The sequence below is a fragment of the Myotis nattereri genome (genome assembly GCF_964212035.1).
Source record: "Myotis nattereri genome assembly, chromosome: 3".
Lineage (NCBI taxonomy): Eukaryota > Metazoa > Chordata > Mammalia > Chiroptera > Vespertilionidae > Myotis > Myotis nattereri.
The window spans coordinates 1,238,608-1,376,723 of record NC_138077.1 but is presented as its reverse complement, the minus strand read 5'-3'; the positions used below and the strand labels follow the sequence as shown (position 1 = coordinate 1,376,723).

The 138,116-nt window shown below is 61.3% G+C and overlaps 4 protein-coding genes across 4 annotated transcripts in view; 2 read left to right on the top strand and 2 right to left on the bottom strand.

Annotated features, from left to right (window-relative positions):
* The window catches only part of URB1 (URB1 ribosome biogenesis homolog), a gene marked incomplete at its 5' end in the record, with an annotated part of 41,459 nt that extends 18,698 nt beyond the window's left edge, over window positions 1-22,761 (top strand). Inside the window, 21 exons of the mRNA XM_081087921.1 lie at window positions 541-722; window positions 2,053-2,277; window positions 2,834-3,013; window positions 3,319-4,174; window positions 4,492-4,693; window positions 5,210-5,396; window positions 7,480-7,538; window positions 8,687-8,880; window positions 9,670-9,780; window positions 9,859-9,922; window positions 10,535-10,706; window positions 11,774-11,876; window positions 15,123-15,283; window positions 16,429-16,540; window positions 17,182-17,288; window positions 17,630-17,773; window positions 18,144-18,253; window positions 18,952-19,137; window positions 20,041-20,282; window positions 20,665-21,240; window positions 22,103-22,761. Of these exons, the coding sequence (XP_080944047.1) occupies window positions 541-722; window positions 2,053-2,277; window positions 2,834-3,013; window positions 3,319-4,174; window positions 4,492-4,693; window positions 5,210-5,396; window positions 7,480-7,538; window positions 8,687-8,880; window positions 9,670-9,780; window positions 9,859-9,922; window positions 10,535-10,706; window positions 11,774-11,876; window positions 15,123-15,283; window positions 16,429-16,540; window positions 17,182-17,288; window positions 17,630-17,773; window positions 18,144-18,253; window positions 18,952-19,137; window positions 20,041-20,282; window positions 20,665-21,240; window positions 22,103-22,284 (4,355 nt within the window). The 3' untranslated portion in view covers window positions 22,285-22,761. The remainder of the gene's footprint in view (window positions 1-540; window positions 723-2,052; window positions 2,278-2,833; window positions 3,014-3,318; window positions 4,175-4,491; window positions 4,694-5,209; window positions 5,397-7,479; window positions 7,539-8,686; window positions 8,881-9,669; window positions 9,781-9,858; window positions 9,923-10,534; window positions 10,707-11,773; window positions 11,877-15,122; window positions 15,284-16,428; window positions 16,541-17,181; window positions 17,289-17,629; window positions 17,774-18,143; window positions 18,254-18,951; window positions 19,138-20,040; window positions 20,283-20,664; window positions 21,241-22,102) is intronic.
* A 310-nt stretch (window positions 22,762-23,071) lies between these two features.
* MRAP (melanocortin 2 receptor accessory protein) lies at window positions 23,072-29,254 on the bottom strand. The gene is made up of 3 exons (XM_081085276.1): window positions 28,914-29,254; window positions 24,481-24,577; window positions 23,072-23,629 (listed from the first exon to the last, which is right to left on the bottom strand). Exons 1-3 carry the CDS (start codon window positions 29,125-29,127, stop codon window positions 23,389-23,391), a joined length of 552 nt encoding a protein of 183 aa, XP_080941402.1. The 5' UTR covers window positions 29,128-29,254; the 3' UTR covers window positions 23,072-23,388.
* Window positions 29,255-31,178: 1,924 nt separating this feature from the next.
* Window positions 31,179-41,648, top strand: MIS18A (MIS18 kinetochore protein A). Its single transcript, XM_081088159.1, has 6 exons — window positions 31,179-31,491; window positions 34,406-34,472; window positions 36,274-36,396; window positions 38,208-38,301; window positions 38,997-40,288; window positions 41,187-41,648. Exons 1-5 carry the CDS (start codon window positions 31,194-31,196, stop codon window positions 39,087-39,089), a joined length of 675 nt encoding a protein of 224 aa, XP_080944285.1. The 5' UTR covers window positions 31,179-31,193; the 3' UTR covers window positions 39,090-40,288; window positions 41,187-41,648.
* Window positions 41,649-77,360: 35,712 nt separating this feature from the next.
* HUNK (hormonally up-regulated Neu-associated kinase) lies at window positions 77,361-125,269 on the bottom strand (the record flags this gene model as incomplete). The annotated part of the gene is made up of 11 exons (XM_081088402.1): window positions 77,361-78,022; window positions 80,073-80,253; window positions 81,130-81,177; window positions 83,017-83,100; window positions 84,165-84,327; window positions 86,290-86,422; window positions 88,896-89,023; window positions 89,771-89,906; window positions 92,609-92,664; window positions 105,691-105,983; window positions 125,027-125,269. The coding sequence occupies 11 exons, from the start codon at window positions 125,267-125,269 to the stop codon at window positions 77,367-77,369; spliced, it is 2,121 nt and encodes a 706-aa protein (XP_080944528.1). The 3' UTR covers window positions 77,361-77,366.
* Between the last annotated feature and the right edge of the window lie 12,847 nt (window positions 125,270-138,116).

Sequence of the window (138,116 nt, the reverse complement as noted above, 5' to 3'; positions counted from 1 at the left end):
CCCCACTGGGCACACAACCCGGGCATGTGCCCTTGATCAGAATCCAGCCCAGGACCCTTTAGTTCGCAGGCCAGCTCTATCCACTAAGCCAACTGGCTAGGGCGTGTTTCTCGATTGCTTGATGCTAAAGCATGAGTTCTTCGTATTTGATGGGTGTCCAGGCAGCTTAGACCCCAGGAAGTGCGCCCAGATCACAGTGTCATGAGTGAGGCTCGCTCAGACGTGGCTGCAGCAACAAACAAGCCCCAGCGTGTCCCTCTGTTAGCGAGTAAAGGTCTCTTTCTGGACCTGGTGATGGGCCCGTGGCCGTCCCCCAGGGGGCGAGGGCAGCGTCCCCCAGAAGGTGGTGCCACGCCTCTCCCATGCCCGGGTGCCCCTCTGGCCTCGGGACCTGGAGCCTCGGGCCTGTGCCGGTGGCATCTGCCCCCAGCGTGGTCACGTGACCCTGGTGGATTTCCCTGCTCTGAACCCTGAGCGGGTGTGTGGATGGGTCACCAGAGGCTGGCCCTGAGCCCTGCCGCCCGCCTCCTTCCTCCGCAGGGGACAGCGTCGCGGCGTACCTGACGGCCGTGCTCACAGACCTCCTGCACAGCCAGCGGGACCCACTGGCGCTGTGCCTCCTGCTCCAGGCCTACGACCAGCTGGCGCCTCCGGGCCCACAGCTGTGCTGTTTCAGCAGCTACTACCGCCTCTGGATCCCGGAGCCCGCCCAGGAGGCCGCGGTGAGTGGGTGCCACGCCCCAGCGCTCCCGCAGGGACCAGCCTGTCCCGGGAGACGAGCGTGCTTCCCGCGGCCCAGCTGGGTCGCTGTGCGGGCGACATTTCCTCACCTCGCTTCCCGGCGTCAGAGGACACGCGGCTGGTGGGGAGCCATGCGCTCTGGCTGCTGGGTAACAGGGCAGCTGCTGGGTCGGCCTTGGGCGGGGTGCCCCCCCCCCCCCCCCCCCCCCCCAGCGAGCTGCACCCTTGCTGTGCCGTCCTCCAGCGTCCTCCATGGCCCTTAGCACCCAGGGCTTCTTGAGCTCAGTTGTCAGGCCCTCCCCGGCCCCCACGCTCGTCACCAGCGGCCCCGCCCCCACGCTCGTCACCAGCGGCCCCGCCCCCACACTCTTCACCAGCGGCCCGGGCCCACGGGACAGGCCGGGCTAGGCCTGCGTGGCGGTGAGGCCACTTCGGGCTGCACCCCCGCCGGTCTGACCCAGCAGGTCTGCGTGGGGCCTGCAGTGGCATTTCCAGCACGTTCCCTAGTGACTGCTGTCCAGAGCCCCACCTTGGACCCGCTGAGCTTCAGGGCATGTGCAGCCCTTTCCCTGCCGTGGTTTCCCTCCCCTGGGGGCGTGGTTTCCCTGTCAGGGAGTGGCTTCCCTGGGGGAGGGGGCGTGGCGGCTTCCCTGGCGGGGCTTGGTGTTTGGACGGTATAAATACAAGCCGCCATCTGGTAAAGAAGGCAGTTGGGCCCTGACCGGTGTGGCTCAGTGGATAGAGCATCGGCCTGCGGACTCAAGGGTCTCAGGTTCGATTCCGGTCAAGGGCATATGCCTTGGTTGCGGGCACATCCCCAGTGGGGCGTGTGCAGGAGGCAGCTGATCGATGCTTCTCTCTCATCAATGTTTCTCACTCTCTATCCCTTCCTCTCTGTAAGAAATCAATAAAATACATTAAAAAAAAAAGAAGGCAGCTGGGAGTGAGAGACTGAGTGACCCCAGAGCTGTGTTTGCAGCTGCTTTCTCTCCCCGATGAGCTCCTCTAACTGAGGCTCCTGGGGGGGCAGGGGCGGCTGTGGAAGGCTCCCTGCTCGAGGAGCCAGTGCCCTGCCTGCTGGGTGACTTCCTGTCCCAGAGACCAGCACAGTGGCTGCGGGGTGCAGGCTGTCTGTCCCGCGGCCCCTACGGCAGCCTGTGTCCTCAGGTGTGAGACACCTAACGTGCCGTGTGGTCACGTGTTTCCCAGTGGGCGTCCGGTTGCTGTGGGACGTCCCCTGGTTGGGGTGTCGCCTGGACCTGCCCCCCAGGCTGTGCACCTGCCTCTGGGGTGACTGTCCTCTTCCTCCAGCTTCCGCAGATGCCGCGCAGCCCTGCCCCCCAGGACCCCCGGGCCCCCTCCTTCGGGGCCCTGCTGCAGGCGGCCTTCCGCAGCGAGGACAAGGCCGCGCTGCTGGACGAGGCGGTGCAGGCGCGGCTGCGAGAGGCCATCCCACACCTGCCCATGCACCGTGTCCTGCTGTCCGTGAGGCACGTGCTGCTGTACTTGCGGACCAGCGTGGAGCGCTTCCGCCAGGTGAGCGCCTTCTCCGCAGGACACACGCCACCCGGCAGCCGCCCCCGAGGCCCCGGCAGCTAGTTCAGTGCCCTGTGCCCACAGCCTCTCCTCCTGGGACAGGCACCCGCGGGCTGGCACCCATTTTCTCCCGCGAGCCCCTCGCTGCAGACGGGGCCACGTGCTGCTGGGCCTGGTCGCTGGGCAGCTGCTGGCGGGACGGGGCCCTTCCCACCGCGGTGGCGCCAAGGCACGGCCAGCTCCCTCTTTTGTACGTGGTCGTGCGGTGGCTCAGCAGTGAGCTCTCTGTCCCTGACGTGGCTTACGGAGCCTCAGGGCAGGGGTGGAGCTGGGCCTGCTCACGTTTTGGTCAGAAGAGCCCTGTGCCTTGGTCAGGGTTCAGGAGGCCACGTCCTATCGGGAAACGACTCTGAGGTTAACAGCCTTTCTCAAGCAGTTGCCCCCCTGGCCTTGGTCCTTGTTGCTGGTGGCATCGTGCCCCTGGTCAGGGAGGGCCCGGCACTGCCTGGTGACGGGCAGCCCTGCCTGGCCTGAGGTTGCCTGGCTCTCCCCACAGCTGGGCAGGGGCGCGGGGCCCCCCCTCCTGCAGCTGCTCCTGGATCTGCTCCGGCGCCTGGTCCTGCACTGCGCGCAGCTGGACGCCCAGAACCGGGAGAAGTGCGAGGCCGCGCGGGCCGAGGCCGACCTCTTCCTGGATGCGGAGTCTGCGGCCTCGCTGGAGCTGGCTGGCGACACGGTACCATGGCTCTGCTTGGCCATCCTCGCTGAGTGGGGGTGGGGGGGTGGTTTGCTGCAGTGAATTCGGGCTAACTCTTGGGACCTGCAGGCTGAGGGGCGCTGCCCAGGCCACGGTCCAGCCCTCAGGCTCGTGCTGGGCAGAGATGCGTGACAGTGGGGTCCAGCTTTGCCCGGGCCCAGGGTGGGGTGCTGGGCTCCCCTGAGAGGGGCTTCCATCCTACTCAACATGGTGAAGACTGGCACAGCAGCTGCCGGCCCCCCACTGGCCCCAGTCCCCTGAGAGTGGCCGTTTGTGTCTTCCAGACGCTGCAGGAGGTGCTGGTGGCCGCACTCCGCCACCCCACGCTGGAGGGCTGGTTCCTGGCCCTGGAGCGGCAGGCCCTGCCCCCGCACGCACTCAGCCCCGTCCTGGCGAAGCTCCTGGGCACCCACCTCAGTGCGGGGGTCCTGCCGCTGCTGACGGCAAGCGCCCCGATCCTCCGCAGCTGCGGGCGGCTGGGCCTCCTGGCCAGCTACTCGGAGGCCGTCGCCCAGAGCGTGCTGAGGGAGCTGCGGGACCGGAAGGCGGGCCCGGCCACCGCGCCACCCAAGGCCCTCCCGCCGCTCGAGGCCCTGCAGGCGCTGCACGCGTACATGGAGGGCGCCCAGCTCCGGGAGGTCACCCTGGCCCTGCTGAGCCTGCCCGAGGCCCACCTGGTGGCCCAGCGGCCTGCGACGTCGGCCGGGAAGGAGCGGGGCCTGAGCGCTCTCGGCCAGACCCTGGTCCAGCTGTTGACCGGCAGCCCCCAGGGCCAGCTGCCGAGTGGCGAGCTCCTCTGGGCCGCGGAGTACGTGAGAGGCCTGGGGGCTCTGCTGCCCACGCTGGCCGTGGACGAGCTGGACGCCGTGTTCCTGCACTCCCTGCAGAGGGAGCCCGAGCTGGCCGCCGTGGTCGGGGTTGGCCTGCTGGACTACTGCCTGGCGCGGCGCACGCCTGCGGCCCTGGGCATCGCCGCGCTGCTGGTGCAGCGGAGCTGGCCCCACCTGCTGCGGTTCGAGCTGTGGTGCCTGCAGCCAGGCGCGGGGCCCCGCCTGCAGGAGGGCCTGGAGGACGTCCTGCCCCTGGTGCACAGCTACCTCCAGCGCCGGACCCAGGGACGCCCCACGCGCCCAGCAGCAGGTACGGGAGGGCGGCGGGTCCCCCTGTGAGCTCCGGACTCCGTGAGCTGGGGTGGTCAGCTCCCTTCTCCAGGCCTGACCAGCTCTGAGAGGGAGAAAGACGAGAAATGCTCACTCAGCAGCCCCCCCCTTGACCTTACGGCTGGAGGAGTCACCCCTACACAGCTCCCCTCAACCTTGAGCTACCACGTGGAGCAGGGCCACCGAGGAGGACCCGTGTCAGGCCACCCGTGGGACCTCGGCCCTCACGAGATTCCGTGAGCTCGTCCACGCGGCTCCACACACCCTCCCATGTGACCACCTCCCTGTGTCCGCCAGTGCCCTCCGCTGTCGTCCTGATCCTGAGGAAGGCCCTGTGGAGGCGGCTGCAGACCCGGCTCCTCGGTGCTGGCGGGCCCTCGGAGGCTGGGCTGCATCCAGAGGTCCTGGCCCAGCTGGTCCCGTTCGCGAGAGCCAAGGACCTGAGTGTCCTCAAGGACCGTCTGCCCAGCTCGCTCCAGACTCCAGACGGTCACAAGAGGTGCGAAGGCTGGGGGCCTGGTGGCTGCTCCCTGGGCTGTACCCGCTGGTGAGCCCCGCAGTGCTGTTGCGCCGTCACCGTTCCGGGGGAAGCCCTTTCCTGACGAACTTCCAGCCATCCTGCTGGCGGGCTCCCTCCCCCCCGCCCGGATAGGGGCAATGTCTGCTGTGTTATTACAACACGGGGCGGGGGCACCAGAGGCTGGAAGCCAAGGACAGCCCACCCCCACCCCCGCAAGGAAGAAGGATCCGGTGGAAATGTCGTCGGGAGGTTAGACAACCTGACCTGATGGCATCGGGACAGGTGCCCTTTCTCTGGCTGCTCTGTGGTCCCCCAGCCGTGAGAGCGCTGGTCCATCCTCGATATCAGACGAGGGCAGGAGGCGGCTGTGGTCCCTGTGCTTGGGTAGCACAGGGAGCGGCGCTCGGGGCGTGCGGCCCATTGTCACGTCGGGTTGTCCTTAAAGCTGGGGTGTAGGCCACCGCCTCTGACCCTGAGACCTGTCTTCTGCTGCAGCTGGATCGTGGCCGACTCCGTCTCGGCCGCCCTGGAGGGGGCGGAAGCAGAGCTGCGCGCCTGGAGAGAGAAGCTGCTGGAGTGCTGCGTGAAGTGGCTGGTCGGGTCCTTCGGTGGCCGGGAGCGAGGCCAGGACGGAGCCCAGGGCCAGGAGGAGCAGATGCTGCAGCGGTTCCGCCGGCTGCTGGTAGGTGCGCCGCCTTTCCTGAGGTCCGGGTGGTCGTCCAGGGACAGGACGATCGGCCAGGCACAGCACACTCTACCGGGGCCTGAGCGGGGCCGGTGAGGGCGAGGGGCCCTGTCTGATAGGCCGCGGGGCAGGTGGACTTCAGTAGGCACGTTGCTGCATCTTCTGAGACTGGCTTTTCCTTCTTGCTTCGTCTGTCAGTGAGTTCTATGGACCTTGGAAGATGAGACCAACCTTGGGTTCTGGGGCTGTGGGGCGTTACTTCCTCCTCCCGCTTTAATTTTTAGATGTTGTTGGATTTGATGTGCTGGTGTTTTATTAAGAACTTTTGCATCTGTGTGCATGAGGGTAGTTTTAATTTTAACTTCATGCAATGTCCTTGTTTGGATTTAGGATCAGGTGGCACTGCCCGCAGCGTGGGCTGAGAAGAGTCTCGATGGGTGTAAAATCCTAGGTTTTCCGTTTTTCTAAGCATTTTAAGGGTGTTGCTTTCCTGTCCTTGGAGTGCGTTGTTTCTGATGAGACAGTTGTCGTTCTTGTTTTAGTTCCTTGTAAAGTACATCCTTTTCTCTGGCTGCTTTTAGGGTGTTTTCTTTACAGCAGTCATAGCACCTGGAGTATGAGGTGCCTTAGTTACTTTTCTTCCAGTTTCCTGTGCTTTGAGTTCAAGGAGCTTGTTGTCTCTGTGAGTTTGGAGTTTCTATAAAATTTGGAAACATTCAGCTATTTTGGGCCATTATATCCTCCTATTGGAGTGTGGGTTTTTTAATGTTACGTTTTTACGTGGAGATGATTAGCGCTCTGAAAGCTGACATAGGAGTCACTCCTCAGGGCACAGTGAACATCCCTTTAAAGTCATAGACGCTGACGTGTGTGTGTGTGTGTAGACATGGAGGTTGGGTGAGTGGTCGCACGCTCGGAGGCCAGAGACCGAGCAGTCTGTCTGCGTCCAGGGCCTGGGCCCTCACAGCCTGCATTCCAGCCTGGACCCGTGTGTGATGGGCTGTGGGTGTCAGGCTGGCTCCCAGGCCCCCGATGGCAGAACCAGGGACGAGGAGGAGCGGGTGGGGCTGCTGCCACCCCCACCGTGGGCATCCCTGCGCGGCCATCGCCCGCCCAGCAGGCTGGCTTGGTGCCTGAGTGACAGGCTCTGCTCTCAGGGATTTGAGTCCTCAAGGCCTGCTTCCTCCCCCGCTTTCCTGTTTCTCTCTCTTCCTTGCTAATAGGCCTTTTTATTTCCCAGCGCAGTTTTAGACTCACAGTAAAACTGAGTGAAAAGTGCAGAGGTCCCCATATACCCTCCGCCCCCCAGCACACACTGCCTCCCCACCAACACCCACGCCAGCCCTTTTCTTGTCACTGGGATACATTTTCTTTATTTGGAATTCATTGTGGAGAGAGACAGACAGGCGTCGGTTTGTTGTCCGGCTCGTGTGTGTGCTCGTGGGCTGGCTCTCGTGTGCCCTGGCGGGGACCCAGCGCGCAGCCTTGGCGGGTTGGGGCGGTGCTCTAACCACCAGCGCTCCCCGCGGGGCCGGGAGTGTATTCTCAGGTCGGAGATGTAAGCTCTAAGGTGCACAGTTCGTGTTGACAGATACACGTCCCTGGTGCCCACACTCCTGCCACGATTCCCGTCCTCCCAGAAAGTCCCGATGTCCTAGCCGGTCCCTCCCGGCAGAGCAGCCGCTCCTCTGACGTCACGGGAGAGCATGCGGGAAATTTTCTCCACGTTGGTGGCTGGGACCCGCCCTGGCCCTGCGGGTGGAGGCGTGGTCCTCCCGGGTGGATGTTGTCACGTGTGTAAGCAGCCGGGGTGGGGGCCTTGTGCAGTGTATCCAGTGCTGGCTGGAGCGACAGAGGGACAGCAGCCGCTCCGGGGCGTTCCCTTTGCTCCTGGGTGAGCCTGGGGTGCGGGACAGGGTCCCTCCTCGTGTGAAACAGCCTTACAAACCCCGTGCGATGAGGAGCATGTTGTGTGGCCTGTTTAGGTGACTGTGTCCCGCATTTAGGGAGCAGCTCGAGTTTAAGTTCCATGTCTGGTTTCCCCGGGATGTTTCCCGTCTGTTCCTCGCTGTCTTCACAGAGCTCAGCTGATGAAGTGGGTCCTGGGGATTGGCAGCAGTTTGTGAAGACGGGACTCAAGTAAGTCGATGGCTTTTCTCTCCTTTCCCCCATCACCCGCGGGCATCAGGGAAGGGATGGAGAGAGGAGCGTCGATGTGGGAGGGAAACGTCAGTCGGTTGCTTTCCTGACGGGCAGTCAGACCTCTGGCCCTTCGGCGCTTGTGACGATGCTCCGACCGCTGAGCCGCACTGGCGGGTGGTTTGTGTCCTGGGGCGAATGCCTGGTGACGCAGGGCAGCTGCTAGTCCCGTCTCAGGGACACGGTGTGTAGCGCGAGGTGGCAGGCCGCCCGCGGCGCAGTGTGCTGTGAGGAGGGCGAGAGGCAGCCTCTGGACCGGGAAGTGCTGTTAGAGCAGAAGCATGGAGACCGCTGGCCGCGGCCTGTGCTTGTCCCGCTGTCCTCCTCCCGCCCTTGCCCGCCGTGTCCCGCTGAGGTGGAGTCTGCTGTGGCCACGCGTGTGTTCATACCGGGCACGTCACTGTGTCCCTGAACAACAGTGCCCGTGTGGGTCCCTCCTGTTACCTCGATGTCCCCGTTACCCGTGTGGACCCGGGGCCTCGCAGTCACTCACGGCTCCTGCTGCGGGGCCTCGCGTCTCGGCTGCACCAGTTACTGTTCGAGGTGGACAGCGTCTCCCGCCCTCCCCGCCGTGGCTGCTGCCTCGGTGCCCACGCGCCAGCTTCCCCGGGGAGGGGCGCACCGGCGGCCGACGGCACCGCTGCAGCCTGGGCCCAGGGCTGGGCCGACTGAGCGGGGTGGGGAGCTCCTCTTCCCTGCACCCCACGTCCTCGCTGACGTGATCGAGCAGACTCTGATCCTGGCGCCCGGCGCCCAGAGCCGTGCCATGGGCTGTGGCCCTCGCTCCCTGGCTGCTCCCCTTGACACAGACGCTTTCCCACGAGCAGAGAGCGAGTGGCGGGTCACAGGCTGGAGGCCGCAAGCGCCAGCACGCGGTGGCGGCGTCTGTCCGCCTGTGGTGGATGTTTCTAGAACGCCCACTGCATGTCACGTGGCTTAGCGTTCACCTGTGACCGGAACTTTCTGTCCTAGAGCAGGAGGCCCTCGGGGTTGGGAGAGGCGTCATCGAAGGCCCAGAGACGTGTTTTCTGTTTCCTGGGAAGCGAAGTTCCCTTAGGAAGCAGTTCCCCTTCTATGCTACCTCCCAGGTTTCGGTATCAGGACCCCGCGTTTCTGAGGGTGCTCCACGCCGCCGTGCAGCTCCTGTACCGGCCCGACAGCCCCGTGCGCGCGAGCCTGGTCCCGCTCCCCGTGGTCCACATGATGCTGGCCCAGCACTCCCTGTTCCTGCCCACCCTGCTGGCGTCCGCGGAGGAGGGAGCCCCCGACGGCCAGGTGAAAGGTGAGGAGACCCCTCCCCCATCCGAGGCAGAGCCCTGACTCACCTGCCGCTGGGCTCTGCCGGAGGGGAGGGCGCTTGTCCGTCAGATCCAGGCCACGCGAGGTGTCCCCTGCGGAGGCCAGGCCGCGGGGCAGGTCCTCCCCGGCCCAGAGCCGCTCCCGCCCACAGAGTTGGTTCCTGGCCTTGGGGCCGTGCCGTGGGCACGGGAGGTCAGACCTGGGGTGGGGAGTCGCCCGGGAGGAATTGTTCGGCTGCATGGAACATCTCAGTGGGAGGATGGGAACCTTGGCGAGGGCCGGGCTCAGCGCCGTCCGTCCGGGTCCGTGTGTTTAGCGCCCGAGAGCCAGCTTGGCGTGGGCTGTGGACACGCAGGGAGATGCCTGAGGGCCCTGCCCTCCTGAAGCCACACAGTTGACACCCCCAAACCATTGGAAGTCACTGAGGTCGCACACGGCACAGTGAAGAGAGCCTCCCCGAGTCAGTGGGCAGGAGGCGAGCAGGCGGCGCCCTCGGCTCAGGCGGGGGAGGAGCGTGCGGGCCGGTGACGGTCGTGGGGAGGGCGGGCGGTGGGGTCTTTGGTGGCTGAGGTTGGGGAGGGGCCGTGGGCTGAGTTCAGTCAGCCTGTCAGAGCTGGGGAGCGAGGACGGCGCTGCACCCCCAGCCCAGGCTCGCTCGGAGGAGGGCTCACGCTCTCGGTCTCCCTGGCCCGCGCACACACACACACGTGCACACACACACACACGTGCACACGCACACACACGCTGCTGCTCACGCTGCTGTTTCTCCCAGAGGCGCTGGTGGACCTGCTGGCGGGGCTCGTGCAGCTGTGCCCGTCCGTCTGCGAGAGTAGCCACTTCGCCGTGCTCCTGGGGGCCTACGGCGCCTCGCTCAGCGTCCTGGGTGAGGAGGATGGGGGGAGGGGGTGGGGGTGGGGGCCAAGGATTCGCCTCTCTAACTTGACCTTCAACTGCCCTCCAGACCAGAAGATCTTACTCCTCCTCCGGGCGTACGAACACAACAGCCTCAGCCTCGTCAGCTTCAGGTGGGCGCTGGCTGAGGGGCGAGTGGCAGGCCGGAGGGCGCCACCTGAGACGGGGCTCAGTGGGCCCAGCAGCCCCAGATCTCCTCCGTTCCTTTCTGGTTCTCCGGAGGGGGTGGGTGTGGCCGCCTGCTGGCTGAGCTGTGGGATCCGGGGAGTGAGTACAGGGGAAGAGCTCAGAGCAGTGCCTGGCGCATCGCCAGCTCCAGTGAGGTGTCCTCTGTCATCATCGCGACACCGTCCCACCCTCCTCACGTCAGCATCACCCTCACCCCCCGTCTCCCCAAGTTATGATGGGGATGGAGTGATAGGACCCGTGTCCTGTACTCAGAACGGCCAGCTGCTCTGCAAAGCTGCTGCGATGGTCCTTCCATCATCAGTTCTGCTCCCACGGGTCCCCTGACCCCGTGCTCTCCTCCCCCCGCCCAGGGTGCTCCTCAGGTCCCCTGACCCCGGGCTCTCCTCCCCCCGCCCAGGGTGCTCCTCGGGTCCCTGACCCCGTGCTCTCCTCCCCCCGCCCAGGGTGCTCCTCGGGTCCCCTGACCCCGGGCTCTCCTCCCCCCGCCCAGGGTGCTCCTCGGGTCCCTGACCCCGTGCTCTCCTCCCCCCGCCCAGGGTGCTGCTGTGGGGCCCGGCGGCCGTGGAGCACCACAAGACAAGCCGCAGCCTGGGCAAGTCGCTGTGGCAGCAGCCGAGCGCCGGGGACATCCTCCGCCTGCTGGACCACGACCAGATGATGAAGACCATCCTCCACTTCCCCCAGACCCGGAGGCTGCTGCCCCCTGAGGTGCGGGAGCCGGGCAGAGCCACCAGGGAGCACACACAGGGACAGGGGGTGGAGGGCCCTCCGAGGGCTCCACTGTACCCTCAGCTGTAGAGGCCTGAAGTACAGGCTGTTTCCTGTTAACTTCTTACTGGGTCACTCATCAGCCACATACACAGGCCCCCTACAACCACCCGGGGCCCCGAATACCCACACAGGGCCCCCTATACCCACCCAGGACCCCCTATACCCACACAAGACCCCCTATACCCACCCAGGACCCCCTATAACCACCCAGGGCCCCGAATACCCACACAGGGCCCCCTATACCCACCCAGGACCCCCTATACCCACCCAGGGCCCCGAATACCCACCCGGGGCCCCCTATACCCACCCAGGGCCCCGAATACCCACCCGGCGCCCCTATACCCACCCAGGACCCCCTATACCCACCCAGGGCCCCCTATACCCACCCAGGACCACCTATACCCACCCAGGACCCCCTATACCCACCCAGGGCCCCGAATACCCACCCGGGGCCCACTATACCCACCCAGGGGCCCCTATACCCACCCAGGACCCCCTATACCCACCCAGGGCCCCGAATACCCACCCAGGACCCCCTATACCCACCCAGGGCCCCGAATACCCACCCGGGGCCCCCTATATCCACCCAGGGCCCCGAATACCCACCCAGGGCCCCGAATACCCACCCGAGGCCCCCTATATCCACCCAGGGCCCCGAATACCCACCCGGCGCCCCCTATACCCACCCAGGACCCCCTATAGGCACCCAGGACCCCCTATACCCACCCAGGGCCCCCTATACCCACCCAGGACCTCCTATACCCACCCGGAGCCCCAAATACCTACCCGGGGCCCCATATATCTACCACAGTTACCAGCACTTGTTTTGTTTATAACTTGTCCCCAAAGATCATATTTCAGATACAAGCATTAGTTGTTACAGAATCATTTCAATGCTTTCGGATGTTCCAGGCAGCTTGGACTCTTGATGGTGGGTGAGCGCCCCCTGGTGTTACACATAAGAGTGGGGCCAAGACACACACCTCTGTTTCGGGCTCTCACAGGACACACAGGACCCGATATTCAAGGACGGAAGCCCCGGTGACCTCGATGGCCTGTATGACCCCTGCTTTCTGCTCCACCTCTTCAGTGAGCTGACCAGGCCAGGTAACCGCAGCTGGGGTGCCCGCGGGGCCCAGGGGCTGGGGTGGGCGTGCCCACGGGGCCCAGGGGCTGGGGTGGGGGTGCCCGCGGAACCCAGGGGCTGGGGTGGGGGTGCCCGCGGGACCCAGGGGCTGGGGTGGGGGTGCCCGCGGGACCCAGGGGCTGGGGTGGGGGTGCCCGCGGGGCCCAGGGGCTGGGGTGGGGGTGCCTGCGGGACCCAGGGGATGGGGTGGGGGTGCTCGTGGGGCCCAGGGTCTGGGTTGGGGGTGCCCGCGGGGCCCAGGGTCAGGTTTCTCACCACAGCAGTCCCCGTGCAGCTTATTAGGAAGCTCTCCACTGCCTTCTCACCTTTCATGCCAGTGAGTTTCAGCAAAGTGATAGCTAATGTTTCAGATACACAGGAACTTTTAAAAGTATATGTATTTTTTGTTTCAGAAAGGAAGGGAGAGGGAGAGAGAGAGAAACGTTAATGAGAGAGAATCACTGATTGGCTGCCTCCTGCACGCCCCTAGTGGGGATTGAGCCCACAACCCGGGCCTGTGCCCTGACCAGGAATTGAGCCGTGACCTCCTGGTTCATAGCTGGACGCTCAACCACTGGTCCACGCTGACTGGGCTACAGTGATTTGAAAAACAAAAAGCATAGCTCTAGCTGGGTTTTCTCAGTGGTTAGAGCATCAGCCTGTGGGCTGAAAACTCCAGGTTCGATTCTGGCCAAGGGCACAGGCCCGGGTTGTGGGCTCGTTCCCCAGTGGGGGGCGTGCAGAGGCAGCTGATGAATGATTCTCTCTCATCATTGATGTTTTTCTCTCCTCCCTTTCTCTCTGAAACCAATCAATGTGTGTGTGTGTGTGTGTGTGTGTGTGTGTGTGTGTGTATATATATATTTTTTTAACACATGATTTTATTATGTCTCTCTATCCTGGACGTTTATCCTGATTCTCGGTGACAGGGCGTTTTCTGAAGTCTCCCCAGGTAGCCATCAGCTACCCACAGGTCTTACCCTTGGGAAGGAGGGAGCCGCGGAGCTTGGTTCTGGCTGTACGTGTGTGTTTGGAATTGCATTTCGTGTCCAGTGGCCTGAGGGTGGGGTCTCGGTGGCTGGGTGCAGAGACAGGAAGGAAAGGGTCCTGTCTGCTCACTGGCCCGGCCAGCAGGTGCCGGCCGCGGGTCCCCAGGCTCCTCCCCGCCGAGTACGTGCAGGTGCGTCAGCGACCGAGACTCGCTGTTTGCCCTGATTCTCCCTTTTCCAACTTGAAATTGCCTCCTTGTGACGGGTGGCTGCTCCCCCTGCACTGCCCACAGAGTTCCCCCAGCACCGCAGCCCCGCTCCACCGCGGTGTCCTGCAGCTGTCCGCTCTCCGTCGGCCTCGTTGGCCTGGTGGCAGCGGCGGGCTGAGAGGCACGCCTGCCCCCCCACCCTCACCCCCACCCACCCCCGTGCGTGGCCGGGAAGATGCTGCTGCCACAGCCTGGCCGCCGGCTCAGTCTGCTTCTCTTCCGACTGAACACGTGTCCCACAGTCTGAGACCAGGCGACCCGTGAGTCACAGCCAGTCAGCCTGTTGCTCTGTCTCAGTAGAGCTTTTAGGAAACAGGCAGAGGCTTGGGAGATGCTTGATAGAAACAGTAAAACCAGGACATGTTTTTCTCAGAATCCTGAACGTTGCCTTTTCTGGGCAGGGGACAGGGCCGAGGCCTTTGGGAGAGGTGACCAGCGAGGGGTCTCTCGGTGGGAATCTGCACATACAGCCCTGTAGGCTCCGCTGCCTGACGGGGGCAGGGGCGGGGGGGGCTGGGGGGGCGGGGGGGGGGACTGCAGAGCGTCTGCGGAAGGTTTGCAGCAGCTTAAAGTGCCAGCCCCACGCAGCCACTCACGCTGGAGGGAGACTTGTCACAACACGGAGGTGGACAGACAGGAAGAGAAATATAAACACTTTTTAAAAGGAAACAGGCTTATTAAGCGTTGCTGTGGCTGTCTGTCGTCCAGAACAAAAGGTGGGAGCATGATGCTGTGAAGAAACGTCTGTTGGGAGGAAGCAGGGGTCGGGGAGGGAGGCACGGCAGGGAGCGCGAAGCTGGACAGACAGACGCCCGCCCAGCACCGTGGCCAGGCCGGCGAGGCTCGCGTGGCCGAGTGGAGTCCTGGCCTTTTCCTCACGTGAAGAACGTGCCGCTCCTTCGGCGGTCGCCGTGGTGAAGAAGGCCGCGTACAAACAAGTGTTCACTGAAACGAGGCGCGTGGACGCCCACAGGCCGCGTGTGTGTGGCCAGCGTCTGGGTGGACCCACTGCTGGACCTGGGGCGGGACGTGCTTTCAGCCCCCGAGCTTCTGGGCGTCCCTCCCAGCAGAGCCAGCCCCGGCGCACAGGTGCCTGCACCCCCCGCGGCGAGCCTGCCACCAGGCCGCCCCCAGGAGACAGCGGCGTGAGGAGAGGTCTTCCCGCCGCACCTCGCGAAAGCCACAAGGCGGGGCTGCCTATTGGGCCCGGAGCACCGGGACCTGAGGACCTGAGGACCGGGACCAGGCCCTGGAGCAGCGCCGTCCCTGCTGCGCAGCGGCCTGTGGACTCGCAGCCCAGGGCCCTTCTGGTCACCAGGCCCCGGCTCCAGAGCGACAGGGAAGAGCACAGCACCGCCTTCCTCACGACGCATGGGGACCCGCTGTCTCGGGAAGGTCATGACCACTGAAGTGCCTGCCAGCTGGTAGGCAGTGAGCGAGCATCAATCCCAGAGGGACCCCACCCGCCGTGCTAGCCGACAGGGCACACGTGCGCCTGCACCTCTCCCCCGGGCGCTGTGTTTACTCCCGTCGATGCCGCGCAGGCTCTGGGGCTGCTTCCCTCCGTCGGGAAGAGGCCGGGTTCACCGTGACCTCCTGGAGCCCAGGGGTCTGAGTGCCCTCCCGCCCTCACTTCTCACCTGCCCCGCGGCGCTGGAGTGGTTCCTGTGGGCAGAGGCGATGGGTTCGGCGTGTTTATCTGATCTTACCACCTCTGCCTCTTCACTGGAATGTATATGTCACTTCCATTTAATGTGATTGTTGATACAATTGTGTTTTCCTTGGCTTTTGGCTACAGTGTGTGTGTGTGTGTGTTGCTTTAGGGTTTATGCTACTAATCAATTTATGGCAGTTTCTAGCACACGCACCTGATGTTGGTGGGCTGCAAAGGACATTTAATTCGCGCGTCACACAGCATCGTGGAGTCGTGTGCATGCGTGTGTAACTCATGCTGTTTCACTTCCCATAGAGCTTGTGGTGGATTGCCGAAAGTTTGTGGATTCAAACGCTCTGGGCCTGACCGCCGCGGCCCTCAGCAGCTATGACCCCCAGATGCGAGCCGCCGCCTACTCCGTGCTGGCGGCCTACTACACGCACGTGGAGGGGGCCCGGTTCCGAGAGCAGCCCCAGGTGAGTGGGCCAAGGCTGCAGGCCGAGTTGCCGGGAGACCTCTGTCCCTCCTGCGGGGCGTGCGGGCAGCTGGACGGGTCGCCCCTTACGCACACCCTCATGTCATCTGCCGGGGTCCAACCCCAGCGGGTCCAGGGGTCTCCAAAGGTGTGGACGGAGTCGGCGAAGAAGGAATGACAAGGAGGCAGCGTTCAGTTGATCAGCAGCCTAGCCAGGATCTCTAGCCAGGTTCTGGTCAGGATCTCCAGAGAGGTTCTGCTTTGGATCTCCAGCCAGGTTCTGTGTCCATGGTCTCTTGCTAGGTTCTCCAGCCAGGTTCTCCAGGTTCTCCAGCCAGGTTCAGTCACCAGGTTCTAGTCAGGTTCTCTTGCCAATTTCTGTAGTCAGGTTCAGTCCAGGATCTTTTGCCATGTTCTCTCGCTAGGTTCTGTCTCTAGGTTCTGAGGCCAGTTTCTGTCCAGGATCTTTTGCTATGTTCTCTCCAGCGAAGTTCTTCTGTCTCTAGAGAACGTTCTGTGTAGGTTCTGTGCCTAGGTTCTGTCTCTCTCTCTTGTTACATCTGTATTTATACCAGCTGATTCCAGTCCTATCAATCTCTATTCCAAAGGTTAGGGCGTTTCTTATCTCCATTCCAGGGAGTAAAGATTATGTAGCTTAAGCATGATTGTTCGTAGTTAAAGTGATTAATTACCCGCCTGGCACTTAGTTAAGAGGTTTTATTCCCTCCCTAACTTCAGGGGAAAATCCCTACCTGGGGAAACAACCTTTCTCAGAGACCTTGGTTAAAACACATAGTGCCAAGAAGGTGAGCAAACATATTAAGAACAGTATGCCATATATGCCAGGTCCCTTGAAACAGCAAGGATGGACCGGCTCCCAGCAGTCGTCGACGGGCAAAGCAGCTGGGTTTCCTCTGGCTCTTCCTTTGGTTTAAACTCGGTGTTTAAGGCGGCTGTTGTCCAGCCACGGTGCCCAGGGCAGGGCAGGAGCAGGTTGGATCGTCAGGCCTGGAGCCAGGGCTCTCCCTGCCCTCGGCCACGTGCCACCCTGGGACGCGGGGAGCAGGCGCCCACAGGGCTGTGCTTGAGGCTGCGCAGGGCCAGGCTGGCCCCGGGTCCGAACATGCTCTCTCCTCCTGCTTCCAGGTGCTCTACCTGCTGGATGTCGTGCGGAATGGGATCCGCACTCGGAACATGAGGCTCACCTTCACCTTGGCGCTCTTCGTGGCCAAAGCAGCCCTGCAGATTCTGAAGCCAGGTACCAGGGGTGAGGGTGAGGGTGAGGCGGGCTCGGAACGTGGAGGCTGAGCAGGGTCCGCCACGAGGGAGGGAGGACGGCCAGGGCATCCCCCGGGGCCTCAGGACGACAGGAGAGCTGGTGGCTGCGAGGAGGCGCTGTAGGGCCCCTGTGGGACCAAACCCAGGAAGACTGAGTGAGAGGCCGGTGCAGGGTGCCCAGGTCAGACCTGCGGTCACGGGGTCGCTGCGGGCGGAGTCTGACCCGAGGGTGGGAAGCGTCAGGGGAGGAGGTGTCTGCCCACGTCACCTGCTGCCCTGGGGACCAGTGGCCCTGGGCGTCTGGCCCCTTTACTGGGAGCCGGTGGTGGGTGCTGGCCCTGCACGGTCTGTGGGACCTGGTCCACTCTGCCCAGGCCGGTTGGCATTTCTGCAGGAACGATGACAGGGCCGGGTGGGGGGTGAGGTCTCTGCAGTGGTTTCTGAGCCCCAAGAAGCTTGTGTGCAGTGTAGACCCAGCGTCTGCACTCCGTGCACGAGATTCAGTAGCCGGGATGCGAGGGCAGCGCCCGCAGGCGGGGTTCGTATCTGCCCACGCCCGTGCGCCCGCTGCAGCAGGCGGGTGCCCGCGGGCCTGTGTAAGCGCCCCTCTGCCCTGTCCAGAGGAGCACATGTACCTGAAGATCAACAAGTTCCTGCTGTCGCACGAGGACCTGAACATGAGCAAGGTCCCCGGCTTCTTCCAGTTCTTCTACAGCTCGGACTTCCAGGTGAGGCCCGCGGCTCTGCACGGCTTCCCAGCGGTGACCACGACGCGCACGGCTGTGCCGTGTTAGCAGGTCGGGCCGGCGCTCGGTCACGCGGGCCTGCGTGGGGGAGTGGGCGGCGTCCATGGCTCATCTCTGGCAGCCTCAGTCTGCGCTTGGTGGTGCTCCCGTCACTGTCTCTTCCTGTGTCGTGGGGTCAGGGTCACGCGCATTCGTAGGGCCCCTGCCCTGTCCTCCGCGTGGAAGGTGGTGGGAGGGCTTCGGTCGGGAGCGGGGGCCGGCTGCCCGGTGCCCACGTGAAGGGAGGCGCGGCCGCGGCTGACGGGCGATTGTCCCGGCCGCAGCACAGCACGGAGCGCGCGTGGCTGTTCGGGCTTCTGCGGCAGGGCCTGCGCGACAAGCACTGCTACCAGCTGTACGCCCGGCGCGGCGTCTTCCACGTGGTGCTCTCCTTCTTCAGCAGCCCGCTGTGCGACCCCGCGGCCCAGGTGGGTGCCGCCCGCCGCGCATCTGCCCCCAGGTCCCAGCGCCCACCCCCGTCCGTGTGCCCTGGAGGGCCGAGGCTCTTTCTCTGGTTTTACCTGGAAGGAAGCCGTAACTCCTCACCCCGATGGGCATGGCCTCGCCCTGACTCTCAGGAGGGTGGCAGCGGGTGTGGCTGCGTGGTCGGGGGGGGGGGGGTGTGTGTGCAGGTCGACACTCAAGCTGATCAGTGATCCTGAGCCTCGAGCTGCTGGGAGTTAGAAACAAGTCACCCGCAAGCGAGGAGGTGCTCAGACTGCGGCCTGGAGCCCCGGTTCCGCGTGGCCCCGGAAGCTGCGGGCCGTCAGCACGGGCTGGCTTCATCCTGGGTTTCAGGGTTGGGTTCTGGAGATCCTGCAGAACGCCGCCCGCGATGCCAGGGCCGCCTACGAGCTCCTGCGGGACTACAGCCTCCTGACCTGGGTCCTGCACGCGCTGGAGGGCAGGTGAGCCCCGTGTGGGCGGCTTCTGGGAGGCCTCTGTCCTTGTCTTGCGGACGGTGGCCGCTCTGCATCCTCATGTGGAAGAGGGAGCGAGCTCTGGAGTCTCTCCTGTCACAGGGCACTAATCCCGCTACGGGCCCCACCCGCCTGACCTCATCTGAGCCCCTGTCCAGCCACAGCCACGTGGGGTTAGGGCTTCCACAGGAACGGGGGGAGGGGCGCAGTCAGTCCAGAGCCGATCTCATTCCTCACCGTCTCCTCGTTGGAGGATGGCATCCCGTCCCAGACTGCACTTCTGCGAAGGGCTTCCCAGGCTCACCTTGCTCTCATAGACTAGCCAGGGCGGCCAGGCCCTGGTGCGTTCTCAGGAGCATTTTGTTATCTCTGAAGGAGTGCGTCTCGGCACCGGCTGGCAGACACTGTCTGGGGCGGCCGCTTGGCTGCTGGGTGTTGGGAAGGGAGTTCTCATGAAGCCAGCAGCGGCCGCGCTGTGTGAAGTTGGGGTGTGGCAGGCGCTGCTCCTACTTGGACCCTGTACCCGTGTGGGCTGCGGGGGCTAAGCCAGTGGGACGGTGGGGCTGGGACGCCTGCTGGGCCGCCCCCCTCCCGGTGGGACTGCTACCGCCTCGTCCTCCGCCCCAGGGTCCGCCCCCTCGCAGGCGCCGGTGGGAGGGGCTGTGACTGAGCGGCTGTTCGTCCAGGTTCCTGGAGACGCAGCTGCTGTCCAGCATCATCGACCTGCTGCACACCCTGTGGGTGACCAACCTGGGGGGCAGGGGGGCGGAGGCGGGCAGCCCGCCCGGAACCCAGGAGCCCCCGAAGCTGCTGGCCCTGCACCTGGTCAACGAGTTCCTGTACGTCCTGCTGGCGCTGGCGAAGCACCTGAGGTACGCCCGCCGCCCGCCGCCCCCCTCCCTGGGGCCACGGCCGCCCCTCTCACTGTCCGCGGCCACCGCGCCCTCAGCGGTCGGCCTGGTGAGCCGGGCAGAGCTGCTGCCGTGCGGGTGATGCCAGGAAGCCCTGTGGTCGCTGTTTCCCATGTCAGCCTCGTGGGCCTGGGAACTAACGCCTGCTGGGCAGGTCCCTGGGCAGGAGCCCGTCCACCCTGACATCTGAGTCCAGCGTCGGGGGGTTGTTTTGAAGAAAGAATGTGTCTCCGTGACCTCGACCTAAGAAAGTGCCGGTCGTCCCCGACCTGCCTCCGCCGCCCGCCTGCCCAGGCTCCTTGTCCCTGCCCCTCCTTGGGAGTGTCAGCATTTCACACACGCACTCACACACTCACACACTCACACACACACGCGTGCACACACTCACACACCCGGGCCTGGGAGAACTCCGTCCTCGGGTTCTGGGCGGGACATCGCTCTGCACACGCGCCCTGAGCTGGGACAGGTGCGCTGGTTGGACCCAGAGGTCGGCCGCAAGGCGGCTGTGGCCTCAGCACCGAGACCTGCTGGTCACGGGCAGGCCTCCGTGTGTGTCTGAACCACGTGAGGCAGTGCAGGCCGCACGCCTTTGCCTGGGCCGGGGGGCACACGGGTCTCCGAGGGCAGTGAGCGTGCCCGGGGGACACCGGACCCTCAGGCTCTCCGTCCAGCTGTCCATCAGCCATGGTTTCCGGAGACGTTCCCGCCCTTTCTGCCCCCCGCCCCGCCCCCAGCACTCGCTTCCTGCCACCCTGGGCAGGTCCGCATGTCGGTTGTAAAGGGAGCAGCTGGCTCTGGGCGGTGACCGGCCACTGTCCAGGCCGCAGGACGGGGCGGCGTGCTCAGCGCGTCCTTCTCCCGCAGGCCCGCCCTGGCCTCCGCGCAGCTGGCCGGCTTCTTCGGGGCCCTCGACTCGGTGCTGCGGTACCGGGCCTCCGTGCTGCGGGCCTTCCAGGACCTGGGCCGCCTCACCGTGAACGAGACGGCGCTGTCCGCCACGGACGCACTCCTCCTGCTGCACAAGTGGAGCCTCTTCGAGCGGGACGGCGAGCTGCAGGGGGCGCTGCGGGCCGCCGCCGAGAGGCTCCGCGCCCGGGACCTGCTGAGTGCGTGCGGCCCTGTGGTCTTCTCCCCACCTCTCATTCCACCCCCCCCACCCCTCTACCCCCACCCCCCTCCCCCACCCTCTCCCCCCACCCCCTCCCCCCACCCCAGCAGCCCTGTCCTCCCCTCTCTGAGCAGCCTTTACTTAGCGGGTGAGGCGTAGAGAGCGGGTCTGTGTGGTTGCCTAGAGGGGGCGCAGGGTTTTGGGTTGGCTCTGCCCCACCAGGGAGCCCCTGACTACAGCAGCGGTGCCAACCCCAGTCCAGGGCCAGGGCTCACTGTGCTGGGGCAGCGTGGCCTCTGAGCTGCCCCTCTGCCCGCCCTCCACTGCACCCACCCTAGTCTGCAGGGGACACAGTCCCACCCATCCTCTCTCTCTCACAGAAATGCTCAAGGACAGCAACAAGCCCGCGGCGCCCGCCCGAGCCCGAGGCCCTCGGGGCCGGAGGAGGAGGCCTGGGGAGGTGGAGGAGGCGGCCAGCCCCGAGCTGCAGCTATCCAGCTTGGAGACGTGCAGGGGCCTCCTGAGGTCCATACTGACCCACTGGGGGCCCGTGTTCCCCGGCCCTGCGCCTACTCAGGGGCCCTCGGACCCAGCCGTCCCCCACAGCGAGGCCTCAGGCCCCATGTGCACCGTCGCCACCCTGGTGGTCAGCTGGGTGCTGCGCGCGGCGACCGAGCACCCGCTCAGTGGGGCCGAGGCTGCGGGCCTCCTGCACTGGCTTCAGGGCCACGTGGTGCGGCAGCCGGAGGTCGTGGCCCAGCTCCTCGGAGACGGTGCGGTGAGGAGTGGCCTGTTCAGGCTGTACAGCCGGCTCTGCACAGACGGGCTGGCGGGGCCCGAGCTCAACGCGGTGATGCTGCCCCTGGCGGCGGCCTTGAGCCCCTCAGGGACCCCCCTCCCCCCGGCTGTGGAGACCCTCCGCCTGGCTTCCCTGGACGACGAGGAAGCCACGCGAGGTGATTATGGGGATGCCGTGGGCGGGTGGGGGGTGGGGAGCAGCTCAGCACAGGCTGGGGAACCGTGGGCCTGACCGTGAGGGGGCTGGGCCTTTGCCTGCGGGAAAGCCTTTAGTGATGCTCATCTCACAGTGGGGGGTGCTCGCCCAGACCTCCAATCCCCCCAGGACGGCCCCTCCCTGCAGGCCAGGGATTTCTCCAAGTGTCCGCCATTTCCTGACCAGCATTACATGCCACCTCGTGGCCAGGTGCGTGTGTGCACACGAGTGCGTGTGTGTGCGCGTGTGTGTGCACACGAGTGCGTGTGTGTGCGCGTGTGTGTGCACACGAGTGCGTGTGTGTGGACCCGCATATACATGTATGCACACAAGTACGGTTACCCACAGTTGCCATGTTTGGCGTTCGGCAGCTGCCTAGGAAAGGTCTGCGTGTGCGAGCGAGTGAATAGAGGCGCTGGAGCCTGAAGGAGGCACGCGGGGCCCCTTCCCAGGACGCAGGGAGCAGGGAGGGGTGGGCAGCCTGCAGGGGGGCTCACCTGGGAGCAGGTGACTGTCCTCATCCGGCCGCAGTTGGGGACTGAGTCTGCTTGTCCGGGGGGCGGGGGCGGGGGCGGGGGCGGGGTCAGACCAAGAGGAGAGGGGCCTACAGCAGCGTTCCCTGCGTCACCAGGTAAGACAGGCTCCTAGGGAGCAGAAGCGATGAACCAGCAGTTACGCGAAGGCAGATGCGTTTGTTTATACACTCGCCCACTCAGTGGCCACAGGAGTGAGCCCGGTTCATCGCGTGTCCGTCCCGCGAGGGTGGGTGACAGGCTGTCTGGCCGAATAGATGGTGTCCTGACGGCCCTGTGTCCTCCCCGCAGCCTCTGCCGCCTTCCTGCTGTCCCTGTACCTCCAGGACGCCTGGCTGGGGGCCCAGCGGCCAGACACCCTCCTCGCCCACGTCCAGATGGTCCGTGAGGCTGCGGCGGACGCGCCAGGCGGTGACCAGGAGGCCATCGTCGGGCTCTGCGAGGACATCGCCGCCCTGGCCCCGGACACGTGACGCCCTCGCAGGCTCTAGGAGTCCAGGGGTGTGTGTAGTGACCAGGGTCCTGGGGGAAAAGCTCGCTTTATTTATTCGGCCAATAAACAGACTGGAGGGCCTGTGTGAGGCGGCCAGCGTGACGGGGCCGTGGGCTCCCTCGGGGCCAGGGGGCCGCACAGCGGTCAGTGGGCCGGCCCTTTTCCGTTTCTCGTTCTTAGAGGAAACGCCTCAGAGTGAGTGGCACTGAGCACGCGCGGGCTCCGGGCAAAGTTAAGCTAAACGGCCACGAATGTGTCACAAAGGAGGTGCCTCAGGCGGTCTCTGTAGGAGTCGGGGCAGAGCTCCGCGTGACTGTCGGGTCAGCTCCTGCCGCGCTTCTGTTTCCGTAAATCCGCGGGGCTGCTCAGAACCTCGCAGGGTGCAGGCGCCTGACCTCTGCTTAGGGAAGGCAGCCTGTGTTTTTAACTTGATAATAAATGTCTATTTTTGTTAAGTTTTTGCGTTTTGCTTAATTGATATTAAAAGCTATTTTTATTCCACAGAGACCTGCATGTTTGCGGTCAGGGTTTGACTTTTAGGATCCCTCGTTAATTGGTGTCATCGTTGACGCACGTGGAATGTGGATGAGGCAGTTTCCCGTGTAGTTTAGCCTGTCGCTCAGAGCTCTGCGTGCCCCGCACCCGCACCCCGCACCACAGGGCTCCTGGCGCTTGGCTCCGTCACTACAGACCAGCCGGGAACTCAGGGTCGATGCCGTGTGCAGCAGTGATGGCGGAGGCTAGAAAGTGGCAGAGTAGGGATGAGTGAGTGGCTATTACATCTTTATTTGTGTTTATTCTTTTTCTACGCTTCTGAAGTGAGCGTGGGAGTGAGTAAGCGGCTGGGCACTGCAGCTCTGCCCCGTTGGGGCTGCTCCCCGGCCAGGCCAGGCCAGGGGGCTGGTGCGGCGGGGACCAGTGCGGGTTCACACGCCCACGGCAGCGCCTCCTGGTGGTGGTTCTTGGCAGCTGTGCTTCTGCTGCTTTCAGGAGGCACGTGTCCAGGTTTGAGCCCCTCGGAGTGGCCGCCGTTCGCTGGTGCAGAACCGTCTCCAGTGGGAGGCCAGCTGGGCTGTGGCCGACATCAGCTGATGCCATGGGGGTCCCCGTCCAGGGCCCGTTCCCACAGAGCAGGGTGGGCCTGGGGGGCGGTGAGGGGCGAGGCGGAGGGCCCAGATGCCCTGCTGCCTGGCTCGCTGGCTGAGCTGGGTGGGGCCATTGGGGTCCCCTGGGGGGCCCTGTGGAGCAGCGGGTGCCTCCGGATGCAGAAGGGGAAGCTGACGTGGAGGCCGCAGGGGCATGCAGGGTGGCGCAGGGCGCTGCTCCTGTGGACAGATGGGGGGGTCAGGGCTGCGGAGGACAGTCCTCCCCTGCTCCGTTGGGTTAACAGCTCAAGTGAGATACATTTTACAATGTACAATCGATGAGCTATAGCATATCCATCGAATTTTGCAGCCATCACCACACTATTTTATTATTTTTATTGATGTCAGAGAGGAAGGGAGAGGGAGACAGAGATAGAAACGTCCATGATGAGAGAGAATCATGGACTGGCTGCCTCCTGCACACCCCACACTGGGGAGTGAGTCTACAACCCGGGCCTGTGCCCTGACCAGGAATCGAACCGTGACCTCCTGGTTCGTAGGTCAGTGCTCAACCACTGAGCCACACCAGCCAGGCACCACAGTCTGTTTCAGAATATTTTTATCCCCAAAGATGGACCCGTCAGCAACAGCTCATCTGTCTGTCCTAGAGGTGCCTCTTCTAGACGCTCCCCATCAGACTCCCTGGGCCTCGCGTCCTCAGGCTCCCCACGGGGAGCGGGTGTCGGGGCCTCGTCCTCCTCCGGCAGTGCCTTCGTGGATGTGCGGCTCTTCACCGTGCAGCCCTGAGCCCCCCACGCTGCCCCCACGCAACCCTGAGCCCCCACACTGCCGCCCGCATGCACCTGGCCCCCCACGCTGCCGCCCGCACGCACCTGGCCCCCCCAGGCTGCCGCCCGCACGCACCTGGCCCCCCACGCTGCCGCCCGCACGCACCTGGCCCCCCACGCTGCCGCCCGCACGCACCTGGCCCCCCCACGCTGCCGCCCGCACGCACCTGGCCCCCCCACGCTGCCGCCCGCACGCACCTGGCCCCCCACGCTGCCACCCGCATGCACCTGGCCCGCACGCACCTGGCCGCGGGAGCCCGGCGGGACATGGAGAGCAGGACGAGGAAGAGGAGCACCACGAAGGTGGCCAAGCTTGCCCAGAAGGCGATCACCACCGAGTCTGCAGGAGAGACAGGTGCATGTGTGACCCACGGGCACCACGGGGCGGGGGGGGGGGGGGGGGGGCTGGGGAACGGCGAGGGCGATGTCCGTCCTCTGCTGGCCTCTGGGCTGTGGGCAGTGACGGCAGTGGGAAGTGGCTTTGCCCCGAGCCCTGGCCACTGGCTGGTGAAGGATTGTCTGTCGAGGGGAAGCAGGAATGAATCAGGCAGTGCCAGTGGATGCGCTTTTTCAGCTGCTACTGCTGCTCAGAAGGTGGGTTTCCCACCGGCCCAGGTGGCTCAGTGGTTGAGCATCGACCTGTGAACCAGGAGGTCAGGGTTCGTTCGATTCCCGGTCAGGGCACAGGCCCAGGTTGCGGGCTCGACCCCCAGCAGGGGGCATGCAGGAGGCAGCCGGTCCATATTTCTCTCTCTCCCTCTCCTTTCTCCTCTCACTAAAATCAATGAAAACATATTCTTTAAAAAGAAGAAGACTGGTTTCCCTGCTCCCTTTCTCCTTGGGAGGGAGAAGGGCCCGGCAGCTCCTGTGACGGGCGGCCTCCCCCTCTGAGAGGCCGGCCGGGGCCTGGTGAGCACCATCAGCGCAGCCCCATCCCGGCAGCACTGATCCCCGAGCGAGAGCTGCGCCGAGCCCCTGCCTGCCCAGCAGAGCGCCCCCTCCCGGGGATGTCGCCGAGGCCTCCCTGGCACCTGCTCTGTGAGGAGCTGGGGAGACGGGCCCTCCGTCTGCTGGGCAGGGAGCTGGGCCAACAGGAGGAAAAGGCACGTGTGCAGTGACCCTGTGGCTGTGTGTGTGGCCGGAGGCTAAAGGGGAGGGGGACACCCGGGAGACACCCTAGACCCGCCTGGGGAGAACCGGCAGGTGGGGTGCCATTCTCCACCCAGTTCAGGAACCTGCAGCCAGTGGCATGGGGGCTGCTATGAGGTGGCAGGGCCTGCATGGGCGTCTTTGGAATTAAATGGCCACAGGGGAGAGCCCGGCCGGCGTGGCTCAGGGGGTGAGCATTGACCTGTGAACCAGGAGGTCAGGGTTCGATTCCTGGTCAGGGCACAGGACTGGGTTGTGGGCTCATCCCCAGTGTGGGGCGTGCAGGAGGCAGACGACCCATGATTCACTCTTATCATTGATGTCTCTCTCCCTCTCCCTTCCTCTCTGAAATCAATAAAAATGTATTCTTTAGCACCCAGGTCAGTTCTGTCAGAGCCTCTAAGGCAGCGGTTCTCCACCTTCTGGCCCTTTAAATACAGTCCCTCATGCTGTGACCCAACCATAACATTATTTCCGTTGCTACTTCATCACTGTCATGTTGCTACTGTGATGAATCGTCATGTAAATATCTGACATGCAGGATGGTCTTAGGCGGCCCCTGTGAAAGGGTCATTCCACCGCCAAAGGGGTCGCGACCCACAGGTTGAGGACCGCTGCCTAAGGAAACAGCTTCAAAACCTGGGCGGTGGGCACTCTCCCTCCCCCACTCCTCCCCCAGCCTCCCCTCCCCCAGCCTCCCCTCCCCCGCCCCACGGGCTCTGTCTTCTGCCCCTGCCCTGGGTCAGTGTCCCCACCCACCCACGGAGCAGGACTGGGACCTTTCACAGCACAGCCCTGCGGACAAACCATTGAATCCCGCCGGACCCACAGGGGCCAGGAGCTGCTTCCTGGGTGCAGTCCCCTCATCCTGTTCCGCTGAGAAAGGCAGCCGGAAGGAGGGTTCGCTTCCCCCGGGAGGCCCCTCTGCTCCGCGAGGACAGGACGTCCTGGCCCGGCTGGGAGCTCAGCACCAGGGCCTGTTTCCCAAGGAGACATGCCAGGCAGTGGGAGGCCCAGCCCCAGAGACATCCCTTCTCTCCACCCCCTCCCCCCACCCCCCTCACTCCCTCCCTGGTTCCTCCCTTCCTTTCTGGGGTGATACTGGCCGGACAGGGGAGTGAGGGGGCACAGTGGGTTGGCAAGAGAAGGCACTGGGTGGCGGGGTCGGCTGCATGGCATGTTGGGGGATTTCTCATCCGAACTTGGAGGCAGCACCTTCATTCCATTAAGACACTTCCTGTTCACAGGAGGCTCCCATTCGAGTCCCAGGTCCTGGCCGATTAATTCCAAGATTTTCCCCTTCGTGGGGACTCACGCGGGGTCACGGCCCGGGGCTCCGGGTTTGAGTTCTAATGATCTCAGACCACCTGGGGTTTTACATCTCTAAAGCCGTTTCCCCGTCCGTTAGATGGGAGGATAGTGTGTCATACAGACTGCCACACAGCTTAATACGATGAGATGTAAGTACAGTGCACATGCATAGTTCCCCAGTCACTGGCTGTGAAATGATCTATAAACAGAACTACACTATTCTGTGAAGAGGGTTTGTAGCAAGTGATATCGCTGCATCCTTCTAGCTCACGAGAATAGAAGATGTGCCTTGGCCGGTGTGGCTCAGTGGTTGGAGCGTCAGCCTGCACAGCCAAGAGTCCAGGGTTCAATACCTGGGCTGCAGGTTTGCTCCCCACCCCCGGTTGGGGTGGGTGCAGGAGGCAACCAGCCGATGTACCTCTCCCATCAGTGTTTCTCCCCCCCCCCCACCCCTTCCCTTCCACTCTCTGAAAAGCAATGGAAGAAATATCCTCATGTGAGGATTAACAACAAGAAAAGTGAGCTGTGAGGAACTGCAGCATAGATTGCTGGTTGTCAGTCCTGTCCGCCCCCTGCATTTCCCTAGTAGCAGAACCCCTGCTGACTGCTGGGCACACGGCTGTCTGGGAGAAAGACGACAGTGTCCAGCCTCCCTTGCAGCTAGGTGTGGCATGTGACAAGGTGCTGGCCAATGAGGTGCGAGTGGAATTTTTCCTGCACAGTTTCTTGCAGTCTTTCTGCAGGGGCTGCAGGGCCCCTGCTCCGTGTCCCTTCCTATCCTCCTGCGTGTTCTCTGCCCAGAGCATGGCTGTGACGCAGAGCCTGGCGTGGGGCGTGGGCACGGCCCGCGAGGGCAGAGCGAGGAACTGGGCGAGGCTGGTTCCCGAGGGTTTGGGGGGGTGGGGGGGCACAGCCCAGCACCCGCCCGCAGACGGCTACCTGGGAGAGAAAGCAACTTCTGTTTCACCTGGTGCTCTGTGCGTTGTGACCAATTTTCTGTATTGAATCAGTTAAAAAAAACCTGACTTTTTAAGTAAAAGTACTCAAACTTACAAATCCAAATGCATACTGACCTTCGAAATAGTCCTCCTGTCTCTACCGTAGAGTCGTGTCAATGTCCCTAACAGGCATGTACTGATCAAGCATTAATAAACACAAATTCTTCTTTCGGAATCACCTTCAGGGACATACCCCCATTTTGCTATGTTATGAGATCATTGTTTACTTTTGACACCCGGGTTGTACTGATCGGCTTAATTTCATTTGCCCGACTAACTTCTTCATGATCCTTAGCTATTTCCCCAAAGCAAATTCACCCTTAAACATATACCTGGGCCCGGACGGTGTGGCTCAGTGGTTGAGCATCGACCTGTGAACCAGGAGGTCACGGTTCGATTCCTGGTCAGGGCACATGCCTGGGTTGTGGGCTCCATCCCCAGCAGGAGGCAGCCGATCAATGATTCTCTCTCCTCATTGATGTTTCTCTCCCTCTCCCTTCCTCTCTGAAATCAATAAAAATATTTTTTTAAATAAGGACATGGATTTCGTTTTGAGCTGGCGGGCAGAGACCATCTCCTCATGAGAAAGTCTCCGGTCCTTGGTGATGCGTTTGCCTTCACAGACGCGGGTGACAAGTTCATGAAACCCCCGTGGACCCCCGACCTCGGGGAGGGCAGAGCCGGTCCCCAGGGCCTGGCCTCTGTTCTGTGTCATGCTCCTGTGTCTCCTCAGCTAACTTGTTATCTTGCCTGAGAAGCTGGAGTCATCCCAAGGGGTGGCTGACAAAGCCCAGTTACCCAAGAGATCGAGGCTGAAGGGGGGTGAGCCAAAGGCGTTAACTCGTCCGGGCGTCCTTCCTGATACACGAACCATAGAATCATTAAGCCATACATCTCCGGGGACGGCAAACTAGCTCTCTCCCGAGTCTGCGCACAGACGCGGAACCCCGAAGCTGCAACGTGAAGACATTCACCTCGCTCACCGGAACCCCGGGCCCACGAACCTCCATCAAGAGACCTATGTTATCGCACGGGTGCCCCCGAGTGTCGGCGTTTCCCAGGTGAGTCCCGGACTCACTCAGGACGATGACAGACACTGTCCCCGCTCATTGATCCCTCCCAGCGCGGGCCGGTCCCGGCCACCCGTGAGCTGTCCGGTGGGTGGAGAGAGCCGTGGGCGCCCCAGCCCCGCCCGCTGCCTCCCGGGCCAGGACTCACACTTGTGGGCTCTCAGCTGCTTCTCGTCCACGGGGAGCAGGTCCAGGTAGTCCAGGTAGTACTCGTAGCCGAAGGAGGGCGCCGAGGCATTGCTGTTGTTGGCCGTGGCCATGGCCGCGCTGGCGTGTCCGGCGCGATTGGCCAACCGGCCTCTGTGAAGCGGCCAAGTGTGTCTGTGGGTCTCGGGCCCAAGGCCGCCCCCGGCTGGAGCCATTGGCTGGAGAAAGGCCGGGGACAGGAGGGGGGCGGGGGGGGGCCCTCGCCTGCTGGGCGCACTGGGCCCTCCCTGGCCCCTTCCTGACAAGGCTCCAAAGCAAACAGCTGCGGGCGGAGGCCCGGGCGGCCCCAGTGCTTGAGGGGGGACGGGACCGCAGACCCTGGGCCTGGAAAGAGGGGGTGCTGAGCAGAGCTGGGAGGACACCCCTTTCTGCCTTAAGCAGATAAAAAAGTGAAATCCCGCGCGGAGGCCTGGCGCTGCCCTGGGCGCACGCTGAGGCGCTGGCCGTGGAGCAGCCGCCGTCACTGGCTCAGAGCCATCGTCCGAGGCGGCGACGGCCATGTGGGCCCTGAACTGTGACCTCACTCACGAACACACGGCGTTCACGAAGCCAGAGCAGCCGCCCCTACCCAGTGTCCCCCGTTTTATCTAGGCCCCCAGGACCCGCCAGGCAGCTGCCCGGGTTCAGACAGACAGAGGGATGGACTGGGTGGTTTGTCTGGGCCGAGGTCCCACATGATGGGCTGAGCTCTGGGGACACAGGCCCCGCAGGTCACCGGCCGCAGTCCGGGGGCGTCTCCAGGCTGGAGAGGAGCAGGGCGACGTGAGCACTCAGCCTCCGAGTGGGGGAGCCCAAACACAGCACTGGGGCCTCTCCCTCCAGCACCCCACTCCCATGTTCTCCACGCAGGTCACACCGCGGAGGGGAGCGGCATGGGCGTGTAGACGGCAGCCAGGAGCTCGGCCTCGCGGGGGTGAGCCTGCAGCGGCCCCGTCCACGGGCGACACTCCCCGCACGTGCCTCGGTCAGCAGCTCCGTGAAGGTGAGACCTCGGTGGGCATGTCAGCAGAAATCATTAATCCCACATCTTGGGGGCAAACTCCCCCTCCCCATCCGCACACAGACAGAACCCCGAGGCTGCCATGCGAGGCAGTGGGCCTCCCTCCCTGGAGAACCTCAGGAAGCTCCCACCTCCAGCTCCATCACCGCCCCACAGCCCGTGCTCACACCCACGCGAGCACATGCAGACACACCCGTGCGTCCACACACAGACACCCACATACACACCCACACAGCATGCACACACACGTGCACACAGGCAGACACACCTGTGCATCCACACACACACCCACACAGCATGCACACAGACACGCTCACATACACATGCATACACTCGTGTGTGCACACCCAGGCATGCACACGCACAGAGGCATGTCCTAGGCATGGACTCCTGCGGTTGTGGAGGCTGTGGGCTGGAGGCCGGGAAGCCGGGGGCGGAGGTGGAGGCCTGAGAGCCAGAAGCCGGGTGGGGGTTGCATGGTGTTCACTCTGCAGTTCCTGCTGCTTTTGCAAATGTTTGAAATGGTCTATGACAGGAATTTATTTTTTAAAACTCACGCACACCCTACACCTACTTTCATATCCTCCTAGAGGCCCAGTGCATGAATTCGTGTATGGTTGGGGTCCCGCCCCCAATCAGCAGATAGGGGCCAGGGCTGTCGAGAGGAGACAGCGGGAGGTTGGCCGGTGGACCTGCCCCCATCAGGGCCCAATCAGGGCCGGCCGGCTGGGGGGAGGGGCCACAGGTGACTGGCCGGCGGGCCCCGCCCACAATTGGGGCGGAGGGGCTGCAGGTGACTCAGGGAGGAGCCACAGGCAGGTGTGCCCCACTCCGCCTCTCGGGCAGCGGGGGCGGCGGACTCGCTTTAGACGCACGGTGACGGCCTCGGGGACGAGCTGCTGACTGTCCGGGCGCTTCACTCCCTCAAAGACACCGCCCCTGCGGCCCGCAGCGCCACACCCCGCGGAGGCGTGGCCCCCGCCCGCCCGCAGCCTCCGCGCAAAGCGACGGAAACCTCACGCACGCGCAGCGCCACCAGCCGGGCTAGGCCGGCAGCGAGCATGCGCGCTAGTGGGCGGCTCTCCGTCCCTCCTCCGCCAGGCCCCGCCCCTGACGCCACGGCCCCGGCTGGGCGTCGGCCGGCTGGGCCCGCCCCCGCCCCGCGCACGCGCACTGGCGCCCCGTCTCCCGTGGTGCCCCGCGGCCGGCTGGTTCGTCGCGATGGCGGGAGCTTCCGCGCAGGAGAGCTGCAGAGGCTGCACCTCCGCCAGCTGCGCGTGCGGCGACCGGGGCGCGTGGAGCGAGCCCTCGCTCCTCAGCCGGCGGCTCTCGGGGGGCTCGCCGGGCCGCCGGCTGCTGGAGCAGTGGACGAGCGCGTGGGGCTCCCCGAGCGGGGAGGCGGCGGCCGCGCGGGACGAGGACCGGCCGCTCGTGTTCCTGTGCGCCGGCTGCCGGCGGCCGCTGGGCGACTCGCTGAGCTGGGTGGCCGGGCCGGAGACCAGCTGCATCCTGCTGCGCAGTCAGTGGCGGGCCCCGGGGGCCGTGCTGGGCGGGGGTGGAGGGGAGGGTGCTCCGGGCCGCCAGGGTCGGTGAGGGCCGACACCGGGAGGTGCGCTGCCCCGCCCCGTGCGCTCGCGAGTGACAGGTCCCTTCCGTGGCCTCCCGGTCCGTCGTCCATGCATCGGTAGCGGTTGGATCAGCATCGTTGTGAGCGTTCGTAAAAAAACAAAAAAACCAACTAAATTCTAAGCATTTTTTGTAGCCGCCCCGAAGCCGTCCCGGGCAGGCTGATGTGGGACCTTCCGCCCTTCCGCTGCCTGCTTCCCGGGGGTGGGGGGGCGGGGGGGCGGCGCGGGGGCTAAGCACTGACGTCACAGGTGCATCCGCGGGCGCCTGGCGGTCTGAGTGTCGGGGTTGTTGTTTGTAAAGCGAACCTGCAGGGGGCGCCCCAGGAACCTGGGCGGAGGGCAGTGAGAGGGGCTCCTGGTCTCAGTCCCACCCGCAGGCTTCCCGCTCCCCTGGTTTGGTTGCTTTCCTCGTGTTTATTTAGGGGAGGGGCTTACTATGTTTTTTTCTGAATTGGTGTAAAAATGGCTGTTCTTGGCTTGTGGGCTTCCAGTTGAAGATTCCTTCCTGGAGTGAGATACTGGGGAGAAGGGCGGACACCGGTGCCCGCAGTGCCCGGGAGCTGTTTGCTGCCCGCTGTTTCCCGGCGGGAGGCGTCGGTTCATGGACAGTGATGGCCAGTCCGGCGGGTGTGGCTCGGGCTGAGCGTCCACCTGTGAACCCGGAGGTCGGGGCACCTGCCTGGGCTGCAGGCTCCATCCCCAGTAGGGGGCGTGCAGGAGGCCGAGCCATGATTCTCTCTCATCGGTGATGTTTCTTTTCTCTCTTCCTCTCGGAAATCAATAAAAAGATATTTTTTAAAAGAAACAGTAATTGCTGCGTCCCTTTTAGTGGTTAAACAGAAGCCGAAGAGCAGACATTTCCATGGTGATTTATTGGGATTAGCCCTTTGATCGTGGGAGTCACTATGTGCAGAGGGTGTGAAAGCGGGAACCTGCCCTGCGGACCCGACACTGAGGTGGCCCCAGCGTTTGTTCTCATCTGGACTTGCTGGCGGGCTCCCTGCATGGACCAGCTTATTAAACGTGTGAACTGTTAGCACACTGGAGGTTGTAGTGTGTATATGTTAAGCATATATCCTTTTGGTCCACACACATTCTGAATATTCTCCGTATTAGTGTATACAGATGTACTTCATGGATTTAGCAGGTGCTGTACCCTTACTGACAGGCAGCACAGCCTGGCGATGGCCCCTCCCCTGTGCGCGTTTGAACCCTGGCCTGCCGCCTACTAGCTGTGTCTCCTTGGGCAAGTTCCTTAGCCTCGCTGCCTCTATTTTCTCTGTAAAATGGGGATTTTACAAATTGATGTGACAAACCCACCCCAGTCCTCAGTGGAAGACAAAATGGACTCTTGGATTAATTTTCATTCCCTCCTGCCCCAGTGTGAGCAAGTTGAATTATTTTTACTTTGTCAAGATTCGTAACACGTACATACTATTCCGTAGCTATAGCGTGATCATTAGCTTTTTAAAAAATACTGATTGAAGGGAGGGAAGGAGGGAGGGAGGGAGGGAGGGAGAGAGAGAGAGAGAGAGAGAGAGAGAGAACGTGGACTTGTTCTTTTGCTTATTGATGCGCGCAGCGGTCGATTCTCTTACAGATGCCCTGACTGTGGCCAGAACCCACAGCCTCCTGTCGGGCGATGCTCTGAGCAGCTGAGCTACGGGCCAGGGCATCACTGAGCTTTAATGTAACATTGACGTGAGCTCGTTTCCCAAGTCCGGGGCTGACTGGCACGCGCAGGCTGAGGAATCGGGTCTCCTTCCCGAGCTGGGGATTTGGTTACAGGCATCGCTTGCCCCCCTCCTGAAGAGCACTCAGGTTGGCTGCTTGGGGGTGTCTCTCGTCTCTGTGCGTGATGGCCACCTGGCTGTGCGTGCAAGTCGGGGTCCTGCTCGCTGCTGTGGCAGGCCTGGGCAGCGAGGACTCGGCCTTGGGGCCGGTGTGGCCCAGGAACGGAATGAAGATCAGACTTGAGGAAGGCAGGGGCCGACAACGCAGGGCCTTAGGCTGTTGCACGGAACAGAATCTCCCAGGCAGTGAGGCGTGTAAGCCGGCGTGGCCTGGCCTAGATTTTAATTTTGAGGAAGCGATGGAGGGAGGCCTGAGCGTGGAAGGGGGGGTGGGTCGGGGTGCAGTGGTCCAGGCAGGAGGAGGAGAGGAGGCTGGGGGCTGGAGGCAGAGCGGTGAGGTGCAACTGACAGGACTTGTCAGCGTCGTGGTGTGGGGAGCAGGATGAGGACAGAGAGTCAAGGTGACACCCCAGTTCTGGTCTGAGCGCCTGGAGGGTGGAGTGGAATGTGGACTCGGAGGAGATGAAACCGAGATGCTTTGGCCGTTTTAGGTGGACGTCCCCTCCTCATCTCCCACCCCCACCCCCACCCCCGGCTTCAGGGCCCGGGCCCTCGGGGTGAGTCTTGCTTCTTCTCGGGTCAGCTGTGACCCCTCAGTGTCACGCAGAGGACCAGGCCTGGAGATGCCCGCGCTGGCTTTAGCGTCTTCCCTGGTTTTGATCCCAGTTTCGCTGTGTCTGGCAGGTTCTCGGTGGTCTCTGCATTGAGGTTCTAATTGTTCCACGTTTTACTGTCCATTGAATCTTCCCTCTAACTTGATTCATTTTGTCCATTTGAATGGTTTTCGGGGGACATTGCTTTAAACCACCCGCCTGAGAGAGAGACAGAGAGACACTTTGGGCTCTTATTTCTGGTCCTCTGAGTTCCACATTAAAAGTTGAGTTAGAAGTTGTCTAAGTGTCTGTATCTGTTATAACAAACCACACGGACAAGTTCCTGGTCTGTTTTCTAGGTGTTTCCAGCAACGTTTCTGTGGATAAGGAGCAGATACTGTCCAAACGGGAAAACGAGAATGGCTGGTGAGTGAGGCTCGGTCCACGTGAATGTGGATGTTAAAGAAAACCTTTACTTCTCAAGTAGAATCTCCGAAAAGGTTACTACCCGTGAGGTCACCAGGGATACTCCCCCCGGGATCGGTGTGACAGCCCGAGGGACGCACCGGTTCTCGGGTGATGGCAGCCCGTCAGGTTTGCGGGGGGAGAGGGTTGGTTTCTATAGGCTCACGGGACCCTCCCTTCCGGGCTGTGGGGCCTGGTGCTGAGGAAACAGAAAATAAACCGAGAAAAGAAGACAGCTGTGTCGTGAGCTCTAAGCCCAGCGCGCCTCCGACCAGCGCCACCCACCTTCCCATGTCAGGGCGCCTGTAGGAAGTGCTGCTGTCACACGGACATACATGCACACACGGACATACACGCACACAGAGACACTTACACAGACACACACACGGACACATACATGCACACAGAGACACATGGACACATACATGCACACACGGACACTCACACACACACGGACATACATGCACACAGAGACACACGGACACGCACACATGGACACGTACACACACACGGACACTTGCACACACGGACATACATGCACACAGAGACACACACGCACAGACACACACACACATATACACGCACACATGGCCTGTGGTGGTAGAGACAAGGCTATGGCGGGGCCAGAAATGACAGCACGGCCCCTCCCCCTCTGTGCCTCCCCCCGGGAAGGGACCGCGTTGGGCACCCGCCCCCCCTGCTGTGATGGCACCCTCACACAGCGCATGGGCAGCTGTGCCTGTGTGTGTGTCCCGGAGCCCATCCCGCTGGTGTTGGTGAAATAGCGTCAGGTGGCACACAGACCAGGAAACGTCGTGGGTTTTCAGTGCATTTTCAATGCTGGTTTTTCACTGTAGCAACGCTGGACTGTTGTGGTCAGAGACAGTCCCCTTCCGTTAAAAACTCCTCCAGGAGAATGCGATCCAGCGCAGGCCGGGAGTGTGTGGCTGTAACGGACAGCGCTCTGGCTGCAGGGGGTCACCTGGGAAGCCGGCCTTGGGCTCGCTCCCGTCTGTGTCTGGAGAGAGGAAGGCTGGGCGGCCGGGGCTTGGCTGAGGCCACAGGGCCGCTCGGTCGTAGAGCCAGGACGGCGCCGCCCCTTCCTGCCGAGCCCGCCCTCCTGCCTCCAGCGCTGGTCACTGTGGTGTTGCCTCCCTCATTCCTGTGGCCCCTGCACCTGCTGTGCTGTCCGGGCTGAACGTTTGTCATCGACTCAGAACCTTTATATTCTGCCGGGGTGTCATTGCTGAGCCTAGACAGGAACTGAAGACAGCGACAAGGAAAACAAGGGTGATTAGCCCGAGGGTGTGGCTTGGCTGGTTGAACGTCACTGGTTCTAGTCCTGGTCAGGGCACATGCCCAGCTTGTGGATTCGACCCCTGCTCAGGGTGTGATGCTTCTCCCTTTCTCTCTCCCTCTCTGCCTCTCTTTCCCTCTCTCCCTCTCTCTCTCTCTCTCTCCCTCTCTCTCTCTCTCTCTCCCTCTCTCTCTCTCTCTCCCCCCCCTTCGCCCCCCCCTCTCTAAAATCAGTTTTAAAAAACGTTAGTCAGTGCTGGCTGAGGCATGCTGCTGGCTGGCTCTGGGCTGCGGTGTGTGTGCCCTTGTTGCTAGGAGCCCGGGTATGACTGTCTGTTCCTCATACCAGCCTCCCTTATGGGTGTGGCTGAGGGCGGAGTCACTTGAGCAACCTCAATGTCTCCCTGTGGTGTGAGCAGGGGCTGCTGGGGCAGGTGCCGCCTGGTCTGAGCACGTCTCTCCGCAGCATCCTGGAGACCCTGCGCTGTGCGGGCTGCGCGCTGTCCCTTGGCTACATCTACCGGTGCACGCCCGGCCACCTGGACTACAAGAGGGACCTGTTCTGCCTCGGCGTGGGGGCCACGGAGAGGTGAGTGCGCGTGGCCAGCGCTCTGGGCAGCTCGCGAGCAGTCGGTGTGCGGACACCAGAGTGTCCGCCTGTGCGACCGTGTGTCCAGGTCACCGTTTCTGGCCGCGAAGCCAGTGATGGGAGCGTCAGACGCTGTGAATTGTGCGGAGGAAGCGCCGTGAGAGCAATTCCCAGAGTGACGCCGGCGCAGTGGCTGCTGGGTCGGCTCTGATGGAGCCGGACCGTGGGGGTCAGTCCGCTTTGTCTGTTTGATTCCCCCTCAGTGGTCAGCCTCCTCGGACGTCCAGGAGAAATGGGGATTTCACAGCCAGTCGGTAAGGGAGGCCTTGGTGCTCGGTGACATGAGCACCAGGTCCAGCTGCCTGTGTCCCAACCCCGCCAGGCATCGTCCGAGGGCCAGGAAGGGCCGCCCCCGGGTCTCCAGGCAGCCAGGCGGGCTGGGGCCTGGTGGCAGCTCAGCGTCTTATGGCTTTCCAGTCCATGAGCCGTTTTATAGGAAACACGAAGTTAACTAATTCCGTTGGCCCCGCTGTACCTCCGCTCGTCCTGAGGACGCGGCCTCACCACCTTAAAGAAAGACGCCTCTGAGCCTACGCGCCTGGACGGACGGACGGACAGAACCCGTGAGAGAGGAAGTGCCTGGGCGTTGGTCCTCCCGGGTGTTGTCACTCCGGAGGGGTTTCTTAGATTTTCTACTTTTATTACACGTCTAACTATGCTCTGATAGAAACTGGAAAGGCTTCGATAAACATTTTAAACCGGGAGCAGTGCGGGCGCGGCTGGTGCTACAGGCCTGGCGGGAGCGCAGGTGCCCTGTTTGCAGCGCGCAGAGGCCCAGCGAGCGGGCGCCCTTGGTCCCGTGAGGACGTGACACGGATCCGTGATGAGGGAGGGAGGGGAGGACGCTGTGAAGGCGGGAGCTCTCGGGCTGTGGGGCTGGTGCAGGACCGAAAGGGACGCGTCTGTGGAAGGAAGTGAGGGGAGGACTCAGCCCGGGACCCACCCGGGCGCGGCTCTGGGCGGAACCCTAAGGCGAGGAGCCTGGTTGGTTTCAGCCGTGGGCGCCCTCCGCCAGGGGCACTGACCGTTTCCTAAATCCCTCGGTGCCTCTTCAGTTTCCCGCCTCATCGTCCCTCCAAACAGCTGGTCAGTGCCCGCAGTCCCGCCTCCGTCTGTTTTAGGCCTTTCATCAGCCGGGCTTCCCAGGCAGCCCGCTGATTCCATCAGAGGAGGGACGGGAGGCTGCTGCAGGGGACGGCAGGCTGTGCTGACTGAGTGCAACGGAGCCCGTTTTCTGGGAGCTCCTGGCCCGTCCCCCTCGCTGCTGAGAGTTTGTGGGTTCCCGGCGCTGCTGCTGCGCCCGGTGCCGGCCAGTCCTCCGGCTCTTCAGCTTCTCTGGACCGGCGTCTCGGCCCCGGGAGGCCAGCAGGGAGCAGTGGGGTGACTGTGGGAGCTGCCAGGTTTGACTGGACAGATTACTATTCACTAAAAGGCCGACGTGGGAGCGCACGTTCCCGGGTGTCACACACAGAAACTTGGCAGCAGGACTTGGAACTGTGAGCGCTAACGCTTTGCCGCCGGCTTATGCCCATCATGCAGGGCCGTCGCATTGGGGGATGTTTAGGACTGTCTGGGCCACACTTGCGTGGCGGGAACGTGATGTCAGGTGGGACAGCTCCCCACGGGCTGGGAACAGAAACAGCTCTGTGTTCACTGGGTGCTGACACGTAGTGTAATAGACTTAGAACTGAAGCATCGTGCGCGAGCGCAGGCTCCGTACCTGCTCCTCCGTCCCTAACTCCGTGGTGCAGTTATGTCCTAGGGTCCTCCGAGAAGCAGATCGTGTCGGACGACCGGGCGTTCAGTCTTGAGAGCAGAACGGAAATGGAGAACTCGCTGAAGCAGGTAACTGCCCGCGCTCTGTCGGAGGAGCCCCCCCTCCGCGCTGCCTCTGGTCCCGGCGTCAGAGGCTGTGGTTTGGGGACAAGTCAAGCTAAAGCTCAATCAAAAGAAAGAGGGAAGCCATTTCATGCCAGGCCAGAGGGCACGGCCTCCAGGACGGTCACACGTAGAGATCTCTCTCCGCCACACGGCTCCTCCATTGGACTCAGTTCTCACGGTGGAAGCAGTCGTACTTGTGCATGGTGACCCCTCCTGGCAGAGGCAAGATGGTGAGGAGTGAATAAGAGCTGCCGAGCCCGCCCTGTGGCTCAGTGGTTGATCATTGGCCTCTGAACCAGGAGGTCACGGTTTGATTCCCGGTCAGGGCCCAGGCCCAGGTGCAGGCTCCATCCCCAGTGGGGGGTGTGCAGCAGGCAGCCGATTGCTGTTTCTCTCCCTCTCCTTTTCTCTCTAAAAATAAGTAAAAGCCTATTTTCAACAAAAGAAACCTTTCTTTAAAAAGCTGTCAGACGTTGAGAACTGTTCATAGGCTTATGTGTTATTTGAATAACATTTAGTTTAAGTGAGTTCACTGATACACATGGAATATCTGTGTAATGCACACATTCAGAAGTTGTATCACTGATGTGTATCTAATCAGCCATGTCTGATTTCAGTCACAGTTGTGTGATTGTTAATCCCCTTTTTCGCTGCAACAGATGGAAGACGTTTTGAAAATCTTGCAGACAAAGCTGCGTGACGTGGAAACGAAGTTGTCCTTGGCCAGTTCCAGGTCCGAGCTGCGTCCCTAGTGCCCGCGGCTCCCGCTGAGGTCGCCGTTCTCGCTGCCACTTCCCCGGACGGGGGCTCTCGTTGGCCGGGCACCGGCGTGTCCTCGCACCGGCACCGGGAGTGGCTGTGGACTTGCGGTTGGGCTCTGTTTGATGGTGAAGAGATGACTGTTTCCCGGGTTGAGTTTTACACCCGTTTTGTGACACTTGCTGGGAACAGGATGCAGGAGCGTTTGTTCTGATCAGCAACGGCCGTGCTTTTCTGACCTGTTTCCTCCTCGTATCAAGTCCGTCTTCGTTTGTACTTGCCCGCTGCTCCCCTCGGTGCTGAGTGAGACGAGCGCTGCGTGTCTTTCCGGCCCCGTGCGGCCGGGTCCCCTGAAACGCCCGCAGCTCCGGGGAGCGGCAGGGCTCATCTGTCGGGCCTGGAAACCTGCCGGGAGCCGAGCAGACGTGCTCATAGCGGAGCCCCGGCTCCTGCTCCTATGGCGCCCGCCCGCCCGCCGTCGGTGCTTCCAGAGGGAAGCGGTGTCTCCGAGGGGGGCCTGGGGGTTCGTGTCCCGTTTTCCGTGATGTCAGACCTGCAGGGCACATGCGTGGCTCAGTCAGGACGAGAATAAAGATGAAAGCAGCGCTTCGGGGTGATTGTGACGGAACTGTCCAGCCCGGCCGCTGCTCTGAGGACACGTCTGAGTCCCGCTCGTTCCCCGGCTGGGATGCGGGGTTCGAACGCAACTGCTCGTGGCGGCCAGTTCATAGCGTGTTTCACATGCGCCCCGCCCGCCAGTGCGAAGCGCCGGACGATCTTGCACTGATGAAGAATTAAGAGTCACACGGGCCGGGGTGGCTCAGTGGTTGAGCGCTGACCTAGGGACCAGGAGGTCGCGGTTGGATTCCCGGTCAGGGCACAGGCCCGGGTTGCAGGCTCGATCCCGTGTGGATCCCGTGTGGATCCCGTGTGGATCCCGTGTGGCGCGTGCAGGAGGCAGCTGAGCAATGATTCTCTCGTCACTGATGTTTCCATCTCTCTCTCCCTCTCCCTTCCCCCTCCCTCCCTCCCTCCCTCCCACCCTCTCCCTTCTTCTCACTGCTGACAGACAACAATGACTGTCGGACAACACGGCTTTGGGAAGGGAGTTTTCCCAGACTCCTGGGAAAGAATCCTGGGGTTTCCAGCTCCAGGCGGGAGGCGGCCCGAGGGGGCACCAGGGCGCATGTGTGTAAGTCTGCAGCCGGAACTGGCTGGACAGTCCTGGGAGCTGAGCGCCTCCGAGAACCTGTCACCCATCCCCCCCCCCCCAACACCCCCGGGGGAGCCAGGACCAGGCAACGCCACCACCCGGGGGGCGGGGGGTCTGGCCCTCCTCCCTGCGGAGCCTCGCTCGCTCCTCTCTGGTGGTCGTGGGGGGGGCCTCCTCCTGCTGGAGACGCCCAAGGGCCTCTGCTCTGCCACAGGGAGCAGCCTGAGAGCGGCGCTCACTGCGTGTGGGGGGCTGTGTGCATGTCTGTGCTGCATGGCTGTGTGTGTGTCTGTGTGCGTGGCTGTGTGCGTGGCTGTGTGTGTGCCTGTGTGTGTGGCTGTGTGCGTGGCTGTGTGTGTGTCTGTGCTGCGGGGCTGTGTGTGCATCTGTGTGTGTCCGTGTGTGTGTCTTGTCTGTGTGTGTGTCTGTGCTGTGTGTGTATGTCTGTGTGTCTGTGTGTGACTGTGCTGTGTATCTGTGTGTCTGTGTGTGTGTCCGTGTGTGTCTGTGTGTCTCTGTGTGTGTGTGTGTCTGTGTGTGTGTCTGTGTGTGACTGTGCTGTGTGTGTGTGTGTCTGTGTGTGTGTCCGTGTGTGTCTGTGTGTCTGTGTGTGTCTGTGTATGTCTGTGTGTCTGTGTGTGACTGTGCTGTGTATCTGTGTGTGTCTGTGTGTCTGTGTGTGTGTCTGTGTGTGTCTGTGTGTGTCTGTGTGTGTCTGTGTGTGTGTCTGTGTGCGTGGCTGTGTGTGTGCCTGTGTGTGTGGCTGAGCGGACAGTCAGGTTGCCGTGGGGGCTGCCCATGTGTTTTGATGACTGTGGCCGTGGATCTAGTTTGACCTCAGGGGCGCGATTCTTCCAGCTGGTTCTTCTTTCCCAAGGTCACTGCTGCCTCTCGGGGTCCTGGCTCCATGTGCACGTTGGGGATGTTTGCTCCAGTTCTGTGAGCTACGCCACTGGTGCCGCGAAGGAATCGTGTTGAGTCTGTGGATGGCTTTGCGTGGCACGGACATGTTTATGCGGTAACTTCCTCCCAGCAGCACGGCACGTGCTCCCCGTCTGTGTCACCCTGGATGTCCTTCGGGCTCGTAATCTGAGTTCAGGTCTTTCACTTCCTTGGTTGAGTTTACACCTTATGTTTTGTTGTTGAAAGAACTCTCTTCTGCTCGAGGTTTCTAGTGTTTTGTTCTGAGTTCTCAGTGTTGCCGGCCATCTAGCCCAGGGGTGGGCACACTTTCTGACGCGAGGGCCACAATGGGTTCTGAAACTGGACGGAGGCTGGAACAAAAGCATGGATGGAGTGTTTGTGTGAACTAAGATAAATTCAAAGTAAACATCATTGCATAAAAGGGTACGGTCTTTTTTTTTAGTTTTATTCATTTCAAACGGGCCGGATCCGGTGGGCCATAGTTTGCCCACGGCTGATCTAGCGGGAGCATCCTTCTAAGCTTCCTCTTTCACAGGCAGGTTCCAGCCGAGGCTGTGGCCCAGGCCCACGTGTGAGGAGCAAGATTCGGGGGGTGGATGTTCACTCCCGGCCAGCAGCTTCTCGCCAGGGCTCCTCGCTCAGCACCACCACTGCCGTGCTCCTTCCCTCTCACACACACGCACACACACACGCACACACGCACACATACACACGCACACACACATATACTCTCACACACACATACCCACACGCATGCACATACACTCACACACATGCACGTGTGCGCGTGCACACCCCCTCCGTGCAGGAGTGTGGGTCCCGCCTCCCCGTCCCCGCGTTCTGGGAGCAATCTCAAGAGTAAGAGGCGGTGACGCCGCAGCCAGCGGCCAGGACGCGGAGGGGTCCCTCTCCGTGTAGTTCGCAGGTGGACAGCCGGCTCCGGCTCCGGCTCCGGCGGCTCCTCTCGCCTCTCCCTGCGCGTTCCTGGCCGGGAGGCTTGGAGGGGTGGGTCTCCGGCGTGAGGAAGGTGGGAGCCAAGCCTAAGGGCGTTTCTTGGAACCAGAAGCGCAGGGACTAAAAGCAGTCGCGGCTGATGTGGCCAAGCTCACGGTGCCGGAGGCGGCTGCGGCTGGAACCCCCTGGAACCAGCAGGGACGGGACACGTCCTCTCTGGTCCCCACCTTCAGGGGGAGGGGCAGGGGGAAGGGCAGGCGGAGGGGGCGGCCAGGGGACTGCTGGCGGGCGGCCGGGCTGTCAGCAGCGGCAGGCGGGGTCACAGAGTGACCTCGGTGTTTCTAATGTTGGTCATTTCACTTGCGGTGAAGTCACCCGACCCCGCAGCCCCAGCCTCAGGGACGCACAGACCTGTTCCCGACGCGGCAAGAAACCAGAGACGTGACGGCCACGTTCACACCTTTCTTGCCGGCCAGTGTTGCTCAGTGGTTGAGCGTTGACCTAGGAACCAGGAGGTCAGGGTTCGTTCGATTCCCGGTCAGGGCACAGGCCTGGGTTGTGGGCTCAATCCCAGTGGGGGGCGTGCAGGAGGCAGCCGATCCATGACTCATCATTGATGTTTCTCTCTCTCTCCCTCTCCCTTCCTCTCTGAAACCAATAAAAATGTATCTAAAAATAAAACCTTTCTTCCCGGGTCCCTGGGCCGGACTCTATGCGGCAGTGGCTGGAACTGACCCACAGGCGTGGGATTCAAGTCCAGGCGCCGGCCCGGCCCGTAGCCGCAGTGAACGTCAGCCGCACGCGGGCGGTCACAGCGGGAGGGAGCGAGGCGGGTCTGGAGTCAGCAGCGCTGGGCAGGCGTGACCGTCCGTGGCCGACCTGGGCCGCCATTTGGGGACGAGGAGGATCAGAGGATGCTCGTGGGGAGGCGGGGCCTCCGACGTGCATGTATGTGTGTCTGTGCCCACGTCTTGGCCTCCTCCAAAGGCAGAGTCCACGCAAGAGGTGCCTGTCCTTCCCTAGAATCGTGACAAAATGGATGGGCTCTTCGTGGTCGTGCACCTGAGACAGGTGACCGGTCCCTGAGAGGTCAGTGTGCGGGCGTCACAGACGCTGGAAGGCGGGCTCGACCCGGGCTGTGCCCAGGGCACCGCGTTCTGGATCCCTTCCCACTGCTCTCTGCCACCTGAGGCTCCCACCACGGCCGGGCCCATGGGGTGAGCGGTGTCCAGTGGGTGAATGGCTGCCGGTGGGTGAATGGCTGTCCGGTGGGTGAATGGCTGCCGGTGGGTGAATGGCTGTCCAGTGGGTGAGCGGGTGCCAGTGGGTAAGCGGGTGCCGGTGCGGTGAGCAGCTGCCTGCGGGGTGAGCGGTGGGGACCAAGGAGACTCCTCAGACAGAAAAGGAGGCAGGGCCTGCTTCCGGCACAGCTTCTCAGGAGCCGCCTGGCACGGCCTCAGTTAAAACTCAGCCTTTTGGGGTCTGCCTGCAGGTCCCCCCTTGCCGGGAGCCGGTCCATCCTTGCTGTTTCAAAGGACCTGGCATATATGGCATACTGTTCTTAATATGTTTGCTCACCTTCTTGGCACTATGTGTTTTAACCAAGGTCTCTGAGAAAGGTTGTTTCCCCAGGTAGGGATTTTCCCCTGAAGTTAGGGAGGGAATAAAACCTCTTAACTAAGTGCCAGGCGGGTAATTAATCACTTTAACTACGAACAATCATGCTTAAGCTACATAATCTTTACTCCCTGGAATGGAGATAAGAAACGCCCTAACCTTTGAAATAGAGATTGATAGGATTGGAATCAACTGGTATAAATACAGATGTAACAAGACAGCAAGAGACACAGAGAGAGACAGAACCTAGGCACAGAACCTACACAGAACGTTCTCTAGAGACAGAAGAACTTCGCTGGAGAGAACATGGCAAAAGATCCTGGACAGAAACTGGCCTCAGAACCTAGAGACAGAACCTAGCGAGAGAACATGGCAAAAGATCCTGGACTGAACCTGACTACAGAAATTGGCAAGAGAACCTGACTAGAACCTGGTGACTGAACCTGGCTGGAGAACCTAGCGAGGGAACATGGCTACAGAACCTGGCTGGAGAACCTGGAGAACCTAGCAAGAGAACATGGACACAGAACCTGGCTGGAGATCCTAAGCAGAACCTCTCTGGAGATCGAGACCAGAACTTGGCTGGAGATCCTGGCTAGGCTGCTGATCAACTGAACGCTGTCTCCGTGTCATTCCTTCTTCGCCAACTCCGTCCACACCTTTGGGAACCCCTGGACCTGCTGGGGTTGGACCCCGGCACCCCCTGAGAGCCTGGACATGGGAACTCTCTCCATCGCTATTTCCTGCCGGGTAAGCGGTGAAATAGGCCAGGGCAGGGGTGCTTGGCTCGCCTGCTACCTCTCCCCTCCTGCGCCGGAGCCGACATCGCCAACTGGTCCGACTGCTGCTCCTTCCAGCAGCCCCTGGCCTCGGACCTTCGCCGCAGGCAGTCACTGCCTATCGATCAGAACGGACGCAGAGTGGAAGCCAGCCCCGGTCCTGGCGTGGCAGCTGCTCCCACCGCTAGCCACCGGCTGCAGAGAGCAGGGATATTCTATGTGTTTATGCAAAATGCTCTATCGCAGCAGTCGTGCTGATGGGAAATGACCGCTGGCTTTCACTCAGGCCTCGCTCTGCACCAGGCCCCGGTGAAGCACTTCACTGATGTTCTCTTATTTTTCATGACAACCTTGCAAGGATGCACAGATGTTCCCATCTTACAGCGAGGGCACGGGGTGGGGGGGGGGGGAGCGGGGGCAGAGGCGGGAGAGGTGAGGGGTGGGCCTGAGAGCTTGGCCTGCGAGTAGGAACTCCCCCGGGTATCTACCTTCCGATCGCTGTCCTTCATCTCCTCGCCCAGCCTCCCTGTTACGTGTTGTTTTTTATATTTTTATTGATTTCAGAGAGGAAGGGAGAGGGAGAGAGAGAGAAGCATCAATGATGAGAGAGAATCATGGATCGGCTGCCTCCTGCACGCCCCACACTGGGGATGGAGCCTGCAACCCAGGCCTGTGTCCTGACTGGGAATCGAACCCTGACCTCCTGGTTCCTAGGTCGACGCTCAGCCACTGATCCACGCTGGGCAGGGAAAATGCCTTTATTTCTGTGTCACAAAAGTGAGAACGGCTCTGGGGTGGGTTTCTGGGTCGGCATTTATTTTCTGAGCGCTTTGGGTATCACATCTGTCCGCTCAGGCTGCCATTACCGAGTATCACCACCGGGTGGCATCGGCGTTTCTCCTGGTTCTGAGGCTGGAGCCTGAGCTCGAGGGGCCGGCAGTCCAGGCCCCGTGGGCTCCCCTCGGCGTGCCGGCACCTCCTCTCGCTGTGCCCTCGCCTGGCAGAGAACCGCTCCCAGTCTGTCTGCTCCGTCAGGGCACCAGCCACCCCTGAGGGCTGCACCCCGGCACTCGTGACCTCCTTAGCTCTCCCCTCCCGGCACCCACACCGATTGGGGCTGTAGCCTATGAACGCGGGGGCGGGACCAGCCACTCAGCCCCTAGCACATCCATGGCCTCCGTCTCCTTCCTTTTGTTGCATGTTCGGGTTTCGTGTGGTTTTCTTTGCTCCTTGGAGAGCACTGTGTCTCCCCTCGGGCAAGCGAGAGACACAGCAAGTCCACGTGCCGAGATATGACGCTTCCTGCCGGTTCCGCCTGGAGTCCGTGGCGTCCCGGACTCTGTGGCTGGATGTCTTTCATTCATCCCCAAACCCCAGCACGTGCCGCTGTGATTACATGTACATTCGCTCTGGGACCACGTGCTGCGTCCTCCACATTATTACGTTCCATCCTTTTTGCTCTGTGCAAAGTCAGGATGTGTCTGCTGACCTGCCTTTCAGCCCCCGGACCCTCAGCGTAGCTCCCTCATCCTCATCCTCCGTGTCCACGAGCTGCAGGACGCATGCACAATGTCTCCATGTGGCAGCCGTGTTCCCTCCGTCACAGAAACACGGCCTCTTTGGGCCTCTAGGTTTTAATCTAGAAATGTTCCTTTTAAAAATCTAGAAACATTACCTGACCTTCCCTGCGCCCAGCCGTGGCCCCAACACGCCTTTGGGCGGCCGGGGGTGTGCCCGTCCCGGCCATGCCCCTCCCAGCCGTGCCCCTCCTGGCCGTGCCCCTCCCGGCCATGCCCCTCCTGGCCGTGCCCCTCCTGGCCGTGCCCCTCCCGGCCATGCCCCTCCTGGCCGTGCCCCTCCTGGCCGTGCCCCTCCTGGCCATGCCCCTCCTGGCCGTGCCCCTCCTGGCCGTGCCCCTCCTGGCCGTGCAGGGCGGCGGGCGCCACGGGAGGAACAAGGTCCGTCCTTCAGCGTTCCCTTCTGCGCCTGACCAGCCTGACCTGACCCGTGGAGACACCTCACTCTCTGGCTCCCGGGACAAAGGGTGGGCGGAGCAGCCATGCGTGGATGCTGATGAGGAAGGAAGGCACGTTCCTAACCCTGGCGGGTTGACCTGCTGGACTCGAGGCCGCCAGGGTCCTGGTGGGACCGGGCGCGAGGGTCAGGGTCCCGGTGCTGTGAGCATCCTCTTCCTCTCGTTGGTGTCTAAGGCGACGGGGAGGAGCCGGGAGGGAGGATGGAGGATGTGAGTCAAGAGAGAAGGATCCAGCAGGGAAACCGGGCAACTTGCTTATAAATTGTCTGTCGCCTCAGGGCTCCATCCACCCAGCAGAGAAGGGCGCGGGGATTTGGCAAACAGCGTCGCTCATGACCTGCCGTGGCCTTCGCTCCAGCCAGCCAGCTGGTGGCCGGCCAGGTCTCCACGCCCTCGCTCGGAGCTGCCCAGAGGCGCCAAAGGGCCCGCGGAGTGAATGTGCGTCTGCTGAGCTGACAGCTGGCGGGACGGCTTTACGGCCGAGGCCCCGCGCCTGTGAGGGACTTTCCTGTGAGGCTGTGCCTGCATCTTCTTTGCAAAATGTCAGACGCGGCTTGGCTGGACTCCTGGCCCCTTAACTGACTTAGAGACCGGGATTCGGCCTCTCTTCGCTCGCTTCCGACGTCCCTCAGCCGTGGGTCCAACAAGACGCACGCACACACACAGAGACACACACTCACACGCACACACAGACACACACACACACGCACACACACACACACACACAGACACACACACACACACACGGGAACGGGAACTAGTTTTTAAAATATGTTTGTCGCGAGGAGCGAGTGGAGGCCGCCTGCAGCTCATTCCCAGGCATTTTCTGTCCCCCTTGGAGATGAACACGTGGCTTTCTATATTCATTCATTCATTCATTCATTCATTCATATGTTCATTCATTCCTTATTATTAAATACTAGTGACCTGGTGCATGGATTTGTGCACATTGAAAGGAAATTAATTAGACGGTGGCCGGTGGGGCAGGATTGGGTGAGCCGGGCTGGACACGCCCTGGAGCCAACCTCCCATGGTCCCTCCCCAGCCGGCCACACCTGGGGTGGTGCCGTGGCTCAAAGGGTGTCTGTGGAGTGAGCGGGGCCCCTCCGACAGGTGGGGTCCCTCGGCCTGGCCTGTGGGGATCAGGCTGAAACCAGCTCCCTGACATCCCCCGAGGGGTCCCGGAGTGCGAGAGGCACTCTGCAAATCTGTTGTCCTACAGGGAGTGGAACGCAAGCACAAGCGTGCAGTAAACCAGATTCAGGGCCGACAGAGCCCCAGCAACAACATAGCCCACGGCCGAAGGTGGAATCACACGGCCCCGCAAGGAATCGGGCTCCCTCCTCTCTGGGTTCGGGGGCGCATCACCCGGGAATCCTGCTGCCAAGTCACTGCAGCTCCGTAGCTCCTGCGGTGAGCGCCTGCCCCCTGGTGGTCAGTGGGCATCATAGCGCCCAGACACTTAGTGTGTTAGCCTTTTATATATATAGATGGGTAATGCGCCAGGCACTGTACCAGGTGTGGCAGGCACAAGTGAATGAGGCGTTGACAGTCTGGCTGGAGAGTGGGCCGGAAGTAGTGTTACCATGGTGACCAGTGCATCGTAGAGGTGTATGCGGCTGCTGGTGCAGAGTGGGGAGGCTGGGTTCTGCCCGAATGGGCCAGAGAAGCCTGTTTCAGAGTCGGGAGGTGAGGCGCTGGGGGAACCCACCTCAGACCCCTCTGCCGGAGCTGCCGCCGGAGCAGAGCGGTGTTCTGGGCACGAAGACAGCACCGTGAGCACACAGGCAGCCGTGTGTGCAGGAGGCAGCGACCGACACCCCCTCTCTCACACGGATGTCCCTGTCTCTCTCCCTTCCTCTCTCTAAAAATCAATAAAAATAAATGTTTTTCAAAATGGGCGCCATTTTCTGGTGCGGAAATGGGCTGGGAAGGACTTCCCGGTGCAGGAGTGGGGCGGGGGGGGCCTGCTCGAGCTGCCAGGAGTGTGTGGGTGTCTGGAGGAGCAGTAATGGGGGGGGGAGAATGAGCGACAGCCAGTCCGGGCAGCGCAGGGAGCAGCGGGAGGGCCACGTGGGGACACGGGCTTTGCCTGGAGCCCGAGGCCACGGGGTCGTGCGTGGCACCAAGCGCACACGCTGGGCTCTCCAGGCCGCTTCTCGCCACGCCCCGTCCTGCGCCTCTGGGGCGGGACCTGCAGCCCACGCGGCTGGTGGGGGACAGAGCTGGCCTCGGGGCGCGGACGCTGGCCGGGCTCCAGGCTGCCCGGTAGGAGTGGCCGGAGGCGGCGGCAGCCTGGGGGCCGGGGCCTGGGCCCCCTCAGCTCCCTCCCTGCAGCGCCGGCGGCTGTCAAGGGTCCCGCCTGACCCTCGTGCTCCATGTGCTTGCAACGTGGCCACCGGGATGCCCACGGGGATGCCCACAGGGATGCCCACGGGGATGCCCACAGGGATGCCCACAGGGATGCCCACGGGGATGCCCACAGGGGCGGGGCGGGCGTGAGGGCCGGTGGGAGCCGTGGCTTCCGCTTTCCTCTGCCTTTCGGGCGCCCTTTGCTTTCTGAACTTCTGGGGGGCGGGGGGGGGGGGCGGGACAGTCATGAGCCCCAGGTGCCTTCCCGTCCTCCTCCCGGAGCTGGAAACACAGGCCCGCGAGGCTTCGTGCCGGCGAGGGCTCAGCTGCGGGGCAGGGCCCACGGGAGGCCGTGGCCGTGGTCACGACGCCGCTCACTCGCGGCTCCCGTGGGCCCGGCTCCCGCTCTCGGGCCTGAGCTGTGAGCCCCGTTTTAAGAAACTCGAGTCCACGAAACCCAAATGCGCGAAGAAGCAGACGGACTGGCGGCGGGAGCCCGGTTCAAGGATGATTGTTCGGCCGAAGCTGGGCCTCCCGAGCCCTCACGTCCTGTCATTCACCGCCAGGAAGGGGCCAGGGCCCCCGCCACGTGCTCCCAGCGGAGATCAGGGGACAAGCAGGAGGCCCCCTTGGCAGAAGGTGCCGCGGGAGGAGGAAGGCGCGGTGCCAGGCCACCCCGCTGCAGCGGCTCTGCCGGAGGCCCCGCGGCTCCCGGACGCTCAGCGAGGACCTGCACCGGCCTCAGGAGCCAGACAGCCCCTCCCCGGCCGGTTCCTGGCGTTACTTCCACTGGCTCAACGCCCCAGGCCCCTCGGGACTGTTCTTCCTCTGGCCAATCCCAATCGCAGCCCCAGGGAGCTCCCACACCGAGCAGGCCCGCCCCCCACCCCAGCCCTAACAGCAGGGCAGGGGGTAGCGAGGCCGGAAGGGGGTAGAGGAGGCCGGAAGGGGGGTCGATGAAGCTGAGGGCTCAGTCCTCACAGGCCGAGGCGCACAGCTCACTAGGACAAACCGGACGCTGGGCCCTGAGCTGAACCTTATGTTCAGGGCAAAACAAACACTAGTTCCTGTTCCCGTGTGTGAGTGTGTGTGTGTGAGTGTGTGTGTGAGTGTGTGAGTGTGAGTGTGTGTGTGTGTCTGTGTCTCTGTGTGTGAGTGTGTGTGAGTGTGTGAGTGTGAGTGTGTGTGTGTGTGAGTGTGTGTGAGTGTGTGAGTGTGTGTGTGTGAGTGTGTGTGTGTGTCTGTGTCTCTGTGTGTGAGTGTGTGAGTGTGTGTGAGTGTGTGAGTGTGAGTGTGTGAGTGTGAGTGTGTGTGTCTGTGTCTCTGTGTGTGAGTGTGTGAGTGTGTGTGAGTGTGTGAGTGTGAGTGTGTGAGTGTGAGTGTGTGTGTGTCTGTGTCTCTGTGTGTGAGTGTGTGAGTGTGAGTGTGTGTGTCTGTGTCTCTGTGTGTGAGTGTGTGAGTGTGAGTGTGTGTGAGTGTGTGTGTGTCTGTGTGTCTGTGTGTGAGTGTGAGTGTGTGAGTGTGTGAGTGTGAGTGTGTGAGTGTGAGTGTGTGTGTGTCTGTGTCTCTGTGTGTGAGTGTGTGAGTGTGAGTGTGTGTGTGTCTGTGTCTCTGTGTGTGAGTGTGTGAGTGTGAGTGTGTGTGAGTGTGTGTGTCTGTGTGTCTGTGTGTGAGTGTGAGTGTGTGAGTGTGAGTGTGTGAGTGTGTGTATGTGTGTGTGTGCATGTCTGTGTCTGTGCATGCGCACACGTGTGTATGAGTGTGTGTGTGTGAGTGTGTGTGTGAGTGTGTGTGTGTGTGTGTGTGTGTGAGTGTGTGTGTGAGTGTGTGTGAAAGTGGGTATTGAAGATGCATTCTGGAGGCGGCCAGCACGGAGAGCTCAGTTCCCTCCTGACGCCCATACTCTTGGCGGACTGTCTCCCGAACCCTCTTCCCTGGTCCTGTGGCCGGTTCCGTCTTCCTCTCCAGCCGTGCGAGTCATGCAGCCTCATCACGTCCCTTGCCCTCCCGCAAGCCCCTACTGTGCGCTCGCCACCTTCCAGGGACTCCGTGTTGTGTCCAGGGAGAGAGGGGAAGAGGGAATTCCTCTGGGCGCATAGCCAGGAGCAGGCAAGATGAGGACCACAGCCCGGCCAGCGTGGCTCAGTGGTTGAGCATCAGCCTATGAACCACGAGGTCACAGTTCAATTCCAGGTCAGGGCACAGGCCCGGGTTGCGGGCTTGGTCCCCAGGGTGGGGCGTGCAGGAGGCAGCCGATCCATGATTCTCTCTCATCGTGGATGCTTCTCTCTCTCCCTCTCCCTTCCTCTCTGAAATCAATACAAACATATTTTAAAAACGATGAGGAGTGTGAGGGGAGGCGTCTGACCTGGGAAAGGACGGGGCTGCCGGGGGAGGGCGCAGCCCCAGCCGGGAGCCTGGGAGAGGCTGCGTCTGGACGAGCACCCCTTTCCCGGCTCCACGTCATCAAGGAGCCTGGCAAGGCCTGGCTGGTAGCGGTTCCCGTCGGCTCCTGCATTCTCTCTGGATGGCGCAGGCACAGGCGCAGGCTCAGGCTCAAGCTCAGGCACGGCGCCCAGCGGGCCGGTGGGCCTGGAGCAGCAGCGCAGCCAGGACAGGGACGGGCTGGACAGAGCTTCCACATGGACCGAACTGGATGACGCCCTGCGGAGGCCAGTCCAACAGCCCAGGATCCCGGCCCTAGCCCTTCCGGGCTGGACAGCACGAGCTGCCCTCCCATGGGTGTAGGGAGGGCGGGAGGGGCAGGGGGAGGCCCGGGACCTGGGCCGTGCTCACTTCTACAGCAGCCTCCCCCTCCCCAGCCTCCCGCCAGGGCCTCCACTCTCCCCACGACCTTCTCAGCGAGGCCTTGACTCTAGGGCTCTGGTGTTCGCCTCTGCTGTTCGCTTTTAGCGAGAGTCCTGCTGAGTCCATTTAGCCAGAAGCCCGGCCGCTGACATTCGATCCAGTTTTGTATTCTCCACCGTCCCCAGGCGCCTGGTCACCTGGCCGTCTTTGGTCTGTTTGGCAGAGGGGACGGGAGGGGAGGGGGGGGCGGGGGGGCAGGGACAGCAGGGAGCCCTCTCCCCCGGGAAGGACCAGGTAATGGGGTCACCAATGATGTCTCAGCATTGAGCCCTTGGGGACAGACACAGGTTCCACCCCAAGCACCCGGCCCAGTAAAATGTCCTTGGCCTGGATCAGAGGGCGTCCTGGGGGACAGGGGGCCGAGGGGGGAGCGGGAGGGCCCTGGAGGGGGTGGCGTCCGTCAGTGTGGACAAGGAAGGGGCGAGCAGCTCTGGCTGGTGAGTGAAGGGTGTGGGCCCTTGGCCCAGGCTGAGCAGCAGCCTGTCCAGGTTCCGGGGTCCAGCCCCAGCAGGTCCAGGGGTCCCCAAAGGTGTGGACGGAGTCGGCGAAGAAGGAATGACAAGGAGGCAGCGTTCAGTTGATCAGCAGCCTAGCCATGATCTCTAGCCAAGTTCTGGTCTGGATCTCCAGCGAAGTTCTGTTTAGGATCTCCAGCCAGGTTCTGTCCAGGTTCTCCAGCCAGGTTCAGTCACCAGGTTCTAGTCAGGTTCTCTTGCCAATTTCTGTAGTCAGGTTCAGTCCAGGATCTTTTGCCATGTTCTCTCGCTAGGTTCTGTCTCTAGGTTCTGAGGCCAGTTTCTGTCCAGGATCTTTTGCCATGTTCTCTCCAGCGAAGCTCTTCTGTCCCTAGAGAACGTTCTGTGTAGGTTCTGTGCCTAGGTTCTGTCTCTCTTCTGTCTCTTGCTGTCTTGTTACATCTGTATTTATACCAGTTGATTCAATCCTATCAATCTCTATTTCAAAGGTTAGGGCGTTTCTTATCTCCATTCCAGGGAGTAAAGATTATGTAGCTTAAGCATGATTGTTCATAGTTAAAGTGATTAATTACCCGCCTGGCACTTAGTTAAGAGGTTTTATTCCCTCCCTAACTTCAGGGGAAAATCCCTACCTGGGGAAACAACCTTTCTCGGAGAGGTGACCGTGGTTAAAACACACAGCGCTAAGGGGAGCAAACATATTAAGAACAGTATGCTATATACGCCAGGTCCCTTGAAACATATGCTGTGCAGATGTTTCTTTCCTGCAGCGACTGTGTCAAGCAGCATGGATGGACCGGCTTCCGGCAAATTCCCCCTTTTTTATTTGTTAAATGATCACGCATGCAAATCAGTGGCCACCTCTTAGATTGGGCCATTTAAGTCTCGGAAGAAGAGTGGCAAGCAATGATAGTGAGCATAGGTATAAACATAGTGGATGGAGCGCAGAAGGAGCCCCATTCCTGTAGAAGGTTGCCGGCCTCTTCAGTCAAGGGATTTCAGCTGTCCTCAAGTTGATGGTTTGATTGTCTTTGTTGGTCTGGCTAGCGGGCGGCGTCACTGGCGACAGGCTTCCCAAAGTGTCAGCAAGTTGAAGGGCTGCATCAAAGGGTCCATCAGGGCTGTGGTTGATGGTGGTGTCGATGTCCGAGGAGGAGTAAGCTGTGCCCTCTGGATCCAGCTGATATGGAAAATGGAGGGTAGTAGAAAAAGAAGAGAAAGCAAAAGAACTACAAGGCATGGAAGTGTTTAGAAAAAAGAGGGAGAAGAAAGGAAAGAAGGCAGCATCCTGACACAGCCCTTTCCTTCAGCTTCCCCTTTCCCTGTGGTCCCAGGTAGAAATGGGAAACAAGTCCTGTTGCAGTGAGAGGGCAGCTGCTGTCAGCCAGTCTCTGTCTTTACCTGGGTCCCGATCTGAGCTGGGCATGGGAAGCAGGAAGCAGCCATGGGGACAGGAGACCTTCCTCAGAAGGGGCGAGTGTTCAAGCCCCTGCACCATTGGGGAGGGGGGTCTGTGCCCCACCTTTGTTGCACCCCAAGTTTTCTCCTCCTGGCCCCCGACTGTGCCTGTCTTAGGTTGCCCCACCCTGTGGAGTCTTACCCGTCGTTGACTACCAGCCATCTCTGGGCCAAGTAGGGTGATGTGAGGTTCAGTTTTGTCTCCTTGATAGCCTATGTCCCTCTGGCCTCCATGCCCAGCAACTGCCTTTGGATTCCCTCGCCTGCTGGCGGGGCGCCGGCATTGATCATAGGGAACTCAGGTTTCTTCTCTAGAGAGGGCCCAGCTTACGCCATTGGGCCAGAGACAGATCCATGGTGCCAGCCACCATGAGGCTTCAACCTCAGCATGAACAGAGAGCTCAGGCAACAGCTATGGGCAATTGGATTGTAAGAAGAGGGTCCCTCTTGGCACAAGGGTAAGAGGCGCCAATACAGGACAAAGGAGAGTCCTGGAACAGGGCTTTCTCAGCCCAGGATGTCAGGCTCTTGGCACAAGACAACTCCATGTATGGGGCATATACCAAACACCCCTAGTCACGGCATAAAAGGGAGATGCCCTTCCTGGAACAGTAGGGTAGGGAGATTCTAGAAAACGCTGTGTTCAGGAAAGAAGGAGAAAGGCCAAAGAACCAGCAAACAAGTAGTTAGATTTTAAAAAAAGGAAAAAGGAAAGGAGATGTGGGGCAAAGCTGGGACATGTGGAAAGACAAAAAGGAAGCACATGTGATCCTCCCAATGGACAGATTGTTCCAGCTCAGGGCTGCACATCTGCTGCAGACGGGCACTGGTCAGGCGTGCTATGATGAGGCAGAGATGGCGGGCGGTGAGACATAAGGTCGGACTAGACGGTCTGGAATCCACACAGGTGAGTCTGCGTCCTGTGGAAATATACAAGCATATCCTCTCCCCTGGGTTAAAAGTACATCAGGTCCCTTCCAGGCTCCTGTAAGCAAGTCTCTCCATTTGACGAGGGCTTTAGGTTTAGTTAGATCAGGGTTCCAATGCCTGTACATCGGGGAATTTCCCTCAGAATCTACATTTAGTATATTAATTACAAATTGAGCATGTTGTAGAACATGATGAGGAGAGGAATATTTAAACTCATTTTCTTGTAATTTTTTAATTTGTGTTTTTAAAGTTTGGTGAGCCCTTTCTACTATTGCTTGGCCTTGAGGATTGTAGGGTATTCCTGTAGTATGTGCGATGCCGAATGTAGAGCATAAGTTTTTAAAAGCTCTAGAGGTATAGGCAGGCCCATTGTCAGTTTTAAGTGCCCTTGGTATTCCTAGGTAGGAAAAGCATTGGAATAGATGTTGACTTACATCTTTAAAGGCTTCTCCTGTACGTGCAGAAGCAAGGATAACATGAGAAAAGGTATCAATACAAACATGCACATAGCAAAGTTTGCCAAAAGATGGGACATGAGTAATATCCATCTGCCATAAGTCACAGGGTCTAAGTCCTCTTGGATTAACTCCAGTAGCAGGGCTAGGAAAATGAGTAGGACAATGGCCACAGTCACGCACAATACTTCGAGCAGCTTCTCTAGATATGCGATAATATAGACGGAGAGCAGAAGCATTTTGATGGTGAATGGCATGAGACCGCCGGGCTTCTTCTAGAGCTGTACAAACTACTGGGCGAGTTAGTAAATCCGCCTGATAATTTCCTTCGCTTAAGGGTCCTGGTAGGCAGGAATGAGCTCTAATATGTCCAATATAGAAAGCCTTTTCTCGTTTGTGAATGCAAGTTTGTAGCTGAGTTAACAAAGAGAAAATGGCTGTTCTTCCTTGTGGGAGAGAGGCGGTCTCAATATGAGGAAATAATTTAACTATATATTGAGAGTCAGTGTACAAGTTAAAGGGAACCTGTTGCAATTGTTCAAAAGCATAAATGGCTGCCAAAAGCTCTGTTCTCTGAGCTGACGTCTCTAGGGTTTGTTGAACATGGGTTATTGAGTCAACGATTGTTACTGCCCTACCATTAGAGGAGCCATCTGTGAATACCAAGGAGGCAGGAGGTGACAATGGCTCTTTTGAACATTTAATAGGAAATATAAACGGATGTAGGGAGAGAAATTGCAATATAGGTGATCTTGGCAAATGATGTAAAATTTGTCCTGGGAAGTTACCTATAGCTATTTGCCACTCTTCTTCAAATTGTAATAGTGTGTCTAATTGTTCTCTTTTATAAGGTATTATTATCTCAGTAACTTCTCTTCCAAAGAGTTCGATACTGCGTCGTCTACCTTTGATAATGAGAGTGGCCACTAGGGAGGGATAGGGTGGTACAATCTTCCTAGGAGTGACAGGTAAATGTATCCATTCTAATGGTCCTTCCTGCCACAAGCATCCTGTAGGAGTATATTTAGTGGCTAGAATAATTAAGGCCCAAGATTTGGAATAATCTAGATACTGTAGTTGCTGTTTATTGATGGCCTGTTCTATTTTTGCTATAGTCTTTTCTCCTTCTACAGTTAATTGTCGGGGAGACTTAGGGTTAGAATCTCCCTTTAAAATGTCAAATAGAGGTTTTAAGTCAAGAGTGGTTATTTTTAGATATGGCCTGACCCAGTTGATATCACCTAATAGTTTCTGATAATCATTCAATGTGTTTAAATGATCTTTTCTTAATTGTAGAGGCTGATGGGTGATAGTAGAGGTATGTAATATTCTGCCTAAGTATGAAAAAGAAGGTTCAGTCTGAATCTTTTCTGGGGCTATTTTTAGACCATGTTCTTCTAAAGCAAGGATGGTCTGAGTAAGAATTTCCTGTAAAGTAGCCCGATCTTTATGAGCTAGTAAAATATCATCCATATAATGAATAAGATATAGATCTGAAAATTTCTTTCTAATAACTTGCAATGCCTGATCTACAAACTTTTGACATAATGTAGGACTATTTTTCATCCCTTGTGGGAGAACCTTCCATTGGTATCTCTGATAAGGCTGTTTAAAGTTTTCTGATGGTATGCTGAATGCGAATCTTTGACAATCAGCTGGGTGAAGAGGTATAGTGAAAAAACAATCCTGTAAGTCAATAACAACAACACAATACTCCTGTGGAATTGCCACAGGGGAGGGCAATCCAGGTTGTAAGGAGCCCATATCTTCCATGGTGGCATTTATGGCTCTTAGATCTTGCAAAAGTCTCCACTTGCCTGATTTCTTTCTTATTACAAATATGGGTGTGTTCCAGGGACTATTTGATGGCTCTATATGTCCCTCTGCTAATTGCTGATCAATTAATTGCCGGGCTGCTGATATTTTCTCAGATGTTAAGGGCCATTGCTCAACCCATACTGGTTGTGACGATTTCCAGACTATGGGATCAGCAGTCCTAAGGGCAATGGCCCCAATTACAGATCCTGTCGAGGAGTGTGAGGTATTACTTTCCTTTCCTAATCCCTTTCCTGGATTAAATCTCGTGTCTAGCATCTGTGATGTTACTCTATCACTGGGGCTATATAATACAACGCCCATTTGAGACAAGATATCTCTTCCCCATAATGTAAAGGGGATAGTCGTAAGTACATAGGGACAGAATGTTCCTGAATGTTGATCTTCATCAGTCCAAGTTAGAATCTGAGAACTCTTTTTTACATTAGAAGCCTTACCCAGTCCCACCAGGGAAGTGGGGGTGGTGTGCATGGGCCATGAAGAGGGCCAATCCTTCTCTGCTATGCAGGAAACATCTGCTCCTGTATCCAACAGACCTTCAATTGGTTTTCCCTGAATTTGTAAAATTTTTGTAGGTCTAGTAGCATGGATTTCTTGTATCCAAAATGCTGCATCACTAGATCCAAAGCCTCCGGCCCCTCTAGCTTCCTGGGTAACAGCTGTCCCTATTTTATGTATTGGTAACAGGATTAATTGGGCAATTCTCTGGTTGGGCTGAATCTGTATAGTTGTGGTGGGTGAGGAAAGTAAAATCTGTATTTCTCCTGTGTAGTCTGCATCAACAACTCCTGGGATGACTAAGATCCCCTGTAACGAGGTGGAGCTCCGTCCTAATATTAAACCTACGGTTCCCTCAGGCAGCGGCCCAGACACTCCTGTAGGAAAGGCTGCTACTGGCGAGTCTGGGGTTAGTACTGCATGGGTGGTTGAGTGGAGGTCCAATCCTGCACTGCCTGGGGTTGCCCTGAAGAGGTCACTGACTGATCGAAATTTGCAAAGGGGTTGAAGGTTGATGCCCCTATTATTGCAGGGGCCTGGGGCTGGCCCCTTCTCAAGTTTCCCAATTGAGGTGATGGGATATAACCTCCTTGGGAGCTATTTGTAGAGTTTAAAGGCCGACCATTTCTATGGTATTTTGATCTACATTCCTTTGCCCAATGGAATCCTTTCTGACATCGGGGACAAACGGTTTTTGGAGGATTAATATTATTCCCTAATGTATTTCCAGGCTGTCGAGGAGCTTGCCATCTGGCTCCCGGCATCCAGGAGGACGGCCCGGAGGGGCAGGACCTGGCGCGGCCGGCCTGATCGTCTGTGAGAAAATGAAAAGACAAAGCCGCAATTTCTCTGTGACCCAGTTTTGCACTGGGAGCTCTTAAAGAAGCCGGGAGACTAGTTTCTCAAAAAAGAAAAAAAAAGCATTCTCTACAGATAAGTCGGCTCAGGTCACGTCCCAGACAGAAAGGCAGTCGGAGGGCCAGGCGGCCGAGGGCGGGAGGCCCCAGGCAGCGGACACAGAGGCAGCGTTGAGCGGAGGGCCAGGCTCCTGAGGCCTCTCCCCACGACCACGGCCCCACACTTCCCAGCACTGGAGCCGGGGAGAGTTTTAAAGGAAAAATTTTCCCTTGACCGGACTCGAACCCTGACCTCCTGGTTCACAGTCAACGCTCAGCCGCGGAGCCACGCGGCCGGCCCAACAGTTTAGGGGTGCGGGCTTGCCCCCCAGTGAGGGGCGTGCAGGAGGCAGCGATCCACGCTTCCCTCATCACTGATGCTTCTCTCTCCCTTCCTCCCTGAAATTAATAAAAATATATTTTTTTAAAAAATCCCTGACTGACAGTCGTCAGCCCTGGGTCCCGCGGCAGCACCCCCAGGGCTTCTAGCCCCCCAGCGGCTGGCGGGGGTGCGGGGGCGGGGGGGGGGGCTGCCCTCGGAGAAGCGGCCCTCGGCCAGTGGCCTGGCCCCACAGCCCTCCGCTCAGCCGAAGCCGCCAGGGTCCTGAGCTTCGCCACCACATGCAAAACCGAGGGGTGAGGGGAGTGATGGAGCCTCACCCCCTGCATGTCGGGGTCCCAGTGGGTACCCCAGGCTGCTAGACGCAGTGCCTCTCACGAAGCTGAACCTCCGCTTCCTTCCTGCACACCCTGCTCCACTCAGGGGCCCCACGCCTCTCCCCCCTCCCTCCCCCCTCCCTCCCCCCTCCCTCCTCCCTCCCTCCCCCCTCCCTCCCCAACTCCCTCCCTCCCCCCTCCCTCCTCCCTCCCTCCCACCTCCCTCCGACCCCTGTCCATCATGGAGGGCGAAACAGAAGCCCCCACCTGTGATTGGCAGACAATCCATTTGCATGTTATTCTGTGCTTGTGCTTGTATGGGCCCTGACCCCCTGGCAGGCAGGTGGCCAGGTGGCTGGCCCCGTGAGGGGGGTGAGTGACGCCCACGGGCGCAGAGCAGACCTCACGCAGGGGCTGACGGGTCCCTGAGCTGCTCACCCAGGGCCTCTCATTCCGAAGGTGGCTCCCAGGCCCGCAGGCCACCAGGCCCGCAGGTTGCCGCGGTAACGGGCACTGTCCCCAGCTGTCCTGGCGACACCGACGCCTCAGTGTGAGAGGCAGGCGGGCTCAGCAGGGGCCAGCAGGGGCCGTGACAGCGGGAAGGGGAGTGAGGCCGGCAGGTCCCGGCGACAGCCTGAGGCCAGGGCAGCGTCCTCACTTAAGCTGCTGCTAAACATGGCCGCGGGGACACGGTCTGCAAAGCAGGACATTCAGGCTGACTGGCCGCCTCCGCCTCCCCGGGGCCCAGAGCCGGTGCCATTCGGGCGCCTGGCACTGGCACCCGTGGGGCTCAGCCCCTGACAACAGTGGGGGACAGAGCTTGTGCTTGTATCGGCCCTGACCCCTTTGAAAAGTAAAGGTGCCAGGGAAGACTCCACCTTCATCTCCTGCTGACTCAAGGTTACAGAACAGATTCCATCGCAGACCCCGAGGCTGGGAACGGCTGGGCTGCCTGTTTTCCCACAGCCCTGGCTGCACAGGGTGAGAGCCGGTCTCCAGGACTGACTGGTTGCTGGAAAGCTGTTTGCTTGTTGTTGGGTTTGAGGCCCTCGATCTCGGTGGGCTTGAAGCCCCCACGGGCCCACTCCACTATGGGCTTCAGCTGGTCCCCCAGTGAGTCTCCGGGGCTGCCAGCCCGCACCCCGGCTTTCTCCAGAGCGTGGCACGTGGCCTTCCTATAAGAGACCAGCTTATTGAAGGTCGCCAGATCAAAGTGCTGGCTGAATAGCCCCAAGGCCACCAGCTGATCTGCAGAGACCGCAGAGACCTTGCCATCGCCGAACCACCGGACCCACCGCATGCCGGCCACGGCCTGGCGCTTGGAGGTGACCTTCCAAGACACTGCCAGGGCAGGCCACCAGGGGAAGCCCTGATCTTTCCCCACACGAGGTCCCCTATTCCAAACTCCTTCCCACCCTGACACTCGGTGCCGTCTGTATCTCTGCCCTCTGTGTACGACTGTGGGGAGTCCGAGTTCTCCTGTTGGCTGTCCTGAGCCAGGCGGGTGTCAGGGGTACTCCTGCTCTGGGGCCCCACACTGCCATCGGTGCGGTCGATGGTGGGGTAGGGGCTCTCCGGGGACGGCCATGGGGTGCCTGCCAACGACGCTGTGCGCCGCCTCAGGGACCTGGTAGCTGAGAACTCCACTGGGGACTCGTCCGTGTGATTGTGGCCCTGCCGGCCTCGGGCGGAACGGAGGGAGCGCCTGATGTTATTTCGGGTTCGGACAGCTGGGCTTTCAGACCGCGTCCTGGTTTCCCGGGAGAGTTTTGGCATTATTGGAGTGTCGGAGCCATCTCCATCTTCCTCATCACCATCTCCATCACCCGTCAGATCCTGAGTGTAACTTAGCAGGCTGGAGACCTCTCTCTTGGACCATCGTGAGCTTGATCTGCGGCCTCTGATCTCGGGGGAGCTGATGGCCTCCAAGATCGGGGGTGACGGCGCGTCCTTGGAGTCGGAAGTCTGGTTGCTGCCGTCCCCATTGGGGATGATGGAGTCTTCCCTCCTGCTGCGTCCTCCTCTATGCTGAGGAGGCAGGGTGGTGGGAAGAAGGAACAGGGCCAGGACCTGGCGCAGAAGGAAGGACGGAGGGAAAGAAGCAAGAGAAGGGAGGGGCAGAGAGGGGAGGGGAGAGAAGGGGCAGGAAGGGGAGGGGAGGGGAGGGGAGGGGAGAGAAGGGGCAGGAAGGGGAGAGAAGGGGAGGGGAGGGGAGAGAAGGGGAGGGGAGGGGAGGAGGGGAGGGAGGAGAGAGGGGAGGGGAGGAGAGGGGAGGGGCGGGGAGGGGAGGGGAGGGGAGGGGAGGAGGGGAGGGAGGAGAGAGGGGAAGAGGAGGTTGGTTGTCCTGTTCACTCAGGCTTTTTCTTGTCACACTCGGCGGCGCCCCCATGTGATGGTTAACGGTTAACGTGTCCACAGAAATTCACTCGCGATGCAGCCAAGACCTGATTATACGACGCAGGACTCCGCCGCCCCGAGGGGGGACAGGACGAGACCCACGGCCTTGGGTGCGGCGACGCCTTGTCCAGACCGGCCTGCGTCCGAAGGCAGGACCCACGGGAGGGAAAATCGGTAAACGTGAGCTTCACTCAAATAAAAAGTGTCGCTCCTTGAAGACCAACATCGGAAGAGTTAGAAGGCAAGCCGGGGCCTGGGAGGAAGTCGTCTGCCGAAGACACGTGTGAGGAGGAACGGGCGCCCCACGTACACGCGGGGCTCTCAGAGCTCAACCACGAGAAACAAGCCAGCCAGGGAGAAGCGGGCAGCTCGCCGAGGGGGGAGCATGGCCGTCGCCCCCATTCTGCAGGAGGAAGGACCAGCAGGGACAAGACAGGTCCGAGCGGCGAGGCAGCCTGCGCGAGGCCCCGCGACGGCACGCGTGGACGGCAACCCGGACCTTGCTCCTCCCACGCTTTGCACGGACAGGTCGCCGAGGTCAGCCCTCCCGGCAGGACCTTCCCCTCGCGGCCCTGGACTCCGCCGTCGCCGCACCATGGGCTCCAGCACACGGCTCCAGCGAGGTAGTGGGTCCCCGTGTGAGACGTCAGCGAGGATCGGGGGTCGCCGCTCACCGCCTGGGCCCCGGCCTCCCGCCTGTGGTCTTACCACCCGTGGCGCCTTGAACACACTGTCAGGCGGCTCCGCAGCACCTCCACGTCCCAGCCGGGAAGGAGGGGGGGGAGGAGGGACACCCCAGAATCCCACACTGCCTCTGCACATGCCCTAGCGGCCTGAACCTGACCACATGGAGGGAGGCTGGGCACATTGTAATCTATATATATAAAAGGCTAATATGCTGTGTCCATCTGATCGGTAGCTATGACGCACACTGACCACCAGGGGGCAGACGCTCAATGTAGGAGCTGGTGAGCTGCAGTGACTTGGCAGCAGCAGTTCTTGGGTGACGCACCCCGAAACCAGAGAGGAGGGAGCCCGATTCCTTGTGGGGCTGCACAATTCTGCCTTCGGCCGTGGGTTATGTTGCTGCTGGGGCACTGTCGGCCCTGCATCTGGTTTACTGCACACTTGCGTTTGCGTTCCACTCCCTGTACGACAGCAACTTTGCAGAGTGCCCCCGGGACCCCCCCCGCCCCCCCCAGTGGATGTCGGAGAGCTGGTTTCAGCCCGATATCCACAGGCCAGGACCAGGGACCCCACCTGCTGGAGGGACCCTGCTCACTCCGCAGGCGCCCTTCGAGCCACAGCACCACCCCCGGTGCAGCCGGCTGGGGAGGGACCGCGGGAGGTTGGCTCCAGGGCGTGTCCAGCCTGTCTCACCCAGTCCCGCCCCACTGGCCACCGTCTAATTAATTTCCTTTCAATGTGCACGAATTCGTGCACTGGGCCTCTAGTATATTATACGATAACGTATTGTATGTTACAATGGTAACAGAAATATCCTGAGAGAACATCTGGGGAAATGGAATGGTCTTTATCGTAACGGGGGTTTGGGTTGTGTGGGTGTAATATTTGTCAAAGCTCAACTGAAGATTGGTGCACTCCATTTATGGAAGTGAGTATTTCGTCAAGAGAGAAACAATGGCTCGGGCCTAGTTAATCCAAGCAGGCCAGGTGCTCAGCGGGAAGCGTCTGCCTGCACCGGGCACTGGTCCGTAGGTCAGAACTGATTGACAGACAGATGGCGCAGGACGGGTAGATTTGTACCAAGAAGAAGAAAGTGCAGTAAAATGTTGGTGGTGGAATTCGAGCTGCGGGCACACGGATGTCCCTGGTACGATGCTTTCAGCTTTGCTACGTCTGACAATTTTCGTAACAGAAATACGTGAAAAGGCCTCCTCCGGAAGCGGCTTTAAAACTACGGTTGTTTTTCGTTTTGCCCCTCAAGGAACAGCCTGGAGGCGCGTGTGCCAGGCTGTGGGCCGTCCTGCTCCATCTGCTCCTCGGGGTGCCAGGCTGTGGGCAGGGACGCAATGTTTTCCAAGTTGCCGAGTCATTCTCTCGACTGGACCGCGCTGTCCCGGCTGCGGGGACAGAGCGTGTGTAGGAGGCGTGTCCATCTGCGGAGGCTGAGGCCCAGCTGCCGAGGGCGTGACCTCTGTGCGCGTGGCATTGAGCCACGTCACCGCGTGGGACCGCAGAGGAGTCTGGGAAGGATCTGGCTGTACACCCGGGAGGAGGGGAGCATCCCCCACTCAGTGCTCTGCGAGAACCCACCAGGAGGCCGGGTGTCACCCCAAATCGCCGTCATTGGGAACCCCCCGCAGACTGCAGACCCTGTGAGGACAACAGCGTTTGCATCTCAGAATCAGCAGAAATTAAACACGAGGCCCGAAATGAGAGGCGACTTAAAGGAACGTTTGCTGGGCAGAGAGAGCGCCTAAAGTGACACATGAAGGAGGGAAGTGGAGGATGAAGAGTGCCTCCTGGGCCGTCCGTGTCTCAGCGCGGACCTACTCTTGTCTGGGGAGCAAGCCATCCCGGGGTCTTCGAGACCTGTGCCCTGTCAACTCACTCAGACCACCTCACTCCTTGTTAATTTAGGAATGAATTCCCACCCCCCCTCTCCCCCATCTCCATGAGGGACGAGAGTTATTATTTTAGAAAGTTTGCCAAACAACCTCAGAGGCCTCGGAAGGAAAATATTTAACCTGATTAAGAATGGGACATACTTTCCACGTTATTCAAGCGCTCGAGTCCCGCCAGTTCAGACTGATATAATGGGAAATGGCGTATGGAAGTCGCCTGCTTATTACAGCTGGCCCAGAAGACTGCTACGTGGTAACCACTTTACACTTTTCCTACGTGGACACTTGGAAGATATAATTATGCTTCCTCCATTATATTCCGTAATTCTAACTTCCACCAACTCCTACTGAGGTCTTTGTCAATTGGCCCAGGTTACTGTGTTTTCCTGCGGGGCTCCAACCTTTCGTCTAGGATTTAAAGAAATAGGGTCCTACTGGAAACGCCGTTGAGCTCACGGATTCACCGGATCCCCGCGGGAAAAACAGAGCAGGAAACCCACTTCCTCTCCCGCGTTCGCTGCAGGACTGCCCTTTCCAGCCCTCGTGGCTCCTTTCCGTGCGGCAGGCGCTCCTGCTTTTCCGCATGTACACCAGGGCGTCCTCCGCGGTGCACAGCGAGCCTCCCGGTCCTCCCGCCTGGACCTCCCGTGTCCGTGTGACGGGCCTCAGTCCAGGAGGCTGGTGTGAGGCGACGTCTGCACGTGACCTTCCTCCCGCTGTGGGCTCGGGGTGAGTGGGCGCCACGCCCCTGTGGCTGAGGGGACCGTCGTCGGGCTGGGGCCCAGGCCGCCCACAGAGGCCGTCATTCCGAGGTGGAGGCTGTGAGGGGGGCTCGCAGGGGGCAGGCGGCCGTGCTGGGTCCCAGCGGGAGCGAGCCGGGAGGGAGGACAGTGACCCACGGGGCCCCAGGGGGAGGCCAGGAGGCCAGGCCTGGGGGCGGGGCTGGGGCGGAGGGGCGAAACGATGACCTGTCGTGGTCAGGGCCATGACCTGGGAGGGAAACAGGCCAGGGAGAGCAGGGGAGCTCGGGGTGCCCCCAGGGCTGCGTTTCCCGGGTCCCCCTGAGCCGTGGCGGGGGAACCCAGCCAGGAAAGCTCAGCCGAGCTGCCTGTGAGGAGCGCAGCACAAGTGTGTCCATCAAATCCGTGCAGTAGGAACGGCAGCCATTTAGCTACAACATGTTGTCTTTCCTGCGATGCCAAGCGTCCGCACAGCACAGGCGCCTGGGGACACTGGCTGAGGACATGGTCAGAGGGTTGGCAGGTGGGCTTGGGTCCCCACCCAAGCAGAGGCCCCCCCTCCAGCCACACCCTCGGGCTGTGAGTCCCTAGAGGGCAGGGAGGGGTAAAATATTTAGACACTAGAGCAGTGATGGCGAACCTTTTGAGCTCGGCGTGTCAGCATTTTGAAAAACCCTAACTTAACTCTGGTGCTGCGTCACATATAGAAATTTTTTGATATTTGCAACCATAGTAAAACAAAGACTTATATTTTTATATTTATTTTATATATTTAAATGCCACTTAACAAAGAAAAATCAACCAAAAAAATGAGTTTGCGTGTCAGCTCTGTCACGTGTGTCATAGGTTTGCCATCACTGCCCTAGAGGCCCGGTGCACGAATTCGTGCAGGGGTGGGGTCTGGCCAGCCCATCCCAATCGGGGCCATCAGGCCGTGGGTGGTTGGCCAGCCGGCCCTGCCCCTGATTGTGGTGTGGAGGCTGATCAGGGGTGGGGCTGGCCAGGGGGAGGAGCCGTGGGTGGTTGGTGGGCCGGCCCCACCTCCTGGTCGAACTCCCAGTTGAGGGGACAATTCATATATTAGCCTTTTATTATATAGGATGGCAGCCCGGCCGGTGTGGCTCAGTGGTCGAGTGTCGGCCTATGAACCAGGAGGTCTTGGTTCGATTCCTGGTTGGGGCACACGCCTGGGTTGCGGGCTCGATCCCCTGTGGGGTGTGCAGGAGGCAGCCCATTGATGCATTTCTTTCCCATCCATGTTTCTGTCTCTCTATTCCTCTCCCTTCTCTCTCTAAAATCCATTTAATCGTATTTTTTTAAAAATTAATTAAAAAATATTTAAGCATGGCAGAGCAAGGAGCGCACCACTAGCCGAGGTGTGGCCCGGGCCTGGCCTCAGGGAGCCGTGCGAGGAGCCAGCCCCCCTGGAAGACCTGGGTAACGGGAGGACGAGGAGCCGGGGGCCACCCGTACCTGGGGGCAGGGCGATGCTCCCCCAGAGGCGGCTGGTGCCCACGCTGGCGGCTATGGGAGGGCCTGGGGAGGACTTACCCGCCCCCGCCGGGCTGACCATTCAGCGTGAGCTGGGCCCTGTCAGTGTCTCCCTCCCAGTTGGGGCCAGAGTGGCCTTGGTCCCAGGCTGCTGGGATCAGCCCCCGCGGGGCTCCTTGGCGGCTCTGGGGTGTGGCTCAGAGCATCCCCCCCCCCCCCCCCCCCCGCCCCTGCATCGTGCAGGGCGGGAGAGAGGCAGGCGCGGGGACTGCGGGAGAGGGTGAGTCCGCGAAGCGGATCAGATGGTTTGCTCTGGGGGAGGAGGCGTTAGAGCCAGACCCGATGGGTTCCAGATGGCGTGAGAGTGGCGCCATCGAGAGAGACTGCAAAGGGGCTCGGGCTGAGGCTGAGCCCAGGGCCGAGCCTCCCACACACGAGCCGGCAAAGCCGCAGGAAAAGGCTTGTGCGGTTTCAGCCCATAAAACACAACTTCTCGCACCAGAGGCGCCCGGGGCGCAAGGGACGAGCCGGGAGCATCTGCGACACGGGCAACAGGGTGAGCAGAGCTGGCGCGTGAAGAGTCCTCAGCGCCATGGACACGGCGGGAAGCCAGGACAGCAAATCGCATTCACAGAACGCGCGTGGGAAGACCCGGTGAGAGCGCAAACGGCTGGAAGTCAAGTGTTATTTCAGCCGACAACAGCTATCACTCCAGCTGTCAGAAATGAGCGTGTGTTTGGAAAGGGACGCTGTCCTAAGGAGGTGATGGATCGCGCGCTGCCATCGATCGGCCGCTTTCACGTGGACGTAACCGTGGAGAAGACGTTCGGCACACGCCTGCGCGCTGAAAGGCAGCGCTGCTCCTGGCATCTATTCTAAGAAACGGTGAAACCCGCAAGGACACGGGGAGACTCACATCTGAGGGTGTCGGCGGCAGCGTCCCCACAGCACCGGGCGCTGGGGCCAGTGCCCATCCCTGGGGAGTCAGGGAAAAGGCACATCTGTGTGACCTGCTGCCAGGAATCAATAATCAATGAGCCGCAAACCCAGTGCTAACTGACTCCCACTCGGCCACTCTCTCTCTCCCCTTTCTCTCTCTCTCTCCCTCTCTGTCTCTAAAATCAATTAGCCCGGCCGCGTGGATCAGTGGTTGAACATCGACCTATGAACCAGGAGGTCGGGGTTTGATTCCTGGTCAGGGCACCTGCCCAGGTTGTGGGCTCGATCCCCAGTGTGGGGTGTGCAGGAGGCAGTCGATCCATGATTCTCTCTCCTCATTGATGTTTCCATCTCTCTCTCCCTCTCCCTCCCTCTCTGAAATCAATACAAATATATTTTTAAAATAATATCAATTAAAAAAAGAATAAGCAAGACAGCCCTGAAAGAGGACAGCTGAGCAGGTCTCGGGCCAGAGATGAGACGTGATCTGGGCGACAGCCAGCGAGGTCGTGAGTCATTGGCCAAACGGCGAATGGACAGAGGATGGATCAGAACACAGACACCCAAACACTCCGGTTTGGCTTTACAACCGAAGAGTCGCCCTGCAAATCGGGAACCGGAGCTTCTTGACGGACGGCCATCCGCAGGGGGCCTCTCTCTCCCCAGCCGACTCACACCACCTGGACATCACCCCAGACCCACTGCAGGTCTAGGCGTGGCCAGCAACACAGGAGCCATCGCAGGCCCATGGCCTTCAGGGTCCACGACCCTGCCACCCTGGGAGCCTGAGGGCTCAGGTTACACAGCCCAGCAGATGCCAGGCCGGCGGGTGATGGGCACGGCCCCAGGTCAGGGTGCCGGCTCCTGCCCCCGGGGGAGCGGACGGCACCACAATCCCGCAGCTCGTGGACGGGCCCAGAGTCAAGGGACTCACTGCCCACACACCCCTGGGGAGGGCGGCTGGGGTTCCGAGTGGGATCCTGAGTGCCGACTGTGGTTTGGCAACAGCAAATGCTGACCACACTAACCTTCCACCCTCAGGCCTCCCCGCGAGGGAGGAAGGGCCTCGGGCCGACCCCCCCCCCCCATTCTGCCGGACTGCCTGCCTGTGCACCCCACCTGCAGCCCCTGGAGCGACGCCCGCTCTTCTCTGGGCTCTGAGGGTGTTGGGGGGGCACAGGGAGGATCAGCTCACGGCGCCTTCCCCTTCAAAGGACCATGAACTAGTCAGTTCGCCAGGGAAGCAGAACCGATGGCTCGACCAGTGGATGGATGGGTGGATGGATGGTGGGTGGATGAATGGGTGGGTGGGTAGGAGGGCAGATGGATAGATGGACGAATGGGTGGGTGGGTGGATGGTGGATGGATGGATGGGTGGGTGGGCGGATGGATGGTGGGTGGGGGATGGGTGGATAGATGGGTGGATGGATGGGTGGGGGGGTGGATAGATGGGTGGTGGGTGGGTGATGGATGAATGGATGGACGGATGGGTGGGCGGATGGATGGCGGGGTGGATAGATGGGTGGATGGATGGATGGGGGGTGGATAGATGGGTGGTGGGTGGGTGGAGGTGCGTGGATAGATGGGTGGTGGGTGGGTGATGGATGGATGGATGGGTGGATGGATGGGTGGATGGTGGATGGATGGATGGACAGGTAGGTAGATAGGTAGATAGTTATGGAGATGGAGGGGGAGAGGGTGTGAGGGGGAGGGTATGAGGAATGGGCTCATGTGGTGATGATGGCTGAGGCGTCCCAGTCGGCCTGCTGTCCGCACGCCTCAGACCCAGGAAAGCGGGCTGAGGCCGAGGACCTGAGCCCCAGCCCGGGGGCAGGAGAAGGTGCGCTGAGCGTCCAGCCCAGCAGGCGAGGCCGGAGCACAGGGCCTCGCCCCGCCTCTCGCTCTCGCCCTCCGCGGCCGGATGGTGCCTCCTCATGTGGGGGTGGCGGGGTCACTGCTCTGAGTCGCCCGATCCAAACACGGACGCCCTCACCGCCCCCCAGACACACCAGCAACGGCGTTTAACTGGGCGCACGTGGCGAGTCAGGTGCCAGGGGACACTGAGCATCACAGGCCAGAGAAGCATTTCGTGTTTGCGCCACGAATACGCCCACCACTGAGCTGGATTCTGTGCCCTGGACGGGGCGGCCTGCGAGGCTGGTGGACGCTAAGGACCCACCTTGAAAGGGACTTGCGGCCACCCTAGCCGATGAGCAGGGCGGGGTGGGGCGCCTCCAAGGACTGAAGGGTCCCGGGTTCGATTCCAGTCAAGGGCACGTACCGTGGTTGCAGGCTCCTCCCGGCCCTGGTCAGGGTGCGTGCGGGAGGCAACCAGTCGATGTGTCTCTCTCCCTGTCTCTCCCCCTCCCTCCCACTTTCTCTAAAATTCAATGGAAAAACACCCTCTGGTGAGGATTAGCTACAACATTCTTTTTAAAAAGGGACCTCGGCAGCCATGCCCGCCCGCGGCAGCGGCTCCCCCGCACGGCAGGCAGGCGGGTGCCCCTGCTTCCTGTCCGCATCGAGACGACTGTCCAGAGCGAAGTCACATGCTCTGCGTGAAGTAAAACATGGGCAAGCGCGACGTCTGACATTAAAGAGCAGCGCTCGGAGGGCAAACCAAGCACAGATGGTCCGCCGGGCGTCGGCGGGCGCGGAGGCGTGGGGAGGCCGAGTGGGCAGCGTGTCCCCGGGAGCCGCGAGCTGGAGGCCCAAGGCCAGCGTTCGGAGGGCAGACGCCGTGAGCGCCAGGAACACGCCGTGGAAACCGGCCACGGGGTTTGAGAGATGAGTTAAAACTAAGACGCCTTGACATGTGCTCTGAGTTTTCGGGGGCCCTGCTCCCCCTGAAGCCTCGAGGGAGGGCCCTGCCCCTTCCAGCTCCGGTGGCTCTTGGAGACCCTCGCGCTGGCAGGCGTGGACGCATCGCTCCGTGTCTCCTCCGCCTTCACGGGCCCTGTTTTTGGTTAACCCTCCCCTGAGGGTATTTCCCATTGATTTAGAGAAGGTGGGAGAGAGGGAGAGACAGAGGGAAACATCGGCTGCCTCCCACAGGCGCCCCGACCAGGGCCGGGGGCGGGCTGGAGCCTGCAACTGAGGTACCTGCCCTTGACCGGAATCGAACCCGGGACCCTTTGATCCCCAGGCCAACACCCTATCCACTGAGCCACACTGGCTGGGCCACCTGCCCTTCTTATCAATACACCAGCCGCTGGATTCAGGGTGCTTTCTGCCCCAGGGTGCCCTCATCTTACCTACTGCCCTCCACGGAGCCCTACTCCCCACCAGGCCACAGTCTGCGGCTCCAGGCGGCACCGCTCACCCCACCCCACACGCTGGGGAAGGGCCGTTGTCTGTCCCCCGGGTCGGAAGCTGGCTCGTCTGGACTTGACCTGGGGCCTTGGCCGCGTCGGGGAGGCAGCCCTGGGAGGTGCTGGGGTCCAGCGTGGAGGACGGCAGGCCGCTCTGCTGTCCGTCCATGTGACAACGTGTGTAAGACACCTTACCGGGAAGTCACCTTACTGGGAAGTCACAGCGACTGGGGGGGACTTGTTCTCAGAGCAAAGCCCAATCCGGCCAGCACGCTGGTCACCGGAGAGGGACACGGGTGGAGGCGACCTGGTCCCAGGCCCGCGTGGACCCGCGGCCTACGCTTGGACGAGAAGCTGGCCCCTGGAGGCTGGCTGTGGAGCGAGGCCCAGGAATACATTCTCACTCTCCCCGAGGGCGTATGAACCCAGCCCAGGCTCCCCGTCCAAATCGCTCGGGCGTCTTCTGAGCAGGGAATGCGTTCAGTGGCCACTGGGCCCTGCGGGCGAGCACTGTCACCCGTGAGGACACAGCTCACCCATCACCTGTGTGGCACAGCTCCCCGGCACTGTCCTGCCGCCTGGCACGTCCTCTCTGCAGGTTCCCTCGCTCAGTGCCACACCTCGCAGCTCCAGCGGCCCCTCAGCTGGCTCCACACCGAGCTACCCCTCCCTGTGTGCACAGCCCGAACCCCTCCCTGTGTGCACGGCAGCGCGACAGGCACACCTGAGGAACGGGAGGGAGGAGGCCGCTCCACACCCTTCCCGTCCCGCCTGCCAGACACCAGCTCGGAGCTGACCGTGTCCTGAGGGCAGGCCCGGGTCAGAAGTGCGAGCATCTCTCCCCCTGGTCTCTGCAACCAGACGTCTGAAAAGCCCCGACGGAAACGCTGCCTCAAAGGACGCGCTTGCTCCCGGCTCAGGAAACGGCTGCGCGGAGAGGTGATGGCCGGACGCTGAGCCAGCTCCCGGCGCCGCTGACTGCTTCCCACTGAGCCCGCAGCCCAGAGGGGCTGCCGGGACCCAGTCCCTCACCCAGAGGCTTCCAGACCCTCCCCCTGCACCAACACCATCCGGCCTGGCCAGTGCGGCCCAGCGGTTGGAGCTCGGCCCTCGGACCGAAGAGCTGTGGGCTCGATTCCCTGCCAAGGGCACGCACCTCGGTGCAGGCGTGGCCAGCAACGTGTCTCTCTCGCATCCATGTTTCTCTCCGTCTCTCCCTCTCCCTCCCACTCTCCCCAAAAAGCAACGGGAAAATGTCCCGGGTGAGGACTGAAGAGAAAACGCCCGTCCTTCCCGCCTGAGAAATGCTGTGCTCATTCAATCTGGCGAAACCCAGCGGCCTCACAGCCCAGAGGCCACAGGGGAGCAGCTCCCGGGCTGCGGTTACCCTGGGCGGCTGCGGGGAAGGGGGCAGCTGCCTCTGGCGCCCAGAGTGGGGTGGGGGGGCGGGGGGGAGCGGGGTGCGGTGCTGAGACCCAAAGCCACACAATGTGACCACCAGTTAGAGTGCAGCCTGGTCCGTGCAGGGACCTCGGGCACCCGCGAAGCTGCGTGCTGCCGCCTTCCCCGTCCACGCACCCTGCCCTTCCCCGTCCACGTGCCCTGCCGTCCACGCGCCCTGCCGTCGGCCTCTCCTGTTCTCTGACCTGCACCCCAACCCCCAACCCCCCCCCCCCCCCGGCCCAGCTCATTCAAGGGCCCGGGAGGCCCAGCCACAGCAGCGTTTCCGTAAGAAACAAAGCTTTATTGAGGCCCCGGTTTTGTCTTCAGAAAAGCTGGGTTCAGTCACATAACCTCAGGTCCCTTTCTGCCCTAAAATGTTCTGGTTACTGCCCGGCCGGCTGGTCAGTGTCTGAGCGTCGACCTACGAACCAAGAGGTCAGGGTTCAATTCCGGTCAAGGGCAGGTGACGAGTTGTGGGCTCGATCCCCAGTAGGTAGCCGATCAAAGAGTTTCTCTTCATTGATGTTTCTCTCTCCCTCCTTCTCCCTTCCTCGCTGAAATCAATTTAAAAAATCAAATAAAACCCCAAAACCAGATGGCCAGTCGTGCCCCGGCCCTGCCCCACCCAACCCCAGGCTCCTCGTAGGGTCTCACTTCCCACCGCGCCACCCGCGGAGCCACCGCGTGCAGGGGACGCACACAAAACATGCTCTGCTCGCTCACGGGGGGAGTCAGGCCCCAGGACGGGGCCGACCCAAGCGGCCACCAACCCGCCCCGTCCCACCTCCTCACGGCTCCCCATCCCTCGCCTTTCCGTCTTCCCGGGAGACCCCACACCCCGCCCCTCCCCAAGGAAAACGCTGCCTCACCCCGAACTGCCACCTGCCGGGCCAGCCCACGGCCATCGGTGGACGAAGCAGGGGCACGGGGGCAGGAAGAGCCCCCACACCCACCTCGACGCCCACCCACGCTCTGTCCCCCGTGGGCCAAGAGCTTGACTCAGAAGATGGAACTGCCTGCAGCGCACCCGACGTTCCCGATTTGTCAACAAACAAACAAGCGCAGCAGCCGCCACAGTGAGGGAACGTGTATTTCACAGTCGTAAGAAAGCACAGACGCTGCCCAGCGGGCAAGCTCACGCCCAGGTCGCCCACCACGGTCCCCTGGACCCCAGATGGCGAGGCATTTCCGTCGGGGGCTCCGGCTGACGCGGGCGCACACGCGAGACAGGCCCGGGACACAGAGACAGCGCGCTCGTACCGACCGAAGGGAGTCAGGCTCTCCGTATGAATACCAAAATAACAGCGTCGGACATCTCCTCGCTCACCCGCTCTCACAGGTCCGACGGGTGCTCACACACGGACGGACAGGTGCGCCCCCCGCTGCCCCCCTCGCCGGGCCTGGAGCGGCCGCGGCCGTGGTTCAGTCACCAGCGTGGCCGGCGGGCGGGCCGCATGGGAGCCGGCCAGCGAGGACGGGGACAGCGACAGGCACACGCTCGCCACGAAGCTGGACACAGAGCGACACGGGCGAGGAGCCCACACAAGGCACGTACGCGCAGCAGCGGGAAGCCACCCTCAGAACAGGCCCCATGTCCATGGACAGGCCTTTTCCAGACTCTTCTCTTAGCTTCCAAAGCTCTATTTCCAATGGAATGTTCCAGAACCCGGACTGGAGCCAGACAAGGGAATTGCAGCCACAGCCCAGGAGGCCCGGGAGGGAGGGGGGTGGCCCCCGCTAGGGAGCGCAGCTGCAGGTCCGTCCAGGTGAGCGAGAGGGGGCTCTGCAGTGACTCGGGGCTCAGGGCTCAGCAAACACCCCCTTCCCCTCGCCCAGGCAGACGAGGTCTCCCTGGCAGACAAGCAAAGATGAGCCGCCCTGCTCCTGGGCACTGCCCGGCCACCATGCCAACGGGCACGGTCTTTGCCGTTCTCCCGAGCTGAGGCCGCTCCTGTGGGCTGAGGACACGTCCTGGGGCGGCCGCCACGGTGGCTCGTGTCCCTCCTGCACCGGCCAGCACGGAGGACCCGGCCGCTGTGTAAGCTGCCCCTGAATTAGCCCCTGTGCACCCTGTGCCAGTTCTCTTTCCAGTGCTGCCCAGGCGCCAGGCCCAGGACGCACGGGGCCCACAGACGCGCACGCAGGGGGCGCGGACAGGGAGCCGAGGGGCGCGTTGGTTCCGTCCTGGGGGAAGGTGTGAGCGCGGGGCAGGGACTCGGAGCTGCTTTCCTCTGAGAAGAGCCGGCGCTGAAGTTGGCCGTGATCCCTCCAGGTGAGCTCACGGCAAACCGGCTCCGCTGGAACCTGCGGGCGCGCTCTCCGGGCAGCGAGGACACCGCCCGCACCGGCGTGGAGGGACCGTGCCTTCCAGATGCATCCGCGCCCACCTCAACCATCTTCTCTAAATGACCCACGGACACTGCGCTCTGCCTCCCGGGGGTCAGGGCCACGCTGACACAATGGCGCGAACGCAGGGCAGCCGGGCCTGCAGGCCACATGGGCACCAGCCACCACGGCATGGCCTGTGTGACTCCTCACGCCTCCACGCTCATCCTCTCCCGCAAACACGTTGGGTGGGCCTGTTCCCAGCTCTCCGTGGGCTTACACATCATGCAACTTCGGTGGAACCTCCCACAACGAAAGGCCACCTCGGGGAAGAGGCTCCACCAGCAGCAAGATTCCCCCAAGAAAGAAACCGGCAGAACCTCGCTGCGGAAATGAGCCCCTTTCACGGGTCCCCATCGGGCCCAGTCTGTGCCCAGCTGCCCCTGCCCGCTGAGGGGCCAGCCCGTGGCCGCGGCTCCTGCCCGTCTTCCCGCGAGGCCCAGCTGGCGATCCAGGACAGGAAACCGTGGCTGGACGAGGGGCTGGAGGACACGGCCTCAGTCCCCGTGCGGTGACCGTGGCCGAAGGGAAAGTGATCCAGAGGCAGGCAGAGCACAGTGAGGAGGGGCCTGGTAACAGCCGTCCCCTGAGCACCTGGGGCCGATGCAGGTGCTCCCAGGGCTAATGCAGGTGTGCTCTCAATGCAGGTGCTCCCGGGGCCGATGCAGGTGTGCACTCAATGCAGGTGCTCCCAGGGCTAATGCAGGTGTGCTCTCAATGCAGGTGCTCCCGGGGCCGATGCAGGTGTGCACTCAATGCAGGTGCTCCCAGGGCTAATGCAGGTGTGCTCTCAATGCAGGTGCTCCCGGGGCCGATGCAGGTGTGCACTCAATGCAGGTGCTCCCGGGGCCGATGCAGGTGTGCTCTCAATGAAGGTGCTCCCGGGGCCGATGCAGGTGTGCACTCTGATGCAGGTGCTCCCGGGGCCGATGCAGGTGTGCACTCTGATGCAGGTGCTCCCGGGGCCGATGCAGGTGTGCACTCAATGCAGGTGCTCCCGGGGCCGATGCAGGTGTGCACTCAATGCAGGTGCTCCCGGGGCCGATGCAGGTGTGCACTCAATGAAGGTGCTCCCAGGGCTAATGCAGGTGTGCTCTCAATGAAGGTGCTCCCGGGGCCGATGCAGGTGTGCACTCAATGCAGGTGCTCCCGGGGCCGATGCAGGTGTGCACTCAATGCAGGTGCTCCCGGGGCCGATGCAGGTGTGCTCTCAATGAAGGTGCTCCCGGGGCCGATGCAGGTGTGCACTCTGATGCAGGTGCTCCCGGGGCCGATGCAGGTGTGCACTCTGATGCAGGTGCTCCCGGGGCCGATGCAGGTGTGCACTCAATGCAGGTGCTCCCGGGGCCGATGCAGGTGTGCACTCGATGCAGGTGCTCCCGGGGCCGATGCAGGTGCTCCCAGGGCTAATGCAGGTGTGCTCTCAATGAAGGTGCTCCCGGGGCCGATGCAGGTGTGCACTCAATGCAGGTGCTCCCAGGGCCGATGCAGGTGTGCACTCAATGAAGGTGCTCCCAGGGCCGATGCAGGTGTGCACTCAATGCAGGTGCTCCCGGGCCAATGCAGGTGTGCACTCGATGCAGGTGCTCCCGGGGCTGATCCAGGTGCTCCCAGGGCCGATGCAGGTGTGCACTCTGATGCAGGTGCTCCCGGGGCCAATGCAGGTGTGCACTCAATGCAGGTGCTCCCGGGGCCGATGCAGGTGTGCTCTCAATGCAGGTGCTCTCGGGGCCGATGCAGGTGTGCACTCTGATGCAGGTGCTCCCAGGGCCGATGCAGGTGTGCACTCTGATGCAGGTGCTCCCAGGGCCGATGCAGGTGTGCACTCTGATGCAGGTGCTCCCAGGGCCGATGCAGGTGTGCACTCTGATGCAGGTGCTCCCGGGGCCAATGCAGGTGTGCACTCAATGCAGGTGCTCCCGGGGCCGATGCAGGTGTGCACTCGATGCAGGTGCTCCCGGGGCCGATGCAGGTGCTCCCAGGGCTAATGCAGGTGTGCTCTCAATGAAGGTGCTCCCGGGGCCGATGCAGGTGTGCACTCAATGCAGGTGCTCCCAGGGCCGATGCAGGTGTGCACTCAATGAAGGTGCTCCCAGGGCCGATGCAGGTGTGCACTCAATGCAGGTGCTCCCGGGCCAATGCAGGTGTGCACTCGATGCAGGTGCTCCCGGGGCTGATCCAGGTGCTCCCAGGGCCGATGCAGGTGTGCACTCTGATGCAGGTGCTCCCGGGGCCAATGCAGGTGTGCACTCAATGCAGGTGCTCCCGGGGCCGATGCAGGTGTGCTCTCAATGCAGGTGCTCCCGGGGCCGATGCAGGTGTGCACTCTGATGCAGGTGCTCCCAGGGCCGATGCAGGTGTGCACTCTGATGCAGGTGCTCCCAGGGCCGATGCAGGTGTGCACTCAATGAAGGTGCTCCCAGGGCCGATGCAGGTGTGCACTCAATGCAGGTGCTCCCGGGCCAATGCAGGTGTGCACTCGATGCAGGTGCTCCCGGGGCTGATCCAGGTGCTCCCAGGGCCGATGCAGGTGTGCACTCTGATGCAGGTGCTCCCGGGGCCAATGCAGGTGTGCACTCAATGCAGGTGCTCCCGGGGCCGATGCAGGTGTGCACTCGATGCAGGTGCTCCCGGGGCCGATGCAGGTGTGCACTCAATGCAGGTGCTCCCGGGGCTGATCCAGGTGTGCACTCCGATGCAGGTGCTCCCGGGCCAATGCAGGTGCTCCCGGGGCTGATCCAGGTGCTCCCAGGGCCGATGCAGGTGCTCGCCCCAGCCCAACTGAGGTGAGGGGGGAGCGAGGAAACGAGCGTTCCTGGCTGTACCCCAGCCCACCTGCTAGGGAATCCCAGCATCTGCAGGTTCTGACCCAGACGGGGTGGAGCAGGCGTGGGGCCTGGGGCTCAGCTGCCCCCAGGAGGGAGCTGCGTGGCTGGAGGCCGGGCCATGCAGTTCCTGAACCTTCGCCTGAAGGACTGTGGGCTCGTACCATCGCTTCCCTGGGGTGGCCAGTCCCGCTGCTGCCCAGTTAGCACTGGCCCTGGACGGCCTCGGCCATGCTGAAGGGGAGGCTGACGGGCGCCGCGGGCTGCAGGGGGGGCAGGCTGGCCTCCAGTGGCCTGTCTGCGGGGGGCTGCAGGCTCTGGTGCCGCTTCCTCAGCATCTGCCCGATGCCCATCATGGGGAACCGGCCCCGGCTTTTCACACAGTTGGGGCTCCCCAGGGGCTGTGGGGCACCAGCGCCGGGACCCGGAGGAGGGGAGCACGCGCCCCCCTCTTTCGGGAGGCAGTTCTCTTCGTGAGCAAAGGAGACCAGGGTGGGATGCAAAGGCGTCTGGAGAGGGGACGGGCTTCGGGGCAGCAGGGAGGGGGACAGCGCCCGCTCCCCGGGGGTGCCGCGCCCCGAGCCCCCGGGGGAGCCCAGCGCCCTGCAGGGGTGGGCCGGGGACAGCAGGTCCGGCGGGTCTTCGCGCTCCACAGACTCGAAGGAGCGGACCATGTCTAGCACCAGCGGCTCCTCTCTGGGGGCGATGCCGCTGCCCCCCGGGCCCTGTGGAGGCGGCTCCGGCCTCTTGGCAATGCGGGGGGTCCTGGGCGGGGGGCCGGGGATGAACTCCATGGAAGAGGAAGCCACACAACTGGGGTCCGAGGTTTTGCGGAAGATACTGCGGCAGCCGAAGGAATCTGCACGCGGAGAGAGCACAGGGCACCGTGAGGGCACCACCTCGGGGCCTCCCGCCGGCTCGGCCCACAGCCTGGCTGACACCGGGCGCCACCGAGGCCACGGGCACAGATCTGCCTCCTGGCACCAGCGTGGCATCTGCTATTGCTTGGTTGCTGAAAGGTCTGGACCCTGCAGAGCGTTTGAATAAAAGGCCCCAGGCCCTGGCCGGTGTGGCTCAGTGGCTGAGCACTGACCTGCGGACCGAAGGGTCCCGGGTTTGATTCCCGTCAAGGGCACGTGCCTCGGTTGCAGGCTCCTCCCCGGCCCAGGCCCTGATCAGGGTGTGTATAGGGGGCAGCCGATCGGTGTGTCTCTCTCTCAGTGACAGACGTTTCTGTCTCTCCCTCTCTCTTCCCCTCTCTAGAGGTCAATGGGAACATCCGGGGGAGGGATTCAACAAGGCCCAGGCTCCACAGGGCAGCCACCGAGGCCCGAGTGCTGGGAGGGCCGTTCCCTCACGGCTTCTTCGTCGTGGTGACAAGCACATGACACACGCCAACCATCCTCGCACGGTAAGTGTCCAGGTCAGTGTACGGGACGGTCACACTGCGTGCGACACAGTCCTCCTCCCTGCAAATCTAACACGGGCCTCACTAACCCCCCTACCCCCCGAGCCCGGGCCCCGCCATCCTGCTCCCTGAGCTTGGCCACTCGAGGTCCCTCCTGTAAGAGGGTCTACACGTTTGTCCTTCAGTGACCAGCTTGTCCCACTTAGCGTGACGTCCTCATGGGTCATACATGTTGTATGCAGCCTCCGCTTTCTCAAGGCTCCCTCGTGACCCCGATCTCAGCGGAGCCTCCTCGTGCTCTGACTACACAGACAGAAGCCCTCTCTGTCTAAGGCAATGAGCCAACCCTGGCTCCCGCCCCGAGCTGGGCAGACGGGGCCCGCGTCGGCCGGCGGTGCCCACAGAGAGAAACGCCCCCAGCGTGGGGCCCAGGAAACCAGCCTCGCTCCTGGGCACAGGCTGCGCCCGGCTCCTCCCGCCACTGCACGTCTGACAGCCCAGGACAGGCCACTGCACCCCACCTCTGTGCCCACCATACTGTACCCCACCTCTGCCTTCTCAGGCCCCTCCTGCCCAGGTGGCTGACAGCATAGTCAGACCTCAACTGTACTGCTCCCAGGTGGCCTCAGGTGCACTAACTCTGCTTTCCCACGGGCACAGGATCCTGTCTGTCCCTGGGGCCCATGCAGCCACCCGTGAGCGAACACGGCAGCCAGGCAGCCACTGGGGGGGAGACACGGCGACCAGGCAGCCACTGGGGGGGGCACGGCAACCAGGCAGCCACTGGGGGGGGGCACGGCGGCGAGGCAGCCACTAGTGGGGGGGGACACGGCGGCCAGGCAGCCACTGGGGGGGGACACGGTGGCCAGGCAGCCACTGGGGGGGGCACGGCGACCAGGCAGCCACTGGGGGGGGGCACGGCGGCGAGGCAGCCACTAGTGGGGGGGGACACGGTGGCCAGGCAGCCACTGGGGGGGGCACGGCGGCCAGGCAGCCACTAGTGGGGGGGGCACGGCGACCAGGCAGCCACTGGGGGGGGGCACGGCGGCCAGGCAGCCACTAGTGGGGGGGGACACGGCGGCCAGGCAGCCACTAGTGGGGGGGGACACGGCGGCCAGGCAGCCACTGGGGGGGGCACGGCGGCCAGGCAGCCACTAGTGGGGGGGGCACGGCGACCAGGCAGCCACTAGTGGGGGGGGACACGGCGGCCAGGCAGCCACTAGTGGGGGGGGACACGGCGGCCAGGCAGCCACTAGTGGGGGGGGACACGGCGGCCAGGCAGCCACTAGTGGGGGGGGACACGGCGGCCAGGCAGCCACTGGGAGGGGGCACGGGGGCCAGGCAGCCACTGGGGGGGGCACGGCGGCCAGGCAGCCACTGGGGGGGACACGGCGGCCAGGCAGCCACTGGGGGGGGCACGGCGGCCAGGCAGCCACTGGAGGGGGCACGGCGGCCAGGGAGCTCAGTGCGTGGGGTGGCCTGAGGGCGGCGGCGCACCCACCTCTGTCGGGGGGGCCGGGCCTGGTGGCCTTGCGGTCGCGCAGCAGGGCCCTGGCGCTCTGAAGCTGCGTCGCGAGCGAGGCCGGGGGCTGCCTGTGCGCCGGCAGGTGCTTCTCCAGCTTCTGGGGAAACGGCCGGGGAAGGAAGTCCCCCTTTTTCTCTTGCTCTTTGGGCGTTTTGTCCTGCAAATCAGAAGCAAACACGGGCTGAGACGCACGCGGGGCCTGGAGCGCGATTCCCGTGGGAAGGCCATCGCACAGACCTGAGACCCTGCTTCCCCACGAAGAGCCGGGGCCGCTCCAGGGACCCCACCGCCCTCCCTGGGCCACCTCGGCTCCTGTCGCCCCTGGCAACCTGCACCGTGAGGTGCCCCAGCCGGCCAAGGTCACCCCGGGAGGCCGAGGATTCCAGAACAAGCTGGGCGAACTAAGGCCAAGCAGAGAGGCCTCTGCAGACCCGCCTCCCACGTGCGCCCGGAGGCTCTGCCACGGCGGCGGCCTTGCGACGGGAACGGAGCCCCTGCTCTGGGCGGGACACTCGTGCGAGTTGTCAAGGCGAGGAGCTGGGCCGCCCGGGGAGTGTCCGACCCGGTGGAAATGGTCACGAGCCCTTCATCGTGTCCTTAAGCCGGCACCACCGAGCCATCGCCGCTGCCAAGTCCCTACAAACCCTCCTGTGACTGATGGAGGGGAGCTGGCAGCGGGCGTAGAGCCCAGAGCCCGGGCCGAGTCCCGCCAGCCCTCGGGGCACCTGTGACGGGCAAGTCACGTGTCAGGTGGGCCAGGCCACGCACCCGGGGTTTGATCACACGCGTTCAGAGGCGGGTGTGAGGGGCGGGCTGTAGAGGAAGGTGGGAAGCAGCCCCTGAGTCAGCAGCTCACCCTGCGCCGAGGTGGGCCTGGTGCCACCAGGTGAGGGTGGTGAGGGGGAAGGCGGAGGGGCTCTGCGTCCACAGGCTGCGGGACTCCGTCCCCTGGGTGTCCACGCGGGAGACACACACACGACGCGTGCTATTCCCCGGAGGCTCCAGCTGATCCTTCCAGCCCCCACATGCTTACCTGCCCCCCGTGGAATTCAAGGTCTCGCGTCCAGGTGTCCAGGGAGGCCTGTGGAAAGCAGCATCCGTCAACCATCTAGCCCACCCCCTGCCCCTCTAACCCACCCCCTGCACCTCTAACCCACCCCCTGCCCCTCTAGCCCACCCCCTGCCCCTCTAACCCACCCCATGCCCCTCTAGCCCACCCCCCGCCCCTCTAGCCCACCCCCCGCCCCTCTAACCCACCCCCTGCCCCTCTATCCCAGCCCCAGCCCCTGCCCCTCTAACCCACCCCCTACCCCTCTATCCCAGCCCCAGCACCTGCCCCTGTGAAAGAATTATTCACTCCAGTGGTCACACAAGAAACCAAACTCCGGGTCACCCTGGACGCGGCTGCAGGTGCCCTACTTTCCAGGCGTCTCTTTGCGAGTCTGAGGCGCACAGGGCGTCTCCGGAGACGAGTAAGCAGGTCAGTGCGTTTTCTCAGACAGCAAAGCCTCCCCAGGGAAACGGCACCAGGTCAGGAGACAAACCCGACCGGCACCCAGACGTCCTCCTGCCCAACCCGCCGTCGGTCCCCCAGGCGCCCGCTGCTCTGATTTCCAACAGCACCGACCACTCGAGAAACGTCGCTTCAAAAGGGTCAGAAATGCTGAAATAAGGCCCAAAGTGGACATCCCGTCCTCGGCTCGACAGTCCCCATCACGGAGGAACGGCACAGGGACTCCAAGTCCCTGGTGGAGTCCCAACCCCCAGGTCCTCAGAACGGGACCTCACGGGGAGACAGGGCCAGGGCCAGCCGGCGTGTCCCCCGGGAAGGCTGTGGACGGGGGGCGTGTGACAGCTCGCTGTCCTTTGCCTTTTCAAGGAGGCCGGGTGGTGTCACCCTGTCAATCAAGTTAAAACGAGGTCACAGGGCGGACCCCAATGCAGTGCGACTGGTATTCTTATGAAAAGGGGGAATTCGGCCCAGCCAGTGTGGCTCAGTGGTGAGCACCAACCTTTAACCAAGAGATCACGGTTCCGTTCCCGGTCAGGGCACAGGCCTGAGCTAAGGGCTCGATGCCCAGTGTGGGGCGTGCAGGAGGCAGCCGATCCATCATTCTCTCTCATCACTGATGTTTCTCTCTCCCTCTCCCTTCCTCTCGGAAATCAAAATATTTTTTAAAAAGAGTCAAATGCAAACAAAAGGGTAGCAGTGAATTTCTGCCTCGCCTGGTGCCCACGGCCGATGTCTGTCTTGCGTTAAGGGGTGAAGGCAGCTGGCAAAGGTTCCAGCAGAGAAGGGACAGGGTCCATTAGGGGCAGGCCAGCTAGGAGGCTGGGGCGGGGCCAGGGTGGAGGCGACGGGTGCGGGGCCTGGGTGGGGCGATGGGCAGTCCTCAGGGGGGGGGGTGGTGGGATGGGGACAGGAGAGGGGTTGGAGAGTTTTAGGAGCCAAGTTGGCAGAGCCTGGTGACAGCCTGGCGCTGAGGCGAGGGGAGGAGTGAGAAGTACAGGTTTCTGCCCTGGGCTGAGGGGGCGGCCACGAGGAGACAGAGAAAGGACGTGGGGGTTGGTCTCGGGAGGCGAGGTTCACGACACCTTCCTTGGGCAGGAGGAGGTTTAGGAGGCTCAGAGAGTGGAGCTCAGGGAGTCTGCCCTGCCCCCCCCGCCCCCCCCCGCCCGCTCAGCCGCCGCCCCCCAAGCCGCCTCCCAAAAGCTCATCTCCATCCTGGACCTGCTGGTGCCGGAATCCTGACTCGGAAGCACCCCAGCAGCCCCATCACCCCAGAGTGGACGGGAGGGGCGGGTGGGGGTGCACCGGGCACCCCGTCTCAGTGCCCTGGCGATTCTATGTGAGAAGGGGCTCGGGTCCCGGGAAACTTTCCTTTCCACCCCCACCTGCCCCCAGGAAGCGGCCGCTCACCTCGCAGGGCTCCCTGCCGGGCCGGCACCTGTCCGCCGGGCAGAGCGGGGCCTTGGAGCCGACGCCGTCCTGCACGTCGGATTTCTACCAAGAGAAGAGGAAGCCGCGCTGACCTCATGGGCACTGACCTCACAGACGCGGCTGCGGCCGTTAAGCCGTCACTCATTCTCAAACCCGCGCTGGGCCGAGAGCCCCCAGAGCCGGAGCCAGGCCCCCGCAGAAGCCCTGACACCGCCCTGGCCCTGCTCCTCCAGCGGCTCCACCGGCTCAGCCGGGAAGCACCGGGATCACTGGCTCAGCCGGGAAGCGCCGGTTCGGTCCGGGCGGCCCTGCTCCTCGCCGGCCTCAGCGCCCGGCTGTGCAGTGAGTTCCTGAGCTGTGCCCGCCGAGCCCAGGTCTGGGCCGGGAGGTGACGCCCTCTGAGCTGCTGCACAGGCTGCAGACGTGGGTTATTCGCTCCCCACACGCAGCCCTCGTCCCTGCGGCCCCCCCAGTAAAGGCCCGTTTCTTGATTCTTTCTTTCTCTTTTCTGTTAGTCCTCACCCGAGGACATGTTTCCATTGAGTTTTTTAGAGAGTGGGAGGGAGAGACAGAGAGAAGCATCAATGTGAGAGACACATCGATTAGCTGCTTCCCGCAGGCGCGCCGACCAGGGCCAGGGATCGAGCCTGCAACCGAGGTACCTGCCCTTGACCAGAATCGAACCCGGGACCCTTCAGTCCTCGGGCCAACGCTCCACCCACTGAGCCAAACCGGCCGGCGTGGTTTGCTACTGTCGTATCCCCCGTTTGGGACAGTCAGCCTCACCGCAGGGTGAATGCACAGCACAGACCCCGAGTCAGCTGTGGGAAAGGCCATCATCCCAGCGCCTTGTCCACGGAGGGACACGCACACGCGAGGCCACTCACCCTGACACGCACACGCGAGGCCACTCACCCCACACGGACACGAGACCATTCACCCCAACACGGACACGAGGCCACTCACCCCCGACACGGACACGAGGCCACTCACCCCCGACACGGACACGAGGCCACTCACCCCGACACGGACACGAGGCCACTCACCCCCGACACGGACACGAGGCCACTCACCCCCGACACGGACACGAGGCCACTCACCCCCGACACGGACACGAGGCCACTCACCCCCGACACATAGCGCTCGAGCTTCTTGTTCAGGAGGAAGTAGACGGCGAGGATGTGGCAGGCGCGGTTGGCCAGCACCGTGTTGATCACGTCGCTGTTCTTGTAGCCCAGCTTCTGGGTCATGTGCAGCACGACGCTGGGGCTCAGGTCGGCCAGCGAGATCCTGCAGGACGGGCTGCGTCAGCTCTTCCCCCCCCGCCCCCCGGACCCGGGAGGGGCGCCCAGACACAGGGGACAGTCCACTGAGGCCCAGGAAGGGCGCCCAGACACAGGGACAGTCCACTGAGGCCCAGGAAGGGGCGCCCCAGACACGGGGGACCGTCCACCAAGGCCCGGGAGGGGCACCCAGACACGGGGACAGTCCACTGAGGCCCAGGAAGGGGCACCCCAGACACGGGGACAGTCCACTGAGGCCTGGGAGGGGCGCCCAGACACTCGGGACAGCCCACGGTCATTCACCTGACTTGCCATTCGGGAAAAGGCCCCATAGGCAGAGGTCGAGGGAGGGTGTAACGACGCTAAACGCTGATGTGCCATGTGAACACTCCTTTCTTCCTCTCCTTCCTCCTTCCCTTCTCTCCTTCCTTCCTAAGTATTTTAAACCCCAGCCATTGTGACATGTCATTCCTAAAACACCGCAGCCTGCATCGTTTAGAACACAGATGGGGAACCTCTTTCTGCCAGGGGCCATTTGGAAATTTATATCATTCGCAGGTCATACAACATTATCAGCTTGCCCGGCAGTGGCTCAGAGGTGAGCATTGATCATACATGTAAATCCCATTGCCCAGGCACAGCTGAGCCACCTGCGGCAGAGGGTGAAGGTGCCCTCTACACAGGGTGAGGGTCGCGGTTCGATTCCCGGTCAGGGCACGTGCCAGGTTGTGGGCTCGATCCCCAGTAGGGGGCGTGCAGGAGGCAGCTGATTCATGTTTCTCTCTCTTTCTCTTCATCTCTCTCAAATCAACATAAACTTTTTGTTTTAGAAAACTTAAAGAAAAAAGAATACAATGACCTGAAGATTGCCAAAACGCTGAACACTTAGGCTCAATGTCTGAAACAACCTGGTAAAGGGCCCTGCCCCTGGCCAATCAGACCCCTGCCCATGCACCTAACCTTGGCCAATCAGACCGCAGCCTCGTAGCATCAGCCTGACCAATCAGATGACGGCCTGGTGACCCAGCCCTGGCCATCCACCCGTGGGCACACTCAGTCAGCCCCCCTCACTGGGCGGTCTGGGTGTGGGCGCCACCAGGTGCGGCTGGGGGCGGCGGTGAGAGGAGGGACAGGAGCAGGCAGACACCCCATCTCTGCAGAACCAGGACAGCTCTGCCCCCCGCACCCCGCTGCCTGCCGACCCAGCAACACGGAGCCTCCCTCCCTCAGCGGTCGGCCCTGAGCTGTGTTCTCCTCCGCGTCTGGACGACATGACGGGAAAACGTTCCGGACCGCGAGGTGGAACGAGTACGTCCTGACGTCCGCGTGGAGGCCGCTGTGGTCTAACTGCCCATCTCACCACCTCCCCGTCCGCCCTCCGCCCAGAGCTAGCGGGAGGGGCGGGCGGCTGTCCGGCCGGACGTCCAGCGGACTGACCGGCACGTCGACTGTGAGGTTGACCTGTGGCGGCATTTCCCTCTCGCCTCGTGGAGATCCACAGGAGGCAGCCCCCCGCCTCCACCAGGCAGCCCGACGGGGCGCGGGCGGTCTGTCCTCACATCCTCCTGCGCACGGAGGCGGCGTGTCTGGGCTGGGTGGGCGCGGAGGGGGAGGGCAGCCACGAGGCCACCGTTTGCAAGAGTCACGGACAGCTTCCTGTCCGGACCACTCAGGGCTCTGGGGACTGGCTCATCTGGCCAAGGAGGCCTCTGTGGTGCCTGGCCTTCCTGCTGGGGAGGTGATGGGTGGGGCCTTCCTGCTGGGGAGGTGATGGGTGGGGCCTTCCTGCTGGGGAGGTGATGGGTGGGGCCTTCCTGCTGGGGAGGTGATGGGTGGGGCCTACCTGGTGGGGAGGGGGTGGGGCCTACCTGGTGGGGAGGGGGTGGGCCTACCTGCTGGGGAGGGGGTGGGCCTACCTGCTGGGGAGGGGGTGGGCCTACCTGCTTGGGAGGGGGTGGGACGGGCCTACCTGTTGGGGTAGGTGACACAGGGCACCCTGCCCGTGTGGCTCTCGTGCAGCCAGCGGTTGGCCAGCGCCTGCTGGATGTTGGGCCTCTTCACGGGGTCGGGCTCCAGCAGCGAGCGCAGGAAGCTGACGGCTCCTGTGGAGACATTCGGCCCAGACGCCCGGTTACAGGAGGAGGCAGACGTCAGGGAGACTCAGGCAGGGGACCCGCCTCCCAACCACACCCCCACCCCGAGCCACCCCCTGGCTCTCCGGGGCCACAAGTCCACGGGGTCTAGGTCCAACAGGTGCACCTGGGGCGTGGTGCCCACACTGGCCGGTGCCCCTGTGCCCTGCCCCATGCCACCCTCTGAGTGAGCCCAGCGATGACCCCGGTCCCGGCTCGAAGGGATGGGAGAGCAATGCGGACACACTCCTCTCATGGCAGGTCCCTGAGCTCGGCGGAACCAGGGGTCAGGGCCTGGAACCAGACCCTCTAACGCAGTGGTCGGCAAACCGCAGCTCGCGAGCCACATGCGGCTCTTTGGCCCCTCGAGTGTGGCTCTTCCACAAAATACCACGTGCGGGCGTGCACGTACAGTGCGATTGAAACTTGGTGGCCCATGCGCAGAAGTCGGTATTTTGTGGAAGAGCCACGCTCAAGGGCCAAAGAGCCGCATGTGGCTCGCGAGCCGCGGTTTGCCGACCACTGCTCTAACGTGGCCGCATCGTGCGACAGCGGAGGCTCAGGAAGCAGCGGGGAGGGCTGGGGAGGGGCGGTGCGCGTATTCTTTCCGGTCCTTTCTTCCAAAGCCTCTCCACGGCCATGTGGCCCCGCCTCGCCACGGCCGCCCTGCTGTCCACGCACTGAGCCAGGCAGAGGCCCCGAGGCCCCCAGACGCTCCTCTCTTCCCTCCAAAGCTCTTCCGTTTCCTGCGACCCCTGACCTTCCGAGGAAAAGCCACTGAATTCCCACTTCCTCACGGGCGTCGCTGTCATTTCAGCTCTGAACTTTACGCGTGACGGGCGCTGTCTGTCCACGGGTGTCTGCCGGGAGGGACGAAGCCGTGGACAGAGGGGCAGCCACTGCCCGGGGTGCGGCTCAGTGGCTGAGCGTCGACCTATGAACCAGGAGGTCAGGGTTCGATTCCCGGTCAGGGCACAGGCCCGGGTTGTGGGGATCAATCCCCAGAGGGGGGCGTGCAGGGGGCAGCCGATCAGTGATTCTCTCTCACTGATGTTTCTCTCTCTCCTTAAAGTCAACAAACTGTTTTGGAGATACATGACTGTCTTTCCTCTCATCTCCGTGCCCTGACGTGCCTGGTTTTCTTACTCTAGACCTCCCGCCGGTGGGTTCCGGTTTATCTGCCTCCCGTGGCTGTGAGAGCTCCGTGCCGGGGAGAGCGAGCCCGTCCTGTCTCCTGCTGTCCTGGTGCGGGCATGCCCCTCGCCTCGCGCTGGCGCAGATACACTCGCGGAGTCACCGAGTGCCCGGGGAGCCCGGACGAGCGGAGGGGCAGCCACAGTGCTGGCGGCCTCCCAGCGTCTCCGAGAGCTCCAAACCCAACGTGACCATCTGCCGACTCCGACCTGGACCGTCTCCCCTGAGCATGACTTCCCTCCCCGCACAGGTGACGCCTCCGTGCCCTCCCCCTGCCCCCCCCCCCCCCCCCCGCCTCCCTGGCGAAGGTGCGCGTGGAGACAAACCAGGTCATTTCAGACCAGAATGCTTTCCCGCTGGGATTCCGGTTTGCAAACCAATTCAGGGTCAGCTTCGTGGATGCTTATAAACTCAAGGACAGACACACAACCATCGTCAAACAAAATGCCATCTTTTAGCCACTTTTCATGAGTTAAAGTGGAATCATGACTTTTTTTCCAGCCGCATGCCTGACCTCCCGTGACTGAAAAAGCTGAGTTTATTCTAAGGAGCCAGTTCGATGCTGTCAACACCAACCCGAGACCGGGAACGTGGACTGTCATCCACACAAAAGAATAAACGGTGTCATTTACCGGATCCGAAACCAAGCCCCGAGGCGAACTGTTTGCGGAAACGTGAACCGCGGGCGTGGGAGCGTCTGCCGCCCAGCACCCGACGGACCGGCTCATCGGGCAGCGGAGTCTGTGCACCTAAAAGCCTTTGTCCCGCTCAGACGCTCAGAGGCTCAGACCTCAGAGGCTCAGACCTCAGAGGCTCAGACGCTCAGAGGCTCAGACCTCAGAGGCTCAGACACTCAGCAAAACAAGCCACAGGCCAACCTCGACTACAACCAGCGTTTCCTCCCCGTGAGCTGGAGGAAGACACAATAGGACGTGATTGCAAACGCTCTTTTCCGAGGCAACATGTCACAGGGTGAGCTTGACAGCAATCAAGCCCGCAATTATTTCCGCAGCAGAGCCGCTAAGAGCCTTTCCCATGCGTGAGGGGGAGGAAGGAGTTTGTCGGGAATTCTGATGGGAAGGGACAGAAGGAGGAGAGGTGACCATGTGGCCGTTCGGAGCCGGGAGACACAAGCGCTGGAGACTAGTCCCAGCTCTGGGGGGAGGCCTCGGGCCACGGCGGCCCTCACCCCTCGCAAAACCGACCCCGCGCCCGCCCTGGAGGCCTCGATGGGCAGCAGGCGCCTTACCTGTGGAGAGCTGGGTGGGCAGCGGGTTCATCTCCTTGTCCACCATCTTCTGGTACAAAGCCCTCAGGCTGAACGGCTCCACGGTGAAGGGCAGGGTCCCGGTCAGCATGGCGTACATGTTCACGCCTCTGAGAGACAGCCGGAGCGAGAGCAGAGTGAGGCCCGAGGGCAGGACAAGGAGGGCAGGGCTGGGCCGCCTTCCTGTTCTGTCCCTTCCCAGAACCTTCTAGAACCTCAGCCTCACACAGAAGCAGCTGGGTGAGGGCAGGGGCGAGAGTGCAGCTGCGGGCCAGGCACTGGAGGGCGGCAGAGGTGTCTGCGCCTCTAAGAGCTGCCCGAAAGCCCGGCCGGGTGGCTCAGTGGTTGAGCATCGACCTAAGAACCAGGAGGCCACGGTTTGATTCTCCATCAGGGCACATTGCGGGCTCCATCCCGGGGGGGGGGGGGGGGGGCCATGCGAGAGGCAGCTGATCCATGACTCTTATCATTGATGTTTCTCTCTCTCCCTCTCCCTTCCTCTCTGAAATCAATAAAAACATATTTTTTTAAAAAAGAACCACTAGACACCTGACCCAGAGCCTCTACCCCAGGCAGTTCTCAACCTGTGGGTCGCGACCCCTTTGGCGGTTGAACGACCCTTTCACAGGGGCCGCCTAAGACCATCCTGCATATCAGATATTTACATGACAATTCATAACAGTAGCAACATGACAGTTATGAAGTAGCCACGAAAATAATGTTATGGTTGGGTCACAACATGAGGACCTGTATTTAAAGGGCCAGAAGGTGGGGAACCACTGCTCTACCCCAAACGCTCTCATCACTCAGGCGTGGATTCCAAAGGGAGGGGCGCTGGCTCCCGAGCGGGGACTCACATGGACCAGACGTCGATCTTGGGGCCGTACTTCTTCCTGGCCAGCAGCTCGGGCGCGGCGTAGGCGGGGCTGCCGCACTGCGTGCTGAACGGGTCCGAGTGGCCCAGGATCCCCGCGCAGTTGCTCAGTCCGAAGTCTGCGGAGGGCGGACAGACGCTCCGGGTCAGAAAACTGTGGATGCGAGGGAGGAAGGGCACAAGGCAGAGGAAGGGGAACCCCCCGGGCTAAGGCCTCGCTGAGCGTTCGGAACCCCGGCGGCCGCCACCGATCACCGTGGACGCGGGTCTCGGCGCAGAAGGGGGGCAGCGGGGGCCCTGGCTCCTCCGGACACACCTCCCATCAGGCCTCCCTGCACACCCAGCTCAGCCCCAAGAATGCGGCCCAGAAACCTGCTTCTCTCAGCCTCAGCCATGAGTCGCCGAGGACAGGGCGCTGTGCCTCCCAGGACCCGGCAGGAGGCAGGGCCCCCCCGGCCTGGGGGACAGGGACCCGCTTCCACGTGGCCGCCTGGGAAACCGTGGGGAGACCGATGGTCTCGGGCTGGTGGCTGGTGACCGTTAGCCCGCGTAGCCCTGGGTGACACGCGGCCCCACGACCAGAGCTGACTTTCTGGGCTGACTGTCTGCGTTCCCTGTGAGTCTGCGGGAAAGTGCTCCCCGTGGGGACACGGGGCTCTGAAGGGGGAGGGGAAAGACACCCAGTGACAGGCCACACGGAGAGCGGGGCGGCTGCGAGAACAACGCCAGAAAGAGCCACGAGAACAGCGAAGTGAGCGCAGAGCTTTTTTTAAAAAAATATGTTTTTACTGATTTCCGAGAGAGAGGGAGAGGGCGAGAGATAGAAACATCAGTGAGGAGAGTCATTGGCCGTTGCCTCCTGCTCAGTGGGTAGAGCCTTGGCCCGCGGACTGAACGGTCCCGGGTTCGATTCCAGTCACGGGCACGTACCTCGGTTGCACGCTCCATCCCCGGCCCAGGTCAGGGCACATACGGGAGGCAACCAATCGATGTTTCTCTCTGTCTCTCCCCCTCCTTCCCACTCTCTCTAAAAATCAATGGAAAAATACCCCCGGGTGAGGATTAACTTCCCTCCCCCGCCCCCCCCCAAAAAAAAGAAAAAAATGAGGAATGCAGTTTCTGCTAAATAAATGCAGTTCCCAGGTGCGGGGGGCGGGGGCTCTTGGTCTGAGCTGCTCTGACAGGCTGGGAGCCACATGAAGGTTCTAGCAAAGGGACAGTGGCTCTCAGAGCCCCTCCCGCAGGGTCGGGGACTCCGGGTTCTGACCCCCAGCTTCTGCCGTGACCCCTTTGGGCCCAAAGAGCCGAAAAGCCTGTTTGGGAGCCAACCGGAGCTGCCGGGCTGAGGAGTGACGGCGGAGGCACGGAGGGAAACGGCCCTGGTCTATGGCTGGCTGACCGCTACGCCCGACACCTGAAGCTGACACAACGTAACAGGAAATGTAACCTGCCATGAAATGAGTGTTTAAAGCATCAAAAGCATGAGCCATAAAAGGAAAAGAGCCTGGCCGGCCAGCGTGGCTCAATGGTTGGGTGTCAACCTAGAACCAGGAGGTCAGGGTTCGATTCCCGGTCAGGGCACAGGCCTGGGTTGCAGGCTTGATCCCCAGTGAGGGGAGTGCAGGAGGCAGCCGATCCATGACTCTCTCTCATCATGGATGTTTCTCTCTCTCCCTTTCTCTCTGAAATCAATAACAAATATATAATTTTTTTTTAAGGCAGAGAAGGGAGACTGCGGTCCCCGGTTCCGGTGCTCAGCGTTCACCGGCGAGTGGAGCACGGTGTGGCTAAGCCACGGCAGCACCAGGCCCAGCAGTTCCCTCCCGAGAAGCCACACGGTTCCTCCAGATAAAAGGACCCATGAACGCTCGATCCACCCGAGTTCACGGAGGAGCCGGAGCCGCCCACGGAGCACGTGGGATACACGTTACTCGGCTGTGGCGTTCATGCACGGTCCCTTCACAGCACTCCGCCTTCCACTTGGGTTTAAATTATTTTAAAATTCATCTTCGTTTCAAAGCCATGACTCGATACTGGAGGTAGAGGCGGGACGAAGGAGGACTGTCCGGGGACTAAAACAGCCCGGGAGCCGGCCCTCAGTCCGGCGTCCGGAAACAAGCCGGCGGCCGGGCCAGCGCACACCAAGGACTCTCTCTCTCTCACACACACACAGCCGTACCGATCAGCACACACCGAGGTCTCACACACACACAGCCGTACCGATCAGCACACACCGAGGTCTCACACACACACAGCCGTACCGATCAGCACACACCGAGGACTCACACACACACACACACACACTCACACACATACACACACTCACACACACACACTCACACACACACATACACTCACACACACACTCACACACAAACACACACACACACACACACACTCACACTCTCACACACACACACACACATACACACACACATACACACATACACACTCACACACACACACACAGCCGTACCGATCAGCACACACCGAGGACTCACACACACACACAAAGCCGTACCAATCAGCACACACCGAGGACACACACACACACACACGCTGTACCGATCAGCACACACCGAGGACTCACACACACACAGCCGTACCGATCAGCACACACCGAGGACTCACACACACACACACACACACTCACACACACACACACACACTCACACACACACATACACACACATACACACACACTCTCACACACACACATACACACATACACACTCACACACACACACAGCCGTACCGATCAGCACACACCGAGGACTCACACACACACACACACACACACACACACACACACAGGCCGTACCGATCAGCTTGATGTTATTGTCCTCGTCGAGCAGCAGGTTTTCTATCTTCAAGTCCCTGAAACAAACAAGCATAGAGCACGTCAGCCGGGGTGTGAAGCAATGGCGTCACCCTCGCTCCTGCAGGGAGAGGAGGCCTGAGCCACTGGGACCCGCCCCGGGCTGCCCCTCGGAACCTGCCGATCGCCAGTGCAGGCGGAGCCGGACGGAGGTCCCTGCTGCCCACCCAGCAGCCAGGGCCCCGGAGGGCCAGGCGCCCAGGGCAGAGCCCGTCCCAGCAGCTCCGGGAAGAAGTGGGACGACGCTGAGCCCTGGGAGTGAGCTCGAACCGGGTGAGGAGAGCGCGGCCTGAACTGTCCGGTACATCGTGGCCGCGCTGCGAGCCGGTGGGCAGCACCCGCCCGAGAGAGAACAGACCCGGGGAAGCGGCTTAAAAGAACCAAACACGGTCTGGCCGGGTGGCTCAGTGGTTGAGCGTCAACCTATGAACCAGGAGGCCACGGTTCCCTTCCCGGTCAGGGCACAGGCCTGGGTTGCGGGCTCGATCCCCAGTGGGGGCGTGCAGGAGGCAGCGGAGCCACGGATCTCTCTCATCACTGATGTTTCTCTCTCTCTCCCTCTCCCTTCCTCTCTCTCGAAAAATCAATTGAAACATATTATTTTAGGAAACTGAACACAGATAACACTTGACTTCTATGTGTGGAGTCCAAACTGGCCGGTGACGGTAAGTCAGGTTAACGTGTCTTCTCCGGCTGCCACTTTGTTGTTGAAAATAAAGTAACTGACACTGTGCCCCATCCACGCAGACACGTCCCCAGTTCCCTGTGGGGCACGCCCTCTTTGCTGAGGACACCAGGGCACATTATAACCCTGACCTTCTATTCCAGCATATACGGTGCTCACGCTCACACACACGCGCACACACACACTCTCACACACATGCTCACACACACGTGCGCGCGTACACACACACACACACACACACACACACACACACACACAGGAGCCAGCACAGCCCAGGCTGCCATCCCGGGAAGCCTGACCCCCAAGCAGCACGTTTCTGTCAGGGAGGCCCCCCCGCCCCCCCATTGCCCCCACCCCCGCTTGTCCCAGCAAATGAAACCTCCTTCCCGGGCAGGACCGGGAGCCCCGCGAAGGCCGAAGGAGGCCGTGTTTCAGAGCGAGCTGGGGGAAGCACGGCCGTGAGACCTGAGGTCGCAGACTCGGCTGCCGAGAGGGTACAACCACCGGGGTGACCCCGGGCGGGCGGGCGGGCGGCCTGAGGACCCACGTGAGCAGGCGCTGTCGGCGGGGACTGAACATGGAGAACGCGGAGGGGGAGACATCGGTCGCGGGAAGAGGTAGCAAAGGAGGAAAAGGCAACCCTTTGGAAGTCACTCCGTCCCCCCACTGCATTCCCGTAACCCACCCGCCCCTGGGGGGACACAGAGCGAGCCCGGCTCCCCCGTTTCTGGGCTGGTTACCCTCCTGCTACCCGTCCTCCAGGGCTCCTGAGAGAGGCCGGCCATGACCACACGACCGCCCGACCGCCCCGAGCTCCTGGCAACGAGCTCCTGGCGGGAGGAAGATGATTGCGTGGCCTCTGCAGACCGTGCGCCTCGCTCCCCAGGGAGGACACCCCAGCCCTGGCCTTCGCTCCTCTCCTCCCCCCGACGGTCCTGAAAAGGGGAGGACGCTGTCCTCCCGACTCTAGGAAACAGGCTCCAAAATCCTGTTTTCAAAAATATATTAGTATTGACCTCAGAGAGGGAGGGAGAGGAGAGACAGAAACAAGGATAGCCAAAACCGGTTTGGCTCAGTGGATAGAGCGTCGGCCCGCGGACTGAAGGGTCCCAGGTTCGATTCCGGTCAAGGGCATGTACCTGGGTTGCGGGCACATCCCCAGTGGGGGGTGTGCAGGAGGCGGCTGATCGATGTTTCTCTCATCGATGTTTCTAACTCTCTATCCCTCTCCCTTCCTCCCTGTAAAAAATCAATAAAATCTATTTTAAAAAAAGAAGAAAAAAAAGAAACAAGGATGAGAGAGAATCGTGGATCGGCTGCCTCCTGCACGCCCCACGGGGGGATGGAGCCCACAACCCGGGCCTGTGCCCTGACCGGGATCCAACCGTGACCTCCTGGGTCATAGGTCAGTGCTCAACCACTGAGCCACGCCGGCCAGACTAAGATATTTTTAAAAGTGGCATTTGCCTAGGTGTTTACCCAAATGCATTGAAAATTCATGGGCTCGGACGTTCTCAGCAGCTTCTTCACAAGGACCCAAATCTGGGAGCCACCAGGGCGTCCCTCCACGGTGACGGCACAGGAGCCGCGGCCGGTCCACAGCGGCCTCGCATTCAGTGAGAAGGCGCGCCATCCGGACACGAGGGCGGGGGAACTTGCCACGCGTTTCACGGTGAGAGGAGGCGGTCTGAAAGGCGGTGGCCGCCTGACTCCAATTAGAGCCCTTTCTTCCAGGAAAGGCCAAGCCACGGAGCCAGTGTCCACGGAGCCAGTGTCCACAGAGCCAGTAGAGCATCCGTGGCTGCCAGAGGCCGGGAGGAGGGAGCGGGTGGAGCTCAGAACCCAGCGTGCAGCACGGAGCACCCCGAGGGGCCACGTCCCCTGTGAGCCCTCCTGTGACCGGGACCTCAGCTACAGACAGTATCAGTACTGGCTCCGCAAGTGTAACAAGCAGGTCCGGCCACCAGAGCTTAGGAACAGGAAACCGACGCAGAAGGGGGTGGGAAGGGGGTGGGGACTCTAGTTTCAGCACCATGTTTCTGTAAACCTCAAAGTCTTCTAAAAATACAATCTGCTAATTTTTCCCCCTTTCTTTATTGATTAAGGTTCTGCTAATTTTTCTAAAGTAGATTTGGGTATTTCTTCCCTTTCCTAAGAGGTGACGACCAGGGATGGTCATGGCTGCGCCCGGGTGCCTCACGCAGGGTGGAGGGTCCCCACCGCCTGAAGGTCATTGCCAGTCCACTCTGCACAGTGGGTCACTCAGACCCTCCGCCCAGCCACTCAGCAATGACCGCGGCTGAGCCCCGAGGCCACATTGAGAGAGACCTTCTTGAATCACCAAAAAGGATGGAAGGAAGGCCTGACTGCTGACCAGGATGGAAGGAAGGCCTGACCGCTGACCAGGATGGAAGGAAGGCCTGACCGCTGACCAGGATGGAAGGAAGGCCTGACCGCTGACCAGGATGGGGAGGAAGGCCTGACCGCTGACCAGGATGGAAGGAAGGCCTGACCGCTGACCAGGATGGAAGGAAGGCCTGACCGCTGACCAGGATGGGGAGGAAGGCCTGACCGCTGACCAGGATGGAAGGCCTGACCGCTGACCAGGATGGAAAGAAGGCCTGACCGCTGACCAGGATGGGAGGAAGGCCTGACCGCTGACCAGGATGGAAAGAAGGCCTGACCGCTGACCAGGGTGGGAGGAAGGCCTGACCACTGACCAGGATGGGAGGAAGGCCTGACCGCTGACCAGGATGGAAAGAAGGCCTGACCGCTGACCAGGATGGGGAGGAAGGCCTGACCGCTGACCAGGATGGAAAGAAGGCCTGACCGCTGACCAGGATGGAAAGAAGGCCTGACCGCTGACCAGGATGGAAGGAAGGCCTGACCGCTGTCCAGGATGGGGAGGAAGGCCTGACCGCTGACCAGGATGGAAGGAAGGTCTGACCGCTGACCAGGATGGGAGGAAGGCCTGACCGCTGACCAGGATGGAAGGAAGGCCTGACCGCTGACCAGGATGGAAGGAAGGCCTGACCGCTGTCCAGGATGGGAGGAAGGCCTGACCGCTGACCAGGATGGGAGGAAGGCCTGACCGCTGACCAGGATGGGAGGAAGGCCTGACCGCTGACCAGGATGGAAGGAAGGCCTGACCGCTGACCAGGATGGGAGGAAGGCCTGACCGCTGTCCAGGATGGAAAGAAGGCCTGACCGCTGACCAGGATGGAAGGAAGGCCTGACCGCTGACCAGGATGGGGAGGAAGGCCTGACCGCTGACCAGGATGGGGAGGAAGGCCTGACCGCTGACCAGGATGGGAGGAAGGCCTGACCGCTGACCAGGATGGGGAGGAAGGCCTGACCGCTGACCAGGATGGAAGGAAGGCCTGACCGCTGACCAGGATGGGAGGAAGGCCGGACCGCTGACCAGGATGGAAGGAAGGCCTGACCGCTGACCGGGATGGGAGGAAGGCCTGACCGCTGACCAGGATGGAAAGAAGGCCTGACCGCTGACCAGGATGGAAGGAAGGCCTGACCGCTGACCAGGATGGGAGGAAGGCCTGACCGCTGTCCAGGATGGAAAGAAGGCCTGACCGCTGACCAGGATGGAAGGAAGGCCTGACCGCTGACCAGGATGGGAGGAAGGCCTGACCGCTGACCAGGATGGAAAGAAGGCCTGACCGCTGACCAGGATGGGAGGAAGGCCTGACCGCTGTCCAGGATGGAAAGAAGGCCTGACCGCTGACCAGGATGGAAGGAAGGCCTGACCGCTGACCAGGATGGGGAGGAAGGCCTGACCGCTGACCAGGATGGAAAGAAGGCCTGACCGCTGACCAGGATGGGAGGAAGGCCTGACCGCTGTCCAGGATGGGAGGAAGGCCTGACCGCTGACCAGGATGGGAGGAAGGCCTGACCGCTGACCAGGATGGGAGGAAGGCCTGACCGCTGACCAGGATGGAAGGAAGGCCTGACCGCTGACCAGGATGGGAGGAAGGCCTGACCGCTGTCCAGGATGGAAAGAAGGCCTGACCGCTGACCAGGATGGAAGGAAGGCCTGACCGCTGACCAGGATGTAAGGAAGGCCTGACCGCTGACCAGGATGGGAGGAAGGCCTGACCGCTGACCAGGATGGAAAGAAGGCCTGAACGCTGACCAGGATGGGAGGAAGGCCTGACCGCTGTCCAGGATGGAAAGAAGGCCTGACCGCTGACCAGGATGGAAGGAAGGCCTGACCGCTGACCAGGATGGGGAGGAAGGCCTGACCGCTGACCAGGATGGTAAGAAGGCCTGACCGCTGACCAGGATGGGAGGAAGGCCTGACCGCTGACCAGGATGGGAGGAAGGCCTGACCGCTGACCAGGATGGGGAGGAAGGCCTGACCGCTGACCAGGATGGGAGGAAGGCCTGACCGCTGACCAGGATGGGAGGAAGGCCGGACCGCTGCCCGGCTCGCCCCTGGTGGTGGAGGTGGAGCTGACCTCACCCTAATGCCCCCGTCAGGCATCCCCTTCCTGGAGGCGGGTAGGGACTGTGGAGAGAAGAGTCCCTCCCGGGCAGGAAGCCGGAAGCTCAGGGTAGAGGAGGGAAGGAGGAGGAAGGGGACGGGATGGAGGGGAAACGGGTTGTTCTTGGCCAAAGAGGCTGCTAGGAAGTTAGGACAAAGGGGAAGGAATGGGGCATGACCTCTATACGGGGTGATGATTGGGTTACGGGCGGGGGGGCAGCAGGGCCCGTGTCCTGGGACGAGGAAGGCGCCCAGAAGGCGGCCCCGGGAGCAGAGGCCCCATGGGGGGGTGTTGAGGGGCACAGAGGCTCCGCCCTGTCTCGGGAATGACCCCACCCTTCACCCCCTCCCCGCCGCCCCTCAAGGCCCCGCAGGCCCAGCATCAGTGGGGTCCCCTCCTGTGCTTGGGGGCGGGGTGGGGTGTCAGAGAAGGAGAGAGGCCCCCGGGAGAGCCCGACCCCCAGCCCTTTGTTCTCGGAGTTTCAAGGACAAGCCCCCACAGGCCCGGCTCCCAGTCAGAGGTTCACCCACAAGCTGCCAGGCGCCCGCCCCCCTGCCCACCCCACCCTCCTGGCGAGTCTTCAAAGACGGAGTTAATCTCGGGGTGCGGAGACGGCGAGCAGAGGCGCCAGGAGCGGAGCGGGCAGAGGGGAGAGTGAGTGAGCGTGTGCGTGTGCACGCCTGCACGTGTGCAAGGAGTGTGAGCACACCGGGGTCTGTGCACGGACACTGCACGTGTGAACAGTCATGTGTGCATGCATGTAGGAGTGTACGCATATGGGGAAGGCATAGTGTGCAGGTGTGTGGGTGCGTGCACACCACATGTATGTGAGAGACACATGTCCAGAACCCTGGGAAGGGGACGACGGCGTTTCTCCCCAGGCCTCGCCAGGCCAGGCCCACCCAGCAGAGGTCGAAGGTCGGGATGGGACATCCCCGAGGCCCAGAACTCAAGGGGCAGCCGGGGGCCAATGAGAGGAAAGCGAGGAGCCCCATGACATGAACAGAAGCCGCCGGGGTTCAGGGGAGGGGGCAGAGGCCGGAGGAGAGCTGGAGGGGCCGGGAGGCCCCGTGGAGAGGCCTAGCGAAACCCCACGGCAGCCGGGGACGAGGGGGCAGCTCTGGCTGGGCTCTCTCTGCCCCCCCCCCACCCCGGGGTCCCCCTCCTCCCCCACGTCACCCTCACACTCACACTCTCGGCCTCTTTGAAAAATGGCCTCAAATGAGGCCGCCGGCAGGGCCCGGCGGGGGGAGTGGGAAAGGTGCCAAGTGTGGGGGCCACTCCCGGCGCCAGCAGGTAAGGGAGGCCTGGGGGAGGGTGGCACACGCGGGGGAGGGGCCGGGGCCGGAACAGGGGACTCACTGGTGAGAAGCCAGCAGGACGGGCGTTCGCTCTGGGGTTGCAGGTCGGAGGGAAGGGGCCACTCACGCAGCTCGGTCTGCAGGAGCCGCTCCCGGGGAGGCGGCCACAGGGCGGGCGTCGGTCATAAGCATCAGAGATGCGCACAGCACCCCGAGGCCGTGGGCACGTGGTGGGGAACGCGTTTGGGGGTTGGGTTTCATGTTCAAAAGCACTGAAGGAAAGCCAGGCGGTTTTCTGATCGTCGATTTATTCCCAATATGGGCAATTTGGTGGAACACAAGGATAACTTGTTAAGCACGTACCTGACCTTATTTATTCAAAACGAAGCCTTAATCGAGTTCCTACGATGTTTATAGAACGAGAGAGCGAGTCATTCACTGAGAGGTGCCGCTCTACAAACCGTGACCCGAAAAATAAACAAATCGGCGCGAAGTCAAAGGAGACACTCCCTTCGCCCTGGCCGGGTGGCCCAGTGGTTGGCGCGCCGGCCCACGCACCCATGGGTAGTGGGTTCCATTTCCGGCCAAGGGCGCACACCTGGGCTACAGGTTCCATCTCCGCCCCGTCAGGACGCCCGTGGGAGACGACCAATAGATGTGTCTCTCTCACATTTACACTCCCCCCCCTTCCCCCCGCCTCCCTTTTTCCAAAAACCAGTGGGAAACAACATACACTCAGGTAAGGTTAACAAAAGAAAAAACCTCCCTTGAAATCCCAGGGAAAATGTGGAATATTCCAGAAAGTACACGGAACTGGTGGCCAGGAAGCTTCCGTGCCAGCGCTGACCCCGCCATTCACTTTCCCTCCGTCCACTCAACAAGTCTCCCTGTGCCCCGGGGCTGGGTGTGAGCTCGGTCGTGGCCGAGCAGAAGACGGACACCAAACAGGCAAGTTACCTGTGAAAAGTGCTTGCAAAGCCAAGGAGAAGGTGCCCTGGGAGTGTGTGACCAGGGGCCTGGCCTGGAGGGCCTCCTGGAGGAGGCGGGCGTGGGGCTGGGACCTGGAGGATGAGGAGGATTCAGCCAGACACAGACGGCCAGGGCTGCGGAGCGGAGAACAGCGGCGCGGCCTCCGTGGGTGGAATGGGTGAGGCCGACGCGGGCGACCACAGCCAGCGCCCTCACGCGGCAGCCGCCGACGCTGGTGAGACTGGGGGACGGGCTCCGTGGGCAGCAGCTCGCCTTGAAGACGGTGCGTGGAGCAGAACGGACGGCAGGCCACGCGAGGCCCCGCTGTCCCGCCCGCGTGCCTGGGTGGGACACGCTCTGCACGAACCGGCTCCTCCAATCCTCCCGGAAGCCACGGAGGTGGGAACCCGACTCCTACTGTGTGGGCGGCAGGAGAGGCACAGAAGCCTGAGAGATTGCCCGGCGCGGCTTTTAAAAAATATGTATTTTATTGATGTCAGAGAGGGAGGGAGAGAGAGATAGGAACATCCATGATGAGAGAGAATCACTGACCGGCTGCCTCCTGCAGGCCCCACACTGGGGATCGAGCCCACAACCAGGCCTGTGCCCTGACCTTGAATCGTACCCTGACCTGCTGGTTTATAGATTGACGATCAACCCCTGAGCCTCGCCGGCCGGGCTGCCCAGTACAGGTGATGAGGGGCAAGCTGTAGTGTGGGCGCAGGCAGCCTGCCCAGGGCCAACACTCTGACCGCTGTGCACCCGATCCAGAGCTGTGAGCGAGAGCTGGGTCAAGTCTCACATCCCCATCCCATTGCCAAAAACCCAGTCAGCCCGGCCGGCGGGGCTCAGGGGTTGAGCATCAACCTATGAACCAGGAGGTCAGGGTTCGATTCCTGGTCAGGACACATGCTGGGTTGCGGGTTCAATCCTCAGTGTGGGGCCAGGGCGTGCAGGAGGCAGCCCATCCATGATTCCCTCTCATCATTGATGTTTCTAACTCTCTCTCCCTCTCCCTTCCTCTCTGAGTTCAATAAAAATATACTTAAAAAATAAAAACCCAGTTAAACACAAAACCTTCGGTCTCTACACCCAGCGCCTCCAGAGAGAAGCCCTGGACCTCCAGCTCCCTCGCTTGTGCCCGCCCCGCCCACCCCTCACCAAGAAAACCTACAAGTTAAAGAACCCATTAAGACGAGAGGGTACAGGCTGTGCCTGCTTCTCCTCAGGCCCCAGAACAAGGGCTGCCCCCCACCCCCCAACCATTCCTCCCGGGCACGGCCCTGCCCTTTCCGTGCGGGTGAAGGAATGAGGTCGCACTGACACATCCGGGCCTCCTCCCAGCCCAGGGCCGTCTCCTCCCGCCCGGGACACGTGCGTGTGACCCTGTTCTGTGTCATCTGTGCAGCCCGATTGGACTTGGTCAGCGCGAATGAACAGCTGAATGATTCTCAAATTAGCGCATCGACAGATGACGGATGTTCCGAGTCGAGCTCTGTGCACAAGAAGCAAACCGTCAGCTGCTGGCCCCCCGCTGGGCAGGCACGGCTGAGGAAAGGGGGGGGGCCTCGTTAGACCTAAAACCCGGAGGCTCACAGGCAGCCCCGACACGGAGAAGTCAAGCCGCACGGCCCGTGGCAGCCAGAGTCACACACGTCCAGCGGGTCTGGGGGAGGGGTGCCCGCCAGGGTCTGTCCCCTTTTTAAGTAGAGTTTTCATGACTTTGAAAGCTTGGCCTTTAAACGCTATTGAAACAGTCCTGGGGGGATCATGCGGGTTTCCTCACAGGAAGGGGCTCCTGGGGGTGATGCTGATGACGACATAGCAACACAGCATCACCCGATGGGAGCTAGGCCTTTAAAACACCCTCTCCGCACGCCCAGCCCTTCCACCCTAACAGACTAGGAGCCTCAGGGGGCGACGGGGGTGGGGGAGCGTGGGGGGAGGGGGGAGATCAACCAATGAACCTGACTGCACATATGCATGACCCATGGACTCAGACAATGGGCGGTGAGGGCCTGGTAGGGGGGAGGCAGGTTAGAAGGGGTCAATGCCGGGGGGGGGGGGGGGGGGGAACATCTGTAATATTCTCAACAATAAAGATTTTTTAAGCCCTTTAACCCTCATCCGGGGATATTTTTTCCCATTGATCTTTACAGAGAGAGTGGAAGGGAGGGAGCGAGACGGAGAAGGAAACATCCATGAGAGAGACACATCGACTGGCTGCCTCCTGGACACACCCCAACCAGGGGCCAGGGATGGAATCTGCAACCGAGGTGCGTGCCCTTGACTGGGAATCGAACCTGAGACCCTTTGGGCCACGGGCTGATGCTCTAACCACTGAGCCCACCAGCCAGGGCCCAAAGCCCTTTGAGTCATATAACGTCGCCACCAAATCCTTCCCAAACCCTTTCTTTCGGGTGATCTGATCAGTTTGCTCAGAAATCTTCCCAGGAGCGACGCCAGCGCACCCTGATCCAACGAAAAACCTTAACCTCGAGGTCATTTATGAAATTCACTCCACCTGTGCTCAGTGGTTGAGTGTCGACCTCTGAACCAGGAGGTCAGAGTTCAATTCCCGGTCAGGGCACATGCCTGGGTTGCAGGCTTGATCCCCAGTAGGGAGCGTGCAGAAGGCAGCCAATCAATGATTCTCCCATCATGGATGCTTCTATCTCCCTCTCCCTTCCTCTCTGAAATCCTATCTAATAAAAGACTAATATGCAAACCAACCGAACAGCAGAACGACCAGTCGCTATGATGCGCACTGACCACCAGGGGGCAGACGCTAAATGCAGGAGCTGCCCCCTAGTGGTCAGTGCACTCCCACAGGGGGAGCGCCGCTCAGCCAGAAGCCAGGCTCACGGCTGGCGAGCGCAGGGGTAGTGGGGGGAGCCTGCCTCCGGGGCCGTGCTAAGGACCCCTCGGGGGGTGTACGAGGGGAGCGGGCTGAAGCCGGCAGGCAGACATCCCCCAAGGGGTCCCGGACTGCGAGAGGACACAGGCCAGGCTGAGGGACCCCCCCCCCAGTGCACAAATGTCATGCACCGGGTCTCTAGTTAATAATATATATATATATATATATATATATATATATATATATATATATATATATATATATAAAAACATTAATAAATCCACTCCTCTGACACGTGGCATGTCCTTTGGGAGGGACCACGGAATGGCTGTTACCACATCGCCTTGTTGTCCCTGAAACCCCGAAGCTGGGAGCATGGGGTTTGACAGCACAAGCCCTGTGACCACACCCCCAGCCCCACGCCCGGCGCTGACCTCACTGTGACCCCTGGAGTCGGAGATCCAAACTGACCCACCCAGGCTCCCACCTTGGTCGTCCTAATAAGCAAAGACGCTGGCACATCTGCGACCATCGCGTTCCTGACCGCAGAGCTTGCACATGGCAGGCCACATGGGTGTCACTGCAAAGAGCCAGAAATAGCACCACTCACTCGAAATTTCTCAATGGCCCCTTCCCTGCTGATCTCCACGCAGAGCCCTCACAAGCAGACTGCGTGACAGCACGCGGGACTAAAAATAGGTCCGAGGAGACGTTCTGTCCCTCGGTGAGGAAGTGACCGCCTGGAGGGCACGGGGGGGCCCCCAGGACTCCGGGCCGGGGAGCAGCGAGGGGCCCATCCCACTGGGAAGGAGATGGTGCTGTCACCACAAAAGCCGACAAGTCTGGTTACCTAAAGACCCAGAGCCACTTTCTGCGCGAGTCAGACTGTGCTTGGCCTCCACACAGATCACAGGCACCAGGAGAAGCCGAGGCTTAAAGCTGTTTCCTCAGAAGTTCAACACAGAGCTGCTGAGTGACCCAGCACTGCCCAGAGCAGAGGACACATGTGTTCACACGAAAACCAGTACATGAATGTTCACACAACCACTAGTACACGAATGTTCACACTAGTACACGAATGTTCACACTAGTACACGAATGTCCACACAAAAACCAGTATACGAATGTCCACACTAATACACGAATGTACACACAACCACTAGTACACAAATGTTCACACTAGTACACGAATGTTCACACTAGTACACAAATGTTCACACTAGTACACGAATGTTCACACAACTAGTACACAAATGTTCACACAAAAACCAGTACACAAATGTCCACACTAGTACACGAATGTCCACACAAAAACCAGTACACGAATGTTCACACAACCCCCAGTATAGGAATGTACACACAACCACTAGTACACGAATGTTCACACAAGTACACGAATGTTCACACAAAAACCAGTACACAAATGTCCACACTAGTACACAAATGTTCACACAACCACTAGTACACGAATGTCCACACAAAAACCAGTACACGAATGTTCACACAACCCCCAGTATAGGAATTTACACACAACCACTAGTACACGAATGTTCACACAAGTACACGAATGTTCACACAAGTACACGAATGTTCACACAAGTACACAAATGTTCACACAAAAACCAGTACACAAATGTTCACACAACCAGTACACGAATGTTCACACAAAAACCTGTACACAAATGTTCACACAAAAACCAGTACACGAATGTTCACACGACCACTAGTACACGAATATTCACACAAGGACACGAATGCTCACACAAGTACATGAATGTTCACACAACCACTAATATACGAATGTTTGTAGCAGCATATTCACAGCAGCCGAAGGTGGAAACAACCCACGGGTCCATGAATTGGTGACGGACAGACTGCGGCACGCCCATACGATGGAATACTACGCAGCCATGAGAAGGAACGGAGCCCTGACGCCCTACAACACGGGTGCGCCTCGCGGACGGGGGACTGAGTGAGAAGCCAGGGCCGGGCACTTCTCCTTAACGTCCTTGCAGCGGCACCAGAGCAGGCACGGCCGGCGGCCACGTCTGGGACAGCTCCCTGCCTTTGCTGTGGAACTGCCCTCAGAGGAAACAGCCTGCTTCCCAACGTCTGGTTTTCATCCTGACTTGCCAGGTTGGCTGGTGCAGGGAGCACCGCGCGCTTTCCAGAGCAAGTTCCCAATTCCAACGGTGATGTGATGTCGCTGAAGGAAACAGCGGCTGAGCCACTACCACACATACAGCAAATGCCACGGCGGCACCAGCCTGCACGCTGGAGCGCAGCCTCCTGCCATCTTAACCCCGAGGCCTCCTCAGGCTGCGAGCCGTGGGTCTCAGTATTTTGCAAATAATAAGACCAGCAACCAACACTTACATGTCGCTCACTAAGTACCAACCACCGTTCCGAGCTTTCCCCACATATTCACTCATCGCCGTCGGTACAGCATCCCTCACGCCCACCACGTGGTGAGCACCATCGTTATTCCCGTTTCACAGAAGAAGAGACGGAGGGTCAGAGTGGTCACGTCACGTAACCCAGGGCCCCACAACCACGAACGGGCAGAGCCGGGATGCAAACGCCGGCCCTCTGCCTCCAGACGCCCCGCGCAGCCTCGCGCTGGCGTTAACCCAACTCGCAGGACGAGTCCCTGGAACACGGACGCAGACGGATGTTACACTCGCTGCGAGGACCCGGCCTCGCCGCCCGCTCACCTGTGCACCACGCCGGCCCGGTGCAGGTGCTCCACGGCCGAGATGAGCTGCCGGATGTACCGGCGCGCCTCCGCCTCCTCCAGCCGCTTCTTCTCGTAGATGCGGTGCATCAGGTTGCCTCCGGGGCACAGCTCCATGACCAGGTAGTAGCTGTTCTCCGTCTCCAGGATATCGAGCAGCTGGGTGATGTTGGGGTGGCGGATCATCTGCTGGATCTGCCCCTCCCGCCGCAGGTTCTTGGTGACGTAGGTGTCCTTCCTGGCTCTCCTCTTGTCGATGACTTTGATGGCCACCTGGGGGGACACGAGAGCACGGCTGCCGTCAGGCCCCGCGGGCAAAGGTCACCCCTGACCGTTCACGGGCACCCAGGGCCACAGAGCTGCCTGCTGCACCAGGAGAGAAGCATCCTCTAAGAGAGCGTGGCGGGGGGTGGGGGGGAGGCACATACTCTGACCAGGGCCAGGGCCGGGGACCTGAACCCGAGGTACGCGCCCTTGACCGGAATCGAACCCGGGACCCTTCAGTCCGAGGGCCGACGCTCTATCCAGCGGGACACATCGGCCGGGGCTCAGTTCTTAAGGGAGAGAATGGACTTCACTTAAGCAAACCTGACCGGTGGTCTGGGCGGCTCCAGGAGGGTGAGCGATGACCATGGATCATCACAGGGTGAAATACCGGTTCTCCCAGCGAAGGGCCACTCCCCGCCCCTCAGCTGCGACCTCCCTCCAGGCGGGTCCCCCAGCCCCCACTCCTGGAGCAGCCAATGCCGCCCATCTCAGTCCCAGGCCGCAGGCAGGGGCTGGCGGACACAGCGTCCACTGACAGGGCACCACGGTCACCGCCCCGCCTGCTCCCTGCCCTGTGCCACCGGCCCCGCCCGCTCCCTGCCCTGTGCCACCAGCCCCGCCCTCTCCCTGCCCTGTGCCACCGGCCCCGCCCTCTCCCTGCCATGTGCCACCGGCCCCGCCCTCTCCCTGCCCTGTGCCACCGGCCCCGCCCTCTCCCTGCCCTGTGCCACCGGCCCCGCCCTCTCCCTGCCCTGTGCCACCGGCCCCGCCCTCTCCCTGCCATGTGCCACCTCGGCCCCGCCCTCTCCCTGCCATGTGCCACCGGCCCCGCCCTCTCCCTGCCATGTGCCACCGGCCCCGCCCTCTCCCTGCCCTGTGCCACCAGCCCCGCCCTCTCCCTGCCCTGTGCCACCGGCCCCGCCCTCTCCCTGCCCTGTGCCACCGGCCCCGCCCTCTCCCTGCCATGTGCCACCTCGGCCCCGCCCTCTCCCTGCCATGTGCCACCGGCCCCGCCCTCTCCCTGCCCTGTGCCACCGGCCCCGCCCGCTCCCTGCCCTGTGCCACCTCGGCCCCGCCCTCTCCCTGCCCTGTGCCACCGGCCCCGCCCTCTCCCTGCCCTGTGCCACCGGCCCCGCCCTCTCCCTGCCCTGTGCCACCGGCCCCGCCCGCTCCCTGCCCTGTGCCACCTCGGCCCCGCCCTCTCCCTGCCCTGTGCCACCGGCCCCGCCCTCTCCCTGCCCTGTGCCACCAGCCCCGCCCTCTCCCTGCCCTGTGCCACCTCGGCCCCGCCCTCTCCCTGCCCTGTGCCACCGGCCCCACCCGCTCCCTGCCCTGTGCCACCGGCCTCACCCGCTCCCTGCCCTGTGCCACCTCGGCCCCGCCCTCTCCCTGCCCTGTGCCACCGGCCCCGCCCTCTCCCTGCCCTGTGCCACCAGCCCCGCCCTCTCCCTGCCCTGTGCCACCTCGGCCCCGCCCTCTCCCTGCCCTGTGCCACCTCGGCCACGCCCGCTCCCTGCCCTGTGCCACCTCGGCCCCTCCCGCTCCCTGCCCTGGCCAAATTCCTTCCTAACTGCCTCTCCCCTGTCCCTCTCTGCCCATCACCCAGTCTGCCTCACCTAGGACCCCGCCTCCCAGCGCCCTGACACACTGCGTCTACGTGGGACGCAGCAGCCCCACGGCACCCACACGAGGCCGCCGGGCCACCTGGCGGGGGGAAAGCGGGGCCTTCCCATCCCTGCTGACGGTCCTTCCTCCTGTGAGTCCGCGCTGTGACTGCCCACGAAGCGCTCGCTGTATTAACACAGGAGTGTGACGTGCCTAGGTCAGTGGTCAGTAAATGGAAGATACACACATGCATACATACGTGTTTGCAGTAATGGGCTCAAATGCTATTTTCATGACACAGACAAGACTGGCCTGGGACCAGACAAGCTGGGGGCTGCTGGCCCCACGGAGGCAGGCACACGTGGCCGCGGTTTGGCCCCAACTCATTCAGTAGATGCGAGACTAACAGCTTTAAAAACTGTACTTGTTCTTAACCAGACACACACACTCACACACTCACACGCACTCACACTCACAGCCCAAACTCACATACACACACTCACACACATTCACACTCACATGCAATCACTCACAGCCCAAACTCACATACACACATTCACACACATTCACACTCACATGCAATCACTCACAGCCCAAACTCACATACACACACTCACACACATTCACACTCACATGCAATCACTCACAGCCCAAACTCACATACACACACTCACACACATTCACACTCACATGCAATCACTCACAGCCCAAACTCACATACACACACTCACACACATTCACACTCACATGCAATCACTCACAGCCCAAACTCACATACACACACTCACACACATTCACACTCACATGCAATCACTCACAGCCCAAACTCACATACACACACTCACACACATTCACACTCACATGCAATCACTCACAGCCCAAACTCACTCACACACATTCACACTCACATGCAATCACTCACAGCCCAAACTCACATACACACACTCACACACTCATCCATTCACAACTCAGTCATACACACACTCTCACACACACACATTCACACTCACATGCAATCACTCACAGCCCAAACTCACACGCACACACTCATCCATTCACAACTCAGCCATACACACACTCACACACACACAGTCACATACACCCACTCACAGTCACACACTCACAGCCCTCTCACACCCACTCACACTCACACCCCCCCACTGACACTCACACACCCATACGCATCCACCATCTGGGGTGGGAGGAGGAGGGATTCTGTCTTTGCTGGGGTCGCCCCGCAGCTTTGAAAGCTGCCCTCCCCCCCTCACTGAAATCCTTGCGAGTTCCACCATGAATACACCCCCGGCTGCAGCTGCGGTCACGGATCGCCGGCCTCAACAGCCCACGATGACGAGGGTGACTCAGCTCGTTAGCTGCCGTGGCAGGTTACACATCGGCCACGCAGGACACGAGTCCCGGCCCCTGGGGGTGTGACTGCGACCTTCCTGGGGAAGGTTCTGAGACGAGACCAACCCGTCACAGGTGGCCTGGGTGTCACCTGAGTGTCCGTCAACCCGAGGCGGCCGATGGCACACGGACCCCGAGGGGGAGGGGGAGGGGAGGGGGAGGGGGGAGGGATGGGGAGGGGGAGGGAGCGGGAGGGTGGGATGGCACACGGACCCCGAGGCGGAGGGGGGAGGGAGGGGGCGGGATGGCACACGGACCCCGAGGCGGAGGGAGGAGGGAGGGGGCGGAATGGCACACGGACCCCGAGGGGGAGGGGGAGGGAGAGGACGGGGCGGCCATACGCCAGGACCCACAGCCCCCGGGCTGGACAACACAGCCAGGGCTGTGCCCCACCCTCACGCCTCTGGGCTCCATGAGTCCCTCCGAGGACACCCTGAGCCTGAGGGCCTGGTGGGCAGGTCTCCTATGAAGGGCGCCCCCACTTCCCTGCCAGCTCCTCCGGGGCGTCTGCAGTCACCCCGAAACGCACACGCCCTGCGCGGCTGGCCCTGAAGGCGAAGCTGCCGATGCCACACACCCCGTCACGGCCTCATCCACGAGGGGCCCGGAGGGAGGTTAGGGGAAGCCACGGCTGACCAGGGGGAGGCACCTGGGATCCCACAGGCACCCGAGAGCCCAGGCTCGGACCCGTGACCACGTCTCCCGCTGAGAAGATTAACAGCCTCGGTCGGCGCCCCGAGGAGGGACATGGAGTCGCACACCCGCCGGGGCAGCACAGGGCCCAGACGGGACGGCCCGTCCTGGGGAGCCGACAGGAAGGGGCGCCGCCTGTCTGACCCTGAACGCCGCCCCGAGCACGACTGGTGCCGTGAAAGTAGAAACGCAGATGCCAGCTCCTCACGGGATCCGAGCTGCAAGGCCTCCCGAAGTTTCACAAAGGGACCCGTCTTCCGGGACTCCCCCCACATTTCCTGGGTCAGCAGCAGGCCTGGGGGTGCAGCCCAACACAGACCTTCCGGCGCGATCAGCAGTGACGGGCGGCCTGCCCGGTCAGTCACATCTCGACAATAGCACCTGGCTGCAATGAACTGAGCGGGGGTTCGCCAGGGCGGGCGCCCCAAAAGCCACAGAGGCAATGCCAGGCCCCGTGGGCGGCTGGAAGGAAATTGGTTTCACGCCTTCCTCCAAGGCCCGGCATGCGTGACCACAGATGTGAGGCCACAGATGTCTGACCACAGATGTGAGGCCACAGATGTCTGACCACAGATGCGAGGCCACAGAGCGCGGAGGGCGTTCAGCAGGAGCAGAGAGCGTCTCCGCGGCTTCGCGGGTCGCAGGGAGGAAGCGAGAGGGCTCCAGGCCTGTCTTTCCCGGGCCCCTAACTGCTGCGCTGCGCTGCTCTGCCCCTGCCCCTGCCCCCCCTTCTCCCGGGCTGGGGGCGGGGCCTGTCTTTTGGGAACGAGAGGGGAAGTCTCCCCCGTTTACACAGCAGAGCTCATGAGGGCAGCTCCTGGCAACATGAGTCAATGCAGAGCGCAACTCCCGTCTCACCGCCCGCAGGCCCCCGGGACCCTCCTGCGCCCGCCCAGGGGGCTGAGGCCTGTCGCTGGGACCCGAGCCCTGACTCCCTGGGACCGTCCTGCTGGTGGGAACCCAGACCCGGGCCCTGCCAGGGAGGAGAGCGCAGAGGGGGGCTCAGGGCGCAGAGCGCTTTGTGCAGGGGTGGGAGTTCTCACCAAACCACCGCTTAGCTGTAATACGCTCACCAGCACCCCTGCCAGCGGGAGGGCCAGGCCCGGGGAGGGTCGGAGGTCGCGGTGCCAGGACAGGAGTGGAAGTTAACAGCTGTGCACGAGCACGGAATCCTCACCAGCCCCCCCCCCCACCACCCCCGGCCCGGGTGCTGGGACCCTCCACACGGGCCCCGATACACCTGCACGCAGGGCCCCTTCCCTCCCCTTCCCTCCCCCACCCAAACAGGCTGGCCCGGACCTGCTCATCAGAGGGCTCTCCCCACCTTCCGGGTTCGTACCTGGGCATTTCCGCCCAGCCGGCCTGCAGGAGGCAGCCAATCCATGATTCCCTCTCATCACGGATGTTTCTATCTCTCTCCCTCTCCTCCTCCTCTGAAATCAATACAAATATTTGTTAAATATATATACACACGGGCATCCCTGGCGTCTTCTGTGCGAAAGCAGTCAGTGACCCCGCAATGACCCCATAAATCCTCCGGCCTCCCTCCTGCTGCTGGGAACCCGGACCCGGTGGGACCCCGTGGGACCCCGTGGGACCCCGCGGCCCCGCCAGCGCAGACAGAGCGGGCGGGAGGGGCGGGGATTCCCGGGCGGAGGACACGGACGGCGGGAGGCGTGTGCACGTCTGCACCCACGTGTGCCCGGGGCGGGCTGCCTGGCAATCCCCCGGTGAAACCGTGCACCAAGCACATGATTCGTTTAAAAAAAAAACACCAAGCCGTTTGTCCATCACTTTCATTACCCTCTCCCAGGTGTGACTGCGAGCGCGGCCACAGGCTGGGCACCGAGCTAACAGGAAGGCCTTTCTCACGGCCCTGTCCCCATCTCTCCCCCTGCCCCTCCCCCTGTGCCCGGCTGTGTCCTAATGTCCTCTCCTTCTAAGGACACCAGCAGCGTGGATCAGGGCTCCCTAGGGACCTCGTTCAACTTGCTCACCTCTAAAGGCCCATCTCCAATACAGCACATTCTGAGGCGCCAGGGGTCAGGGCCTCCCCAGGGGAGGGAGGGGGTGCAGAGCTCAGGCCATCACCCCCGGAAAGCCCCTCACAATCTCAGTGACAGCGGAGAGAACCACGAATCCACTGGGGCGGAGACTCGCCAACACCCTGACGTCACGAGGCGACCAGGAGCGGCTCAGGGTCCTGGGCCCTGCGGTTCTTTCCCCTCCGGCTCCTGTTTCCTGCGGGTAAATGTCACCATGCTGTTGACGTTATTAACTTTTCTACACATTAAACACATATATATACCCATCCTCAGGTGAGGGTTTTCTTAAAAAGACATTTTTATCTTTATATAAAGACAAGACTGCCCTGTCCGGTGTGGCTCAGTGGATAGAGCGTCGGCCTGCAGACTGAAGGGTCCCGGGTTCGATTCCGGTCAAGGGCATGTACCTTGGTTGCAGGCACATCCCCAGTGGGGGGTGTGCAGGAAGCAGCTGGTCAATGTTCCTCTCTCATTGATGTTTCTGATTCTCTATCCCTCTCCCTTACCCTCTGTAAAAAATCAATAAAATATATTTAAAAAAAAAAAAAAAAGACAAGATTGCTAGAGCCCGGCCAGCATGCTCAGTGGTTGAGTGTTGACCTATGAACCAGGAGGTCAGGGCACAGGCCAGGTTGTGGGCTCCATCCCCAGTGTGGGGCGTGCAGGAGGCAGCCGGTCCGTGATTCTCCCTCATCATTGATGTCTCTCCCTCCCTCTCCCTTCCTCTCTGACATCAATAAAAATGTATTTAAAAAGGAAGAGCTTGAGAGCACACACAGCATTCAACGCTCACGCTGGAATCGACAGGGGTCTCCGGGTGCAGACCTATCAGTCAGGCAGTCAGCGCAGGCCACGCGAGCTGGGTAAACACCCACGCTGGCTGGGGGTCCATTGAGCGAGCTAAATTATCTACTGGAGCTGCCCATAAACATAAAAGGAATGAGCCATTTGGACCGCGGCCACGACTCATCGACCGCATAGTGTGAAAGCAAATAAAAGGCCCACGTGCGGCCGGTCACAGCCACAGAACTCTCGGATGGAGCCAGCCCCTGAGGACGCACTGAGCAGGCAGGACTCTGCAGGCCTCGCCCCGCGTCAGCCCCCTGCCCTGGCCAGAGGAAGGTCCTCCCGGCTCCCTTCCGCAAGGGAAGCCCTTGGCGCTTAGGAACATGCCCCCCGGCACCAGTGGGCCCAGCGCAGCCGCCCAGGACTCGAACCCACAGCCGAGCTGCTTCGCCCCTGGCTGCCCGGCGGGTAACTCAGCAAGAACCAGAGCAAGACAAGTGATCTGACTTCCCACACTGGCCACTTTACAGTGGGGCCTTGACTTACGAGTTTAATTCGTTCCGTGACGGAGCTCATTAAGGAGCCCGTTAACTCAAATTACTCTGTCAACTCAAAGTAAAAAATCGGCAGAGAGACAGCTCGTATCTCGGAAAAACTCGTTCATCGGGACACTCGTAAGTCAAGGCCCCACTGTATTTATTTTTTAAATATTTTTATTGATGTCAGAGAGGAAGGGAGAGGGAGAGAGATAGAAACATCGATGATGAGAGAGAATCATGGACCGGCTGCCTCCTGCACGCCCCCCACTGGGGATCGAGCCCACAAATCGGGCCTGTGCCCTGACTGGGAATCGAACCCTGACCTCCTGGTTCCTAGGTTGACGTTCAACCACTGAGCCACGCCGGCCGGGCTCCACACCGGTCACTTTAAAAGCAGAATTTCCAAATCTCTACGTCACTCGGCTGCTACTGAGACGCCTGGGCCGTGGGTCCCAGTGTGTGGAAGTGGCTCAGTGCAGCCAGGATCTGAGAGGAAGATGGAGCCAGCCCCTCTGCAGGGTGGGACAGTGTAAGGAAGAGGGTGACATAGAATCTCAAACACCAGCTGACAGACCTGTGACTGACCAGGCCCCTGGCTCTGAGGCAGCTAGAACTCCACGGGGAGGGCCTGCCAGCCCTGCCGGCTCCTGACACAGAAACACACCTGGAGGGGCTGTTCAGGGTGGGAACCCGGACCCCACGGCCCCCCACCTGTGTGCTCTGGAATCAAGGCAGCGGCTCCTCCTGATGTGCCAGGGGCTGCAGCCGCCCCAGGGGCACCTCGCACCAGCCGGTCTCCCCAGAGGGGACGCCTCCTTCTCCCCGGCTGCTTAGGAGGCACCGTGTTCCCACCTGGTTCAAACGCCCACAGCAGCCCTGCCTGAAGGCGATAATCGATCGGTGTTTGAAAGAGGAAACGCATGACCCTTTCCGAGGGTCAGGTGGAGGTAATGCTTTTATTTATTAAACTGGTTATAATACCGTGGTAATTAGCTAGTTATTAATAATAGAAACAGCCCGGCCGGCGTGGCTCAGTGGCTGAGCATCAACCTATGAACCAGGAGGTCATGGCTCGATTCCTGGTCAGGGCACACGCCTGGGTTGTGGGCTTGATCCCCTGTGTGGTGCATGAAGAAGGCAGCCGGTCAATGAGTCTCTCTCATCATGATGTTTCTATCTCTCTCCCTCTCTCTCTAAACAGTCAATAAAATATATTTAAATACAATCCTATATAATAAAAGGCTAATATGCAAATCGACCGAACAGCAGAAGGACCGGCTGCTATGACACACACTGACCACCAGGGGGCAGACGCCGGGCTCACAGCTGGTGAGCACAGCGGCGGTGGCAGGAGCCTCTTCCACCTCCACGGCAGCGCTAAGGATATCTGACTGTGGGGAATGGGCCTAAGCCATCAGTCGGACATCCCCCGAGGGCTCCCAGGCTGTGAGAGGGCCCGGGCCGGGCTGAGGGCACCCCCCAAGTGCACAAATTTCATGCACGGGGCCCCTAGTAAAAACAATAATAGGACTGGAGCCAAGGGGAGGCCGGGCATTATAAAGCAGCATATTCTTTAGGCAGCTTCACCAGGAAGCTGCAATTCCACTCTCCCCAGGGCACCACGGCCCATTCCCTGCGGATTCCTGGGGGAAGGTGTCCAACAAAGGGGAGATGGATGCATGGACAGTGACACAGGGAAGATGCCTGTCAGTCAAACAGAAACAGAGATCACTGGGGGGGGGGGGGGGGGCACTGCAAGGCCGTGAACATCTGCTCCTGCTTCCTGGCGTTCGCCTGTGTTCCCTCCACAGTCCTGCGCACCCCACACACAAGGGGCTGGCGGCCGGCAGCGGGAGCCGCACAGAGCCAGCCTGATGCTGGCCAGACTGTGCGGACCAGGAAGGGAAACTCCGGGCACCGGCGTTGGCCGTAGCTCTGCTGGAAGCAAAGTGGGACGAAGGGAAGCAGGTCGCTGGAAACTCGGGGGGCGATTCCAGACTCACCCGGACGCGCCTTGGCAGCTTGGACAGAAACCAGGACACAGCCTAGGGGCTGATCGGGGCGCCCGACACAGGGTGAGAGCCGGGATCCGCAGGCGACAAGGGGACTGAGCGATCCCGGGTCTGGCAGCGCGGCAGCAGATGCGAGACTGATTCTAGACGAGGAGGGCGGACTGCGCGTGGGGAACTGGGGTGGCGAGGACCCAGGAGAACCAAACCGGAAGAGGCACCGGGCTGGTCGGGAGATGAATCACCGAGCAGCGGGGGTGGGACCCACAGGGGCTGCTGAGGCCGCACAGGGGCCTCAGGGGGGACCAGCCCTGCCAACACCCTGACCTCAGGGTCCCCGTTGTGGGTGGGCCCCGCAGGGCCCCGTGGCGGTGGACGGAGCACAGGCCAAGGCAAGGAAGCAGGAGCAGAACCTGAGGGGCCACTGACTCCGTGTGAGCCTCGGAAGTCCTTTTCCTCGGGATTCGCAGGAACCCCACTCCCACCAGCCTCTGGGGAAAGGAGGGCCCCCCAATCCCAGTGACCATGGGGAGAGCCGACCTCATGTGCACGAGACACGGCCTTCGAGGGAGAAATGCAGTTTAAAGGACATCACGCAAACGGGGAGACTTCCCACGGACAGGGCGTGAGTGAGGAGAGGGGGAGCCGCCGGCCGCTTCGCCGTCCCTCCCCGGTCCCTCCCCTGCCTGGGCCTCGGGCAACCTTCCTTTCCACAGCGAAGAGGTCCTAGACATGCCCCCCCAAAACCTGACACGTCAGGCTTCACGCTCCAGAATTAGCTCCAATCCAAGAGCGGTTCTGCCCCAGGCGCAACAGGGAAAATCGATATTCTATTCTCACCTCGCAGGACGCCTGGCAGCCCATGTGGCTGGGAAGGCACAGGAATAAAGTCACTTATTGGGGGGCACGGAAAGAACTGGACGCACAGAAATGTGGCCGATGGTAATTCACCAAACTTCTCCGCCAACCCTGGGATCTAAAGAGCCGGGCGATGGCCGGCCCGGGTCAGCAGGCAGAGAGCCGGGCGATGGCCGGCCTGGGTCAGCAGGCAGAGAGTCGGGCGATGGCCGGCCCGGGTCAGCAGGCAGAGAGCCGGGCGATGGCCGGCCCGGGTCCGCAGGCAGAGAGCCGGGCGATGGCCGGCCCGGGTCCGCAGGCAGAGAGCCGGGCGATGGCCGGCCCGGGTCAGCAGGCAGAGAGCCGGGCGATGGCCGGCCCGAGTCAGCAGGCAGAGAGCCGGAGGTGGAGGCCGACTAAAGATAACATCGGCCTCAGTTGCATTGCAGCTCCAGGCCCAGAAAAGCAGCAAAACCAGACAGGTGACACCCCCCCGCCCCCCTGCGGCTGCCTCAGGACCAGCTGCACTGATGAATGACCCCGGCCCTGGCCCTGACCAATCAGTGGAGACCACGATCCTGAAAGAGCAAAACAGCTGGGAGCTGATGGACATTGTTAAGACGCCCCCCTGAGCCCAGCGGTGAGGCTCAGCTGTTGAGCGCTGACCCCGGAACCAGGGGGTCAGGGTTCAAGTCCCGGTCAGGGCACAGGCCTGGGTTGCGGGCTCGATCCCCAGTGGGGATGTGCAGGAGGCAGCCGATCGATGGTTCTCTCTCATCGCTGATGTTTCCCTCTTGCTCTCCCTTCCTCTCTCTCTACTAAGAATATGAAGAAGCCACACAGACGCTGGTGGGAGCGGGAGATGCGGAGCAGGCTGGTCCTAACCCCTGTGAGGCGGGTAAAACGGGGAGGGACATCTGGGCTGTGGAGGACCCCCGAGAAGCCGGGCCCCAGCCCCACAGGCCCCGGCCCAGGCTTCCAGTGCCCGGAAGGGAACTCCCCGTACCTCCTGGCTGAGTGAGACGGAGGCTGCAGGAGTCCCGGGTGTTCCTCTTAAAGGGCCACACGTGGGCTTACCCGGACCCACTCCCTCTGATGTATGTGTGCACATGGAACTTAAATATAAATCATAGGACATTGTGCTAAAGTAACTTTTTGGTAGCAGACTTCCCTTTTTTTTCATTGATTTCAGAGAGGAAGGGAGAGGGAAAGATAGAAAGATCAATGAGAGAGAATCACGGGCCGGCTGCCTCCTGCACGCCCCCCACTGGGGATGGAGCCCACAACCAGGGCCTGTGCCCTGACCGGGAATCGAACCCTGACCCCCTGGTTCATAGGTCGACGCTCAACCCCTGAGCCCGCCGGCCGGGCAGTGGCAGACTTTCCTCATGCAGGAAGCGGGGGGACTGTGGGGGCCCCGTCGGCTCACTCCCAGCCTCAGGACTCCCTTTGCACTGGGAGGAGCCTCTGGGAGGGGAGCGAGGATCTGGGCGGAAACGGCAGCTCACCCAGCAGCCCCAGGGTCTCCTTGTCAAACTCCCTCCCCCGCAGGAGCTCAGCTACTCATCACAACAGGCCTCCCGCCTGCACGTCCTGCTTCTCCTGGGGCTCCGTCTGGCTGAGGGGCCTCGGGGCGGACACTGGACCGAGGAAGTGCCCGGGGAGCTGAGCAGGAGCCCAGGCTGGTCAGGGCCAGGGTCTGCCGGCATCTGATCGGAGCTCTGCCTCCGGGAAGCCCAGGATGGAGATACGGGATGCAGATAAGAGAAGGGCTGTCTCCCCACCTGGGCTCTAGGGGAGTGACTGCGGCCTGGCTTTCCCGGGAACGCGTTCTCCATTCCAGGCCAAGGTTCAATCAGACCAGCGGTTCTCAACCTGTGGGGGTCAAACGACCCTTTCACAGGGGTCGCCTAAGACCATCGGAAAACACATCTATAATTACATATTGTTTTTGTGATTCATCACTATGCTCTAATTATGTTCAATTTGTAACAATGAAAATACATCCTGCACATCAGATATTTACATGACAGTTCAGAACAGTAGCAACATGACAGTGATGAAGTAGCCACGAGATAATGTTATGGTTGGGGGTCACCACGTGAGGAACTGTGTGAAAGGGTCGTGGCATCAGAAGGTTGGGAACCGCTGACTCAGACCAGCGATGCCTCGGCTCCCGTTGAACATGTGCCTGAGGCGCGAGGGGCCAGGCCTGTTGGGGAAGCACATTCCGGAACCCGGGCCCCCAGGACCGCATTTTGTTCCGGTGCAAACCCCACTCGTGAGCGGCAGCTGCAGCTTCAGCCCAGGCCGACCCACGGAAGCCGGTACCGCCCTCCGGAGGGAGCACGCAGTTCTTCCCCCGAGACCTTCCTTCCCGGGTCAGCGAACCTGTCACCGAACAGGTCACCGGGAGCCGCTCCATCCGGCGCCGAGCGCACGAGAGCAGCCATTTCTCTCCGATAACCAGGCTCCCGTCCGCCAGGCTCCTGGGGCGCGTTTCGTTAAAGGCAGAGACACGTCAGCTAATATACGTCGTTTTCCCGGGGTCAGCTATAACTACTTTAAGAATAAAAGTTTAAATACTTCCTTTTAATTACTTAGTTTAACGTACATGTTCTTAAACGTTAGTCTCTTTTACCCAGTACTTAGTGTCCTAGGGCCCTTCAGACCCGTCCGGCCACAGGGATATTCAAGTTTTGGAAGCGACACCCCATGCCTTTCGAGTCCAAGGCCAGTGCGGCTCCTGCGCCTTAAAGGGAGGGGTCTCTCCAGGAGAGCCCCACCGTCCGAGCCAGGCCCACGGTCAGGTCGACCAGTTAGCCCAACTCTATCCACACAACATCCCCAAGAGGACGCCCTGGAAGTGCCCCGCACAACGGGGAGCCGGGAGCCCAACTAGAGCCACGTGGGGCCACAAGGCCTCCAGGGCTCCGGGGGTCGGACCCAGACCCTGGGCTCCCCACGGCGGGTAGAGAGGGACCTGGGTGGGCGGCTGGGGCGGGGAGCTGCCCACCTTCGTTATGGGGCTGGGCTGGACACGGGGAAGGCCCCGGGCCTGGCCCTGTCTCTCTCAGGCAGTGGTGGACGCCAGACCCACGGCCCAGGTTGCGTTTAGGGAGCTGAAGAGCTCGCAGGCCCAGGAACTGCCCTCAGCATGTCCAAGGCCACACCCCTTCCGGGCAGCCCCACCCAGCGAGGGGCTTGTAGAGGTAACGGCCAGTCCCCTCCGCTGCCTCCGCATCTGAAGGCGCATCTGAGCTCCAGGGCTCACCTGGGGTGGCAGGGCCTTCCCTTCACACCGCCCTGGAGCCCAGCTTCCCCCTCTGGGCAGTGCTGCTTCCCCGTCCTCCCTCCTCCTCCTGGTCCTTTCTCCTTCCTCCTCCTCCTCCTCCCCTCCCCTCTGAGATGCTCCTCCTGAATTCATTACCTAAAACCCCTTGGCCTCCCCCTCAAGGCCTGTGTACCAGCAAGTCACCAGCAACGCCATCCTAACCATCTAGGAAGGTGATGTGGGACGGACTGTGTCCCACCAAAGGGCACATTCAAGTCGAGCCCCCGTTCCTGTGAGTGTGACCTTATTGGAAATGGGGCCTTTGCAGATGTCCTCAAGTTCAGATGAGGTCCTACTGGATGAGGTTGGGCCCTAAATCCTATCACGGGTGTCCTTGCTAGGAAGGAGGAGCTCTGGAGACAGGCGACCCACAGAGGGAAGAGCCACGTGGACACAGGGGCAGAGGTTGCAGTGATGCAGCCACAAGCCAAGGACTGTTGGCAGCCACCAGAAGCCGGACAGAGAGTTCTCCCCTCGAGCCTTCCAGGAGCAGGGCTCAGTGGGGTCCTTGTTTGGGGACTTCTGACCTCCAGAGCAGTGAGAGAATAAGTCTCTATTTGTTGTTTGTTTGTTTAATATATTTTTATTGCTTTCAGAGAGGACGGGAGAGGGAGAGAGAGAAACATCAATGATGAGAGAATCATTGACTGGACGCCTCCTGCATGCCCCACACTGGGGATCGAGCCCGCAACCTGGGCACGCGCCCTGATCAGGAATCAAATCCTGACCTCCCGGTTCTTAGGTCAATGCTCAACCACTGAGCCATACCAGCCGGGCACGTCTCTATTGTTTTAAGCGCCCCGGTTGGTGGTCACTGTCATGGCAGCCCCAGTGGGAACCTCGTCAGGGTGGTCCTGTGTCTCCCGCCCAGGGAGAGGACCCTAGTGGACCACGAACACGACACGCTGCGTGGGCAGCGGCGGCCACGGACGGGCCACGCGCTCTCCGCCTCACACAGGCACCAGCCTGCTGGGCCCCGGGGGTCCCCTCCTCCCTACGTCCATCCTCCCAGCCAGCAGCGCCCACCCGAGAGCGTGGAACACCAGGCAGCACCTGGCCGTGGCCGGAGCCCAGGCCGAGCCGGGGAGAGGTGTGTTTGCTAAAATAAGGCCAGGCCACGGGTGACCTGCGGGTTCCCATCAGCCAGGAGAGCAGGTTGCTCAGTGACCATGGATAATCGAGAGGGGTGTCTACTCCCAGGTACATGACACTTGCCCCCCACCCCCAGAGGGCACTGGCCTCCCAGCTCCTGGGGCGGACACAGCCGCCACCCCCCAACACCTTCTGGGGGGTGACCTCCGGGAGGATGACCGCCACCCGGCACTGGAGCCTGCTGTAAACCCGGGCGGCATCCGGTCCGTGGGCGGCACCCAGCACGCGTGTGGACTCGGCACCTTCTGAGGTCCGAGGGCCCGGGTGCCAGCGAGCACTAAGAGCCCAGCCCCGTCACTCACAAGCACTGCAGGGGGCGGGGGGGAGGGGGGGGGTGCCAAGGCCACCGGCCGGCTGGCCAGGAGCCGCCGAGGACGCTGGGAGCCTCCAGGTCCCCACACAGGTCTCGTTCCTCGGAGCTGCTACCCCGCAATTTCTAGCATAAGAAATACAAATGAAAACACAGGATTCAGCACCTGTTTGTTTCAGAAACACTTGCTAAAAACAGATCTGCCGAAAGGCCACGGCTACAGCGAGTCGTGTTTCCTGCAGGCACGGCCCACGCGGTATTTTTAGTAACTCCTTCCCGCCAGGTAGCGGCGCGTGAGCCACCAGCACTATTAGCGACTTACTCAGCGGCAGCTTTTATTTTCAGTCCCCAAACAGCTCGCGCCAGGGAGAGTAACAAACAGGCTGTTTTTAACCAAAGGTTAGGACAAAACACTTACACACCTTCGCCAGCCGGCCGTCCACCACGCGGCGTCTTAGAGAGAGTGCATCCTGCAGGAGGTAGCGCGGCACCGGCTGCTCTCCCTGGGAAACCGCTCTCTTCCCGACACACCTGTGCGCTCTATGAGCCCCTCCAACGACACCGTATCAGTGATTCTGTAAATGTACCAAGAGCCCTGGCCGGTGGCCCAGTGGGCTGCGCATCGTCCGGTCCACCAAAAGGTGGCAGGTTCAACTCCCAGTCAGGGCACATACCTAGGCTGCGGGTTCGATCCCTGGTCGGGATGCACACTGGAGGCAACTCACCGATGTTTCTCTCTCTCTCTCTCAAATCAATAAAAACAGATCCTCCGGCGATTTTATGTCCTAAACGTGCCAGAACTCTGCACTTCACAGGCCCCAGGAGCCAATGTCAGGGCAGGGAGCACAGCCTCTCTGGGTCTTTCACAGTCATCGCCCGATACTCCTGCTCAGCAACTGGGCTCTTGGGCTCAAAGCCACGGAGAATGCTTTTCAAAATCTGATTTTCTGATCATTTTCCCTCCTCCAATCGTCCACCCAGGTTCAGTCAGACACTCAGCCCTGACTGAGATCGTGCCAATTACGCGTGTCACATGACCGAGGGAATTCTCCGTTTTTAAAGCCACATTAGCAGGGCCTGCTTCACCTCACAGCTGGAGGACAAAGCCGGTCGCGGCCACAGGCCTCCTTCCTCTCCAAGCAGCAGCAGGGCCCTCCAGACTCAAGTGACTTCCACACAAACACGTTCAGAGGAAAAGCAGGCAAAACCCTGTCCGGCAGGCGGTGGTGGGAAAGGCAGCCTCTTAGGATTAGGATGAGACTGAAGCCTGCAGTGAAGGTCAGAAAGAGGCTGTTTGCCACCTGGACTCGGTCATTCCTGGCAAGCCATGGAGGATCCCGCCCGTCTTTTTGGAAACGTGCACTAAGTTCACACACACACACACACACACACACACACACACACACACTCCTTCCCCCACTCCAACTTTTTGCCCTGGATCCTGTCAGGGGTGGCCATGGGGGCATACGTCTATTTCTTACTACAGTGTCCATGACTTACTTCCTCTCCCACTATAGTCTATGTCAGCCGTGGGCAAACTACGGCCCGCGGGCCGGATCCGGCCCGTTTGAAATGAATAAAACTAAAAAAAAAAAGACCGTACCCTTTTATGTAATGATGTTTACTTTGAATTTATATTAGTTCACACAAACACTCCATCCATGCTTTTGTTCCGGCCTCCGGTCCAGTTTAAGAACCCATTGTGGCCCTCGAGTCAAAAAGTTTGCCCACCCCTGGTCTATGTCCTTTAGAAAAGGAAAGGAGAAAAGTGAGGTGCTTTCTCCAAAAAGTACACCCCCTTGGGGTGAGAGGTCACCTTGGTTCTGTCACTCAAGGCCTCCCCCTGCGTGGCTCACCTGAGCAACCCTCCTCCTGGGGAAACCCCTCTTAATAGCTCACCTTTAAAAATATATATATATATATATATATACATATATATTAACTGATTTCAGAGAGAGATGGAAACATCAATGATGAGAATCACTGATTGGCTGCCTCCCGCACGCCCCCCACTGGGGGGATGGAGCCCACAATCCTGGGCATCAAACCATGGCCGGGCATAGCTCACCTTTTAAAGAGACTGAAAGGCAGTAGGTACGTGAGGGTGACTTCACCTTTGTCTTGGCCTCAATGACAACATCCCGAATGGGGGTGGGGGTGATGGGGGGGAGTAAAGGGGGGGGGGTGTCTCGTGAACTCGGTGCTCCTTCGGGGCAGAACCACAGATGCACCCCAGCATTTTCACCTCCACCATCTGCCAAGCCCCAGATCTGCTAGTCGCGCACCAGAGGTGCTGGGTGGGGATAAAAGCTGAGCGACACCCACTGTTTCTGGAAAGCTGGCAATTACGGGAGGGAGGACCAGGCTTCTCAGGATCCTCACCACGCCACGGCTGGAGAAGAGCCGGGCAGGGAAGTCGTCCGCCTCCTCCTACGCTAAGCACCACCGTCCCTCACCACATGGACCTCGGGCCCAGCGCAGTCACCCCACAGCCACTCCCAGGCCCGCCCTGGCCCAGGCGCAGACGGGTCGCGTAAGAAAGACTCAGGAGGGAGGAAGGGGGGCTCTTGGGCTGCAGGGGGCTCCTCATTTCGACCCTGTCTGGGCAGAAGCTCCCTGCCTGCCAGTGTGCCCAGCACTGAGCCCTGGAACCCAAGGGCCAGGTAGGGACTGAGCGCCGAGTGCCAACAGCCCCACGTCATGGAGCAAAAGCGCCCAGGGGAGGAGCAGGCGCCAGGACAGTCCCCCGATGGATGGGAAGTGGGAGAAGCTAGAGGCAGCCTGGCGGCAGGTGCGGTCATGTGCCCTCGCCAGGGACTTGGCCCCTTGCTGCCAGCATAAAGCCTCGCCTCCCCTTGCGACGCTTCAGAGGAACACACACAAGCAGCCTGAATCCTACACGTTCGGAACCAGAATGAAGTTCTACCTCCCTGGCCGACAGGACCTCAAACAGCTACCCGGGGAAGTGAGCCCCTGGGGTTAGGCCGGACCTCAGGCCTCAGGGCGAAGGGAACGAGGTGGTCCTGGGGCCTGGGAACCAGCCTGTGAACGAGCCCCGCTCCCTCCCGGACTAGAGCGAGGCCTGCGTTTTGCTGTGATTGCGCCTCCTTTGAAGCGCTGCTCCCTTTCAGCACGGAAATTCCAGCCAGAGGCACTGTTTCCAGAACTCGCTCTACCCCACTCCTCTCCCAGCACAAAGGGCTGTAGGAACACGGGCAGACGGCCAGGGTGAGGAGGCCTGCACTCAAGTGCAAGGGGTTCCGGGGCTCAGTGGGGAACCCAGGAGGGAACCAAAGCCAGGGCAGGGGAGCGTGGGGACAGGCGGAAGGGCGGGCACCTCACGCTGCGGTCAGAGGTCCCCGCACAGCATTCCCAGGGGTTCCCAGCTGGGCACAGAATCCCAGGTCCCAGGTGGCAAGGAGGGCAGGGAGCCCACAGACACCCTGCCCACCCCCCACCCCCCATACTGTACTGCGGACGCCTCCTGGGCTCTGGGGCACAGCAGCCACCACCCCAGGCCGGCGGGCAGGACCCCAGCCTGGAGGCCCGGAGCCTGGGAGGCCCTGAGCTTGGCGCAAGTGGCTGGCATGGGGTGACCCAGGGCCTGCGCTCACCTCGGAAGTCATCACCTCTCGGGCTTCTTTGCACGGATCTAAGTTACCACTTGGTCCGCGCCCGGCCACGCCGGCAAGAGTTCACACCAACTAACTTCTGACCGCCCGAGGCTCCAGGCGGCGCCCCGGGTGGGGGTGGGGGTGGGGCATGGGGGGTGTGCTCCTCCTCTGCCTTCTCCTCCCGCAGAAGCAGAAGCCTGAGGACGCCTCCCTGCCCTGCAGCCCGGGCGGGCGCCGGCACTTGGGGACCTGCCGGAGCGGACCTTCCACGCAGGCAGTGGAGGAGGGGCGGGGGGCCCCTCAGCAGGAAAACTTCCAGCCGCGGGCGCGCAGGTGGAGAGGGGGCCCCCCTTCCCCCGGGGCCCCGGTGGGGGCGCGGGCTCTGGGCTCCCCCCAGGGCTGGCGGCTCCCCCCCTTCCTCCCCATGAGCGCGCGCGCACTCCCGCCCTGGCTCCGGCCTCTCCCCCCACCTCCAGCCCCAAGCCCGGAGCCGAGCCCCCCATCCGCGCCGGTGTCCGCCAGGCGGCGCCGTCCCAGAGCCAAGGGGCGGCGGGCGGCTTCCCGGGGAGCCCCACCCCCCAACTGACTCCAGACCACCCTGCGGAACAGGCCGGGGCCCGGCGCCGGGCCTGCGCACAGGGGGCGCTCCCTCCTCCCGCCCGGGAGGGAGGCGGACGGGGCGGCCGGGACCCCCCACCCCCGCCCGCGGCGCGCTCACCTTCTCGCCGGTCAGCACGTGCAGCCCCTCGCGCACCTTGGCGAAGGAGCCCTCGCCCAGCTTGCGGCTGCCCACCAGGTAGTGGCCCACGCGCTTGTGGTGCTGGAAGTCGCGCAGCCGCTCGCGGGGCACGCCGCTCACCCAGGCGGGCAGGCAGCCCCCCTCGCGGGCCGCGTCCCCGCCGGCCCCGCCGCCCCCCGCCGCCGGCTCGCCCGGCAGCCCGTCCCCCGCCGCCGCCGGCATCGCGCCCGCCGGCTCCTCCTCCGGCTCCGGCTCCGGCTCGGGCTCCGGCTCGGGCTCCTCCCGCCGCCGCCGGCCCGGCCCCGCCGAGCGCGCGCAGACAATAGCGGCCGCCGCGGGCGCCCGGCGCCGGGACCCGCCCCCAACAAGTTCTTCCTCGGCGGGTCGCCCGGCCCCTTCCAGGGCGCGGGCCCCGCCCCGGTGCTGCCCGGGCGGCGGAGGACCGTGGCCCCGCTCGGGGGCGCGGGGGAGCGGCGGGGGGCGGGCCGGTGCCCGGGTCCCGGGTCCCCGATCGCGGCGCCGGTCCGCGCGGGCTCGGGGCGCTCCTGGCCGGGCTGCAGGCGCCCCGCGGGCGGCGGCGGGAGGAGCCCCGCTCAGCCCGGAGCTGCGGAAACTCGATCCGCGCGGCGGCGGGACCAGCGAGCTCCCCGCGCGGCCCGGGCGCTTTCAAACCCGCTGGCCCCTCCCTCCCCGCGCGCAGCAGCCGCGCGCCCCCCGCCGGGGAGAGGGAGGGGCCGGCCGGGCGGCGGCGCGGCCTCCGGGCGGCGGACGGGGGGACCCCGCGCGGCCCGCCAGACGCGCGCTCCCGGCCGCCCCGCCAGGGCCGCCTCCTGCGGGTTCCGAGCTGGGCTTCTGGACCTTTCGGCGGTGAAAGCCGCCCCGCGGCCGCGCCCACCGGGGCCGGGAGCGGGAAGAAGGCGCCCCGACCGTGTCCAGCCCGGGCCCGGCGGACGGTAGGCCCTCTGGACCGGGGCGGGCGGACGGAGGGACAGATGGGGGCGGGGGCGAGTGGAAAGAAGGGGGGCGGCAGCCTCCTCCCGGGTCGCACGCAGCCCGGTCTGCTCCGAGGAGGAGGAGGAGGGGCCGCCTCCATGGGAGCGACCGCAGGTCCCCCCCTTGCTCTCGGCCGCGGGCGCCGGCGGAATGGGTCCGGGCCCCGCGCTCCCGAAGGCTGGAGCCGCTCGCCCCTGACCGCCCCTCGCTCACACCCGCCCCGCTGCCCCGACGCCTGGGTCTTCCCCGGATCCCCGACGCCTCCTCGACCCAAACGCGAGGCGTCTCCCTTGGGCGGCTGGCGGGGACGGGAGCGTTTACCGGGGCCACCTGTTGAGCCGCGGGACGAGCGGCGCCAGCGGCTCCCGCACACTCTGCGCCGGCGCCGAGGGACGCGGGGCCTGCCCAGCTCCTTGCCTTTGACTCCTCGGCAAACAAGCCTGACCTGACCCGCGTCCATGCTCTGAAATGGGGGTGCGGGGGCGCTGTCATTAACCCACGGCCTGGGGGCTCCGACCCATTCCAAAATGACCCCGGGGGACATCTGTCTTAAATAGATGCAGTTTCAAATGGGATCTGTACCCGGCTACTCACAGGGTTACAAGCCACCAGCCCTGTACGACTGAGCTGGGATTTTTAAATATGTTTTTAAAAATATATATTGATTTCATAGAGGAAGGGAGAGAGAGAAACATCAATGATGAGAAAGAATCCTTGATGGGCTGCCTACTGGGGATCCAGCCTGCAACCCGGGCCTGTGCCCCTGACCTGAACTGAACCTGGGACCCTTCAGTCCACAGGCTGATGTTCTATCCACTGAGCCAGGCCAGCTAGGGCAACAGCTGTTTTTTATCCATCTTCCCAATGTTTCACTTTTTCTTTATTAAATACTGGGGGCCCAGTGCACGAATTTGTGCACCTTGAAAGGAACTGTGGGCCGTGAGACTGCAGTGGGCACAGGGGCAGGTCTCGGCTTATCCTCTGCCCCTGCCCGGCCCCTCCCACTGTGGCCTCCAGTCCCCGGTCTGCCAGCAGCCCCTCTCCTGCGGCCGCTGCTCCCCAGAGTGATTGGGGCCAGGGCCAGCAGCGGGTGCAAGCAGGGCCAGTGCTGGTGCCGTCAGTGGGTGCAAGCGGCGGCTGCTGCCCCGATTGCCTCTCAGGAGCAGGGGGAGGTAGAGAAGCCCTGAGGGGCGATTGGGGCCCATAGCTGCTGCTCACAACTGTTAGTGCTGGGCGATCAGGGCCAGTGACGGCTCCAGCAGCAGGTGCAAGCGGGGCTGATGCCAGCAGCAGGTGTGAGCGCCAGGTGGGACCACAGCACGCAGGAGCAAAGAATTTTCAGTTACCAGCAGAGGCTCACCCCGATGACCGCAAATGGCGCCCCACCTTGGTCTGGTGCCCACCTCACTTGCTCCACCATCCTGCTGCGGCCAACGCCCACCATGTTCCGTGTGCACACCCCCTGGTGGTCAGAACACGTCATAGCAACCGGTTGTTTGGTTGTTCTGCCATTCGGTCTATTTGCATATTAGCTTTTTATTATATAGGATACAGTTTCTAGTCTGGCCAGCATGGCTCAGTGGTTGAGCGTGGACCTATGAAGCAGGAAGTCACCGTTGGATTCCCGGTCAGGGCACATGCCCAGGTTGCAGGCTCATCCCCAGCAGGGGGCGTGCAGGAGGCAGCCGATCAATGATGCATCATTGATGTTTCTCTCTCTTTCTCCCTCTCCCTTCTCTGAAATCAATAAAAAGATATATTTTTTAAAGATACAGTTTTGAATGTTTTTCTTGCTGTGTTTAAGGGACTTCTTTGTCACCACCCCACCCCCACAATTTCTGCAAGGCCCATTCAATCTCTTTAATGCCTCTAATTCATCACATTTTTTTGTTGTGTTTTTTGTTGTTGTTAATCCTCACTCGGTGATATTTTTCTTTTTTTAATTCTTTATTGTTGAAAGTATTACATATGTCTCCTTTTTCCCCCACTGACCTCTCCCCAGCCACCCCCACCCCCAGCACGTGCCCTCACCCCCTAGTGTCTGTGTCCATTGGTTATGCTCATACGCACGCATACGAGTCCTTTGGTTGATCGCCTCCCCCTCCCCCACCCGATGATATTTTTCCATTGATTTTTAGGGAGAGTGGAAAGAGAGGGAAAGACAGAGAGAAACATCGATGGTTTAGAAACACATCGATTGGTTGCCTCTCACATGAGCCCCTACCACGGCCCAGGCCAGAGAGGAGCCTGCAACCAAGGTGTGTGCCCTTAACCAGAATCGAACCCGGGCCCCTTCGGTCCACAGGCCAACACTCTGTCCACTGAGCCACACCCTCTGGGCCAAGACTCACATTTGTATGAGGACAGTAACTTGGGGGAGAGGGGACAGTTTTCTAGTGAATGAGGGAGATGGGGCTCACTGTGGGGTCACCCCACTCTGCATCTTCTTTCAGAAAAGCGTTGGGCGCCCAGCTGGTGTGCCCGGTGGAGTGTCGACCCCTGAACCAGGAGGTCTCGGTTCATTTCCCTGTCAGGGGTTGCAGGCTTGATGCCCAGCAGGGGCGTGAAGGAGGCAGCTGATCAATGATTATGTTTCTTTCTCTCCCTCTCCCCTCCTCTCTCTGAAATCAATTTTTTAAAAAAAAAGATTTTTTTTTTAAAGAAAAGCTTTGGGCATCTGCCAATGTTGTATTGATAGAGTATGACTTATTTTTTAATTCAGGACATTAGCTCTACATGAAAATTCAGAAATCCCCTTGTTATGGTGTGAGGCGGATGTCAGCGACTGTTCATCAAAGTCTTTATGACCTAAAAAAAATTAGCTTCAGGCATAAAAATGAAATAGGCAGACAGGCAGACATTCACAATGAAATAGAGATTTTCTTTCCTTTTAATTATCCTCTCAGGGTAGAGGTCAGAAAAGGGGTGAAGAAGAGAGAAAAAAACAGGCCCATTAGTTCTTTTCCAAGCCTGATGCTGGGTTTGATTCAGGTTCACTGCTAATTCCATCATCAGCTGGGACGGATGACGAAGAGAAGTCAAAATCCTACACCTGCCTGGGCTTGGCGATGGTTTCGGAACCACAGGGCCTGCTCTCTACAATGGCCGTTTCAGGAGGAATGACCCCAGACATCCCCAGAAAACGTCTGGCTGAAAAGCCGTTGTCCAGCATCTAAGACGTCCCGCCTGTCCTAAGCTGAGTTCCTTCTCCCCCCGTGGGGTCGCCCTGGGCACTGTTCCAGCTGTCCTCACCCCTACACCTTTTCCTTTGCCGCCTCCCCACCCCCCTGCTCCTTCCACCTCGTTCCCACCTGGTCCCTTTCCCGTGAAGCCCTCCCCAGCCAGCTGTGAGAGCCAGCTGTGAGAGCCAGCTGTGAGAGCCAGCTGTGAGAGCCAGCGGCCCCTCCACGTCTCCCTCCGGCGTCTGTGTCTTTCTTCTCAGACTCCCTGAGAGCGGGGGTTGTATCTTCCTTTACATTTCACTTGCCTGGAGCACCTAGCACGGTGCCCGAGACAAATAAAAATTTGTCACATAAATGAATGGAGTCCGTGTTCCCTGCGTCTCCAGTGAGCGGGTTTCATGGCTCCTGAGAGCAAGGCCTCATCTGTCCTGGGGGAGGACACATCCAGTAACTTTCTAAAAGCTCTTGCAAGGCCCAGCTGGCGTGGCTCCGTGGCTGAGGGTCAACCTATGAACCAGGAGGTCACAGTTCGATTCCCGCTCAGGGCACAGGCCTGGGTTGCGAGCAGGCTCATTCCCCAGTGTGGGGTGTGCAGTTGGCCAATCATTGAGGTTTCTCTCTCCCTCTCTCTTCCTCTCTGAAATCAATAAAAACAAATAAAATAGAAGCAGTTGCAGGTCAAAGATGGGCCATTCCCTAACGTGGAGGAGTCAACATTTAAACGGCGTTACCCGTCGCCTGAGAAGCCTTCTGGGTTAACTGGCAGCAGCAGCTTCCTTCCTCCGGGCCTCCTTCCCCCTCTCCTCCGCCCCCCTCCCCATGGTGGGGAGACTGACTAGGTTCCCACGCCGGCCAGGAGGCCCAGCGGGAGGCAGTCGGAGGCAGCAGGAGCAGGCTGGCGTGCCAGGAAGTGAAGTTGGCTGGAGCACTCGGCTGCCAAGAGCCGGCGGGGGACTGGGAACGGACGGACGGACGGATGGCCAAGCCAGACAGCGGGCGCGCGTATCCCTTGCCTGGGAGGCGTCGGTGAAGCCCACACACCACTCCTCCCCCAGCAGAGCTCCCAGTAAGTAATAGAGCAGGACTCGCACCCAGGCCCAGAGCCATCCTCTGCTTCTCCTCCTGGCCCTCCTATCCCATCCCTGGATCCCTCCAACCCTGGGTCCCTCCATCCCTGAATTCCCCCATCCCTAGATCCCTCCATCCCTGGGTCCCCCCATCCCTGGATCCCTCCATCCCTGGATCCCTCCATCCCTGGGTCGCCCCATCCCTGGGTCCCTCCATCCCTGGGTCCCTCCATCCCTGGGTCCCCGCATCCCTGGGTCCCCCCATCCCTGGGTCCCCCCATCCCTGGATCCCCCCATCCCTGGATCTCTCCATCCCTGGGCCCCCCCATCCCTGGGACCCTCCATCCCTGGGTCTCCCCATCCCTGGGACCCTCCATCCCTGGGTCCCCCCATCCCTGGATCCCCCCATCCCTGGGTCCCCCCATCCCTGGATCCCCCCATCCCTGGGTCGCCCCCATCCCTTGATCCCCCACCCCTGGATCCCCCCATCCCTGGATCCCCCCATCCCTGGGTCCCCCATCCCTGGATCCCCCCATCCCTGGATCCTTCCATCCCTGGGTCCCCCCATCCCTGGATCCCCCCATCCCTGGGTCCCTCCATCCCTGGGTTCCCCCATCCCTGGGTCCCTCCATCCCTGGATCCCTGGGCAAATTCCAAGGCTCTGCTTCCCCACGTGGCCACTTCCCTCTGTCGCCCTCTGCAGGCTCATCTCCTCTCCTGGGGTGTCCATGGCTCCCACACCAAAGTCAACACCATCTTTTTTTTTTTTTTTTTTTAATATATTGTATTGATTTTGGAGAGGAAGGGAGAGGGAGCGATAGGAACATCAGTGATGAGGGGATCATGGATCAGCTGCCTCCTGCACGCCCGCCCCCCACTGGGGCTCGAGCCTGCAACCGGGGATGGAACCCTGAACTCCTGATTCCTAGGTCGACGCCCAACCCCTGGGCCACGAGGTCGGGGGACACCAGCTCCTAAAAATGGGGCTTGGGTCACATCAGCCCCTGCCCCGCGCTGCGCAGGGCCCACAGGACACGGGGTGCCTGGTGCCCGCCGGCCCCTCGCCCTAGGCAGCTGCCCCAGCCCTGTGCCTGCCCGGCTCTCCCGCGGCGCCCCGCGCCGTCTGCTTCAGTCTCCGTCCCTGGTGCCCCCCGCCCCCCCACTTCTTCCAGGTCGTTGGTCTGTCCGTCCTCCCTCCCGGGCTGTGTCTCCCCCGGACCCGCGCGTCAATGCGGGAGAGTGAGCGGCACCCGGGCAGCTCCAAGAGGGGCCCGGGGGTGGGGGGGCGGGGGGCGCTGAGAGCGGGGCCTGGGGGGCGGAGCCGCTCCGCCAGCCACACCCGCACTCAGGCTGCCTGGGCGGAAGGCTGCCCGGGACCCCGGCGGCCACGTGCGGACCAGAGGGGCGGGCGCCCCCTGCTGGTTGGATCGGCTCTTCTGTCCACAGAACGCGGGGAGCTAGACCCAGGGGCCCCTGCGGGCTGGGTCACCCCCCATGCGGGCTGGGCGATCGCCCTGCGGGCTGGGCGGCCCCCTGCGGGCTGGGCGGCCCCCCTGCGGGCTGGGTCACCCCCCTGCGGGCTGGGCGGCCCTGAGCCAGCGGGTGCCTTCTCTGAGCACCCGGTTCCTCCATCTGCAGAGGAAACAGCTCCTGCTGCTCGTCCCGGGCTCCATGGGCGATGCCTGCGGAGCTCAGCTGGGAACCGGCGTGGATCTTGCCAGCACAGCCTTTGTGGCTATGCAAGGCGGGTGTGTCCGTTCTGGGGACGCCCCGGAGAAACGTGTGGTTACCGGTGTCTTGAGTCAACGTGCAAAGTGTCTGGACATAAGTTAGAAAACACGGAATTTGAAATAAATGGAGGTGGCAGCTTTCTGCTGATCGCTGACGGCCTAACCACCTGAGAAATAACGGTCACAATTTCTGCCAGCTCGGGGTGGGCCTGAGACGCTGGGGACTCTGGAAACATCTGGAATCTTCGCCGAGGGCAGGACAGGGACTGGGTTGCACAGACATGGCATCAGAGTGAGGAACGGAAGCCATCAGCAGAGGAAGCTTCGGGGCCGCGTGGGAAAGACAGGAGATAACACGGGGTCCCCGAGTGTGACGTCATCCGCTGGCGCTCCCCAATCCCGCCAGCAGGCTGACTCGCCCCGCGGGGCACCTGCTACAAGTGCACGATCCTCGGGGAACTCCAGCCCAACGGCTTGGCTGATCCCCGACACTTGCCTGGTCGAACCACAGGGACCACTGCGGTCTGGATCTGTAGCATGAACTTACAGGAGCTAATTTCACACCTGAAAATTCGGCGCATTTCTTATTCTTTTTTATAGTTCGTTGGTTTTTAGGGAGCGAGAAGGGGAGAGGGAGAGAGAGAAACATCGATGTGAGGGTGCGACATTGATCGGGTGCCTCCTCCAGGCCCCCTACCTGGGATCAGCCTGCAACCCAGGCCTGTGCTCAGCAGGGAGACTGCAGGTAGCAGCACCGCGCTGTATGTTGGCAGGCGCCAAGAAAGTAGGTCCTTTTTTCTTTTTTTATTATTATTTTACTTTAAATGTTTTAATGACAGGCGACATTCAGCATTATTTTACATATGGCGCCATATACAGTTATGACACTATCATCGGCCACATTCCCTCTGCTGTAGTCGCCGTCCCTGGTCCCTGTGACCAGTCAGTACCTGCCCATCTGCGCGTCCTAATCCCGCCCCTTTGCAGCCAGCCGGCTCCCGCCCACTGGCCACCCTCAGCTCGCTCTCTGGATCTGAGTCTGTGTCTTTGTGCCCGTGTTTTATGCCTTAGAGTCCACACGGCAGTGACATCGCCCGGCACTTGCTTTTCTCTGTCGTGCTTATTTCACTGAGCAGGATGCCCTGGGCCCACCCAAGCTGTTGCGACCGATAAGCTGTCATTCCTGGTGATGGCTGCGGCATGTCCCACTGTATGTAGGCGCCGTTTCTTCTTTATCCCATCGTCTGTCCAGGGCACTTGGTTGGGCTGCTTCCATGCCTTGGCTGGGGTAAATGGTGCTTCAGTAAAAATGGGGTGCATTTATCTTTTTAAATTCGCGTTTTGGGTTTCTTCAGATAAACACCCAGAAGTGGAATTGCTCGGTCATAAGGTCGTTCTAGTTTACATTTCTTAGGAACCTCCATATCATTTTTTAAATTTTTTTATTGCGGACAGTATTACATATGTCTCCTACCCCCCCGCCCCCACCTCTCTCCCCAGCCTCTCCCATGTCCCCGCCCCCTACTGTCTGTGTCCATTGGCCATGCTTACGTGCATGCATACAAGTCCTTTGATTGACCTCTTAAGAGGGTAGACCTTAAATATTCTCATCACAGGGTCAAATACTGCAACTCTGTGAGGCAGTGGATAGTAACTAAAGTTGGTCATCACTATGCAATATGTAAACACATCAAATCATTATGCTGTAACTTACACGAATACAACACTCCATGTCAATTATAGGTCAAAACTCGGGGGGAGGGGGGGAAGAAAATTAATACAGATCATTTTATTTTCAATCTAAGAACTTGGAGCCTGTAGTATTTCATTCTGCTGATATCATTCACTCCCAGGCAGATAGACAGACTGGCAAACAGACAGATGCATGCTTTACAGACCTAATTCTTGGTACAGTTGTATTAGCGACCACACTCGTTAATATTAGAGACCGTGAGACCCACCGGTTCACAGAACGCGCTACTTGTAAGCATGTAGAAGTGAAAATGCAAGTGTAGAGAGCTGAGTGTACGCAGATTATAAACATCTGTACCACATGCGAGAAGATGCGATGGGAGGCGATGTAACAGCATGTTTCTCTGCAACTGCGGTGCGACTATGACATCAGATGATGCGTCAGGGTCACCCCCAGCATTAGCATAACCACAGGTGTGCAGGAATGAAAGAGACGGGGTGGCCCCTGACAAGATCAGCTCACAGCCTACTCATGTGCTGGGAGACGCAGTGTCCTTTCAAAGTCACGGAACCAGAAACGGCGTTTCCTCTTGGCGCACGTCTGGGCTCCGGGAGCCTGTCCGGGCGGGTGTGCGAGTCCCGGCAGTGCGTGCAGCGCCGCTCGCCACGCAGTTTCCTTTGCTCCTGAGATGAATGGCCTTCAGGGGACTCGGTTATAGGGACATGCTTCGCTTTCAAATCCGAGCGTTGTGCAAAGATGTGATATTTATGGAAAGCCTCCTGACACTTCCTCTCCAGGCGCTGGCTGCCGCTGTGAGTGTCTTAAAATGCCAAGTGCCAAAAGCAAAAGCCATTAAGATAAACATCTCAGAGAGTTGAAAGTACATTAACCCTTTGTTTTTCAGAAGAAAATAAGACTGATTTCCAACACACAGCAAGAATGTTGTTAGACAGCCCGTGTGGCTGCCTCTCAGGGAAGGAACCGCGTTGTCCGAATGTCTGTGAAGAACTTGGGAAGGTCACCGCCCGACCCGGAGCCTGTCCGGGGAGAATCCCTGGGACAGCACAGGGTGTGGGACAACGGCGTGGGGGGCCCGGCGCTAGGCTGACGGGGTGGCTTAGGAAGGCACGGAAGTGCCTAGCGGCTGTGCTGCAGGACGTCCTGTTGAGTGCCAACTGGAACTGGAAAATATGTTCAGTTACAAAACCATGAACCCCTAGGAAAGTGTGCACACGTGTGCACTCAAATTAACTCCCCACTTCACACCGTCGATGCAGATCAATTGCATCAGGATCGAAGGCCCATTTTTCAATCACAGCCTTTTTAAGAGACAAAAAAGCAAACACCACACACACACACACACACACACACACACACACAGAGGGTGCACTTGGCCACACCTGTGGGGGCTGTGAGCTCGCACCTCCCAGGCATCAAGGGCAGGGAGTGGAATTCACCCTGGCCCTGCCCTCTGGGCTCCAAACCCACCGCCCATGGCACTGGGCGCGCTTCCCAGGCGCTGCTCCTGCCCAGCGGCTGAGGCCAGGAGGGACAGGAAGGCCCACGGAGGCCCATGCACGGGACCCCACGCTCAGCGGGCTCCATGCCTGGGTAGCACTCAGCTGTTTGTTTGCTTTTTATTTTTATTGATTTTTATTGATTTTGTTATATTTTATCGATTTTGTTATATTTTTATTGATTGTTTGCAGAGAGGAAGGGAGAGGGATAGAGAGTTAGAAACATCCATCAGCTGCCTCCTGCACACCCCCTACTGGGGACCGAGCCCGCAACCAAGGTACATGCCCCTGACCAGAATCCAACCTGGGGCCCTGCAGTTCTCGGCCGATGCTCTATCCACTGAGCAAAACCAGTTAGGGCAATTTATTAAAAAATACTCACTGGAGGATATTTTCCCATTGATTTTTAGAGAAAGTGGAAGAGAGAGGGAAAGACAGAGAGAAATATTGATGTGAGAGAAACACATCGATTGGTCGCCTCTTGCACGAGCCCTGACCAGGGCCCGGGCTGGGGAGGAGCCTGCAACCAAGATACCTGCCCTTGATCAGAATTGAACCCGGGACCCTTCAGTCCGCAGGCTGGTGCTCTACCCACTGAGCCACACCGGCTAGGACATTTTTGTAACAAGGAGCCCTACATAATCATCTCACCCTGGGCCCCACAAATACACACATGCACACACATACACACGTTTATTTTAAGGAATTGGCTCACCTTATTGGCAAGTCCAAAGTCCGCAGCGCGGGCTGGAAAGCCCGGGGAGAACGGAATCCCGGTCTCAAGCCCCCTGGCGGCTGCAAGCAGCCCTCCTTCCTCGCAGACCTCCTCTCCTCTCCGCCCGCCTTCGCCTGATTGGGTGCGGCCCACCCCCGGGTGGAGGAGCCGCTGCTCCACTCCGTCTGCTGATTTAAATGTTACCCACGCCCACAGATACTTCAGAAACATCTGGACTCGTGTCTGCTCAAACATCTGGGCACCGTGGCCTAACCACGTGGGCACACAAAATTCACCACCCGTCATTGTTCGCCTCACCCTTTGAAAGTAACCGCCACGTGGCAGGAACTCTTGTCTGCTCGATCCACCGTCCCAGCCCACGGGACACAGTCCGGCACGTGGGAGGCATGTGTTCACTGTGTGTGGACTCACTAAATCAGCGTGTGCGTGGACGGGGGAAGTCACTCGACGAGGTGGTCAGGGAAGGCCTCCCTGAGGAGGCCATGTTTGCACGGAGACCCTGCGCTGAGACGGGTAAGCCAGGAGAGCCGTGGGGAGCCAAGGGGCCCTCGGGGCTGTAGCAGGGAGTGGGCTGCAGCGCCGGCAACAGGGGTCCCAGCGATGAGAGGGGACGCTAAGAGCGCCCAGCAGCCGGGCCCGGACGCTGCGGCCAGGGCTCGCTGGCACAAATTCTCCTTCTGCCAAAGACAGTGCCAGTCACGTTCCTGCAGAACCAGCCGTACCCCCCCTCCTGCGTCTTGTGCGCCAGCGGCATCTGTCTGCCGCGTAGCCCCGCTGTGCAGCCACGGCCACGCGCTCCAAGTTCTGCAGAAAAGGGGAAGCCATCGCTTCTTACAGCTCCAGTGAGACGATGCGTAAGTGCGGGCGGGGGATGTACAACATAACTACATGCAGTGCTGCTGTGTGGACAGGTAAGAGATTAGGAACTTTCCATCTTAAAAGTCCTCATCACAAGGAGAAAATGTTCCATTTCCTTTTCATCTTTCTTCCCCGTTTATTGTCCTCCACGAGGAGATGGGTGTTGGCGGACCCTGTGTGGCAGCCCCGTCACAACACACCGTGTGTAAATCGGACCGTCACATGGTGCACCTCAGCCTGACACAGGGACGCCTGTCGGTTATGTCTCAAACCTGGCGATTAAAGTGAAAAAAGGAAAGAAAACCAGGTGGCAGAGTGGTTACGAGATTTGGAGGATGAAGTCATGGTTTCGAATACAGGTCCTCAGAATGTCATGAGGGGAGTATCCTATATAATAAAAGGCCAGTGACCATGAGCGTAACGACCGGAAGGACTGCTCGACCAGTCGCCATGAGGTGCAATGACCACCTCTCAGTCCCTCCCCCCCCCCACGCCCCCCACCCGTAGGCTCTGATCGCAGCATGGCAAACGGGGAACCACGGCGAACCGAGGTGAGTGGTGGCGGGCGGGACTGGTGAGCAGGTGGAACAGCTGACCTCTTGGTCCCTCCCCCCCAGGGAACCGGAGCCATGCTGCGATCGGGGAACCACGGGGAACTGGGGGTGGCAGTGGGGCAGGACTGGGGACTGGCGAGCGGGCAGAAGACGGCCCTGGTCACAGGCTAGGCCTGGGACCCTACCCGCACACGATTTCGTGCACCGGGCCTCTAGTTGGAATGTAAAATGGGTGAGGACTTCCTAGGGTCTTAGTGTCTTAAATACGACATTAAAAGCACAAGCAACCCACCAGCTGGCATGGCTCGGCGGTTGAGCGTCGATCTATGAACCAGCAACCCCCCTCAAAAAAACAAACAAACAGATAAATTGGACTTCATCAGAATTAAAAACTTTTGTGCCTCAAAGAACACCATCAAGAAAGTGCAGGCCTAGCTGGTGTGGCTCAGTGGATAAAGTGTCGGCCTGCAGACTTAGGGGTCCCGGGTTCGATTCCAGTCAGGGCACATGCCCAGGTTCCAGGCTCGCTGCCCAGTAGGGGGTGTGCATGAGGCAGCCAATCAATGATTCTCTCTCATCATTGATCCTTCTATCCCTCTTTCCCTCTCCCTTCCTCTCTGAATCAATAAAAATATATTTTTTTAAAGTACTAAAAAAAGGAAAGTAAAAAATGCCTGGCCCATGTGACCAGTGGTTGAGCATCGACCCATGAACCAAGAGGTCCCTAATTCAATTCCCC

What these genes read in the sequence shown, in the direction of transcription:
- MRAP (XM_081085276.1), bottom strand. Translation starts at nt 29,127, where the DNA reads ATGGCTCCAGCCGGGGGCGGCCTTGGGCCCGAGACCCACAGACACACT. An exon ending in GCAGCTGAGAGCCCACAAGT is followed by an intron (nt 24,578 to 28,913) that starts GTGAGTCCTGGC and finishes TCTCTCCTGCAG; the next exon opens with ACTCGGTGGTGATCGCCTTC. An exon ending in CGCCGGGCTCCCGCGGCCAG is followed by an intron (nt 23,630 to 24,480) that starts GTGCGTGCGGGC and finishes ATCTGTCCACAG; the next exon opens with GAGCAGCGCCCTGCGCCACC.
- MIS18A (XM_081088159.1), top strand. Translation starts at nt 31,194, where the DNA reads ATGGCGGGAGCTTCCGCGCAGGAGAGCTGCAGAGGCTGCACCTCCGCC. An exon ending in CGGGAAAACGAGAATGGCTG is followed by an intron (nt 34,473 to 36,273) that starts GTGAGTGAGGCT and finishes GTCTCTCCGCAG; the next exon opens with CATCCTGGAGACCCTGCGCT. An exon ending in TGGAGAACTCGCTGAAGCAG is followed by an intron (nt 38,302 to 38,996) that starts GTAACTGCCCGC and finishes TCGCTGCAACAG; the next exon opens with ATGGAAGACGTTTTGAAAAT.